At 40.5% G+C, this 134,280-nt stretch overlaps 1 protein-coding gene across 10 annotated transcripts; it reads left to right on the top strand.

Moving 5' to 3' along the window:
- Positions 1-24,456: 24,456 nt before the first annotated feature.
- NUMB (NUMB endocytic adaptor protein) lies at positions 24,457-132,597 on the top strand. Of its 10 annotated transcripts, XM_061611246.1 has the most exons (13): positions 65,886-65,983; positions 68,142-68,357; positions 69,602-69,740; positions 76,216-76,358; positions 107,144-107,218; positions 112,644-112,676; positions 116,069-116,143; positions 121,152-121,292; positions 121,808-122,009; positions 125,482-125,781; positions 126,349-126,498; positions 127,605-127,751; positions 130,642-132,597. In XM_061611246.1, exons 4-13 carry the CDS (start codon positions 76,233-76,235, stop codon positions 131,349-131,351), a joined length of 1,959 nt encoding a protein of 652 aa, XP_061467230.1. In that variant the 5' UTR covers positions 65,886-65,983; positions 68,142-68,357; positions 69,602-69,740; positions 76,216-76,232; the 3' UTR covers positions 131,352-132,597. The 10 variants fall into 10 exon arrangements, with proteins under 10 accessions (XP_061467226.1, XP_061467232.1, XP_061467231.1 ...); XM_061611247.1 differs by lacking the exons at positions 65,886-65,983; positions 68,142-68,357; positions 69,602-69,740 and adding exons at positions 25,189-25,398; positions 74,838-74,922; XM_061611242.1 differs by lacking the exons at positions 65,886-65,983; positions 68,142-68,357; positions 69,602-69,740 and adding an exon at positions 24,457-24,558.
- Positions 132,598-134,280: the final 1,683 nt, after the last annotated feature.

The following is a 134,280-nucleotide window of genomic DNA, read 5'->3' as shown; positions in this document are numbered from 1 at the left end:
ACACCACTGTAGAAATGGCTTATGCCAGTAGGTGGTAGTATAACGCAGAATACGATGGTGCTCTTATTTTTCAAACACGCAATATTTTGCTTGCACTAGGAACAGAAAGCAATCTGTTTATGTTGGGAAGATGCTTCTGTTCTGAAAAATGATAGCATTTTCCCTCCTTATAATTCTTGTTTGATAAATATAAGCACACTATCCCAAAATCAGCAGAAGCACGTAAGCTAAAAACCAAACAAACATTAATAAGATCAGTCTTACACCTGAACCTCAGGATTAACCAACATAGAATTTAATGGAAGGCTATTTCTTTTTTTTTTTTTCAATAATTTTTATTCAGATTTTCATAAAACATACAAGACAAAATCATAAAACATTCAAAGACAAAAAACAAAATCAAAAATAGTTAAACAAAAAGAAAAAAAAGAAAAAAAAAAAAAAAAACAAAAATAAAAAATAAAGAATAAAATATTGACTTCCCATTTGTCAAAGATCAAATCAGTTATAAGTCTATAATATATAACAATCCTGTCTCTTAAGTCATATTATAAAATCACTTTCCTCCAGTAGTTATCTTACTTAATCATCAAATCTCATAAACATTACTTTATTCTTTCCACAAAAAGTCAAAGAGAGGTTTCAATTCTTTAAGAAATATATCTATCAATTTTTTTTTCCAGATAAGCATATCGATTAATCCATCTCATTACTAATTATGATAATCTTATTGTCATAACCATAGTCAAAATAAACATTTCAATTAATCCATCACATCAGAATCTGTTAGGTTCAATAATTTCAGTAGCCATTGTTCTATTATCTCTATTAGTTCCATTTTCCATCTTCCATCTTCAGTAGTCTTGTTAAGTCCAGTAATTTCAATATCCAATCTTCCATTATCAGTATTCCATAATAATCTTGCTGTCAAAGCCATAGTCATATAGTAAGAGTCTGATGGGGATTACCTCTATCCCAAATATTTTCTTGCCATCCATTCTGAATAGGTTGCTGAAATACTGCTGTAAAATCATATCTCTGTTCTTTTTTTCAAAATACACTGGGTCATCTCTTAAAAGTTTTTCCATTGTCACATGGCTGCAGTTAATTCCATAGATTTTCTCTATATTGGGCTCCATCACATCATTCCAGTCCAGAAGATTATCCATGCCATTGATAACTTTATCTCTAGAATCTTCATTCATTTCTTCAGAGATAACATTGAGTTCCAAACAATAGATTTTATTTCTAAAGTCCATAGACTCCAAATCTTGTTCCTGTTCCACGTTGGTTCCAATCTCCGGGATCTCCTCTCTCACAGGGACCCCTATTCCAGTCTCCAGGGTCACCTCTCTCACAGGGACCCCTGTTCCAATCTCCGGGGTCTCCTCTCTCACAGGGACCCCTTCCAGGGTCACCTCTCTCACAGGGACCCTTATATCTTTAATCTCCTGCTTCATTTTACTCAATTCAATTTTCATTATCTCAATCTCATCCATTATTTTCTGAAACATAGTTATTTCCAGATTTTCAGCCACTTTCTTAATTGCCATTTTAAAAGAAAAATATAGGAAAACCACTTCTTATTTCAGCAACAATTGGGTTAATACTCCAAACTTGGTGACATCACAGTATAAACAGAGCAGACAGCCTTATCTCTCCAATAGTTAAGTAAACAAAATGCAGTTCCCAGGATCGAAACAATTAATGGCAATCGTCAAGAAACAGATTCGTCAAAATAAAATAGACCAAAAAGAGAGTAGTCTCAAAACAGTATAATATTTTTCAAAATAAAAATCTGGAATAGAAATCCCTCTTCTGTGTATATCTTTAGAATGCAAATCCAGGACAGCTTTTTGCAACAAAAACAGAGATAAGCTATTAATTAGTGCGTAGCAGAGAGAAGTTATGGCTCCCCAGTGAGATGTCAAAAACCGATCAATCTGGCAAATCTCTTTTAAACAGCAACAATTTAAGTCAAGTAAAAGAAAAATATAGAAAGAAGGGTGCTTGCCTGTTAGTGCGTTCTCTCTTAGAAGATAAGGTGAACGTTCGCTTTATCAGATAGAGCTTGCTGTTAAAAATCCGTCCCACCTCCGTCGGCTGGACCTCGTCCCATAAATTAATGAGATCTGGTCGTCCCAACAAAAATAGGCTTTGAGGTTAATCTCTTCGTTTCTCCCTACCCGGGAGAAGTTTAATCAGTCAAAAAAAAAAGAAAAAACTGACTGATATATCTGAATAAGCTTCTTTTGAGGCAGGAGCCCGTCTCAAAAGCAGGCACAGGCTAAGTCACCCTTCCCGGAAGTCAATGGAAGGCTATTTCAAAAACTTTGAAAAAACAGACTTATTTGAAACATGTATCTCTCAATTCCACATATTTGTGCACATGTGAATGAATGCATGTATAAATATTAAGGTTGCCAGGTCAGAAGCATCCCAAAACCTGAGATTTCAGCGGCGGGCCCTAGTGATGTCATAGGGACAGGTCATTGTGATGTCATGGGGTGGGTCCAAGTGATGTCACAGGGGTGGGCCCAAGTGATATCATTAAGCATGATACATTAAGCATCAACCACAGTTGCTTGCAGCATACAAATCAAACAAAATCACTTCTCTGATTGGAAATTAAGATAGAAATCTTAGCTAAAAGATAGAGCCTGGGTAGGGAACATTTAATCTAGCCTACCTGATTCTGGCAAGAATAGGGTTGCCAGGTCAGAAGCATCCCAAACCCTGAGATTTTGGGGACAGGCCCGAGTGATGTCATGGGGCGGGTCCAAGTGATGTCATGGGGCAGGCAGGTCCAAGTGACATCATGGGGCGGGTCCAAGTGATGTCATTAAGCATGATATATTAAGCATCAACCACAGTTGCTTGGCGCATACAATTCATACAAAAACATTTATCTGACTGGAAATTAAGATAGAAATCTTAGCTAAAAGATGGAGCCTGGGTGGGGAACATTTAATCTATCCAATTAGCTTCTGACAAAAACAGTTTAAGTGCCCTCAGGCCAGGCCAGGCCAGTCACCAGAAAGCCACTGTAGGAAGAAAGGAGCCTAGTGTTGTGGAGATGTTAGATGGGAGCACTCAGGAATAAAGATGGATGCCCCTGAAGAGCTGCAATTCTAAACACACTTACTAAGCCCCATAGAACTCAATAGGACTTACTTCTCAGTAGGTATGGTTTAAATTGTGTTGTTGGTAAAGCCTGACAAGGGATCCTCTGCAAAGATATCCATATCCAAGTAGGGTTGGTAACCCCCTGCCTGGAATGCCCTGCCCCTACCTTTTAACATCCAAATTTCTTTACATATTTGACCACTTCAGAAAGAGGTCTCAGTAATGAGTAAGAAGGTTCTCTACCCTTTTCTGTCTCCCCTGTGGGCTGCTATAAACTCACTTTATCAGCCAACCCAATTCCAATGAATATAATTGACAGAGAGAAAGCACACATGATTTGGTCTACTTTCATAGGCAGTAGCTTTGGAACAACAACAATTGCAGTTACGCTGCCCAGTATGTGAATTCTCTTTTACCACTATTGGACAAGAAACAAACAACAAGGTGAATCATCAGTGGGTTTAAGAAGGTTGAGCGGAGCGCATGGAACCACTGTTGTTGCTTCTATGGATGAAAGGGAGTGAAGATAAAGGTAAAAGAAATGCAAATAGAAAAAGAACAAAAGACAGTGATGATTACTTAAATGCAATACCATACCAACCACAACAAGATTCCTATGAGTAAGGCAGAAAACTAAACATCTCACAACCAGTCAGGATTCCTAACCAAAAACCAAAAATATGATAAAAGAAGAAATATTTGTATAAGCATGACTATCAAATATATTTATTATTTACACAAACTGTAAAGATATTTATAGTGCAATCCTACGTTTATTTATTCAGAAGCAAGTCTCAATGCATTCAGTGGGACTTACTCAAACAGGGACAAAACTGCAACCTCAAGTGATAAGCAACTTCATTCACACAACCCAAAATTCAGAATCATGCAACTTTACGCTGTTTTGCAACTGTTTATACTTGTTTTTATGGTTATTGGATTTTAAAGGGATTTATTTATTATTTTGAGCTGCCTTGGTTTCCAGACTGCAACCCTACCTCACAGTGTTGTTGGAAAGATTCCCATATACACACACACATTGGAGATGTAAAAATACATACACCCCATATAATAGTTTATTGTCAAAACCAGTTGATCATTGCAGAACATTAAAAAAATAAAATCAGTGTTAGTTTCCAACATAATAAAAACAGTGATACCTAAGCCCTGCATAATTGCTTTAAAAATAGGATTGGAGGGGCAGAGAAAGATATACAACACAAACACAATTCTTTCCTATATTCACTCAAAAATCCCATCAATTTGCAGCACAATCCTAACCATGTCTACTCAAAAGGAAGTCCTATTGAATTCAATGGGGTTTACTCTGGGTATGTTTAGTCTGGAAAATCAAGTACTAGATGATGATGATGATGATTGCATTTATATACCGCCCCATAGCCGAAGCTGTCTGGGCGGTTTACAACAATTAAAAACATTAAAAACAAATATACAAATTTAAACCATTAAAATCCATAAAAACAGATAAGCAAGTTAAAAATATATGTTATTCAAATGCTGTTAAAATGCTTGGAAGAAGAGAAGATTAAAGCCTCAATTTGGGAAGTTTGCAAAACACTGCCTTATTCAAAATTTAAATCTGTCTGACTCCTACACATGGGAGAGAAAAAGACTGAAAACTTACTTATTCCATCTGTGAGATGTTCAGAAAAGCAGGAAAAAGCACGTTTCTGAGCCTTGGGCCAGTCACTGCCTCTCAGCCTCAGAGGGAGGCAATGGTAAACCCCCTCTGAATACCTCCATGAAAACGCTGTTCATAGGGTCGCCGTAAGTCAGAATCTACTTGAAGGCAGACAATTCAATTTGACTCTACATTTTTGTCTTTATCATTCCTTGTCAATCACAGTCCTGATTTCTTATTGGCTAAAAATCTGAAAGGGCAGGGATTAGAGCAGAACTTAGAGCAACCAAGAAGTTGTGGGGAGCGGTGGCTAACGTTTTGGTGTGTATCTCTGGAATCAGACCACCTAGAAACTTTTTTTTTTTTTAATGAAAGCTGAAAGTCTGGAGATTAAGGTGAGTCAGCCAGAGAGCCAGAGGGGACCCCCAGAAACCAGGCTGAAAAATGGAGAACTAATAAATATATGTGCATGCACACCCACAAACAGTATGATTCAGGCCCCCTATTACCAGCCATAGAGAGTTGACATCCGTATATTAATCTAAGACTGACAATCAGTCAAGAAGCAAAAAGAAAACTTGGAGAAGGCAAATTCTATGTGGTCACTGCACAGGGAATAAAAAACTCTTGGCAACAAACCAACAAAAAAGCAGGCAGAATTTTGTAGCACTGTAAGGGACAGAGAGGTTGATCTTTTGGACATTGTTTCTTCCATACCATAAGACAGTATCAATCTCATGAGGCTGAGTATGCTTGACCTGTAGGTCAAGTTTTTAATATTGTTCCCAGTAGGATAGCCTTCCCATCAGATGCCTGCAGACACATATGTCATCCTTGTGGTCTTCAGCTGCTGTTTGACAGATGTCAGTGCAGGAGAGAGCTATTTCTTCTAACAGATGTGGTGGTGGTTCTCCACCATGGCAAATATGCCATGCTGCCCTGCCTAAATAATGGTACTGAGGCTTCATGAGCAGAATTGGCTGTCAATACTGAGTGATGGGATTTCCATGTGTTGGGGAGGGAGGCAGCAGCGAGGATACTGATATTTGTGGTGGATCACCTTCACAAACCTTTCCGTGGAAGTAGCCTAAAACTTCTTACAGCTCAAAATATATTTACTTATGAATTAATCCTTTATTATAATTTGTGTTAGGATGAGGCAGGTATCTTCTTTGAAATCACATAAAATTAAACTGGGGGCAGGTTATTTGGATCTAGTTTCAACATACAATTTTCTGAAACCATATTGGTGGCTAACTCCAATATTGGTTGTGTCGCTAATGGCATCTATGTGCATCTAATTCTATTTGTTTTATTCCGGGCTAATCATTTGGTTGGGTGCAGCCCTTGGAGCTGGTTCTGATCTCCTCACCCTCTATGCCATTGGCAGCATACTTATGTACTCAGAAAACCCTTCCCAGCAGTCAGGGATTGAGGTCTCTCTAGGTAGTAGAAAAGGTTCTGTTCTTTCCTTCTAGAACTCGGCCTGTCAAATCAGCCTCTCAAATGTCATGTCAGAGGTACACCTTTGCTCCTATATAAATCCCATTCAGAAGCTGCGATAATTAAGCTCAACATATCTGTGCTGCAGTGGTAAGGATTTTTGTCTGTGCAGGCTCTCTTATATCTAGGCTTATATACTATTTCTGGATAAATTAGCTTCAGTTTGCTGTTATCAGAAGGGAAAGCAAGAGCTTTCTGTCTACTTTCAGGAGGCTGTTTTGCCAGAAGCACTTGGTAGATCAGCCTTAGTTTAAAGGATGCATATCCCAGACAATCACTGGCTTGTGAGGAGGAAGACTATCGCAAGGCTACAGGCTTTCCCTTCCTTCCTAGCTTCAGAAGTCTTCTTACATGTGGAAGGGCCATTGTAAAAGGGAGAAAAGCTGCACTTTCTTTTATTCCACATGGCATTCAGTAGGGAGGGAAATCATTTACTGGGGCTTTTTGCAACTTTGCAGCTCTCTGATCTTAATCTTGTAGCTACTACTGCTATGCTATAGTCTGAAGGTACACAAGACCATAAAGCAAAGAGGCCAGGTAGGCCTTCTGCTGCAGACGTTTTGCCCCTGGCCCAGATATATGACAAATTTAGGGAGGCCTTTCCACTTGCACTAGAAAATTTTGTCAGTCAGTGTAAATAGCGTCTAAGACATCTGGGATATGGGTGGATGTGGTAGTATCAGGAGACTCTGATTAAACCATCAGGGGACTGGAAACAAAGCCCTATGAGGAGAGACTGAGAGAATTGGGCATGTTTAGCCTGAAGAAGAGAAGACTGAGGGGAGATATGATAGCACTCTTCAAGTACATGAAAGGTTGTCACACAGAGGTGGGCCAGGATCTCTTCTTGATCGTCCCAGAGTGCAGGACAGGGAATAATGGGCTCAAGTTGCAGGAAGCCAGATTTTAACTGAATGTCAGGAAAAACTTCCTAACTGTTACAGCCATACAACAATGGAACCAATTACCTAGAGAGGTAGTGGGCTGTCCGACAGTGGAGGCATTCAAGAGGCAGCTGGACAGCCATCTGTCGAGAATGCTTTGATTTGGATTCCTGCACTGAGCAAGGGGTTGGACTTGATGGCCTTATAGGCCCCTTCCAACGCTACTATTCTATGATTAAGTGTTTGATTAAAACAAGTACCTGGGACAGGAGAATGAGGGGCGGGCAGGCAGGCAGCTAGCCAAAGAGAGAGCCTGCCTGGGGACATCACTTGAGCAGACCTAGATAGGTAGCCCAAATGAACAAAGTGATGCAGAGACCAGACTGCTCTACTCAATCAAGCACTGAGTCACATAGTGGAGAAATCCAGAGAAGGGCAATGTAGAGCCCTTGAACAGAGATAGAATCATACTTCTTGAACCCTTCCAAATCTGTTGCCAAGAGGGCCCATCTCAAAAGGTAGGGGGATGGCCTCTCTATAATCTGAGTACTGTTCAATATGTTATATAGCACAGAGGTGGGGGACTGTGGTCCTCCAGATGTTGATGGACTACCATTATCCCTGACCACTAGGTGTGCTGGCTGGGCTGATGGGATCCAACAACATCTGGGGGGCTACAGGCTCTTCACTCTTGTTACAGCTGTACGTGTAGTGATATTTATGGAGACCATGTAACTGCTTTTTTTTGTATTGTGCAGAGCTGAGTTCTAGAGCAGAGACTGGATTAATCTACATCATATTCTGTGAAGTCTGAGGCAGAACTAAAACTCATTACAAAGTTGTAGCACTCACGATACATCACTGGCAAATGTATTTCCTAGTATATCCATAAGAGGAGACTCTCTACTTAGAAAGGCTACAAACTGCTTTGGCAGAAGGATGCAAGGTTGTTGTGTGAAAAAAAAAGAGAGAGGAATATTCAGAGTGCCATTTATTCAATCAGAAGCTTTCCTTGTTTGTTTTTTTAATCAATAGAATTCATAAATAAAAGAAGGCACTGAACAGGATAATGCAGCTTAAACTATATGAATAATCAATAAATTGAAATAGGACAGAATTTCTGCAATTGTTCCTTTTTTCTGGCACTGGATGCACATGTCTATTTTAGTGACCGGAGAGTCAATTGAATACCTAATTAGAGTGAAGAACAATGCTGCTCAGATGTTATGCATGGATAAGCAGCGTTGCCAAAGGCCACATAAGTTTTATATAAAAGAGAATATAAAAGCATACTGAGCAAGTTTTTCTTTAAAAGGCGCACGTTATTTCTGAAGAGGGAAATAAGTAATGCTTCAAAACCAATTAACAGTTTTCCCCGGTATTGTTCAATTCCTATCGCCAAAGTTGAGACTGAGTGATTAGAACACAGTTTCAGGCATTTGAATGGACTTTGTTCCGATAAGAAGCAAAAACAGTCTGCACTACTGATAATAGAAGCCATCTCCTTTCAAAACTGGCATATCTTCTGATAGCTCTCAAATGGAGGTGGCACACTTGTTTTTATGTTTTGAAAAAGAGTAGAAACCCATAGTGAGGTATAAAACAAGTGGCAAAGAACAGCTGCTACCATGGGAGAAATTAGATCACATTCCTCACCAAATAATGTTATTGTTCATTGTAAATGCACGCACACGCACACACACCCTCTTCTTCAAAAGAAATCAGAGCCCCTTACAACTCAATGTAAAAATCAAATTATGGCAATATAAATATAGTGAAACAGTAAAGAAAAACACAGGCTAAAGCAGCAAAAAGCTACAGTACAATCAGCGCTTAAAGCAATAGCAGATCAAAGGGGAAGAAACAGTACAACAGAAAAAGTTGAAGAGAAAATGGAACAACCCTTAGACTTCTTTAAAAAGAGAGGTCTTTTGTTAGTGTTTAAAAGCTTTACGCAGACTTTCCTAGGGAGAGAGGGTGGCCACATGTCCTACTTTACAGAGGACAGCCCTCTGTTTGAAGGACTGTCAGGTCCAAGTCCTGTTTAAAGACAAAAAACTGTAAGAAGGGAGAGCAGCAGCACTGAAGTTGCCCATCAATATTTCACCCAGCATGAAGCAGACACATAAGTTACAGTCTCCCCCACTATGGTGAGATGTATTGTATTTCTGTTTAAACTGTAGTAATTATTTCTAAATTTGTATCTATACGTATGAATAGCATATGTACATTTTATGCAGGTTAATGTCCCTTTCCATTCTTTTTTGGCAATGAGTACAGGGAAAGCATTCTACAGGGTTGGCACCCCAACCAAAGTGGTCCTACTTCTCATATTTACTTCAGATGGCAAATAAATTCAGAGCAGAGCCTCAGATGTTGAACACGGAGGAACATACTGGGAAAGGTGGTCTTACAGATACTCTGATCCTAAGCCATATAGGGCAGTAAAGGCTTTAAAGGCCTGGAAATGAATGGGAAACTAGACCATTTTGTGGGGTGAGAAAAAGTTTTCTAAATGTCCTAGATTTCTATAGCAATTAAAAAATGTCTCTGTCAGCCTTCAGGTACCACAAAATTGTACAGTTTCCAATGTATCATACCATTCTAGTTCCTAAATACTGTACCATTTCAGAATTTAAATCTACGTGATACTTGCAAAGATGTCAGACCGTTTACTAACATACTGATATTCTATCAGCCAAAGAAATCTATTAACTGGAGATGCTTTACTATTACATGCAAAGGAATCAAAGCCTGGAAAATTACTTTTGAAAAGTAATAAATTACAGTTACAGTTACATGGCCCAAAAAAGTAGTAATTACCATTACAATTACAATTGCTCTGAAAGTAACTGATTACTTTACTTTTCCTCCAAAGTAATAACTACAATTACATTTCAGTTCCTTTTAAAAAAAACACCTACAAGGTGCTGGCCTTGGCTGCTGCACATCTAAGTAGCCTAAAACAACATTAAAAATAAACAAACACATACAAAGGTAGTAGCATAATTATTTTTATTCATAAGATAGCAATGGTGGTCTCTCCGCTGGTAAGGGTGGTGGGGAGGGAGGCTGAGGCCACTACTCAGATCTTTGCACGCCAAACCAAGTGCAACCCCCCCACTCAGCCAGCCAGCATAATCTCTCTCACTTAACCACCTCCCAGACCCTGCCCTGCCACCAACTAAGGGACACTCACTCAAGCAAACATTTTCACCTGAGATGCAAAAAAGTGAAAATACTGCAAATGCAGCACAGTAGCCAGAGAGGGTGGTGGAGGCCACTTTGTGTCAAGTGCAAACATAGTATTCACACCAGAGCTTGGAAGTAACTAGTTACAAGTAATGAATTACTTGTAATTCATTACTTTTTTGAGGAACGAGTGGGTAATTCCTTTACATTTTGTTTGTAATAGAACTAGGAGTAATTTTACTACTTTTGTGGAGTAATTGTAACGTTTCCAGAATTACTTTTGGGCATTACTTGGGGGGGAGCAGGGGAAGTCTTCTGCTCCTCTGATTTGTGGATGAAAATCATGTGCCTCAAACTGGGCTTCTGTGCAATGTCGCTGTTTCCTCATGCTCTGTGGATGGGTAGGAGGGGACGAGGGAGGAGGCTGAGAGGAGACGGGGTGGAATGTGTGTGTGTGTGTGTGTGTGTGTGTGTGTGTGTGTGTGTGTGTGTAAAAGTAATCAGTTACTTTCAGAGCAATTGTAATTGTAACGGCAATTACTACTTTTTTGGGCCATGCAACTGTAACTGTAATTTATTACTTTTTAAAAGTAATCTTCCAAGCTCTGATTCTCTCTCTGTCTCTCTCTCTGTCTCTCTCTCTCACACACAGATCCTTTTCCCCTCCACTCCATTCTTCACCACCACTATCCGTTTTAAATAATTGTTTTCTCCACTCCACCCCGTCTCACTCTCCGCCTCCTCCCTCATCGCCTCCTACCCATCCAAAGAGCATGAGGAAAGAGTGACACTGCACAGAAGCCCAGTTTGAGGCACATGATTTTCATCCACAAATCAGAGGAGCAGAAGACTTTCCCTGCTCCCCCCCCAAGTAATGCCCAAAAGTAATTCTGGAAAAGTGACAATTACTCCACAAAAGTAGTAAATTACTCCTAGTTCTATTACAATCAAAATGTAAAGGAATTACCCACTTGTTACTCAAAAAAGTAATGAATTACAAGTAATTTGTTACTTGTAACTAGTTACTTCCAAGCTCTGCTACTCACCCAGACTGCCCCTACTGCTGCTGTCCCATACCACTGCCTCCCTTGGGCAAATGCTGTCACCACGAAGCACATGTAGGTCACCCACTCCACTGGCCAGGCTGCTGCTGCTGTGCCTAGACCTGCCGTTTGCTCACCAAAGCTGCCACAGCCATGTTGCCTGCTTGCCGAGATGGGCAGTGCAAGCACTGTGCAGGTGGGGTGGTGGTAGAAGCATTCATGCTACAGTTTGCAGCAGCACCTGTGTGTGGTGCTGCAAACTGCAGAATGGTACTTACATTTGTATTTAGATAGATATTAAATATTTCATATTTTTGTCTTTGGGACTTTTAACATTAGCAGGGAATAAAGTATCTAGCACAGCCTCTGTTTCTTGCACGTTTTTATCATATATGTGAGTGTATATATACATGCCAGTAATATGGGCTAGAGGCTTGGATGGGTGAAAAGAGTACAAAAAATATGTTTGCTTAGAGCTGCCACAATCCAATCCTGATTTGTCACTTCTTTTTAAATTTCCCCCACTTTATTAGCAACTTGAGTCCTGCCTTGTCACTTTTGCTGTGCTGCCAACAGCAACAGCCTATTATGGAAGAAGAACATTTCCAAGCTTGTTCTTGCAGACTTCCATAAAAAGAAGGCTTTGACAAAGCCTCTCCATTTGGCCCAATAGCATCTAGTATATCACCAGTATAAGGACATTGGGCAGGATTGTGAAATCTGCTCTCCATTGTGGTTGATGTGACATCCACCATTAGATAGCAAGACTAAGCACTTGTTCAAAACACTGTTTCTTAAGAGGTCCCTGCTACCCTCTCCCCCTTCTTCCATCAGTATGAATGCACTCACTCAGTCCATGAAGTGTCTCTTATCTGAGATCTTGGCTTACCTCCAGCTGCAGCTTGCTCTCTCTCTCTCTCTCTCTCTCTCTCTCTCTCTCCCTCCAGGAGTTTCCCATTCTCTGATGGTTTGTGATCCTTCATCCTGGTTATCAAGTACACAGGGTTCCACTGAGAAAATGAGCTTTATCTAAATTTGTCTAGTCTAATTGAAATAGATTAATAAAATCAGTATATATATATATATATATATATATTAAGCAAAACCAGGGCCACTGTGAAATACTGTATATTCAAAATGGTCTGGGAAATAGGCTGACAAAAGCCTTATCCACTGTTCTGCTCAGATACAAAAATCTATATTATATTAGAGAGAGAGAGAAGCTGCCACATCGTATTTGCAGGGGACTCCTATAGGCTCTTTTCAAAACTAAGAGTTAGATTTATTAAGTCTCATTTGATCTCACAAAACATGACATCCAAGGATTGCTCACTTGGTAATATTTAAAAGATGCTATCTGTAGTGTCTCAATAGCCAGCTACTGTACACAAAGCTTCAGACTCCAAGTGTCTTACTTTTCAAAGCAGAGGGAGGGTGAGAGAAGAGAGAAGCATGTACATGGGGAAAATTCAAATATTTATTTATTTATTTATTAGATTTATATCCCGCCCTTTCTCCCAGTAGGAGCCCAGGTATTACAATGAACAAGGAGAGAAACTGGAGAGAAATTGGACTGCAGAATTACATGGAGGAAGCACAACAGAGACAGTGTGCACAAATGAACTTAATTCACTCTGATCTTGCCTGCACTAAGAACAAGGGTCACGGTAGCTGAATGTGTATCAAGCACTTTGCTAAGGAAATTTTAGAACTGGGGTGTGATTTTCATTTGCTCTAGAACATGCATTTTCCACATGCACACACATTTTATTCCTTAGAGTCCCATTTCATGGCATTTGGAAACCTACATGAGTTTGTGGTAGTCATAGACTGACCTGAATCAAAAGGGGCATCAAAATTATACCAGATGTGAGCTATTTTATCCTCAAAATCTTTTGCAAACATGTCACAGCATGCATTATTAACAGATAGGCCAGACTGCAAGAGAGCCAAACCCATTGTGAAAAGCTCTGTTGGGTGACACTGTGAGGATACAATGGTGGTGGTGAAGAATTACTTCTGTGCTGCCATTATTGCCTCTGAGTCAGCTTGATACTAGCTCTTATTACTGTTGAACTCATCATACAAATTTGTGGACAAACTTAAGGAGAGGCTAGGACTAAACCACTGAGTCATAATCTTGCCATTGTTGAAGAGTTTGGTTCTACTCTGAGGCCTTGGCTTTTTCACAAGGTGGAAATCTTCTGAACAAATCTTTCTTAACACCCTTAAGCTATCATGAAATCCAGAAGTTAGTTGAAATTAATTTCCTTTTGTCCTCCATCAGGAACATTGGCTGCATTATTTCCTCCCATTCATCCCCAATAAAAGCAAATTAGTGAAGGAAAATGTGGCACTTGAAAAGAGAATTATAAATTACTATGTAGTCAAATTTAAGTATATAAGCAACACATTTTAAAATGTGAAAATAACTGTATCCTATATTGCTTGACTAGCTTAATTTTATGGAGCAATTAGCTTTGTTTGTAATGACCATTCCAACTCCTGTGACAAGCTGAGCTCACTTAATGACGCAAGATAATGTCTGTTCTTTTGGAATGAAGGTTTAAAGCTCAATGCCTTATCTGAAGTTCTGTGTCAGCAAAAATGAGTTCTGAAACTTCTTTCAATAAATAGAACTAAACAAGATCCTTAACAAAAGAATATAAAGTTGGAGCTAGCCTTAAATTTTTATTTTAAAAATACAAACGTTTTTTAAATGATTTTAGTAGCACTCTTGTTATCTTAATGTAATGGGCACAATCCACTACAGAATTAGATATGCCAATCTATAAGGGGCTTTGGGGCTGTGGTCACTGTACGTGTGTAATGTAAGTAGAAAAAGGCATGGATGTACTTGTAAAGATAAACTAACCATACTTTCCCAATATTTCTTCCCCTTCCTATTGAAATAATAATCTAGGGTGGTATTCAACTACCACATCCTGTTACACCATTAGAAATCATGGTAGGAAACACACTTTGCTCAGGTTTTTCTTGAATGATGCCTTATTTTTTAAACTATACCAAGCAATATGTTGTGATATCAACCTATAATTCTGAACATTAGGAAAGCTAATCTCAACAATCCTATTCATTGTGTCCTTTGTAATCTTGACTAACTTTGCATATACACTATACCTTTAAAGCACATTCCAAGCACATTTTACCTTCAAAGAATTCTACCCCTCACAGAGTTTCAATTACGAGCAATCCTTAACGAACTACAGTGCCCAGAATTCTTTGAAAGGGAAAATGTGCTTCAAATGTGATTTAAAGGTGTAGTGCAAATGTAGCAATGAGCTGTACACAATTTGTCTTTCTCTAGTCCCTAAGCCTAGCTACCCTCTGCACATTAGTCAGTGGCGTCTCTCCTGAACCTGTTGCTCAAGGACAGCGAGATTCACAGGTTGCTCTTGTTATTCATCTCTGTCACCCAAAGAAACTGTAGGAAAGATAGAAAAAAGAACCCAGAAATTAAGACATTTCAGAGAAGGTTATAAATTATTCTCTGGCACTCAGCTCAAATATGACTTTTGATTAGGAATAAAGCTTACCTTAAGAGAGACCCCAAGAGTGGGTACACTCCAAATCAGGAATGCCTCCATATTCAAAGCAATGTTTGTTAAAGATCTGCTGGGTGGCAAGTTTAGCTGGATTGACCACCTTCTCTCCAATGTTAGTTTCACCTGCAAACATCCTAAGTGCCAACTCACTACAGGGCTGATTTCCTACTTCTAATGGGTCAGCTTCTTGAACTATTTATCTTATAGTTTAGAGCAGGTGTAGGGAACCTTTAGCTCTCCAGATGTTGCTGAACTACAGCTCCCATCATCCCTGGCTGCTGGCTATATTTGCTGAGGCTAATGAGAGTTGCAGTTCAGCAACATCTGGAGGGCCAACGGTTCCCCACACCTGATTTAAAGTCTATGTCCAGGAGGAGATACTGGTATTCCTGCCATGCCTGCTCCTGGTTGTCTCATTCAGCAAAGAGAACCCTTCATTTTGGAGCAGTGCTATAGGCTCTATAGCCTTTGATACACAGTGATGGAGAAGAGGATTGCTCTTCTAAAGGTGATGTCTCCATCAACTTGAACTGACAGGTTGCAGACCACTTTGTAGCCTACATGCACTCACTCCAGGCTGCTTCTGCCCACTTTGCATTGCCATGGAACAGCCAGAATGGGGAGGGGGGTGCACTCCCAGACTAGAGTGCAGATTGCTCCTAAAGATGTACTGGCATCTTGCAAGTTGGAGGCTTGGAGAAGGCAGGGGTGGGTGCCACCCAAGAATTGGAATTCTATATAGTGGTGTTTTTTTGCATAATTGGTATCTTTCCCTGGGATGGGGAAATAAATATGCCTTGTCTGCAAGAGGTTGCTGGTGCAAGTTACAAAGTTTGCCTGGACATCTGCTCTGCGGTTGTTCTGGGGCAAGTCTTCTGATGCTGGTTGGGAACACCGCTGTTATTTTTTTAAAGACATTTATGTTTTTATTATGTTTAATTAGGGTTGCCAGGGTCAGGGCCTGATCCTGATCCTGTATCTTTAGGAGAAGAGAAAGTCAGCCAAGTGCAGGTGTTCTTGTAACACTATAATGTGCAAAACCACACGGTGGAATTATTCCTTCCCCCTGCACAACTTTTAAAGATACAGAAGTCCTCTTGGTTGCCAGGCCTGGCCTTCAAGAGATCTTCTGTATCTTTAAAAGTTGTGCAAGGGGAAAGAATTCCACCTTGTGGTTTTTCCCACTACAGTGTTGCAAGAACACCTGTACTTGGCTGGCTTTCTCTTCTCCTAAAGATACAGGATCAATCTCAGGCCCTGAACCTGGCAACCCTATGTTTAATGTTGTCATGTTTTTACAATTGTAATCCATTGTAGGATACCATCTTGTTAATGAAGAGCAGGCTATAAATATTTTAAATAAAATAAAAGTGATGCCACTCCCTGCATTGTGGCCTGGACTTACATCTCTCTAGTCCAGAGGGATGGCTGCCAACTTATCACAGAAGGACATGATTCTGATGAGCATTTGTTGTACATGGTGATTTCCTTTAACTTCATTTTCAAGGCATTCATTTCCTTCCTGCAGTGGATGGCATTGCAGTAGTATCCACGCTGGCACATCTTCATGAAGAGCCAGGTAAATGTGGCATCTTTTATAAGCTTATGAGCAAGTCCCTCTTGGACATATAGAGATGTCCAAGGATTGATGAAGAACCCCACCTCCTCATCCATCTAATAATTGTCCTCTGGTGGGCATTTGCTAGGAGTCAAAGATTGTCAGGGACTGGGTGTCCTAGATTTCTTGATCAGTTGCGGAGGGTGTCTGTGACTCAGGATATTTGCGGGCTATAGCTGACGTTCATCAGTGCATCCTTTAGCTTGGTGGAAGCACTTGATCTCTAGGACTGATTCCTAGAATGGAATATATTTGAACCCCATAAGAAGTGAACGACCACCTCTTAAAAAAAACAACAACTACTTAAAGCACATATTCCTACCAGGTCACCAAGGGAGTGAGATTTCCAGGCATTGCATGAATTGTGTTCTTCAGGCACTTGAACAAAAGGTATTATCTTAAAGTTGAAAACTACAAGCAGCAGGCTTCTTTTCTGGTTAGGCTTTACTGTTGATTAATCTGCTTCTTACCCTTCTACAATTTCATGCTATTGCTGTCAGAAGTGTGAAGTTTTGAAACCCGAGCAGTTTAAAATGTATTAATTACAGCAATCTTAATTCTTTCCCTCTGAACAGCAACTCTTCCCCCTGCCTGTCGGGATGCAGGATTGGGGCCCTGATGTTTCAGACGATGAAGAGAGGGAGGGGGTCATTTGGCCAGGGCCGTGTGAAGAAGACGCAGAGGAGGGGGAGGGAATCTCAGAGATAGAACTGTCTGGCAGCAAAGACCTTGAAGGTCCCACAGACACATATCCTTCCCAGGAGTTTCCCACATCCCCTCCCCTTTCGAGCTTAGAGCAGTTGGAGAAGGAGGGAGGGCAAGGGGGAATCCAGCCTCCTCCTGACTCAGGGAAAAGCAAAGAGAAACAGCCAGACGGTTTAGGCCTTGCCCCCCCCGCTTTCCCCCATACCTGAATCAGAGTCCTCAGAAGGGGAGGGGGCAGTAGCACCTCTTTCACCATGTACAAGGAGACAACAAAAAAGACAACAAAAGAAGGGGGAAAAGAGGAGAGTGGATGAGAGCACTTTAAGGCGGAGTGAGAGAATTCACGCCCGATTGCCCCCTTCTTAAGGGACAGGGAGAATAGTGGTTCCTTGTTCTGTCAACTCTCTTTCAAGTCGCAGGTTATATTTCGTAGTGAAACTTCATGAGAAGGCGTAGTCTTTGTCTGGATATTACTTTAATAAAAACTGAATTGCTTACACCAACTGGTCTGGTTCCTGAGTCCCAACCTGGATACGACACTGCCCCCCATGTGACATAAACAATTTAAGTACTTTTGATCATCATTGCATGCTTTTCCATTATACATTTGCTGCTTTCGTATACATTTTAGTTGGGCAGAGTCAACAGCAGTCGCTTTAAGTTTTCCTCCCCTCACAGTGCCGCAGCTGCAAACCTGTCTACCTTGCAAGGGACGGTTTATCTTGTAGGAGTGGGGCAGGGAAAAGAGCCTGCTGCCATGCAGAGTTTAAGAATGAGTTCTTATTCAGGAAAAGTGCCAATGAAAACAGCTTGGCCTTGGCAGCAATTTTGTTTTCCAGCTCTGTAACTTGGCGAATGACTTAGATGGTGTGTCTGTACAAACCATGGTTAACACATAATGCTAAGCTATGGTTAAAACAAACCAATTTCCCCCCCAATTTTATTAATTTTTTTTAAAAAGTCATACATCAATTGAGAGTAAGGGGTAAACAACATATATATAAAATAAGATTTCCTGCACTTAAATTTACAAGCAAATAATCAAGTTATTATTATTTGGTCTCCTTTATAGTTTCCATAAATTTTGGAATGCCTTGGTAACCGTGTTTTCATTGTCTGCTACATTAGCATATGTAATAAAGCTCCCTCACTCTGCCACAGAAGAGTTTTTACATTTCTGTCCTTTTGTCATCTTTAACTTCTGCGACAATTTCTCTATTAAGACTAATTGCCAGACTTTACTATACCACAATTAAATATATACACCTTTCAGATCCTTCCAAAATCATGCTATTAATAACCAGGCTGCAACTAAAAGAAACCTAATCAATTGTTCATCCTTAAGGGTCTGGTTTCCATTCAAGAATAGATTTAACAGGGCTAATTCTGGGGGTTTATGTTATTTGTTATTTTTTCTATTTCTGTGAACACCAAGTCCCAAAATTCAGCCACCTTAACACATGTCCACCACATGTGGGGGAAAGAACTTTTCTCTGAGCATCCTCTCCAGCATAGAGAGATGGTTTTATTAGTATGCAACAATTTGATCGGGGTAAGATACCATTTTTGCACCACTTTTAACATTAATTCCTTTGTGGCCGCTGATATAGAATGGTATGGAAATTTAGTCCACATAGTTGTCCATGTTGCTTCTTCAATCTCTATATTTCATTCCCCACATTCTCCTCAAACCATCTGGGGAGCCCATATCTCTGTGCAAAAGAAGTGTGTAGGTACAGGACACCAATCTGTGTCATCTACATGTCATCCTGTGTCATCTATGGACTGCAGTAATACTTCAAATGGTGTAAGGTCCCTCAGAGCTTGTCTCTTGATATCAGGGTTGCCTTAAAAAATTCCTGACCTGATACAAACAACAATCTTTATTCACAGTCAACCGACCACAAGTACAAAGCATAGTATTAAGTATTAAAGGATAAAACTACTTAAAAACTGTGGCAAACAGCAAAAGCAGTTCAGTTAATTACCATTCACAGTCTTACAGGGTCTGGTCAAAATGGCCAAGTTCAAAATTTTTTTCACTAGCACAGTAATTGCCTTATCAGAACCCTCGAGTAAAACAGTCAGAAGAGACTCAAGGGGGCGGCCTAGGAAAAATTGCATAATAAGTTAGATTAGATCTTTTCTGGCCCCTTCATAGTATCTACAATTGAATAGAACATGTAAGATAGACTCCACTTTGTCATTATCACAGGGACAGCATCTATTGTTACTTGGAATTTTGTTGTATCTGCCCTCCAAAAGTTTAGAAGGTAGGACATTAAATCAAGCCAATGAGAATACCCTCCTATATTTGGGAACACATAACCAGCTTAGATATCTTTGCAAGGAAGACCTGATAAGCCCAATGACTGGGGGGAGCAGGGACTCTGAGCAGCTACCGAGAGCTCTTGGGTGTCAATATCCACTAGTCTCTAACAATCGCCTTGGCGCTTCCAAGCTCTATAGAGAACAGATCAGAGGGAGACAGGCCTACTGAGATAACTTTTTTCACTACCGCCTTTGTCCAGGATGGCTCAAAGAAGTCTCTCATTACCTGGGATGTAAGGGAGCTATGGGTGAACACAAGGCAGCAGCGAAGCCAATATTGAATAACACAAATCCAAGCTGAGCATTTTAGAGAGTTAAGGCCAGCCTCCAGATTGAGAGTAGCTCCAGAAACACATCTTGGGACACCAAAAATGGACCTGAGAAAAAAAGATTGAATTCCTTCAAGTGAACCCTTGAAGTATGGAAACCAGATTGGTGCCCCGTAAAGAATCGAAGGGACTATTTTGGTTCTAAAAACACGGATGGCTGCTGGCAAGAATTTCCCGCCCTTTATAAAAAAGAAACGGGTCAATGCACCCATGTTTTTCTCGGCTTTGGCCTTAACATATTTTTCTTGGGTTCTCCAGCTTGCTGCTTTGTGGAACCAGATACCCAGGTATTTATAAGAGTCAGCCTGTTCGATTCTAACGTTCCCCATAGACCAAGGGTACCTAACCTTTCTCTTAGGGAATACTACTACTTTAGATTTAGAATAGTTAATTGTGAGGAAGTTTTCTTTACAGTATTCCACGAAGCCACTCAATAGTCTCTTAAGACCCAGCCGAGTTTGGGAAATTAAAACCGTATCGTCTGCATACAGCAGAATAAATACCTTTATTTGCGCAATCTTAGGTGGATGGGATTGTGTTGTCCCCAATACAGAGGGTAGATCAGCCAAATATAGGTTAAATAGGGTGGGGGCAAGGACACACCCTTGTCTAACCCCACGTGAGGAGGTAATCTCCTTGGAAAAGTGACCTCGATTGCTGCAACGTACCTGGACAAAGTACCTGGACAACAGTGTGCAGATCAGGAACAATAATATTTTCTCAATAGAGAACTGTTCCAGTTTGCTCCCCAAATGGTCACGAGAGATGGAATCAAAGGCAGATTTTAGATCTATAAAGGCTGTGAAAAGTTTCCCTCCTCTTGGTTTAGAGTATTTATTCACTAAGTGGGCCAATACCAAACAGTGGTCAAGGGTAGAGCATCCGGTTTTGAATCCTATCTGCTCTTCCCCCAAGATGTTATTGTCACTTATCCACATTTTCAGTTTAAGGCCTAAAAAGCTGGCATACACCTTCCCTACTATAGATAACAAGCTGATGGGTCAGTAAACAGAGCTTGGAAAAGTTACTTTTTTGAACTACAACTCCCATCAGCCCAATTCAGTGGCCATGCTGGCTGGGGCTGATGGGAGTTGTAGTTCAAAAAAGTAACTTTTCCAAGCTCTGGTCGGTAATTACTTGGGTCATCTTTAGGTCCTTTCTTGGAGATAGGAATGATGAAGGCTTTCAGCCAGGCTATAGGAATTATGCCAGATTTATTTATTAAGGTAAAAAGGGAGGCCAGCAATGGGGCCCACCAACTAATATTACTTTTCAACAGCTCTGAGGGAACGCCTGATACCAAAAGAGCCATTTCATTTCTGTTCATTTCTGAGATGTGTTTGCCAATCTTCTCTAGGCAAGGGGTTTGCGTCCGTATAAATTTTTTTAAGCCTAAATAGCTGTGCCTGTTTATACACTTCCATATTAAACTGCTTATATCCCACTGCAAAATCTGGATGTCCTCCCAAGGGGATAAAAGGAGATATCCCTGGCATAAGCTTTTCCTGACGTCTTTTCCATACCCACATCATTGCTCCAGAAGTAGACTTCCGCTCGATAAAATCTAATGTAATATTTTTCTTAATAAATGGGAAGACTGCTGGGTGAATATCTTTCAAGAGAGAATGTTCAGTTTGGACCCAGTATGAGCTCTGTGTAATGATAAAGGTAAGTAAATGTCTCAGTCGGTAAGCCTCATAATCGTTTTTGAGAAAATTGATAGCCCAGCCCCCAATCAATAGTCTTATATCTCAAAAATTTAGTCATTCTAGGCTTTCCCCCCTTAAAGATAAATCCTTCCAACCTTTTATTGCCAAATCTTAAACCATTTATCAAGCACTTCCACTGGTAGCACATAATATAAATATGTAAACCATGGTAAAATAATCATTTTAATTGCTGCTAAAAATGTAAATCTGCCTTCAAGTCAATTCCAACTTATGGTGACCCTATGAACAGGGATTTCATGAGGCTGAGAGGCAGTGGCTGGCCCAAGGTCACCCAGTGAGCTTCATGGCTATGTGGGGATTCGAACCCTATCGTAGTCCAACACCTTAACCACTACACCACACTGGCTCTCTTAATTGCTGCTATCCTACTAGAAAGAGATAGATTAAGCTTTCCCCATCTCGTAAGGTCCCGACAGATTGACTTCCAGAGTGGTTTATAATTTGCCTGAAAGGATTTGTTTGCATTTTTCGTTGTGATAGCACCTGAATATCTAAAGGATTTATTTGAAATAGGAATATTCAAACAAACCAAAATTTGTAATCCAACAACAAACCATGGCATCAGATCATGGTTTGTTGGAACTTCACAAAGAGTAGTTGTGTTCAGATAATCAAACAAACCATACTTTAATAAACTGTGGCTTAGCATTATATACACTATGAATAAGCTCTGAGGAATTCACTAACGCTTACATCTGAGTAAACATGAATAGCTCTGTGAAGTGTCCTCTGGTCTTTAGTCACCATAACAGCTGCTCTTCCTTTATTTCCCTTTCCTATTAACATATTTTTCACTACTGGAACATAATTGTTTTGCACATGAGGGTAGTCTTGTAACAGGTCACATCCACACCATACATTTAGAGCACTCTTGTACCACTTTCTGTCATAGCTTCCCTCAGAGAATCCTGGGAATTGTAGTTTACTCCTCCCAGTTCCCAGCCCCCTTTACAGTTCTCAGGATTCTTTATGGGAAGCCATGACCATTAAAGTGGTATGAGAGTGCTTCGAACATATGATGTCAATGTGACCATGGAATAGCTGTCAGTATTTGTAGAAAGCAAATGCGTATATTACATTCAGACATTCCTTGTGTCTGCAAATGTCTCTGGGTGGAATGTTTGACACATAAATAGTTCTAAGTCAAATGCTATATTTCAGAAACATTTTGAAAACTCACATCGTGCCTGACCTGGGGCTAGTTATATGTGTATTAAGAATACCAACAACAGGTTTTCAGTGACTGAATTGCCAAAGTTCTTTAGTGGTTTTAAATTCAGTCAGGCTATCTTACAGTTTTTCATTCACAAGTAATTGCTGCAGTCTGCCATAGGTCTTCTGGGCAATATTTAAATAAATGGAAGGCAAACATAATATAGAAGCTGTTTAAACAAACAGGAACAATTTGAGGAGGGATATACCTGAGGTCTCAGACAGCTTTCCTATACACAGTCTCTTTCAATGAACATAATATAAAAAAACCTGAGCTATGTAGTCCAAGATTCTGATTCTAATGGATGCCATCTACATGCCTAGAGAATAACTCATAAGCTGGGTATGGAAGTGAAAGCCACCCCTCTTACCTACTGATATGAAATAAGTTGCTTGTATCATATCACACAATCTTGTCTCCCTTCTTTTCATTTATGCTTTTCCTGTCCTCAAAGAAACTCCCAAAATTAATCATCCTCAATTACTATTATATTCACATGATTAGCATGCTGAAACCTCGTACTCATAAACCCAACTGCTGTAAAATATAGCTTTAATAATTAGTTTTTTACAGACCAGCACAATCCTATACATGGCTGTAGGATTGCATCCTTCAGGTTTGAGTCTTCTATAATGCAAAAGGTCTGTAATACTGTGCTTTAGGCAGCAATTTAAAGTACGCTTACCTGAAAATAAGTCACACTGGAATAAATGAGACTTGTTTCAAATAAACTTGTGTGTTTCACCTAAGAAGGACACAGACCTAGGTAGCACCCAGCTCTTCTGTTTTCAGAGATGGGAAATCAGCAATTGTTACACTTCTTGTTTGCAGCAGGCCTTGGTGCAACCTGATACTGCACAGCACCTGAAGAGCCTCATTTGAATGTCTGCTACCTCCTTCCTCCCTCATTAAATTTTAAGACTGTGACCAGATGCAGACTCAATGGCTTCAATATCAGTATTTTTTCTTCCCCGATCCATTGCTGTTTACCCTTTAGCCTGATCAAGAATTCTGAAGAACTCAAAAGCTTGCAGAGTATTTTGTGATATTGTGGTTGGCCTAATAAAGCTATTCCCCTAATATGGATTTTGGCATTTTCTTATGGGCCAATATGTCAGCCTTTACTTTTTATTAAATGAGTACATATATTCATCACTAACAACAGAAAAAAATAGTAACATGTCTTTATTAACAAATTAGCATTAAACCTGCTTATTTTATTTAAAAGTTCAAGGCAACCTTATTCCCTTTAATAGCAGATGTTCTTATGTTACCAAACTGCCAAAGTCCACCTTTCAGTTACTGAGAAAAAGCATTATTTTAGACAGCTGAAACAGATAATTCCCCCCTTGTGAATTTCACAATACAGATTAGTGCTGTTTTAATGGCCTGATGCTTCATAAACGTTACTCTCTTACCCAACTTTGACAAAAGTACAGTAATTTAGGATTGTCTCCAATGTTAGTCCTACTCAGAGTAGACCCATTGAAATTAATAGTCATGACTAACTTCGGTCCATTTTCAACGGATCTACTCTGAGTAGAACTTAGCTGGCTACAACCTATAAAAATTCAAACGGCACAGTCCCTTTTTGCTAGAAGTTCCAGGTTCTGAGAGAAATACAGAGGCATGAATTTACCTGCTTATGTCTAGAGAAAAGAAGGTGGATAGCGGAGGTAAGAGTACTGATAGACTGAGCTCTCTTTAAAACTCGTCATGGCGGAAAGGTTGGGGTTTCCTCGTGACTTTTTAATGCTCTTAGCTACAATAATAAAAGCAGTTCATCCCAACTGCAACTGCAACTTCAGCTAGGTGGTAGAAACGCTTTAGCTAGATATACTGTTTTCCACCTCAAAGCAGGCGGTTGCGCGGCTAGAAGATCACTGGTGTGAGAGACCTCTTAGCGCTGGGATTTTAGGAAAATACTGGGGAACCGATATGGGAGGTGGTATATTTTAAATATATAATCTTCCTTAAAGAAGAGTGTATTACCATGGGAAATATAATAAATACTAGAGGAATGATAAAAATCAGGAAACTGAATGAAACCAAACCGACAAAGCTTCCATCAGTGAAGAGTTAATTTCAGGTTAAGTGCATTCTATCTTTCTTTTGAACTGTGTCCCTCCCTACTGTGCAACCAAACCAAGCAGAGGTAAGAATTTATATTGGATTCTTTATCGGGAGGCGGAGACTGATTGATGGCATCTCCTCTGACCTATGGTGGCTGACGCTTCTGGAGTTGGACCAATAAATAAAAAGGAAAAAGTGGGGGGACGGCAATGCTTTGGTGTGAATCAAATACTCTGAAACCGAAAAGGAGGAGCGAGAGTGTGACAGGCGTAAATTTTCTCCAATGCTTATGAATAACTCCAGCGAAAGCGACCAATGCTTTGCGAGCCTTGAAGTGGGGAAGAAGAGTGTAGCGAAGGAGGCGGGAGTTGTTGTCAGGGAGTAGGAGGCAGCTCTGTTTGGCGGCTGAGGAGGAGCTGAAGGGAGGTGGCTGCGGGTAGCAGGTGAGGGCAGGCGGCCGGGCCCGGTAAACTGACCCGGGTGCGGCTTGGCCGACTGAAGTCCCCCTCGACTTGCGGCGAGATTGTCGGCAGGGAGAACGGAGTGATTTGTGGCAGAAGGCCCGAACCCCGGGGTGTGGGGCAAGAGGGTTTCTTGCCTCAGAAGCCGTGTGGTGAGCCTCAAAACGGGGAGGAAGGAGGTGGGTGGCCGTGCTCGAGGGGATTCGGTGGGAGAGGAAGGAAGGAACGAACGAGTGGGGGGGGGACAGCAAGTGGAGCATCCGGGAATGGTGGGAGGGAGTAGGTTCGCCTCTATGCGCCCGTGAGAGAGTGAAGCGGAGTGCAAGGGAAGGTGTAAGTGTGGGGTCTGTTTTGAGAGGGGGGGAGGGAAGGCTGGGCTGAGTCGGGTCCGGTGAGGTCTGAGTGCCAGAGGGGAGATGGGACGCCCAACGGGCCCGGTGGGCGTCTCTGCTCTCTTTTTATTAAAAAAAAAAAAGATCGGAGGGCGGTAGAGGCTGAACCTGGGCGAGGAGCAGCAGTGAATGGCCCAGGAATGCGGGCAGAAGAGCCCCGTAGAAGGAAAAGAGAGGCAGATAATGCAGGAAGGAGGAGGGAGAAGCAGAAGTGCCGCGCAAAGGTACCCGCACGCATACCCCGGAACGGAGGGTCCTCGGCTGGAGAAGCGGCTTGTCGCCACTTCCCGGTGGCAGGAGCGTCTGGGAATGGCTTCCCTTCTGGGCCCTGGCTACCCTTAGTCTAGTTAGGCATTTCTGAAGGAATGTTGAATGGCTTACTTTCCTCTGAGCTGCCCTACATTTCATGCTATTTCAGTACTGTTTGTCTGAATCCTTACTGTACAACCCAAGAGAGGGGGGCGGGAAAGAGCTGATAAGCTAATTGAGCAAAGTGCTGTCCCACCTATTTCTTATTTGGCTTTGTAGGAAACAGAAGTGATGTATGATTGGATTAAATCAGTGAGGTAAAACTTTAGAACATTTGGGGTTGGCTTTGGCAATGTGGATTATTTTGGTCTTTAAAGGAGAGCATCACTTCTGTTTTATATGGCTTTCTGTGATGGTTATGGGTGTACAAGTGAACATGTTTTTCAGAAAAGGATTAATATTAATGCAAATTCCATCAGTTTCTGAATGATAAAATACTAGATCTTGTGTGTAATGTTGCCAAATAATGGAACATACTTGAGACTCTTCAGATAGCTGCTAAAAAAAGTCTCTGCCTTTTTTCAGAGTAGTTGAGTTAATTTACATTTTATCATTTCTATGAGTGCTATTGTGAAAGGATGTATCTCCTTGGCGGGTAATGTCTTGCAGTAACTCTAATCCAGAATTCCTTTATCCATAATATTTATGTAACCTGTTTATTAATTTCTAAAGCTGTACAAGAGTTTCTGGTTGAATTTATTTGGTTTAATGTGTAGGTTGTCATGTTTTCCAAGTCCCTTCTCTGGTTTCCATTCAGCCCTCTAATATACAGCACTTATAAATATTTGCTTTTGATTGTAATAATAAAAAAAAACATTTTGTGGTCCCCAAATTATGTAAAATATATCTTTAGTATAAAAGATGGTTGGGAAGTAGAGTTCATACAGTTGAGCCATAATGGCATTTCCTTTTGGTTACTGTCTGCCACAAAAGTGTTCTTGTTAAGCATATTTTTGGCTTCCCTAATCCTTGACTTTTGTAATTAAAATCAAGATGGGTCTCTTAAGGCCCTCTGCTATTTAATGTTTGACATAGAAAAATAACACTGATCTGCACAGTTTTTCCTCTGGATTGTTGAAATGTTTTTCCATTCTTCCTCTTCTTGGCCTTTCTTTATGGAAACACTAAATTAATGACATCACAATCATGAGCAAAATAGAAACATAAATTGTCTGTTCCTTCTCAGTTCAATCGGATATCCTTGTCTTTTATCAAATAGTTAAAACTAACTTACTCTACAGATAAATGAGGGAGGGTAAAGAAGGAAAATCATTGTTACACAAGTTCTGTACAGTGACAAACTTAACAGGATGCATCGTGAACACTTTCTGTCACTGAAACGAGTCCTTGGCTGAACAGTTTACACTGTTTTAGTATAAAATGAATAACGACATGGAGAATAATTTCTATTGTGATCATCTTCCTGTATTTTATTTTGTCTAATCAGGTTAAATTCTTATTTCAGTAGTGTGTAATCATATATATTATGTGCACACACACCCTTTGTTGCCTGGGGCATCATTTGTGCAAACACTAGCCACTTTATTGCAACAATGTAATATTTGTTTAATTAAATTCAAGCTGCAATCTAACAAGGATTTTTGCACCCTTTTTAAATACTGACTTTGTCCAGCCTTGCAAATAAATTCACTAGCTAACAAAAATCTTTACTAACCAAACTTGGAAAAGCTTCCCTGCCTACTTAGCTGGAGGCAATTTCTACTGACAGATCGGGCAAGTGGCTATATGATGAGTCTATGAAGGGGATGAATTTTGATCAATGAGTAGAATACATGGTAACTTCTAAGTATAGGAGATTCTCATTCCTTGGAATTATTGCTTGGAAGAAATGACTTGCTAACATTGTCTTGTGCTCTGTTTAAAGCAGCCTGGTTGGAGAAAAAGAGTCCTTTATGCATATGACTGGTGCAGCAAATAATCAATTTGAAGCCTTTCTTGCAGAAGGTGTAAAGTTGAGGAAATTTGCCTCTCTGTTCTAGTTTTATAAATCTTAATGGATTTGTCTTTTAATCCAGAACTATTTTTGAAAATTTCATTTGCTCTAGGTTACTTTGGGACAGGGTATTGTCAGTTCCAGACCAATAAAATAGATTTCAGCAATCCAAATGTTTATTGGCTAAGATATTTTGAACTTGGACAAAAGATTAAAGTATTTCCAGATAACTTGGTTTTTCTTGGAAGAACAGTTTTATGACTCTGAATGAAAAACTTTCCCAAGTTTAGTCTTTTAATGGCTGATCTCTCTTGTTCCATACACTTGGGAGGCCTCAAAAGATACAAATGCTGTAATTAGTGTTGCATAGTGGTAGAATGCACACTGTGCCAGAATTCCTATATTGTATGCTAGTCTAAGCTTAGTGATGAATATAGTGAACTGTCTTTCTGGACTTCTAATATTCTGTACTCTGTAGCCCGCTTCAGAGGTTAACAGCTTGAAGAGGCAATATGGATGTAGCAGAGGTACATGTTTAGTCTCATCAACCCCAGGTGGTGCAACCGTCTGTCCCTTGTTTGAGGAGGATGAACTACGGCAGTAAGGAGTCTTTTGTATCTGTGGAGTCACCCTATGCAATGGAAAACCATGATCTTCCAAGGTTCTCAGTTGCATAGGGAGCCTCCACAAATGCAGATGTTCATCCTAATCATGAGACGTAGTGAGAGAGCTGTGTGACCTTGGGTGTGGAGCTAAATACATGACCTTGATGTTCCCATGTTGCCTCTTCAAAACAGTAATGCCTAATGAGGGCTTATTTTTGTGTCAATCTTTGCCCAATATCACCACTGACTTATTTTCTCAGCATGGCCAGGACCATGCAGTCATCATACCCCATCCTTGGGCATAGGTGGAGAGGGAGCACCCTCTCCTCTTGCCTCTGTCTAGATAGCCTCTGGCTTGAGAGACTGGTAGAGACCTGTTTCTTCCCAGCCAAGTCAAAGCCTGGTATTCTGTAGTTGCTACTGTTAAACAGTTTTGGAATCTGAGATCTGGCAGTGGATCCCAGTCTACCTTCTGCCCACCCCTAACTGAGATTTCTTTAAGGGTGCACAACAACGTAGTAATATAGTGTTACCTCTAATTTTACCTTTTGAGTGCAAGTGAGTACACACTGAGGCTTTAGCAAAGAGTTTAATTTGTCTTCTGAAATTATATTTTGCTACTCATGCAAGAATAATATAATCACAATTTTTGCAATATACAGTAGCGCTCCGCTTTTCGGTGGCCTGCTTTTTGGCGTTCCGCTAATACTGCAGTTTTCAATTAGAGTAAGGCCCCACTCATACAGCGCTTGTTTCACTTTTAAGGTGTTTTTTGGGTGTCGGGCACCATTTTATTGATGAAGTTCTGCTTTTCGGCAGGGGTCTGGAACGTAACCCGCCATATGAGTGGGGCCCTACTGTACGTTGACATAGAAGTTGTAAGCATTGTTTTCTGTAGTTCTATATTATAGTAAATTACAGTTATGCATGGAGGATAATCAAAAAGTCATTATACATCATTGATTATTTTATAAGTTGGAGCTCTTTCTTTAGACTTCTTTCAAGCCTCACTTTAAAATTTCCTGAGAAACATTTACTGGCTTGGCTTTTTTCTAGCTTGTGTCTCTTGTTTCTTGGAAAGAGCTGAACAAGTTCTTTGGAAAATCACTAAATCAACTGATTTTTCTCCCTCATGCAAACATGGTTAATATGCTTTTGACTTGAACTGACTTTTTGTAACAGGAATTTGTTCTGGGTGCTTTGTTCTGCTAGCATTGTAAAGCTTAAGAGTTATTACCTTTACACAGTTCTCTGGTAGAACGTTTTACTGATGGGCATCTATATATTTAATATCTTGACTTGCACTTTTTGATTGGTAATCTGCCTTTTATGGCAATTCTGCTAAATATCTTACATTGCTATCTGATATTGGTTCCTTTTGAATTGCAGTGAGGCTTATAGCATGAACATGTGTATGTTTGCTCAGAAGTGCATTGCATTGAATTTAATGAGACTTGACTACCAAGGAAGTGTGTATGTAGGAATGCAACATTCCTTTGTGTAGAGTAGAACAGGACCTTTATTCTAACCTAAGAAAGTACCTTCCCATGTGTATCTAACTTTGATTTGTGATCTGTCTAGCTGTGCTGTTGATTTCTGCCTTTGAAGAAACAGGATGTAAGAGATGAAGGAGCAGTCAATTGATAGAATGATGATTCAAGCTTTTCAGAAACATTTCTAGCCCTTTTAATTGGGATTTGATTTAGTCTTGGTCTTAAAGCTAAAAAAGTAAAGGTTAAATTTGTGCTGTATAAATATCCCAAGTTCTTCAATACTAAAAAGTAGTTGAGTTGAAATATTAGAGAGAAAAGTAATAATACACACTCAATGTGGTTTAAATATTAACAAATTCAGATCTGTACTTGGAAATTTATTGTACTTTCTTGATAACAAAACAACTCAAAAGCATACACTTTCTTGAACATTGTTTAAATGGTAAGAAACGTAAAAAGAGCTTCCTGAATCAGGCCAGTGGCCCATCTAGTCCAGCATCCTGTTCTCACAGTGGCCAACCAGATGCCCATGGGAAGCACACAAGAAAATAAATTGGGCACTGTCATACATTTTGATACATTTTGTTTTACCATAAGGGTAAGCCATAACAAAACCAACATATTCATATAAAATACAATTCAAGAACACTGCTTCCATAATATATAGTTTTAGCAAGCTTAAAGAGCTGTTCATAATACATATATGCATGCTTCCTGGGAATAATCACCTGAAAAAAGTTAATGGCAGTGTTTGAAACGGTTCAATTTGACAAAATCCATTAATACAGAACATTCTTCACAATTTTTTTCAACCCATGAGCCTGATATAAGGAAGCAGAACACGTAGAATTCATCACGTAGATCCCTGGCACTGACAGTGCAGATTCTAGAGAACATGGCTTCTATTTAGGAGGGTGATCTTGGTCATAGTAGAAAGCTAACTGGAAAGCAGCAGCTCAGTGCTCTGCTTGGTACATTACATTAAACCATAGTTAAAAACAGATGATGGTTTAATGTGAGTGTGCTGAAACATTCTTGTTCTGCTCCTCCCTTGCTGCTGCTGCACTGCTGGGAAACAAGTCTACAGTGACCTTGAGTGATAACCAAGATTTGTTCCTAGTTTACTTTGCATGGTTTGTTTGGATAGAAGCAAACCATGAGCACAAGGTCCCAAGTTAAACCCCTGGTGTCTTCAGGTAGGGTCAATAAAGATCTCTAACTGAAACCCGGATAGCCACTGCCATTCAGTGCAGATTGTAGACAATACTGAGCCAGGTGGACCAATAGCGTAACTCAGTATAAGGCAGCTTCCTATGTTCCTGGTTAAAACAACACAACAAGCGAGATTCTGACTTGTTTCTCAGTAGCACTGCAGCAGAATGAGGATGTCTCAGCAGTGTGACCAGGGCACTGTGCATTCTCATTATACCATAGATTATTTTTAACTATGGTTTAATTTGATGTGTGAACCAGGGCAGTGTATGCTTAGGAGCCTTTAGGAAAAGGTAGGAAATTAACTGTCCTGTTTTAAAAAATGTTTATTGCAATTTCAACACATCAAATATTAAACACACTATTTACAACAAAAATAAATCTGGGTGAACAATAAGACAATTAGATATATAGAAGTTATTAGTAATCAACACTGTAAATCTATAGATAGAATGTTTACAGCTGGTATAAGTCCACAACGGCTCTCTTACTGGCAGTTAAGTAGCTATATTGGGGATGGAGAAACCATAAAATGGCTTGTTGAGCTTTTGAAGATTTGATGTTTAAAAAGGAAACTATGAAGGTTTTTTCTTAAATATGTCTTACTATGTACTTTGAATTTACAAAGTGGTAATAATTTTAAGAAGAAATGGGAGGAAGTTGTGGGTAGAGAAATTTCTGAGCAAGAATGGCATAAAATTACAGCCAAGGGCCAGCAAAATCTCAATGTGTAAATATAAGAGAAAACTATTACAAATGGCTTTTCCAATGGTATCTGTCATTTCATAGGTTGAGTAAAATCTATATCAGTTGTGAAGATAAATGTTAGATGACTGGATCCACAAATGGAGATAGGAAGCATATTTGGTCTTCTCCTTTAATAATAAAATGCTGGGAATAAGTGACAAGATTAATCACATTAATCATTCATTGTTATACCTTTGGACACTTTAACAATATTATTGGGTTATTTAGATGAGCAAATTAAACATAAATAATTGTTATGGAGTTTAATAGTTGCTGCCAGTATGTTAGTTTGTTCGGCTGTTTTTGGACTACTATCGCCTATAGTTAAAATAATAGCTAATTAGTTTGGAAAGTGGCAGAAATGCACAAACTCACAGAGTGATGGAAGACAAAAGAGGGTGAATTTTAGAAGTAAATGTCACCTGTTGATTGAATAGATGAAAAATAGATATAACATGGCTATTATATGGTAAGAACACATTGTCAGAGCTGTATTGATTAATTGACTACAATTATGAATGCACTGAGATTTGGTATTAAAACTGTGATTAAGTCTGTGGTGCAGCTATGTTCTGAATACAATCCTGACCCCATCTCAAATAGGGTACTCTTGCATTACCAGCTTGCCTTTAGTCTTATTTACATGTACATGTGAACACAGTAAGTTACCATGGAAGAATGGTGTTGGGTATTCTTTAATCGAGAGGTGACTGCATGCCACAAGGGTTATTGCATTAGGTTAATGCCAAAACACTCTGACTTGGAGGTACCAATAAATTTCAAGATGAATGTGAATAAAATAGTATTCAAACAAAATGGTAGGCAGTGAGTTAAATAGCTTTGCAGCATGAAGTGCCAATTGCATCAGTACACAAATATAAAATTGTTAGTTACAAAATAAAACAACTATCTAACAAAATAATAGTCTATCCAATAATACACAGGCACTCAAATCCACATTACTTGTGCCAATAGTTTAAATTAAACGTGCAGATAAGGAAACAGAAATGGATGGTGAATGGAGAGTTGCAATGTGAGCCTGGATGTGCCAGGGGAAGCTCAAATGCAAATGGCTAGGCTTTGGACAGCGCGAGGAGAAAAAAGAACAGTGAGATTTAGGAAATTAGGCAGAAGCAAGGAGGAATAAAACACCACCTGTCCTCAGAGAGGGAATGAAGAGTTTTTGAGTTCCACTTTGACCTGTGAGAGAGAGGATGCAGTTGTAGACTGTGACTTTAGCAGTAGTTAAGTTCAACTCTATTTCTCTTTTCCACCTGAAGCCAAGGAAGCCGTACAGACCCTAAACCAGTGTCTGGCATCAGTGATGGACTGGATGAGGGTAAACAAGTTGAGATTAAACCCTGACAAAACAGAGGTACTCCTGGTCAGTCGGAGAGCAGATCAGGGAATAGGGGTTCAACCGGTACTGGATGGGGTCGCGCTCCCCCTGAAGTCTCAGGTTTGCAGTTTGGGTGTACTCCTGGACTCAGCTTTGAATTTGGAGGCCCAGATTGCTGCAGTATCCAGGAGCGCATTTGCCCAATTAAAACTGGTGCGCCAGCTGCGCCCGTTCCTGGACCTGCCTGATCTGACCAGGGTGATGCATGCCTTGGTTACATCCCGCTTAGACTATTGTAACGCACTCTACGTGGGGCTGCCTTTGAAGACTGTTCGGAAACTTAAATTGGTACAAAGAGCTGCAGCCAGAGTACTAACTGGGGCTGGTTACAGGGACCATACAACTCCCCTGTTACAACAGCTCCACTGGCTGCCAATTTGTTTCCGGTCGCAATTCAAAGTGCTGGTTTTGACCTACAAAGCCCTATACGGCTCAGGTCCAGACTATTTGACAGATCGTATCTCCCTACATGAACCTGCCCGGGATTTGAGATCTTTAGGTGAGGCCCTTCTTGTGTTCCCTACACCTTCGCAAGCACATTTGACGCAGACACGAGATAGGGCCTTTTTGGTGGTCCCCCCTAGGTTGTGGAACTCCCTCCCGAGTGAGGTACGATCAGCTCCCTCCTTGCCGTCTTTTCGGCGACAAGTAAAGACTGTTTTATTTCAGCGGGCATTTGGGACAGAGAACGACCAGGATTAATGTCTTATAGGCTTGGTGATCATATTATATGATTTTATTATTTTAAATTGTTCGCTGTTTTAACTTTTATCTTATAGTTTTTAATTTTCCCTTATAGTTTAATTCTTTTTTAATAATATACTCTGTATGTTTTAATGATGTTGTTTTTAGTTGTAAGCTGCTCTGAGTCCTATTGGAAAAGGGCGGGGTAAAAATAAAGTTTTATTATTATTATTAAGTGTGAATTTTTTTGGTGGCTTGTTCCCTCTGAAACAGACAGTTGGCAAGCTTGCACTCTTTTTTGAGAGTTCAGGCAGTGGTGGGGTGGCCAAAGATAGGCAAGCTTTCATATTCATCCTTGAGCTAAGTCCTCTGACCATTCCAATGTGGTTCCAAAAATAGAAAGAGCTCCCTTTAAGGGTGATCACTAAGCACCTCCTAAAAGCACCAGCATAATAGCAAAACATGGTAGAGGAGTAAGGGAATGGATCTAGCTGAAGGTGGAGAGGTCTGCTTTTGTAAGCATCCACAGAGATTGAGCTGGCTTGAAAAAGTGTAGACTATGGAGTAATCTCATGGGAGAAAGAGTGAACAGTTTCAGGGTCTGAGGAGTGCCTAGTTTAGGAAAGAAGCTTCCTGATGGGTGTTGGCCTTTGACATACATGATAATTTTATTTGGAGACAAAGCTGGATGGAAGGCTGCTGAATGATAAAGGGCACAGGTAGTGCTGGGTAGTGGGATATGAAAGTAATAATAAATGTTTCCTCATTGAAGGGTGGTCATAAGGGTTTTTCTAGAAAATCAGGACACTTATCCAGATGACCAAAGTGACCCATGTGGGAAGGGGTGTTGGTATCCTAGGGAATTACTTGTGGAAGATGCTTGCTTGGCAATAAGGCTTTTATTCACACTAGGGTTAATTTGTCAAATAGATGGATATACTTTCATTAGATATGACAAAGTTGCCTAAGGTCAATTAAATTTCTGTATGTTTACCATACTCCAGCATTAAGCAAGTCATTCGGCTGAAGCAAATGCTGCTTCCTGTATTATTTTGCAGTGCCACTGCACTCATTGCACAGAGCAAACCAATGTGGTCACATAGTTCTGGGGCATGTGCAGAGTTCCAACTGAACTAAGCTTCTTGGTAATACTAGTTCTGGAAAAGGTATGGAAAAGAGCTACTCAAAAGATCAAGGGTCAGTTCATGTTGCTAATAAGGAAATAAAAAGAAGTAGGGGTTGCTCAGTTAAGGACAAAAGATAAGGGGCTTAATGATAATTATGAATGGTGTGGAAAATGAATAGAACAATATCTCAAGAATAGCACTTTGGATCATTCAGTAACACTGATTGCAAGTTTTCAAGACAAACAAGAAGAAATCCTTTTTTATGCTGTGCATAATCAATTTAGGGAATTGGCTGTTATAACCATGCCGTGATGGCTTCTTGTACAAAGGATTAGACAAATTTATAGGTCAAAAGTTTGTAGCTGCCCTAGAAAGGAAGTTATGAAGCAAAATGTGCAGATATTCTTCAAAGCAGTTTCTGTGAAATGAGTCATCCTGGCTGCTCTTGCCTGTCAGTGTTTTTTAGCCAATGAGCAAAGTCTGACCTGTGATTGATAAGTGAGCTATTTTGACACGACACAGCAGGAATCCCTGGGGTTCTAAAGAGCTCCACCTTTTAGTGCACTTTTCCTGTTTCTGTCTTATTATCTAGTAGTCATTGGAATCTCCATAGTTTGCTCTTCCTTTTTTTCTGATAACCTGGATTCATCTTTCCTATGGAGGGTACATTTGAGATCAGACTCCCTAATATTTTCTGCAAATACTAATACACATTAGTGTGGGTGGATGTTAGAGTCCCATCACCAAATGGTAAACTCGCTGAGTTGGTGAGGCTTATTTAACATCGACATGAAATTGAGTCTTCAGTATTATTGGCCCAGTTCTCTGGAATGTTCCACCAACAGAGATTCAGCAGGTGTCCTCTGTTTTAATGTGTAAATGCCAGCTGAAAACCTTTCTGTTCTGCCAAGCTTATGCAGGCAATTACAAAGATGTATTTTTCCAGTATTTGACCTTTGTTTTTACTGTATTTTTTTTACTGTATGGTTTTCACTCATTGTAAACTGCTTTGATGTTTTTTTAAATGAAACAGCAGTATACAGATATTTATAAATAAATAAAAATAAATGCAAAATGTGAAAAGTTTGCAAAGAGACTTAGACATGTCTCCTGCTCTGCAAGAACTGATGTCTAGTCCCTCATTAAGAAAAACAAAACCCAGGAGAGGAAAACCTCAAATAAGAAGCAGCAAACAGTGTCGATATCAGCTGTTTAGATAATCATTTAAGCCTGATGCATTTTGGGTCAGCAGGAGCCTTTCTCAAGGGCGGCAATCTTGAAAACCTTGACAATGACTTCTTTTGGAATATCCTAGCAAAGAACAGGCAGATTTCCTACTAATTCATTAAGAATTCACTGTTTAGTGTTATGTCACATCCCCATGGGAGTCATTTTGTGACCGGAGCCCTTGGCACTCTCAAGACTTGAAATTTGCCCACTGGTCCAAATAGGTTGGTGACCCCTGTAGTACAGCAGTCAGTGACTTGCAGTGTCTGTACTGTAGCTTACCTATAAACTGCACCTCTGGGGCATCAACTGGATGGGAATTAGTGCAAGTAAAGTGTGATACACAGTTATGTTACTGAAAGCTTTAGCTGGATGTAATAACTTGGTATACTTAAAAAGCAATTCTGGGAACAGTGTTTCTTCTGTCTTCCCATGTTCTGTGCAAATTAAGTTCCTGTTGTAAACAAAATAAAGAAGGGGAACACAATAGTTATATGAGCTTAAATAACTTCCTTAGCATGCTATGTTGATAAAATAAGAGTTACTGTAATTACACAGGTGGGTACATTTTGCTAAGACCCAAGAAGTTTATGGAAACCATATCAAACCTACTGTTTTGGTCTCAGAATGAAACCTAGTATATGCATACAGAGTAAGTTCCTAATTTCGGGGCAGATGATGAGGTATATACATTGGAAGTGATGCAAATGAATAAAGTAAAGAAGCAAGTTAACTTGCAGTGCTCCTGACATGGTTAGCCACAGTAATACATTTGTTCAGCAGGCATGTTCGATCAGGAAAACTGAAACTTTGGCTTGGATAAAATGAATTGTGGTGATATGAAGTGATAACTAGTTACCATTATTGTAACATAAGCAGGGTAATACAATTCAGGTTCTAGAGAGAACTGTACTGAGTAGTAGAATTTTGTGCCCTGTCTCTCTGTTATTAAATTAGAGTGCTACAATTTTTGATGCAGTAGGAGTGTTGAGGACAAATGTGTTGACATGTAGGAACAATAGCTTGTGAAAGGAATGTGCTAGCTGATTAATATAGTACTGGCCCAGCTGTAGTAAATTAGGATAATGAAATCACTTAAATATTTCAAGGTATGGGAACAGGTAGGCAATTTAGCCAGACTGACAAGGTTTTAAAATATAAGAATATATAGATTGTAGGCAGCAGGGCTGTGGAGTCAGAGTCGTAGAGTCGGAGTTGGGAGCAATTTTTGGGTGGAGTTGGAGTTGGTAGAAATGTACCGATTCTGATTCCTTCATAAATGGCAAATGTATATTAACTAGTAATAACAAATTTACTGTAGTAAAATGGTAGTGCAAGGCATTTCATCACCACCACGTGAATCCAGAGCTTGGAAAAGTTACTTTCTTAAACTACAACTGCCATCAGTCCCAGGGATTGGGCTCGTGGGAGTTGTAGTTCAAAAAAGTAACTTTTCCAAGCTCTGGATTCACGTGGTGGTGATGAAATGCCTTGCGCTACCATTTTACTACAGTAAATGTGTTATTACTAGTTAATATACATCTGCCATTTATGAAGGAGTCGGAGTTGGACAGTAGAAAAATAGAGGAGTCGGAGTCGAAGGTCTGGCGTACCGACTCCACAGCCCTGGTAGGCAGTTCAATGATGTGATCTATTGATTGCTTTAATCCTTCTTCACACCACAATTTGATGTTTAAGACCCTGATTAGTAAATTAACATTATATCACAGTTCCCATTTTGGACGTTACAGCTGACTACGTTTTAATTAAACCGGTACGTGAGTACTTGGGGGAGAGTATTTATTTATTTATTATTTATTTAATTAAGCTTATATACCGCCCGACTAGCAACAGCTCTCTGGGTGGTGAACATTAAAAATACAATAAAAATAACACAAAACTGTACACAAAACTGTACAGTCTAAAATCAAAATATAATAATTTAGAATTAACAGGAATAGTGCAAGGAGTGAGCGTGTGGCTTCATTGCTCATTCCTAGCTATGAAGTTGTGATATAGCAAGCAGAGAATTGAGCATTTGAGCAGGACCTATGTATATCAACTCTGTTGATCATAATGGCACTTAGGGATACAGGAATAGACATGACATCTGGCATCCTGAGAATTTCCACATAAGTGTTTGCCTGCAGCAAATCTGGTTGCAGCATCAGTTACACAAGCATTGTTTTGGGGAAAGAAATAAGAAAATGCTACTAGAGATTCATAGGAAATAGTCCAGGAAGAAAAATCTCTTGCAGAAAGATAGGTAGGTCTACATATTTTTTGTCAATGAGGTTTTTGATCTTGAATTTCAGTCTCACATCATTTGTACTTTTTTACTTTAGTAGTTCTGTAGATGCCTTTTTTTGCAGAGTTTCTTAGAGAGGCAGGGAACTACTACTCCATCATCAATGTGGGAAATAATACATTCAAAATCTAGCCTGTAAACACCCCCCCGCCCATACTAAATTGTGGAGAGAAGCACAAGCTGCCCTATGTAGAAATTTTAGGATCTTCACAAACCTGGGAACCTAAGTGGCAATACTAGTATACTGTGTGAAATTAATCTGGTTCTCTTTTTGGTAGAGGTGGATCATAAATCATACTGATAGCAGTTAGCCAGAAATAGCTGGGACTGTTGCCCTTTGGACCTTCTATCTTTTACAGTGTTCATTCTTGTTTGGCTAATTCTTGGCTTCCAAAGTCCATACAAACCTGAGGGGATGAAGTGGGGAAAGGAATTGTGGCATTCAAAACTGTACAATAGAAAATTACTGTAATTGTATGCTAGTGATAGGATGTGAATGCAGCATGTCTAAGGGAAAAATGAGGTACATTGTCTTAAAACTTTGTCTTAATACAATTAAAAATTATGATCTTGATCACCACAGATTCATTTGCTGGTGCAATTCAAAGTAAAACTGCTATCCTTTGAAGCACCTTATAAAAAAGGGCAATTTTTTGGATTTCTTCTCTCCGGGTTAAGGACAGATTTCTGATTCATTTGAATACTATGTACACCAGCCTTCCCCACCCTGTTGCCCTCTAGATGTTTTGGACTAAAATTCCCATCATCACTGACCATTGGCCATGCTGGCTGAGGTTAATGGGAGATGGGAGTCCCAACAGCATCTGGAAGGCTAGTGTTTAGTTTCTCTTCTCACAACAATGTGGGCACACATCCAAAGTCTAAATAGGGGGCATTTACAGCAAAATCCTGATGAAGTCTATAGCAACTAGGAACATTTTGGGAACTAGAAGGGACTGATGGCACAAAAGTACATATTATAATATAAGATGAGATGTGTTTATAGAAAAGCTTCACATAATTTAAGAAGTACGTTGATGAAAGCAACATCATTCATTTTTAAGTTCAGTGAGGCCTTTAGTTTAAAAGACCTCATACGAGTGATGTACTATGGACAGGAGATGAACAATGAGGACTTGAAAATTTTGCCCATGTTTAGCCTGGTTATATTCATTTCATTGTTTTCTTTAGAACAGGCAATATGCTTAAGAGCAAACAATTTTCCTGCAGAGAAAGGTTACACATTTGGGGCTTTTTAGTTTAGAGAAAATGTGAATAAGAGGGGACATGATAGAGGTATAGAAAATTATGCATGGTGTGGAGAAAACTGATATAGTACTAAAACGCTGGGACAGACAAAAGAAAGTACTTCACACAGAGCATAGTTAAACTATGCAGTTTGCTTCCACAAGAGGTAGTGATGACCACCAACTTGGATGGTTTTAAAAGAGGATTAGACAAACTCTTGGAGCTATCAGTCAGTACCAGCCATGGTAGCTGTGCTCTGCCTTTGCTCTTGGAGGCAGCATGCCTCTGAATATTAGCTGCTGGGATTCAAAAGTGCTGTTGCACTTGAGTCCCTCCTGCTTGTGAGCATCCCATAGGCATTTGATTAGCTACTGTGAGAACAGAATGCTGGACTATTTGGGCAATTGGTCTGATCTGGCAGGGCTCTTCTTATATTTTTCCTCTTGAACAGTGTGTGTTTGTAATGAACTCTCCTTCTTTTATGTAGTAGCTTTGGGGAATATGGGGCATGGTCCCACTTTCAGGGCACAGAATTGGATGACTGTACGTATAGAGTTTGTGTGCTGGGGAAAAACTATTAAAATATTCATTTTTTCTAGGTACAGTGCCATGCAAAAGTAATCATACCCCTGACCAATGCTCATATATTACTGAATTACAAATGGTACATTGTAATTTTGTTTTGCATGATATTTTATTTTGAAACATTGAAACTCAAAATCAATTATTGTGAGGTGACATTGGTTTTATGTTCGGAAATGTTTGTAAGACATAAAAAACTGAAACATGTTGCTTGTATTAGTATTCAACCCCCACACATTAATATTTGGTAGAGCCACCTTTCGCTGCAATAACAGCTTTAAGTCTTCTGGGGTAGGTATGTACCAGCTTTGCACACAAAATTGGAGGGATTTTGGCCCATTTTTCTTGGCAGATTCGCTCCAGTCATACAGGTTGGTTGGACGTTGGTTGTGGACCACATTATTCAAAGAGTGCCACAGATTCTCAATAGGATTGAGATCGGGTCTGTAGGACATTCACCCTTTTGTTCTTGAGCCAGTCCAGTGTTGCTTTGGTCTTGTGCTTGGTCCTGCTGAAAAGTGAATTTCCTCTCGTGGTTTAGTTTTTTAGTGGACTGAAGCAGGTTCTCCTGCAGTATTTCCCTGTATTTTGTTCCATTCATTCTTCCTTTGATTTTAATAAGATGCCCAGTCCCTGCTGATGAGAAGCATCTCCACAGCATGATGCTGCCACCACCATGCTTCACTGTAGGGATGGTGTGTCTTGAGGCATGGGCTCATGAGGTTTGTGCCACACAAAGCGCTTTGAGGTTTGACCAAAAAGCTCTATCTTGATCTCATGTAACCATAAAACCTTTCCCCACATCGCAGCTGGGGAACTCTTATGCTTTCTGGCAAACTGCAGACGTGCTTTCAGATTGTTTTTTCTGAGTAACGGCTTCTTTCTTGCCACCCTCCCATACAGGCCAGTGTTATGCAGACCTCTTGATATGGCTGACTGGTGCACCACTACTCCACTCTCAGCCACTGAACTCTGTAGCTCCTTCAAAGTGATTGTTGGCCTCTGTGGCTTCTCTCATAAGTCTCCTTGTTCAAGTGCTGAGTTTTGAGGGACGGCCTTTTCTTGGCAGTGCCTGGGTGGTGTGATGCAGCTTCCACTTCCTGATTATTGATCCAACTGTGCTCACTGGGATATTCAAACACTTGAATATTATTTTGTACCCTTTTCCTAATCTATGCATTTGTATTACATTATCTCTCACTTCTGTAGAATGCTCTTTGGTCTTCATTTTCCTTCAGATCCACAGCCTGACCAATGAACCTTCAGCAGTGGGGGTTTTGTCCTGACACTGTGACAGCAACTTTAGTGGTTCACAGGTGGAGGCCAATGGTAAGGTAATTGTGTCTTCGATAGGGCAATTTCTTTCATCTGTGTAACCTGGGAGCTTCCACAGCACAAGGGCTGAATACTTATGCAAGCAACATGTTTCAGTTTTTTATGTTTCTTACAAACATTTCCCAACATAAAACCAATGTCACCTTACGATAATTGATTTTGAGTTTCAGTGTTTCAAAGTAAAATATCATACAGAATGAAATTACAATGTACCATTTGTAATTCAGTAATGTGAGAGCATTGGTTTGGGGTCTGATTACTTTTGCAAGGCTCTGTATGTACATTCTTTCTTTTCTTAGTACAAACGAAATGTTTAAGAATTCATAGCCAACTTGTAGATAACCATTTGTATGAACGCTGTGTGTAAGGTTTTCCTTTCTAATTTTCAGGAAGGTACAACTAGCAACCTTGTGCTTCTCTTTGAGTACAGAATTCAGATGATTGCATACCAGGCCAGCAATCTTCCAGTTCCTAAATGTGGGAAAGCTGTTGTTTGGAGGCATTGCTGGAGGGTTCTGTTTCCTGTTGAAATACTGCTGCAGCCTTTGAATTTGGAAAGGAGCAATTGCAGCCTGAAGCAAAGCCTTATAAAAATGCAGACAGCTAGCACACCTAGTGGCAACAACCCCCTCTGTCTTCTGAAAACATGTGATTAGGTGGAAACTGCATGATGGGCAGGGTAATGGAGTAGGTGATTTGAACAGGGGATGGCTTGCAAAACTTCAATTTTATTTGTAAGGGTGAACTACTGATTCTGAAGAAAAACACTAATTGATATGAAAGCCGTTAGTGAGAGTGCCATAAAGCACCCAGATTTTTCCAAGAAACTTTCTGACAAAATATTTCCTGATAGGAATACATTTTATACTTAAATGACCCACATTTTTCAGTCAAGGAGTGTATATTAAAGCTAGCATTGTTGGCACCAAACAGTAACATCTGAGTGTGGTGCGCTTTATTTAGAATATGGAAGTGATACAATCTGTACAGAGACCAGAAAGCTTTCATTCTTTTACTGAAGGATATATGTGTGGCATGGTGGTGGTGAAAAGTTGGGAATGCAAGGATTTATTTACGTCTCTAAAACATGGATCTTAATGATAGCTAGTCAGCGCTCACAGAAAAACTTGCCAAGTATCAGGTTAACTTGGGCGCAACAGCATAGGCAAAACATTGCACATAAATATTTTCATTTACAGGCTCTGTAAAAACTGTTTGATAGACTTCAAATCTTTTTCTTCAACAAGTGCTGTGGCATCGGGCAGAGTGGTACTGGGCAGTGAAAATATTCCAGTGCTTTATTTTTCTGCAGAAAAGCTTTCATTTGGTAAGTTCATTAGTAACGATGATTGGATGAAAATTGCAAATACAATATTAGATCGTCTTGGCAGTGTTTAGCATGTTTACTAACTACAAGTAAAATAAACATGCTAAATTAGATCACTCTCTAGGGCTGGGATAGCCAACATGGTGCTCTACCCAATTTTTTGTTTTTTACTGGACTGCAACTCCCATCAGCTCCAGCCAGAACAACTAATGGTCAGGGATGATGGGAGTTGTAGTCCAACAACATCTGGAGGTTACCACATTGACTATTGCTGCTCTAGGGCATCAAAAAATATTCTGTTGCAAATTACCTTATTTTGCATAGGAAAATTTTCCAGTTCAAGATTTACAGGAAAACAAACATCAGTTTCACCAAGTACATGATGGGGCAGTGAGCTGTATGAGACTGTAGGGTCTGGTGTTGTCTATGAACTTGAGTACCTTACTGTTCACCCCTGACTCCAAACACTTATGAAGAACAAAATGGAAATGGATTGCTTTCAAGTCGATCCCGACTTATGGCGACCCTATGAATAGGGTTTTCATGGTAAACGGTATTCAGAGGGGTTTTACCATTGCCTTCCTCTGAGGCTGAGAGGCAGTGACTGGCCCAAGGTCACCCAGTGAGCTTCATGGCTATGTGGGGATTCGAACCCTGCTCTCCCAGGTCATAGTCCAACACTCTAACCACTACGCCACACTGGGTCTCTATGAAGAACAGCTCCTGTCCAAATGCAGGATTCAGTAATTTACCTTCTGCCATTTTGAGAATTCCTTGTTACGGTTACCGTCTCTGGCTTTAAATCTGTGAACTTGAGTGTGCTTGCCAACAAATCTTAAAGGTGACCTAGTGCCAGCCTGAAATGCTTGATTTTATCAGTTTTGGAGGTTACCATCATGGACCTACCAGCTTGTGAACATTTAGTGATGTCAGTTTTACTTCAGTTTGGGAAAATTAAGTTTCTTGTGTTTAACCTATATGTGCCCCTCTGGCTGAAAAGGTAACAGATACATTGTCAGCTGTGGAAAATTACTTTTTAACTCAGACTTCTTTGGTGCCTTCAGCCTTCATTATAGTGGGTGGTGATTTTAACGCTAGAATGGGCATCAACGATCTAGCACTTCAAGGTTCTAAAATACTGGACTCTAAGGATGTTTCTGTCAGTGTATCAGGGCCTACTTGGCACAGTTTTCACAAAAACAGACTAACTATTCTTAATGGCTCAGGCTTTAAAGATCATTGTGGTGAATTATACAATTACAAGATTGGCTGTATACTATAGCCAGCATGGATTTTTCACATTCCGCAATGTTAAATTGAAAATACCCTCCATGCCATTCTGTAGCTTCCCATAAGCTCATTTCAAAACAATACCTTACAAAGCTTATAGTCCTGAACTCAGAAACGCTTTGTTAATAACCCTCTAAGTTTTCATGGCAATACACAAAACAGTTAGAGAACTGAGAGTTCAAAGTGTAAAACACAGGGCTGTGGAGTCGGTACGCCAAACCTTCGACTCCAACTCCTCTGTTTTTCTACTCTCCGACTCCACCCAAAATTGCTTCCAACTCCACAGCCCTGGAAAGGGCTGTAAATGTCTTTTTAAATTGGAAGCTCTCATAGGAGCATTTTTATCGCTGCCTGAATATGCGCTGATCTTGGCATCACAGCATTTGTCTTCATCTGGGTCCTGACACACAAAACATTTTTCATCTTGAGTTATGGTGAAATGCTCAACTACAGCTGACTTCACGGGAAACTTCTTTGACATTTTGAATTTATATTTTAAAAAATTTGTCAATCAAAATTTATTTTGAAGTCGGAGTCGGTACATTTCTACCGACTCCACCCAAAATTGCTTCTGACTCCAACTCCACGAGTCCGACTCCACAGCCCTGGTAAAACAAGAGGGAAAAATCCAGACTCCTGTTGGACTTTTTTCTGTCGGTGGTCTCATAATTTGATGAAATTAATTAAAAATCAGCCATGTTCACAGAGTACCTGTAATCCTATTACTGACCTTGCCCCATATTCTGGCCATCATCTTCTGCAGGTTAAAAGTAAAATCTCTCCCCTCCCCTTCTTCCCTACCCCTCCCCTTGCTCCCCTTCTCTCCTCCCCCCCCTCTGCTTTTTCCCCAGGTTAGTTTTACCTATCCTAAGCATGATTGTACTTGAGTAAATCCCACTGAACTGAAAAAGCATGCAGATGCTCAAACTTGCCCTCTCCTCCTCCTCCCTCCTATCCCCTCACTTTTGCTCCTGCCACTCCCCTCTCCCTCCTTACACTCCCTTCCTTCTTCCCTCTCCTGTTCTCTCCCCCTCCTCTGTGGTCAGTTTTACCTATTCTAAGCATGATTTCATAGGAGTAAATCCCACAGAACTCAATAAGCATGCAAATCCTGTACAATCATAATGCCGTTGTATAACTCTATGGTGCGGCCGCATTTGGAATACTGTGTACAGTTCTGGTCGCCTCATCTCAAAAAGGATATTATAGAGTTGGAAAAGGTTCAGAAGAGGGCAACCAGAATGATCAAGGGGATGGAGCGACTCCCTTACGAGAAAAGGTTGCAGCATTTGGGGCTTTTTAGTTTAGAGAAAAGGCGAGTCAGAGAAGACATGATAGAAGTGTATAAAATTATGCATGGCATTGAGAAAGTGGATAGAGAAAAGTTCTTCTCCCTCTCTCATAATACTAGAACTCGTGGACATTCAAAGAAGCTGAATGTTGGAAGATTCAGGACAGACAAAAGGAAGTAATTCTTTACTCAGTGCATAGTTAAACTATGGAATTTGCTCCCACAAGATGCAGTAATGGCCACCAGCTTGGATGGCTTTAAAAGAAGATTAGACCAATTCATGGAGGACAGGGCTATCAATGGCTACTAGCCGTGATGGCTGTGCTCTGCCACCCTAGTCAGAGGCAGCATGCTTCTGAAAACCAGTTGCCGGAAGCCTCAGGAGGGGAGAGTGTTCTTGCACTCGGGTCCTGCTTGCGGGCTTCCCCCAGGCACCTGGTTGGCCACTGAGAACAGGATGCTGGACTAGATGGGCCACTGGCCTGATCCAGCAGGCTCTTCTTATGTTCTTATGTTCTTAAATGATCAGACCTGCCTCCCCCTTCCCCTCTCCTCTCCCTCCTCCATTCTTCCTCCCCTCCCCTCTTCCTTCTTCCTTCTCCCCTGCCCACTCTAGCCTTCCCTCTTCTCCTCCCCCATGGTCAGTTTCACCTGTCCTAAGCAGGATTGATTCAGGAAGGAGGAAGTCAAATCTCCGGTAAAAGGGGTTGAGGTCCAGTCAGCCTTCCATCTATCCATGGTCGGTAAAATGAGTACCCGGCATATGCTGGGAGGTAAAGAAAGGCTGGGGAAGGAACTGGCAATCCCATGCCATATATACGGTCTGCCTAGGAAACGTCGCAAGACGTCACCCTAAGAGTCGGAAACGACTTGCACTATAAGTGCGGGGACACCTTTACTTTTTTTAAGCAGGATTGCACGGGAGTAAATCACATTGAATTCAATAAGCATGCAAATGACCAAACCTCCCCTCCTTCTCTCCTCCCCCTCCTGTCTGCTTCCCTCCCCCCTCCCCCTCCCCCCATGGTCAGTTTCACCTATCCTAAGCATTATTACAGGGGAGTAAATCCCATTGAACTTGATAAGCATGCAAATGATCAATCCATTCCTAGCAAACTTGCACAGGATCCCATTTCTTACCTCCCAGATTAAAAAGCAGAGAAATTCACTAATAGGCAAAAAAACCTGTTTTTTTCCTTGTGGTTTAAGGACATCCCTATAGCCCACAGATATTTCTATCAAACTTTTAAAAGCAGGGAAATTCGGCAGCTATAGTGAATGCACCAGGGGAGTGGGAAACCTGACCTCCTCTCTTAAGATATTGTACTGCCCTACAAATCTGTCAAAATGCAAATACAATTTGGGTTGGTCTTTCACAGTTCAATCCACTTCCTTTGTAGCTTGGAAGAATTTGGTAACGTGCCTCTGAGCATATGGGGAGTATTTCATTATTTATCTTAGAAATCTGTGTCAAATTTATTTTTATTAATTTCAAAGCCTTGTTATTGGTCAATGTCATATAATGGTGAAGACAGGCTTTTGTGTTTCGAACTGGAGGTTATGCTCTATTTCTCATGTCCATTGGAGGCTATTCTGCAGAATGTTATTGCCATTATTCCACAATTGTTTTTGGAGGTTTTTTTAGTGTATAGCAACACTTCGCATAATTTACTTTTACATTTTCACAGAAACAGAAGCAAAAGAAAATGATTTACTATAGGAAACACCATGAAAATTGCAAAGTAAATCAAATGTATTTAAAGTGACTATCTGAACTGTATAAACTGCCTTAATATTATTACTTCCTGCCTGCTAAAACAAGATCAGCACAGCACATGTCTTCTTTCTGTTATTTGATTTGATTGCAGGTGTTGCCACCACTCACCATATGCTCAGAGACATGTTACCAAATTCTTCCAAGCTACACAGGAAGTGGATTGGACTGTGAAAGACCAACCCAAATGGTGTTTGCATTTTGACAAATTTGTAGGGCAGTACAATATCTGAGAGAGGAGATCAAGTCTCCAGCTCCCCTGATGCATTCACTATAGCTGCCCAATTTCCCTGCTTTTTAAAGTTTGATGGAACTATCTGTTGCCTATAGGTACGTTTTTAAACCGCAAGGTTTTTTGCCTGTTAGTGAATTTACATTTAATTTTATCAAAGCCTCAAGTGTTGAAGTACCTCAAAGGATTCCCTTACAGAGTAAAGCTACACTTGATGACACAAATGTAGAGACCTCAACTGGGGAAAGAATTAGATGGTCTGGTAAAACAGAAGAAGCCTTTCAAGCTATTATTAATCAAGAAGAATGCCTTTATCATTATCAAGCCATCATGCTTGAATCTTCACCTCAGTTAAGTGTGGATGGTTTTGAGAATCTTGCTTTAATTTTACAGCCGTTGTTGAATATATGTTCAAAGACTTCACAACATATTGGCAGGTATCCTGATAAATAATGGTATAATGCTGATTGTTTCAGTCTTCATCAGCAGTTAAAATGCATTTTTGATACTTACAGAATGAATAACAATTCAATATTGCCCCGTTTATTACCAGACCAAGTGAAAGTATAGCCCTTTTAAAGCATAGGAAATGGGAGGTAGGAAGGGGATCTTGGCAAATGTTAATTAGCACCTCACTCTCATTCTAGTAGAACCTTTTGGCAATTAGTGATGGGAGCTCTCAATCTGGAGAACAGCTGTGTTGCTGTATTGCAGCTAATGTATGGAGGGAGCATTTTCAGGCCATTATAGTGCGCTTGAAACCTTCCCTAGTTTTTCCTCCCCTTCCCACAAGCCAGGTGTTCTTCATTGACCTAAAGTTACCCAGTCAGAAGTTATGGATCTTATTTTGCAATTCCCCCTTCAGATGGTATTCCTTCTGAAGTCCTGATGTCAAACCCAAATTTGACATTGGTGGACCTGTTTGTTAGCTAAATTTTTTCTCTGATTAATAATTTTGGGAATATTTCTTCCCTTTGGAGAAAGGCTATTACCGTTCCCATTTACAAAAATGGTGTAAAATCAGACTAACAACTACCACCCTATGCACTTACTCTCTGTCATTGGGGAAAGTATGCTTTTTATCTTGCAATCAAATTGAAAGATTGTTTTAGATCAACTAACATTATTGGCATGGAACAGATCGGCTTCAAAGATGGTTCTTCCACACTGGATCATTGATTCTCGTTCACATTGCTGAAAAATATGTCCACTCATCAGCAAGATAATTATTTGTGGCTTTTATTATCTCAAGGGAGCATTTGACTCCATCTCCTGAAATATCTTTTGGAGGAATTTAAAACATCTACTGAGCCCTGTTTGCTGTTTCTAATAAGAACATTATACCGTAATACCTCTGCCCAAGCGAAATGTGGCTCTGAAGGCGACTTCACAAATGTTATTTATTCATTTAAGGTGGTCAGACAAGGCTGTATTTTAGCCCCCACAGTATTTAACATTTATCTTGGTGATATACAACAGCACTGAGCTTTATAGATTCTCATTCCCCAAAGCTGGCCTCGATAAAGATCCCATGTCTTTTACATACAGATGATATAATATTCCAGACTTAAGTGGGCCTAAAGAGATTGCTGGCTGGCTTTGGAGACTATTATAGAGGCAACTGGCTAACAATAAATTATGCTAAATCCAAAGTGATGGGTTTTCCTCAAAGAAATATAAAAATTCAACTGGAAAATATATGTCCTTTTGGTTGAACAGATTGATTCCTATAAGTACCTGAGTATTCATTTTCACAGATCTACCAAATGGGGGGTGCACAGGAAGTTTGCAATTACAAGAGCTGAATATTGCTTGAAAATGACTTGGCATTTTTTTTCTGACCAAGGGTGGTTGGTTTGCACCTTCTGTAGTTGAATTTTTTAAGGCTAAGCTAATCTCACAATTTTTATATGGAGTGGCAGTGCGGGTTATGGATTTGCATCCCTCTATGGGAAAGGTATAGTCCCTAAGATCCATTTTGGGTACTCCAAAATGTATAGCTGGCTCAGTTCTTAGTTTGGACAGGCTTATGCTCCTTAACAAGCTTGGCTTGGAGTTGTGTCCTATACTGTTAGAATCAGTTGTACCACAGGGAAGAGGTGGACTCATATGTTCTGTTGACTCTGAGAGATACATTTATTTCCTCATGGAAAAAAGCTCTGTCACAAAAGATTTCTCTTCTTGGTTTCTCTGCAGAGCTGTGCAGGCATAATTGCTTGCATGCTAACGTTTTGATCAAACAGAGGATTTTGGATGTTTTTGTTAGCCCTATCCAGTCATTCCTGCTCCTCTGCAGTCCTAGGACTAAGTGTCAACCCTAGCAATGCATGTACCCATTATGTAAGTCAACTTTTTGTGCCAAAGTGTAGGAGAGCATTTCTCCTGGCTAGAGTCAATGCCATATCCTCTATAATGATGGAAGGATGCCTCCAAGATATAACTTGTAACCAGAGATTTTGCTCATGTGGCACAGGTGTAGTTGAAAGTATCGCACACATGCTTCTGTATTGTAGTTTCTACAAGGATGTGTGGGATAGATTGCTTTATCCCATCCTGGAATGTTTCCCAGGTAGATCTGATGCAGATCTTTTGGAAGACTCAGAATCATGCTCAGAGTACTTATTAATGTTTCCTTCTCAAACTGGAGGGAGATAGTACTGCAGGGCTTGGTCCTGGGCCCAGTGCTCTTCAACGTTTTTATTAATGACTTGGATGAGGAGGTGCAGGGAATGCTTATCAAATTTTCAATGATACAAAATTGGGAGACCTTGGAAGACAGAAACAAAATTCAATGGGATCTTGATAGGCTGGAACATTCAACAGGGATAAGTGCAAAGTCCTGCACCTATGAAAAAGAAATGAAGTGCACAGTTATAAGATGGTGGATACTTGGCGCAGCAGTATTACATGCAAGAAGGATCTTGGGATTGTTGTTGAATATGGGCCAACAGTCCGACGTGGCTGCAAAAAGGCAAGTGCTGTTTTAGGCTGCATTAACAGAAGTATAGTTTCCAAATTGCGTGAAGTAGTAGTTCCCCTGTATTTGGCACTGGTTAGGCCTCATCTTGAGTACTGTGTCCAGTTCTGAACACTGCATTTTAAGAAGGATGAGACAAACTGGAAGAAGTTCAGAGGAGGGCAACAAGGATGACCAGGGGACTGGAAACAAAGTCCTGTGAGGAGAGATTGAAAAACCTGGACATGTTTAGATTTGAGAAGAGAAGACTAAGTGGAGATATGATAGCACTCTTCAAGTGCTTGAAAGGTTGTCACACAGAGGAAGGCCAGGATCTCTTCTCGATCATCCTGGAGTGCAGGACACGGAGTAATGGGCTCAAGTTACAGGAAGCCAGATTTCAGCTGAACACCAGGAAAAACTTCCTGTTAGAGCGGTACGACAATGGAACCAGTTACCTAGGGAGGTTTTGGGCTCTCCAACACTAGAAGCATTCAAGAGGCAGCTGGATAGCCACCTATCGAGTATGCTTTAAGTTGGATTCCTGCACTGAGCAGGGGATTGGACTCGATGGCCTTATAGGCCCCTTCCAACTCTACTACTCTACGATTCTATGTATGCTTAAACAGTAACTTTCCCTTTTTAAAATTTAGCAACATTTAAATTAATATTATAGTTGATATTAGGGTTTAAAAGCTTGATGATCACTAATTTATGGTGATAACGCTGTTGTGATTTACTGGTATTTCTCATTCTTTGATCACCCCCATCTAATTTTCTTATTTAAAATGTATTATATTAGGCCTAGTTCACACAGAGTGTTAAGCCATAATTTAAAATAAATGTGCACAAGTGCTTTGTGCTCCTGACTGTTGTCACCCTGGGAAGAAAGCAAGCCAGAGTCTGGCTTATCATGACATATGAATTTGAGCTCATGGTTTGTTTCTTTCCAAACCAAGTCATGAGTTTTTGGCTTATCATTCATGGGCAGAAGCAAGCTGCCAACCCAGGTTCAGAGTCATAACAATCCAGACTCTGGTTGCCTTCCTTCCCTGCATGGCACAGCTAAGAGCAGGGCAGGAGCAAAGTACTCATTTATGTTAAAGCATAGTTTTTAATAAATCATTTTGTAATGTTATGCGTGCATCACATCATTTGCAGTTCTACAATCCTCTAGCAAGGATGCTAATTTTATCGACATGCTGCTTATTTTTTTACAAGAACATCAACAATTTCACATTTGAACTGAAGGATTTTTGGTTGAATGCTGCTGGGAACCAGTGACACTGAGTAATTTGACAATTAGCTCTAGAACTATTTTTTGTCACCTATATTTGACTGGCTTTACATCCCTTCCCAAGTAGTTTGACAGGTGTGAGTATCTATTGGATGTCTTGTACAATTAGCCTGATGCAGAGGAGCTAAAATGCTTTAAATAAATTGCATCAGTGTTTTCTTTCTGCTGGTTTCATCTTTTTGTTTTATTTTTTATTTTAACTGTAACATGATCCTTGCATTCTGGTTTTGCTTTCCTTGTCATATTTATTTGTTTTCCCTGTTTGAACAAGACTTCCACCTGCCTTTGCTCTCTGAAGGATTTCTTGATTCTGCTGGTTAACTGCTTTAACATCCTCTTGGGTTTTTTTAGTAGTTTTGTCATCTGTGTTTCAGTTGTTTTTATAGTAGTTCTAAATAGCTTTTACACATTCTGAAAGATTCTGTCAGCTTCATTTCATCCCTCATTTTTTCTCTCATTTTCATCCCTTATTTTTGAGAAGGTTTTGTTTTATTACATTTTGTAAATATACAAAAAAGGGAGAGGGAACAATAATTGACATGTGAGATTTCCCACCAATATGCCCAGTCGTATTACTATAAAATATTGGATGTTCACAAAACAGTCTTGTCCTATTCAAAAAAAGTCTGTTTAGGAAATTTTTTGTTGATAGACTTGCCAGCAATTGTTCCCAAGAAGTTTGACAATACTTGGAGCTTGCACCAGATCATGGGAATCACTGAGAGCTGAATAAAGGTTGTTTCTGTGGCTGGCTTTTCCAAGGCACACTCATTTACCATATCTAAAAATGATATTTGTTGCAACCTAGAATATATTTACCCACTCACTGTGATTATAAATGAAGTCACCTTTTATTACAACATTTTCTCCTTGGTTGCTTTCCTGATTCCTCTCTTCATATTGAATACCTTCAGTTTTGGTCAAGGTGTGTAATACATTCCCTGCATTATATCCATTTTTGGACCTGTTATTTCCACACATATCACTTTGCTTGATGTGAAAGAAGCTATGGTTTGGTTTCTAAACATAAAGCAACATCACCCCAATATGCCTCAATATGTCTGTCACAACTCTTATTTCCAGTTGTCAGATGACATGAACTACTCTGTATGGAACGCCCCTTTATCTTTAAACAGTATGGATTAGATGATCTTGGATAACAGGATAACAGTAAACCTTCATCTTCCATTAACCTTTTAAATAATTTTAAAATTAATTTTAATGTGGCTGTATCTTATTTATGTAAAAGAGAGGAGTACCAGTTGGCAGGAGATAGTGTTTTAACGTTTTATCTCCCTGATATCCATGTTAAAGTATGGTAGTCAAACCTGGACAAATGGAAGCCTAAGAAGTGAAAAAGGTTATGGCTTGTATCTTGTTCAGCATGATTCTGTTAAAGTACTGTTACCACTTTGGATACTGTTAGATTATATCTCCAGTGTTAGACATGCTTGGAGTAGACCTCCTGAAATCAATGGACTTAAGTTTTTTTAAAATGGGTTTACTCTCTAATATGATTAATGTTTGATATAGTCCATTGTCTCTTTGAAATTGGTTGATATTATTTGGCTTCCCCTACCAACCAAATGATTTGAATACAAGTAAACAATAAATCCATAATCTTTCATAAACAATTTATAGTTTAGCATGAGAAAGTTACCTGGTGCCTTTAACCATTGTAAAACTCTTTAGTGTACAAGCCACTGCTTAATTAATAACAATGTCTTATCTATGCAACTGAAAATCAAGAGTCTGCAATTTTAAATAGCATTTGTTGTGTATGACTAAAGATGAGACTGCTCATGAGTGTAGTAACCCTGTGCATTTTTTTAAAAAAGGGAGAGAATCTGTGTACATTGCATTCTTACTTCTAATGCTATAATTTTATTCTCTGTAGAGTGTTTGAGAAACTTGGAAGAATATAAAAACCGTTCAGAACCAGACCACAGGCATCCTATTCTCACAGTGGCCAGGCAAATGCCTATGGAAAGGCTACAAGCAGGACAGGAACATAACAGCGCTCTCCTTACTTGTGCTCCCAAGCAACTGTTATTCACAGGCATGCCACCTCTGATCATGGCTAGTAGCCACCAATAGCCTTATCTTTCATGGGCTTGTCCAGTCCTCTTTTTTTAAAAAAAGCCATCCATTTTGGTGGCTATCACTACATTGTGTAGAAGTGAATTGCATTGTGTAGAAGTGAATTCATATAGAAGTGAATAGTTTAACTCTGCACTGTGTGAAGAAGTACTTTCTTTTGTCTGTCCTAAATCGTCTAACTTCCGGCTTCATTGGATGATACTAGTTATTTAATAAAACATCTCTCTACACACCCCGCTTTTCCCCACAACTGAAAAGCCCAAAAGGTTGTAACTTTTTCTCTATTGGTGAGTTGCTCCAGCCCCTTGATCATTCTGGTTGCCCATTTCTGAACCCTTTACCAGTTCTACAATCACCTTTTCGAGGTTCAACTGGAACTGTATTCCAAATGTGGCCTCACCATAGATTTGTTTGAAGGCATTATGATATTGGCAGTTTTATTTTCAATCCCTTTCCTAATGATCCCTAGCCTGAATTAGCCTTTTTCATAGTTTGAAGTAGATCACCATCATCTGCTGCAATCCAAAGGGTGTCAGCCCACTTCCAATGAGATTATGGTTCCATAGTGTATAACTCTGCAAGGCGGTTTGAAGAATTAACTGTACCCTAACCATCAAATGCTTCTCTTGTAGATAGAACCTTATTGTATATCTGCAAAATCATTTGAACCACCGTTGAGCATATCATAGAATCATAGAGTTGGAAAGGGCCTATAAGGCCGTCAAGTCCAACCCCTTGCTCAGTGCAGGAATCCAAATTAAGGCATACCTGACAGGTGGCTATCCAGCTGCTTCTTGAATGCCTCCAGTGTTGGAGAGCCCACCACTTCCCTAGGTAATTGGTTCCATTGTTGTACCACTCTAACAGTTAGGAAGTTTTTCCTGATGTTCAGCTGAAATCTAGCTTCCTGTAACTTGAGCCCATTATTCCATGTCCTGTACTCTGGGATGATCGAGAAGAGATCCTGCTCCCCCTCTTTGTGACAACCTTTCAAGTACTTGAAGAGTGCTATTATATCTCTCCTCAGTCTTCTCTTCTCAGCTAAACATGCCCAGTTCTTTCAGTCTCTTGTCAAAGGGCTTTGTTTCCAGTCCCCTGATCGTCTTTGTTGCCCTCCTCTGAACCTGTTCCAGTTTGTCTGCATCCTTTTTAAAATGTGGTGTCCAGAACTGGATGCACTACTCAAGATGAGGCCCAACCAATGCTGAATAGAGGGGAACCAGTGCTGCACGCGATTCTGTCTTCCAAGGTATTAGCTATCCCTCCTAATTTTGTATCATCTGCAAATTTAGTAAGCATTCCCTCCACCTCCTCCAAGTCATTAATAAAAATGTTGAAGAGCACTGGGCCCAGGACCAAGCCCTGTGCTACCCCACTCTTTACTTCCACCCAGTTTGAGAAGGAACCATTGATAAGCACTCTTTGAGTATGATTCCGGAGCCAGCTGTGGATCCACCTGATAGTTGTTCCATCCAGTCCACATTTAGCTAGCTTCCTGATCAGAATATCATGGGACTCTTTGTCAAAACTTTGCTGAAGTCGAAATATATTACGTCCACAGCATTCCCACCAGTCTACCAAGGAGGATACTTGATCAAAAAACAAGATAAGATTAGCTTGGCAGGATTTGTTCTTAATAAATCCATGTTGGCTTCTAATAATCACTGTACAGGCATTCCCCGCTTTAACGTACGCAATGGGACCGGAGAGTGTACGTTAAGTGAAAATGTACTTAAAGTGAAGCAATTATCTTCACTTGTACTGCACGCAATCACCACTAGATGGCAGCGGCGTCATGCCAATAAAGTGTCCATTATTGCGAAGCGTGTGTACTTTAAGCAGGGTATGGTGGAGTATGGAGCATGTACTTTATAGCGAGGCTACTTTAAGTGAAGCTACTTTAAGTGGGGTATGCCTGTATTGTTTTCAAGGTGCTTACAGATTGACTGCTCCATAATTTTCCCCGGGATCAATGTCAGCTGACTGGTCTGTAGTTCCCAGGTTCCTCTGTTTGCCCTTTTTGAAGATTGGGATAATATTAGCCTTCCTCCAATCATCCAACACTTCACCCATACTCCATGATTTTGCAAAGATAATAGACAGTGGTTCTGAGAGTTCTTCAGCCAGTTCTTTCAATACTCTAGGATGCAGTTCATCGGGCCCTGTAGATTTGAACTATTTCAAAGTGATTAGGTATACCTTGACCATTTGTCTATCAACTTCAAGCTGCAAACCTGCCCCTTCAACTCCACGTTTCCCAGGATGGTCATAGACTTTGTTCTGGGAGAAGACTGAGCCAAAGTAGGAATTGAGCACTTCTGCCTTTTCTTTGTCATCTGTTACCATTTTGCCATCCTCATTGAGTAGCTGTACTACCATTTTTTTTCTCTGTCTTTTATTATGGATGTACCTGAAGAAAGCTTTTTTGTTGCTTTTGACATCTCCTGCTAACCTCAGCTCATTCTCAGCAGGCGCCATCCCTGCTATTCCGTGCGACGTGTCTTCACTCTTCCTTTGTGGTCTGGCCTTCCTTCCACTTTCTGTATGTGTCCTTTTTTGTTTTCAGATAATCTCTAAGCTTCTGTCTTACATGTCTTATGTAACTCTTCTGCATTTTGCTGCTAAACGGCAATTGCTGCCTGACCAACCCCCTTGCGACAGTGTGTTTATACCCCTTAGGAAAACTGGGTTGCAATTCAGAGACTTCCTCAGTTCTAGTCTTTGCATTTGATTCTGGTTGTTGCAGGAGAATATTTAATACTTTCACTGGAAAGCATTTATTCAGTAAAGCCATCTCGACCACCCTGGACCAGGAACCTTCCTGTACTCACAATTTACTTGCCCAGTTTCCTGAGATGTGAAATGAACACTGCTTATAAATGTTACAACTATGCTGCAACTTCTTGTGATGTCTCCAAAACCACACAGGAACAACACTTGTTCATAGCCACCAAATTGCAAGAAAACTGACCAAATCAGCTGTGTTCATTGCAGAACATTATGCAATCTCTCAGCTCTTGAATTGTACTACATTTCATGGGCTGTGGGAACACTAGTCGCTTCAAAAGCAACCAGGATGGTTTTTCTAGCTGCATTTTGAAGCTACTGCCCTTGGCTAGACACACGTCCCCCAGCAAAGTATTGAGCCAGTCAGTGTCTCTGCCTGAGCCTGCAGCAAAGAGTTTCCATTGGCCACACCTGGAAGACAAACGGGTTGATCTGCCAATCAGTTACGAAATGTGCTTGAAGCTGAATTAAAAGAAAAGCACTCAAGCTGATACAACAAGGTTTTAGAGTAAAAAGAGGCAGAGTTTGACTAGTGTCGTGGGCCCCTGTTTTTAGACAAAAGAGATGGAGATGCACTGGAGCCAGCACAGCAGTAAATGTGTCTCTACTTCTAGACTTGGGGTGGGGGTGGGAATTGTTGATTTACAGCAGGGGTGGTGAACCTTTTTTAAGATAAGGGTTGCATTCTGTTGTGGGGATTTTTCTGGGAGCCACATGGCAGTGGTGGGTGTGGCCAAAAGCAAAAGTCCTCAGTTGCCAGTTTTCTAACCATGCCAGGCAGGCAGCCTGGGAGGTAACCTGGGAGCAGTACCAGCAGGGGGTAAGTGACTCAAGAACAGTGTAGACAAGAGTACTAAGCCCATGCAGTTGGCCTTGCCTCCACTGCAATTAAAATAGTAGCAGGACAAGTCCAGCCACATGGGCCCTACATTCCTATTTGTACCAGAAAAGTAAAAGGGGGCAGGCTCACAACCAGGCTCATAAACTTACCCACCCCCCTGGCAAGGCTTCTGTGAAGCTTGGAAGCGAGACTGGAGACAGAGGACTTGTCAGCGAAGAGGTGGGCAGGAAAAGGAATTTGTGTGCAGGAAAACGCCTGTCAGTAAGGAGGGATGATCTCTGAAAGCTTCAGCAACAGTTTCTTAGCCACGTGAATGTTTTCAGTTTAGCTGTTCTTTCCTTAAGTGACTTGCAAATACCCTGTGGGAGCAGAACAACACAACAAACTAGGATGAAATCAGGACACCAGATTTGTATGAAACACATTCAGGCCACGATTAATGCAAACTGAAATTCTCAAACCCATTACAAACTTTGTTTACAGTCTTTATTGGTTGGCACCAGAGAAAGTGAGTTTGCGAGCATGGTTGAGTTTGGAGGTATAAATAAGAATTAAGTTAAACAAACCACCATTTAGTAATGTCTGAACTGAGCCACAGAATGAGGGAAATAAGAAAAACTCATTAGCTGTGAACCTGAACGACATACTCAAACATGAGGTGAGGCTGCATGATACCATACAGATATAAGAAATCCTTAGTAACTTTGTAAAAGATAAAGGGCTCCTGCTGGGAGGAAGGGTGGGATATAAATCTAATAATAACAATAACAACAACAATAATAATAAAAGCTTGAGTGTTAATCTGAGCAGATATTTACACTCTTAAGGTAGTAAGAATGGGCCTATTACAACAATCTCCAGACAACAGAGCAATAGAAATTGACATAATTTTGGTAAAAGTGTGACTTTGATTATATTACTAACTCTGTGTTGTTTTTCTAGCGAAGTGCAGTGTGTATGTAGGGGAGCCTGTGAAGTTGATTGTTATAGCAGTGCAATTAAAGGCCAAAAGGGGTCAAGGGAGCCAGAGCAAGAACTGATGGGTTCAGCTGTGGGTAGAAAGATGGACAGCATGCCTACCTGCTGAGAAATAACAGTGGGGTGTAAAATCTAGTATACAGGTTTCTCAGATGCCAGATTTACCTAGCTGGGCCCAAACCTTACTGCCACTCAGTCATCAAACCTACTAAAAATGGTAGAACTCTTATCTGATGACAGTTAAGTATGTATATACTTCCCCACCCAAAAAAAAATTCTGTAGATGTCTGTTACACTCATTCTTTTCAAGGATTCAGCTGTGCTCTTGGAGGTAGTGTGGGTTTTCTAGCTTGGGTTGGCATGTCAGCTACAACCTTTTCTGGTCAGATCTGGAGTGGTCATAGTCCAATATGTCTTGGTAATATCCAGATTAGATGATTATAGGATAGTCTACATTGAGCTGCCATTGAACAGTGTCCAGAGTTCAGCTGGCACAGAAAGCAGTAATAAGAATCCAGATGGGAGCCTTCAGCAGGGAGCTGAAACTGACATAATGACTCCTTTACTGGCCCCCATTCTACTTTCTGGGCCAACTCAGTGCTAGTTTTATCTCTTAAACTTAAATGGCCTGCAGTAAAGGCAGCTTTGTATTTAAGCACTCCCTTAGTGGATAAAAAATTGCATGAGCTGAGTGAGCTGGCTGATGGAGGAAGAATGGAGTGCTTGGTCCTTCCTTGGTGCCCAGCATAGAAATGAAGTGGGCCGTCATAAAAATAAGATGTCTGCTGGAGGAGGGGCAGAGCACTCCATTGTGCCTCTGCCAGCAGGCTAGTGTGTGTGTGTGTGCGTGCAGGCCAGTAACTTTGATGGGCTTATTTACAAGGCTGGATGAAGAATATCCTAAGGACTGCCTCCTCATTCATTTATGTCTGAGGCTGAAACCTTGCTTCATACTGTTTCCTCTTGCTATCTGATGTGAAGCAGGTTGATACATGGGACAGAGCTTTTTGTAGTTGTGCCCATTCTGTGGAATTCTCTTCTCTGAAAGGCTTACCTGGCCCTCTCATTCCTTGCCATCCATCTGAAGTGAAAACTTTCTTGTTTCCAAAGATACTTTGGGTGGAGCATATTGATTTTTGCTGCTATGGTTTTTGTTTTTTAACATCAATACTCTGTGTCCTGTTTTGAATTTACATACTATGCTTATTTTGTGTTTCATAATGTGTTTTTATTAGCCACCTTCAGTGTTTACTAAACCAAATAGAAAGTAGGTTATAAACATAAAACTGGTTACTAAATTTGCTTTTTAGTTTTGGATTATCTTGTTCATCTTTACTTAAGACTTACACATTTGTGTAAGTTTCAATATTTGTAACCCATGTTGTCCCAAGTTGCTTACTTTCTGCAAGAAAGGATGTTGGGGGTTTCCTTTGCAGTCTATCCATTCTAGCAAAAGGGTAGAAGTAAGGAGAATAGTATAAGAGTGAATATTAACAAAGCATGTAGTCCTGAGTATTGTTCATGTTTGCCCTTTCTCTAGGATGGGGTGGGAAACCAGCCCGCAGGCCAGACTTTGTTTGCCAGGGATTCAGATTTGGTCCACGTGGCTGTTTCCTCCAAACCATGCTTACTGACATCTTATACGTTGTCAGGTGTAGGGCAGTTAAAGATATGGCTGCCTTAAAGTGCACTCCTGATTGTGCATTGGCAAGAGAAAGCAGACTTCTAGCTGAAGTCTGCTGGATCAGGAGAACCATTTTTGGCCCAGTAGGCCAGTTCCTTATCTATCCCTATCCCTGTAGACTAACTTTGTTGACAGGTGGACAGCCCACCTGTCAATCACCTGACATCACCTGCCAAAATTGGCTCACAAGAAAGAGGTTTGTCACTCCTGATCTAGGTTAATGAACAAGCATGGACTTAAAATTTTTTTAAAACTAATTAATTTCATGGCTTTGGACTGTTTTTTTCTTTAATATAGCAACTTTTTACTTTTTCTGATACAAAATTCCAAATATAGGGGAGAATACATATTTTGATCAGTAAGTTACTGATTTAATTCCCTGTTCTAGAAATTTCATTACAAAAGTGAAGGATTAATGACAAAATTTTCAAGAACCAGCAAGCCTTTCTGGTACCTCTTATTATTTATTATTATTAAATTTATATCCCGCCTTTCCTCCCAGAAGGAGCCCAGGGCAGCTTTTACAGTCTATGAAAAAGGACTTCTTATTTCTCAGGTTCAGTTTTTCAACTAGACTACTAAAACACCATCAGAATTTGGAAAAAATATGCTCTAGTCTTTTTTTTTTTAGTAGATTTTTTTTGGTAGATTCAAGATGAAACCAGGTTTTTTGCATGCATTTAATAATGTTCTGGTATCATAATAGAATTGGAAACTCACAGCTGGCTAGTAGGAAAAAATGGCTACTAAGTTAACCCAGAATTTGTTCACCATTGTAACTGACAGCGTAGGAACCTCAGAAATCTGTTTGGGGAGAGCATTCCAAAGAAGAGGTGCCACCACTGAAAAGGCCATTTTTATGGTTGCTACATGAATTCTCCCCGTGAGAATTCATATTTGAAGTTTTCAGTGCTACTTAAAAGAAAACCAAAACTGCCTTGTGGAAACTACTGAAACTAATAATAATTTCTAAAGCCATTCCGAGCCTCTATTTAGTGGGAGGCATTTTCACATAAATCCATACTTTAGGGAATTTAGTCTTAGTTCTGTGATTCTTAAAACATGTTTGTATTAGACCATTGTTGTAGTTAGCTGTTTGTGAATCACCATGATTTCTGATGTTACCGCTGCCCCATGGGAAGCTTCTTGAAAGACTTGCAAATGTTGTAACTTGGCTCCCCTTCCATTCTGCCGAAAATACCATGAAGGGAAAGGGCAGCCTTGGCAGGCCTGTGTATGCTCAGAACTGAGGGCAGTTATTACTTCTTGGCACATGTTTACCATGCACTCCCACATGGATATAGATGCAAATTTCCCTTTAAATATTAGCATTCATCATGTGGACATCCTAAAAAAAAAGTCTGATGCAGGAAGTGTGAAGCAACCAAGCCCCACAAATCATATTTAAACATCATTTGTATCCCATCCTTCTGTTGTACAGCAATATTCACAGTGGCTTTTTTAAAAGAAAAGAAAAGCAAAATTAGAGATGGTAACAACAGATCAATGGGTTAGCTACCATCTGTAAACCACTAGGTTTTCTTGTAGCCTTATCCATTTGGATATAGTGTGGGAGCAGCTGCAGCAGGTTTTTTTTCTGTGTTACTTATGAGAAACCATAGGCCATATGGAAGGGATTCCCTGTTGTAGTTCTCACACACCAACATTTTCTAGTTTTCCAGATGATGGTGGCATGGGATACAGTTTCAGTTCAGGTTCATGCCATGGGGCTTCTCCGTTACCTCCATTCTGTGGGTCTAAGATATGTTGTAGTGATTCCCACATTGGAACCATAATATGAGAAGATATCTCAAGCCCCATTAACAGAGTGTAAGAAAACGTCTGCTTCCATATTTTCTGCTAATTAACCCTAAGAGCAAGATGTTTTGGGGCTATGGTCTGTATCTTTGGCTGCTCTGCTACATATTAAAATATATTTTTAAAATTAGCAGAAACTCTGATCAGGCATTCTCAAATGCCAAATCATTTTGGGGAAAACCTTGGGATACTTGTGCTATCAGTGATGTACTGCCAGTGATAATATATTACTAACTCCGGTTGTTTTTAAAATTCATGCAACCTCATCAGTGCCAACATTTATTTTAAACCTTAAATTGGCAACATCTATGTTTAGAAACACAAGATAACACTCTTTTTGGTTCTACTAAAATGTTTTTAATGGAAGTTTACAAGTGGGACCTGAAACAATATGTTGCAGTTGTGAGTACTTCCCTTCAGTGTTCCAGCCAGCCATACCTTTTTCTGAAGTATGCTTTTCCATTCTTCCACCCCGAAGACTCAGTTAGCATTTTATGGCCACTGAGCACTAGGCTGTTTGTTGGTTTCCCCATTAGGTTTTCTGAAGGTTTTCCTGTTTTCCCAAGCCTGCTGATACCTCTCTTGTGCAAACACTTAAGACGTGATCAGTATAGATGATGAGCATTCTAACAAGATTGTACTGACTTCTCCTTTATTGGCAGGTTAAAATTGAATGAAGACTTCATGCCAGAATGTTTGAACTAGTGGGACTAGTTAACCTTGCTGAAGTTAAAAATCACACATTTCAAAAGTACTAAAACTACGAAACAAAATTACTGCACTGTTACGAAGAACTGATAAATATAAATAATTTTTTTAAGCAGTATTTTTAGGACAGCGCACTTGCAAAATCTTTATTATTGTCAGTTTGGATAAAAAAGCCATGCCCACATCAGTTGCAGTCTAGAACATTCTAAAGGAAAATGCAGAGCAAGCAGTGATGGAAAACTGAATTAAAGCTGGTCTCTTAGTGCACTTTGCAGTTTTACTGAATGAACAGGGTGAGAAAGTCTTGCTCATGGAGTAGACATGACTAGGTTTGTTCACAAGCTTGCCTCAAAAGTCTGTACAGTAGGGCCCCACTTATACGGTGGGTTAGGGACCAGGCCTCCACTGTAAAGCGGAAATCGCCGTAAAGCGGAACCCATTGACTATAATGGGTCGCATCATGTGAAAATGCCGCAAAAGCGCAAAATCGGCTTTAAAACGGGGAATTTCTCCTAATTGAAAGCCACCGCATCAGAAGAACGCAGGAAAACAGAATGCCGTAAAGCGGGGCCCTGCTGTACTACTGAGTTGTTTAAAAATGCAACTGTATGACCAGTATTTGTATTGCATAGGTCAGGCACACTGCAGATGTTTGTAACAAGTCCATATTGCATTGTGAATACTAAGATTTTAATATATGAAGGGGGAGTGTGTTATGCATGTGTGCGCGCACACACACACACACGTTGGGAAGTGGTAGTTGGCTCCTGTGTAAGTGTCCAGTGCTTGTTTTAAACATGTACCTCCCCTTCAAATGAAAGAGTTGGAGCATGCTAAAAGTCTGTCTGACATGCAAATTATGAAGCAGCTCTGCTATGGATCAAACTAGGTGTGGCTCAATGGGATAAGTGTGCTGTATGTGTTTGAAACAGTCTTAACCAATCTTGGCACTAAACTCCCAAATTTAATGCACAGTATTAACAAAGCATCATGTGTCAGGCTGTAGCTCACTGACTTTGTGGATTGCCTCTACCTTCCCTTCCCCACCTCTGTGGTAACCACTAATTGTGGCAAATGTCTGGATGTTTGTATTGAAGCCCAAGTAATTTTGCTGAATAGCCTGATCCTCTAATGTAATTAGCCAAGTCTCTTACTTATATAACATGGACAGCATAATTTTGAATACTAATCCGCTGCTTGCTGGAAAAATCTAGTTTGGTGAAATTGAAAGGCTTGCATTGATGTGGTATAATTTAACTGCTGGACTAGAATTCTTCTTGAGGGCGGAGACAACTTTCCTTCTGGAAATATAGAAGGTCAGGAATAGCAATTCTCCTGAATGTGAGAAGTTCACTAGCAACATGCTTTTCTTAACAAAAGAACAGGCTGGTATTCTTAACGCAGTAGTGTTCATTATCAACACTGATGTGGAAGAAAATGAGATCTTGTTTCTATTGGGATTTCATATGCACACTGTATGGTTGCCAACCTGCCTTACCTTGACACGCAGAGGAAAGTCTCTGATGATGATATCAGTGACTGGGCAAACTGGTATGGTGAAGGCGGTCACAACTGAGCCAGCTATTATTTGAAAATGTCTTGTGTTTGAGGGAAATTTTCCTAATTGCAAATTTCATACTTTTAAGGCATTAATCCTATTTTATTTTGCATTTTTAGCCTAGAGCTTGATAATTTGTGAATGAATCATTCTGTTTAAAATTTAATTGTTGCTTCAGATTTTTACAAATGAATTAAAATTATTTATTTATTTATTTAATATATTTCTATCCGCCCTTCTACCCTATAATCGGGCACTCAGGGTAGCTCACAATCAAATTGAACATGTACATAATAAAAATTGTATACAGTAAAGATCTCAAAAACATTAAAATAAATTAAAATATATAACATGCAATTAAAATACATAAAATAATACACACGCACACATATGTATACACATATATATAGGGAGTGGTACTGAAGGGACTACAGAGGTAAAAATTAACATAGAAGGCATAAAATCAGTGTCAGGCTCTACCCTCAGTCCCTCCCAAAGGTTCTCCAGAACAAGATAGTTTTCAGAAGTCTCTGGAAAACCATCAGGGAGGGAGCAGACTGGGCTTCTTGGGTTAGGGTATTCCAAAGCTAAGGGGCTACAGCTGAAAAGACTCTCTCCTATGTGCCTGTCAGTCTAACATCTTTCAATCTAGGCATGCAGAGGAGACTAATGATCTTCAAGGCGATCACTGGTGGCCGAGTAAGATTGTCTTCCAAGATAAGGTCCTTAACAGTGGGTCTGTAAGTGACTGTGGAGGCCAATTCTGGATCCACACAGCCTCCCACAGTGAGGACATAAGTTTCCAGATGAAAAATGGTCACGATGAGGGTGTGTTTGACGTGCCTTCTGCTTAGCTCATTTGTCCCATTCACCCTGTATTTGTGCTTCTTTGAAGTCCATAGCACCTTTGATAAAGGTCAACCTCCTTTTGGGACTTTCATGGGCCAGGACCTCCCAGTTCTCAATGCTCATGTTACATTTTTTTAGATTAGCTTTAAGAACATCTTTAAACCACTTTTGTTGTCCACCGATATTCCGTTTTCGATCCTTAAGTTGCGAGTAAAATAGCTGCTTTGGAAGATGGTGATCAGGCATTTGAACAACATGGCCAGTCCAGTGAAGTTGATGTTGAAGGATCATTGTTTCAACACTGGTAGTCTTTGCTTCTTCCAAAACGCTAACATTAGTCTGTCGTGTCTTCCCAAGTAATTTGCAGAATTTTCTGGAGGCAGCGTTGGTGGAATCTTTCAAGAAGCTGGGAGTGGCATTTATAAGCGGTCCATGTTTCACAGGCGTACAGTAAGGTTGGTAGTACAATGGATTTGTAAATAAGCATTCTGGTCTCCCTGTGAAAATCCCGATCCTTGAACACTCTACGCTTCATTCGGGAGAATGCGGCACTCACAGAGGTCAGACCATGTTGAATTTCAGCATTGATGTCAGCTCTTACAGAGAGATGTCTGCCAAGATAGAGGAAGTGATCAACGTTCTCCAGCGTCACACCATTAAGCTGGATTGAAGGTGTTACAGAGGGACTAGTTTGCACCTGTTGATGAAACACTTTGTTTTTTTAATATTAAGTGAGAGCCCAAGCTTTCCATATGCTTCTGCAAAGCCATTTAGGATAGTTTGAAGATCTTTCTCTGAATGTGCCGAGACTACATTATCATCGGCATATTGAAGTTCTATGACAGAGGATGACATTACCTTACTTATTGCTTTCAGCCCACTGAGATTAAAAAGCTTTCCATTTGTTCGATATATGATTTCCACACCAGTAGGAAGTTTCCCTCAATAAGGTGTAGTATCATAGCAGTGAAAATAGCAAATAAGGTAGGAACAATGACACATCCCTGTTTTATGCCTGATCCGACTCTGAGTGGATTGCTCTGAAAGCCATTGTTATCCAAAATTGTCACTGTCGTAATGCCAGCAAGGGGGTAGATGATCTTAAATCCTGGGCAGGTACATATGGGCGTAAGCAGTCCCTCAGGTACATTGGTCCAAGGCCGTTTAGGGCTTTAAAGGTCAGAACCAGCACTTTGAATTGGGCCCGGAAACAAATTGGGAGCCAGTGGAGTCGATAAAGCACAGGGGTGATATGCTCCCTGCACCGTGCTCCAGTTAACATTCTGGCTGCAGCATTTTGAACCAACTGTAATTTCCGAACCGTTTTCAAGGGCAGCCCCACATAGAGTACGTTTCAGTAATCAAGCCTCGATGTCACCAAGGCATGTGTGGCCAAGTCAACTGCTTCCAGGAATGGACGCAGTTGGTAGACCAGTTTGAGCTGGTCAAAAGCACTCCTGGCTACCACAGCCAACTGATATTCAAGCAGCAGGGCAGGATCCAGGAGGACTCCCAAACTGCAGATCTGCTCCTTCAAGGGAAGTGCAACCCCATTCAGAACCCTGTCCCTGGCACAGTTTTTCCCTTGACCAGCAACACTTCTGTCTTGTTTTGATTAAGTTTCAGTTTGTTAGCCCACATCCAGCCCTTCACAGCCTCCAGGCACCTATTTAGGATAGGCTCTCCCTCCCTGTGATCAGATGGTAGGGAGAGATTGAGTAATAATAATCAAAACTGTTTGAAGATGCTGATAAGTGAGTAGGATTATTCTTAAAGGCAGGCAAGCTCACACTTTGTCTGATCTACAAAATGTATCTATTAAATTAGCTGGTAAATGTCACTGCTGAAAATAGCTGATGTGGCTTTTTGAGAGCCCCGTTGGATCTAATTTTTATTTGGCTGTGTAGCTCTCTAAGCCAGCGTTCTCCTGATAACATTGCCCTGTGTCATGTCATAATGGAGAAGTGCCCTGATAGAATAGTAGTGAAATAATAGAGATGAAAGAGGGGGTTTGTCTGCTTTAATACTTCTGTATAGCTGAACTTCTGTGACAGAACATCTACTGAAGCAGAAAACTGACCCATTTAATTGTTGATACAGAACTTGGAATTTGCTAAGTGCTGGCATGATTCTATGATACTTGGAAGTTTGGAAATAAATCTTAATAGTTTTACTTTGAAAGCTGTGTGCTTTGAGAGTAGATAGTTAAATTTTATAAATAAGACTGGAGTGTAATGGGGCAATTCATTTAGTCTTTTATCTCAGTTGTCATTTATACATCAGAGAGGGGGTGAGTGCCACATCCCTATGCCTATGCTTAGGAAGTAGGGGCAGACTCAGAGGGTGTGTGTGAAGAGACTTATTTACTACTTGCCATCTTGAGTGGAAGTGAGGAGGAGGAGCAGCCACTGCTACCACTCATACATCCTTATCCTGGGTAGCCTGTATAGCACCTAGTTCCTTGAAAGCAGCCATGACTGACTTCCTCTGGGAGCGGATTAGGGTCTCTAACAAATGGGGGTGGTTCATAGTAGGATGGATGGAGCAAATGGAAAGATTCTTGAAGGGTTTCAAAAGCAGGCCACACTTTCCAGCTTTTTTTTTTCCTTCCAGGCAGGACTGTACTAAATATGGTAAAGGAGAAAGTCGATTCTCTTCTTGTCATGGAGCAGAGGTGTAACTTTAGTCAAGATGACCGTTTGGAAAAAAGATTCCTAGACTTTTGCAGGCTTCCCACAGGCATCTGGTTGGCTGCTATGAAAGCAGGATGCAGGACTACATGGGGCTTGATCCATAGTACTCTGCTTCCTGTAGCTTTCTTAACTTCAGGTGGGTAGTTTTGGTAGTTGCTGTTCAGCAGGCTCCTGTCAGTCTCTGTCATCTTTTGACAATTCTGTTCAGCTGCCTAGTTGGAAAAAGGAAAGTCTGTTACCAATAATCTAAGCAGGACAGGATGCAAGGATGCACAAGAGAGGGCTGCTTAATGGCAGCTTTCCTGGACTATTTTATCTGGCCAGCAGGCAGCAAGAGTTCTGGTGTTGTGGATGTGGATTGGAATATTCTTCATAACTTACTGCCTGAAGTGGGATGCTTCACCCAGTTTTATTGTGAGGTTATGAAGTTTTGCTATTTTGTTCATTACTGATCTGGCCTGAACAAACTTCAGAAAACAATTAGGGGCTGAAGAGATTATTGGAACTGAAGAGATTATTGGAACTGAAGGGATGATAGTTTCTCAATGCACATATTTGAGATACTCTTCGCTTCTAATACTTCCTTCTCTTTTGCCCTTCACTGCCCCAACTGTCACCCTAATACTTTCCTTCTCGTGCATGCTATTAGCTAATTCCTAGCACCATTGTGCTCCCTGAAATAATTTCTGTACCCAAGTGAGAATCTTCACCATTAAGGGAATTAGTCCCTCTTGCTCCAAGAGATCTAAGAATAGAGTGGTAGACTCTGGCTTTTACACTTTCAGTAGAAACACTTCACTGTAAATCGCATTTAAGATTCCTACTAGCTGACAAGCTAAGAGTCCAGTTGTGCCAGGGTTTATCTGCATGACATGGATATATTCTAAACTGTTTCTAGGGTTCTGGTTGCTGGAGTCAACACTCTTAGATGAATGTTAACATCTCTGTAACTGTGAATGGCTTGAAGTTTACTAGATGGGCTCTACCTTTCCTATATTTAGAGTGTTACAATGTACTGTTGATGGGGCTCCCGTGAAAATGGTCTCTAGAAGCTGCAGCTACTGTAGAAGGCAGCTGCCAGGTTTTTGACTGGAACTGCAAAATAGGGTCATATTTCGTATATCCTGAAGGAGCTGCACTGGCAGCTTATTTGCTACCGAACCCAATTTAAGATGCTTGACTATGGCGTAGAAAGTCCTAAATACTTTGGGACTGAAGTATTTGAAGGAGTGCCTCTCCCATTATGCTGACCTGTGCCTTGAGAACTGTGGTTATTATGTACAGTGCCTTGCAAAAGTAATCAGACCCTTGACCAATGCTCTCATATTACTGAATTACAAATGGTACATTGTAATTTCATTTTGTACATGTTGCTTGCAGAAGTATTCAACTCCTGTGCTGTGGAAGCTCCCAGATGAAAGAAATTGCCCTATCGAGGACACAATTACCGTCTCCACCTGTGAACCATTAAAGTATATGTTGTATTTTAATGATATGCTGAGAACCTTCTGATTTAAGGGTGGGTTATAAATATAATGAATAAATAAAATATACCCCAGTTTGGTTTTTAAGAGTACATAATATTGGCACTTGCACATCTGAATAGCAGGTACATGTACAGATTAAAATATTTGAAAAATGGTGTTGTATTTAGCCACTTGAGGCAAGTAGCAATTGTTCCAAGCATCTAACTTGTCACATGCACTCTTTAAGCTACACTACATGAGTGGATAGGATGCTAACTTCTACCAAAGTTCATAAAGAACTTTGTACATATTTGCCAGTCTAATTGCAATAGTTAAAACATATAGTCAAAAGGCAGATAAAGTTTTACACCAGCCACATACTGCTCCAGTTCCTTTTTTCCTGGATGAACATGATTGGCCTTTGTACCTTGAGTATATAAAGATAAAACATCTGTGAGGACCGAACACTGCTCTATAATGGAATGATTTTATTTTATCACTTCTGTTTTTAAAACTGATGAATCTCTCACAGCTTTTTCTCTCCCTTGCTTGTACTTATAAAAACTCATTGCACAAGCTGTAAGAAGCAGTATCCAGTTCAAGCTTTATTCACTTGTGAAAGGTTGAAACTCAATATAGTGGCAATGAAATGCAGTTTAATGTCTTGTGGTTGCAGACAGTCTTTCACAGTAAAGTCATGGTTTATGGGTTGCTATACACTTTACAACTTATAGATTTTATATGGATGTTTGAATTTGGATATTATTTTAAAGATTAATGTAAACACATGGCAAAGTAAAATAATGAAAGCCATAATTCATACTAACAATAGTTAGTTAAGCTGAAATAGACTTTAGACCTGTTTTGTATATGCCATACCCATTTCATCTGGAGCAGATGCTATATGCCTGGGCAGTTCCTGTGTACTGTGGATGCTGTTATGCTCAGGGCTGTTTGTCATGTCATCCAAACCTGAGCTTGTGGTTTATTTCCCTTCAAACAAATCACTAGTAGAAGATTTGTTCTTGGCTCACTGCCTGTGGTTTGATATTGGGCTATAGGGAGCAGAATGCACAGCTTGATAACAGTAGAGGTTACCATATGAGTAGTATGGAAGAAGCCTGCATATTCATCAGGTGAGCTCTAACATTGTTCTTGTGCTTGAGATTAGACTTGATTGCTCTCTAGAACTTTTAGATTGAAAAGCAAGTTCATGATGACAGTGAGATTTATATAAGATTTTTTTTGTTCCGTATGAGTGGACTCTAAGGATAAATATTTCTGGCACTTATCTTCCATTTACTTCCAGTGGCTGATAGTGAGGGCAGAATTTGACTGGAACAGGAAGCTTTAGGGTGTAGTGCTGAAGGAAGTACTCTAATTTCCTTGAAGCACCAATTACCCCTGTTCAAACCCTACTATTGACTTGGACCTTATTATTGGCTTTATTTGCACCATCCCATGCAAAGGTTTCTGAGCATTCCCAACAACAGCGGCATAATATGTTGATAATCTAAAGAAGAGGGAATCTCTACCAACTAGTGGCAAACGCAGTTAGGTTCTTATACATGTTGTTCCTGTTAACAGCATGCAGCTATTTGGCTTTGGCAAGCAATAAAACTTAGGGTGTGGTTCTAAAAATCGCAGTATTAAATTATTGACAGTACTACAGCTTTCTCTTCTTTAGAAATCCAAACTGAACTTTATGTCTCTAAAACTGCAGAAATGTGCACCATCAAACAGCAGCAGTCGATATTGACTGTTGGATCATCTCAGCCTGTAACGACAAGGAATATGGTTATATTGTTCATACTTTTTTGACTTTATTGCTATTTTGTTTATCTTTCAGAATATGCATAAAACACTAAATAAAAAGTGTGCCATAGGAGAACTTTTCTGTAAAACCTGGTAAATTGAAGATGAATACATTTGATCATGTACAGCTTGGGCAAAAAATGAATTGTGCTTTTTTTTTTTTAAAGCAACTGGTGAAACTGTTGCTATAACTTGTGGCTGGAAAGGAGATCAGTTAGGCTTGTAACTAAGACTGAAGAAATGAATGCAACAAAGTGAATAAAGTTTCCTTTGTAAAATTTGAAGCTTGTAGCAAATCATCTGTTACCCTGGAATAACCCATTAAATCTTTTAAACCATTATTTGTTTGCACATTCAAGAAGTGAATCTGAGGGTGAAAAAGGGGGTGTGAGGAAGGGGAGATGCTGGTGAAAACATGACATTGCCTTCCTCCCAGTCTTCTGCTCTAAAGCTGTGGAGAAGGATGCTGTAACTGTAGCTTTCCCAGGACTGTTACTCACTAGCTTCAGTTGCCCATTCTTTCCTCCTGCCTGCTGAGGAGGAGTCAGGTTAAACATTTGACCTTGTTGGTAGCTATTTGATCATATGTGCCATGTTTGGCTGCCACTTTAAAGGTAAAGGTGAAGGTGCTGTAAATTTCCTGTCATCAGATCATGAAAGGCATCCCAGGTAATAACTATGAATACATATGTGGATGGAAGTGTTTGCTTTGGCAAGCAGCCTTGGTAATACCAGCATAACCAGGATGCCAGCGGACTGCTTTCAATACTTGACATTGCTGGGATACTAAAGAATAACTTACTGGCTTGCTAGAAGGTAAAAATGACATCTGAAAAAGCCAGCAACACTTGCCTTAATTCATACTGGGTTTATGTTCATCTTTTTTTCTTCAGTAATGTTGCATAAATCTAAAGGTCCCCTTGGTTACCTCCATAAACATATTACTTTAAAGATGTGACTAGGTGGTTAATAGTGTTACAATAGAATTTTTCATTAGCTATATTTTTTATGTTGCTTAATTTACTAAATAGTCTTATCAGATCACCTATGAAGCTGTAAGTCTAGAAAGATTAAGAGTACATGCATAAAACAAGTGGATTTTTCATTTCCTCTAATGGATAGGAGTGAAATGATACAAGACTATATGCTGCTTTTCATAATGGCTTCAAATTCTGTGTAGCGTTTCAGGATATAGTCTCAGCTGCCAGAACTTTCTACTTCCAGAATCCTTTAAGCTTCATAAACGTGACTGATACACATGCAATTATTAAATGGCAGAGCATTGTTTGTGTTGAAAATTCAGTGCTATTTGAACGTTGACTTCGGGTGGTTTGTCCTCAAGCCTAGAATCTCAGATTCTCAACATTTTGGAGAGCATTTGAACTTTATGGTATAGTCCTATTCTTCGTTTAATAGAAACCTGCATTTAGTACAGCAAATTTTAATGAATTAAAATCATGCTAATACTTCTTGCTTAATTTGGCTTTGGTTATGCATCCCATTTAAAAAATAAGAGTTTATTTGGATAGTCCTTATATTTAAGCCCTAAAGTATAACACATATTTGTGTTATAAAATTTAAAAAGAGTTCTATAGGAGTTTTACTTTGACAATGTGGAACATAGAAGGCTGTCTTATATCAGGTCAGAGTATATTTTATTTGACCATGTAGACTAGTATTGCCTGCTCTGACTAGCAATAATTCTTGTGGGCCTAAAACAGAGGTCTTTCCTGTTACTTACTGACTGATCTTTTTAACTGGAGATGCCATGGATTGAACCTGGGACCTTCTGCAGACCTACCATGCTTTGTCACTGAACTACAGCTCCACAGGTTGTATTACAGGGGCTGATTTTGTAAGTAGTAGGTTAAAACAAAGGCTTAACACATCTGTTTGCACTGAGACTTAAAAATTGCATAGTCCTGAGATATGATTATGCTGTATAAGAAATGTACTGGTGAAGTAAAGCTGGTCATATTGAACCGTTTTAATAGATCTTATTTTGATTTTAGCAAAGTTATGCTATTTTGAGGCATAACATTTGCTAAGTTATGGTCACTTGCCTCAGTTTGATGGTACTACCTTTAGATGTACAGCACCTCAGGCTTCAATATGGATAAATTGCCTCTAAATAACCACACAACAGAAGTTGAAAAAATGGAAGCCTTTTCTGTTAAAAGGAATACTTTTTTGTTGCAGTGAGTTTCACTTCATTTTCCATGAAATCTTCACTCATACAAAAAAAATTATTTTAGAAATGAGCAAGAGCTACTTAGACCCCTTCCCTGTTTACACTAATAGGATTGTCTCTGAGAGACTATTTCTCAATATATTTCAAGTAGTTTGTTATGTGCCTCCAAGTCGACTACCACTTATGGCAACCCTATGATCAGCGACCTCCAAGAGCATCTGTCATGAACCACCCTGTTCAGATCTTGTAAGTTCAGGTCTGTGGCTTCCCTTATGGAAACAATCCATCTCTTGTTTGGCCTTCCTCTTTTTCTACTCCCTTCTGTTTTTTCCAGCATTATTATCTTTTCCAATGAATCATGTCTTCTCATGATGTGTCCAAAGTATGATAACCTCAGTTTCATTATTTTAGCTTCTAGTGCTAAATAATTTGTTCTAACACCCAATTATTTGTCTTTTTCTCAGTCCATAGTATCCGCAAAGCTCTCCTCCAACACCACATTTCAAATGAGTTGATTTTTCTCTTACCCCCTTTTTTCGCTGTCCAACTTTCGCAGTAACTTAATGGGAAATAGCAAATTCCTTGCTTCTACCCTACCAAAGAAAGTGGATCATCTCACCTTGTAATTTTGGGTATAACAGTCTTCAGGTCCTTTACATCTCTTTATAATACCATGTCTCTGAAATGTTTCATGCCTCCATTTCTCACTGTTTTCTGCCATACCTTCATTGGGCCCTCTTTCATCCTTTGTAAGTAGCATAAATAGTAGTATTGCTCTAAACATTTTTGTGGCACATCCCGGGCTTTTGGCCTATTTCTATCTGGTAATTTATGTGGTTTTTCCTTGGTTGGCTTTTAGCTCCTGATATGGGCAGCTGAGAGGGACAATTCAGGCTAAGTTGGGTCATGAAGTTATACAGTTTGCTTCTGAATTGTAAATTAAAAGAAAAATTTGAGTAGCTTTAGAACTTTGGGAGGAGTTTACATTGTACAATTAACATCACTAATACAGTTCACATGCATGTTGACAATTCCCAGTGCTGCATAAATCCTGATATATAGTCAGGAGAGCTGTTTGATCAGTTACATACAATTGTATGACCTTTTGGTCTATAAACTGATTTGGATCCTTTTTTTTTTTTAGAAAAGGCAACTTAAACAGATATATCAAGAAACTTTCAAAATGGTCACCTAACCATCAAATTTGTCTCATGCAAGACATGAATGGGGTAAATTGCTGCAAGTATATGTTTAAGTAGTGTAACTAGTCTTGCTTACCTGTTAAGGTTCTTAGATATTCAGTACTGGATGGTTCACCTTTATGGGACATATTCCCCATATTTGCAATATGGGTAAACGTACTGTTAAACCTCATGCAAGTTAAGAAGAAAGGACTGAGCGCTGATATAGGTGGAGGGTGGGGTGTGCACCGATTCTTAGACCTTAGAAGGGCCTCTTAGGAGCTGGAGCTGGAAACAATGCATGATTTAATATGTAACATTCCTGAGGTATCGGCAATAAATTTCATTCTCCTTATACTTCAGACAAGTTTTGAACTTCTTGAAAAAGACTTTAGCACACAAAGATAGAGGTCAGACAATGAACTTAGTCATTTAAAGTGCATGACACTACCTGACTAGTCACATTTTGTATTTTATACGCATCTAGTTGGTAGTTATAAAGTCACAATCGTGACTTCTGACAAGCTTCATATTTTCATGTTATGTTGGTCCATATTTTCTTTTGAGGAGAAATTGTGGCTTGGAACAAACGGAACTGGGCAACTGACACTGAAACGTCAACTTCTATAGTAATTCCCACTCCTGCGCCATAGGGGATTCTGTGATTTCTGAACATATGTGGATGATCTTTGCAGAGGCATAAGGCTATCTGGAATTGAATTGCCTTTTAGAAACCATATGCAATGGAGCATTGGACACTTTAGGAAATGTTAGACTTACTCATGAAGAGAAATGACAGAAAATGGGTATATGCAAGGGGCATCTTCTTGCGTCAGAAGATGAAAGCTGAGTTGAAAGACTGATCAGTAATAGCCAGAATATGTGAAACAGTAGTATGACAGCTGTAATTATCTGAATCATAGGCTACTTGATCAGAGCCACCTAAACTGATCCTGAAGCACATGTCACAATGCTTTCCTTTTTTTCTTTCTCTTGAGGGGATTGCTTGACTATTGCACTAGCTTGAAGGGAGCACATTTCCATAGGTTCATCTAATTACCTGGATTTTTCCTACAAGATGCTGATTCTGGGATGCTGATGGGAAAGGCCCATGCAATTGGCCTCTGTGCATGTGCTTACAAGCCTCCAAATGTTATAGGAGCACCATGGGATGAATCCATGGGAAAGCTACCCCATAGTGATGTAATAGTTAAAGGGCCACTTGACCAAGCCTCTGAACACATTGGAGGAATATGGTAGCTTGGGTCATTATTTATTTTAAGATCTTCAGTACAATATGGGAAATTTTCACTTGTTTTAAATCATGCTCTTTTTTTGTAGGGCACAAGAACTGAGCAATGAATAAATTACGGCAGAGCTTTAGGAGAAAGAAAGATGTCTATGTCCCTGAAGCCAGTAGGCCACATCAGTGGCAGACAGATGAAGAAGGGGTTCGGACGGGCAAATGCAGCTTCCCTGTTAAGGTAAATATTTTTTTATCTTTTAGGAACTGCATCCTGTGTGTGTTTGGATCATGCTAAACAACAATTGTTTGGGAGAATTGTTATCTTTATTGGTGTTAAACAAGTCATATTACTTGTCTGTATACACGTTTTCCTCTCTGGTTCTTCCAGCATGTAAGTTTATCACTAGGGCTAAATAAAGAAATGGCTGTCAAAAAAAACCCTTGCAAGTTTTAATTGATTAAATTGACATAAATTTGCATACGAATAGTCCTGAAGAATAAGCATATTTTGTTATTGGATGATGCAGTAGGCATCTTAAAAACACTCACTATATATAGGAAAGGAGGAATTCCTCTTATAAGATTGGACTTGCAAGTTTTTGTAAGTTTTAAAAAATAGTTATTAATTGGAGAACCTATTAATCAAACGGTTCTTAATTGATTGAGCAAACTAATTAACCATTGCATCATGCTACAAGAAATTTAGAAGTTTATGGAAAGTTGCTAGCTAAGGCAAGGGTGTGATTTTACACTTTTAGAACAGTGTTAAAAATGCTTGTTCTCTGTTTCTCACAGCAAGTCTCACCCTTCAGTGGGTAATCGTTTTTTTTTCATGCTGCTTGTATGCTGGATACACTCTATAATTTTTTAATGGTTCTTGTAGATCTGTATTGTGTGTCCTTGAATTGCTTCAGGTGGGATGAGACAGCAAATAAATGAAGCAAAAGAAAATAGGATGGTGATTTTTAAATCTGTTTTAGTTGCTATGAAGTGAGGGAACTATTACAAGCAACCTAAGGCAGATTACTTGGATGTGAAAATAGTGGGCATCTATGAGGCTAAGAAGGGTACGTCTTGACTTGTTCACACTGATATATATTCCTCACTGGTGCTAAAGATATCATAGCAACAGGTAAGTCAGTATTCTAGCCCCAATTTAAACACACTCACTGTCATGGTTTTAGATATTTTGTACTTAATTCCACCTTTCCACCTTATTGTTGTTTGGAACTAAAGTACTATGCTTTAATCTAAAGAACTCAACATTTTGACTGCATACTTTTGTTGCAAAAATGGAGGCCTTCAAATTTGGAGCCTTTTCCTGAGCTCTGAGTTGACAGAGAAGATGTGTCATATGAAAAAGAGTTTAGATGGGTTGTAGGACTTGGGAAAGAATAGGGGGAAATGGGGCCATTGGACAGTATAGTGAGCTGTGCAGAATGCTAGGATTTTATTCCCTTGTCACTGAAATATCTCATTTCTGAATTTTCAGAAGAATTTGCCCATAGTTCCTTTTCACAATCATGTTGACTGAGGTTCTGAGGTGCCAGATTTTGAGTCAGGTAGTTCCTGCCCCATTTTTTGCAATGGGCACACAGATGTGTAATACACACAAGAGTGCAAGGAAACAAATTTTGTAGATCCTATTGGGATGCTTTTGAATCAAACTGACTGCTTTTAATGTTCCATAGAAAAGTGCTTTGATATCAGTTTTTCATGGCAGTAGCAGAACACTCTATGCTGCCCTGGGCTCCTGCTGGGAGGATGGGTGGGATATAACCTAATAAACAATAAAATATTTCCCTTTAAGTAGTGTTTCCTTTTACTTGTTTTGTAGTAGAGGTTACTTTACTCTTGTACTTTTCTTCACTAGTATGTTAAAGAAGCCGCATTTATATAGCTTAAACCCTTTTTAGTACATAGAACACCTAAAATCTATTTTCATTATATTCTGGCAGACATGAAATTCAAAGGGCAGGATTTATTTATTTATTTATTTATTTATTTATTTATTTATTTATTTATTAAATTTCTATACCGCCCCATAGCCGAAGGTCTCTGGGCGGTTCACAACAAGGAAGACAGCAAAATACAATTAAAACCATTTATAGAATAATTTAAACATACTAAAATACAAATATACTAGCATACTAAGATGCTAAAAATAAGTTGAGATGTTAAAATGTTAAAATATAAAATTAAAATTATTAAGTTATTAAATTTATTAAAATGCCTGGGAGAAAAGGAATGTTTTAACCTGGCATCGAAAAGATAATAGTGTTGGTGCCAGGCGTACCTCCACAGGGAGATCGTTCCATAATTCGGGGCCACCACTGAGAAAGCCCTTTTTCTGGTTACCATCCTCCGGGCTTCCCTCTGAGTAGGCACCCGGAGGAGGGCCTTCGATGTTGAATGAAGTGTACAGGTAGGTTCATATCGGGAGAGACGTTCCATCAGGTATTGTGGTCCCAGGCCGTGTGAGGCTTTATAGGTTAAAACCAGCACCTTGAATCGAGCCCGGAAACATATAGGCAGCCAGTGCAAGCTGGCCAGAATCGGTGTTATATGTTCGGACCGCCTGGCCCTTGTTAACAATCTGGCCGCTGCATTTTGCACGAGCTGCAGTTTCCGAACCGTCTTCAAAGGCAGCCCCACGTAGAGTGCATTACAGTAATCTAATTTAGAGGTTACCAGAGCATGAACAACTGAAGCGAGATTGTCTCTATCCAGATAGGGACGTAGCTGGGCCACCAACCGAAGTTGGTAGAAAGCGTTCCGTGCCACCGAGGCTACCTGAGCCTCAAGTGACAAGGACCGTTCTAAAAGAACGCCCAAACTACGAATCTGCTCCTTCAGGGGGAGTGCAACCCCATCCAGGACAGGATAAACATCCACCATCTGGTCAGAAGAACTACCCACTAACAGCATTTCAGTCTTGTCTGGATTAAGCCTCAGTTTGTTAGCTCTCAGCTTGAGATTGATAGACAAATGGTCAACGAATACCTAATCACTTTGAACGAGTTCAAATCTCCAGGGCCTAATGAATTGCATCCTAGAGTATTGAAGGAATTGGCTGAAGAACTCTCGGAACCACTGTCTATTACCTTTGAGAAATTGTGGAGGATAGATGAAGTGCTAGATGACTGGAGGAGGGCTAATGTTGTCCCTATCTTCAAAAAGGAGGAACCTAAGAACTACAGACCAATCAGCCTGACCTCGATCCCTGGGAAAGTTCTGGAGCTGATTATAAAGTGATCAGCCTGTAAGCACCTTGAAAACAATACAGTGATTATTAGAAGCCAACATAGATTTATCAAGAACTAATCCTGCCAAACTAATCTTATCTCATTTTTTGATCGGGTAACCTTCCTGATAGACTATGGGAATGCTCTGGACATAATATATCATGCTTTAGCAAACCTTTTGACAAAATGCCCCATGTATTGTGATTAGCATGCTAGCTAAATGTGGACTGGATGGAACAATTATCAGGTGGATCCATAGTTGGCTACAGAATAGTACTCAAAGAGTGCTTATCAGTGGTTCCTTCTCAGTCTGGAGGGAGGTAATGAACAGAGTACCGTAGGGCTCAGTCCTAGGCCCAGTACTCGTCAATATTTTTGTTAATGACTTGGATGAAGATGTGCAGGGAATGCTTATGGGATTCAAAATTGGGAGGGATAGCTAATACCCTGGAAAACAGAAACAAAATTGCAAGTGATCTTGGCTGGAGCATTGATCTGAAAACAACAGAATGAAATTTAACAGAGATTAAGTGTAAAATTCTGCAGCTAGGAAAAGTGCACAGTTATAAGATGGGGGATACTTGGCTCAGCAATACTACATGCGAGAAGGATTTTGGAATTGTTGATCACAAGCTGCATATGAGCCAACAATGTGATGTGGCTGCAAAAAAGGCAAATGCTATATTTGGCTGTATTAACAGAAGTATATTGAAGTACTAGGTCCCCTCTATTTGGCACTGCTTAAGCCTCACTTTGAGTACTACATCGAGTTCTGGACACCACACTTTAAGAAGGATGCAGACAAACTGGAAGAGATTCAGAGGGCAACAAGGATGATTAGGGGACTGGAAACAAAGCCATATGAGACTGAAAGAATTGGACATGTTTAGCCTTGAGAAGAGAAGATAAAGGGGAAATATAATAGCACCCTTCAAGTACTTGAAAGGTTGTCACACTGACGGGGGCCAAGGTTTCTTCTCTATCATCCCAGAGTGCAGAATACAAAATAATGGGCTCAAATTACAGGAAGCCAGATTTTGACTGAACATCAGGAAAAAAATCCTAACTGTTAGAGAAGGTGTGGCCAAACCACGGCTCGCGAGCCACATGTGGCGCAGCTCTTTGACATATATGTGTTGTTGCAGTGTTAGATCCAAATAACACAAAACTTCAGTGACTAATAGCACAAACACCAGCTTCACATCACACTACAGAGAGGTGTATCTCCCAGATCAGTGCTGATGTTGCAGGCAAAATGATTTAAAGAATTCCCTTGCATTCAGCTTTGCTCTTGACGAATCTACAGACATACAAGACAACCCACAACTGGCGGTATTTGTTCGTTATGTTTCCTCTGATGTAACTGTGAAAGAAGAGATGTTGGACCTAGTGGCACTGAAAGAAACAACTCGTGGTGTTGACATTAAAAATGCACTTGACAGAGCCTTAACAAATGCTGATATTCCTCTGGATAAACTCGTCAGTGTTGCAACAGATGGAGCACCTGCAATGGTGGGGGGAAATGCAGGATTAATTGCACTTATGAAAAATGATCGCAGCATTCCAGAGTTCCAGAAATAAAATATCCTGAACTGAAGAAAACCAGTGTGCGACTCATCTCAGTTTTCAGCACAACATACTGCTGTGAATCACTGTACTCTGTAATGAAGTTTGTGAAGTCGAAGCATCGTGCTATCCTTACAAATCAACACCTGACGGAGCTAATTCGTATATCCTTGACAACATATCAGCTGGATTTTCAATGACTCACAGCCAAGATGGAGACTCATAAGACCTCTACTAGTAGTAAATAGCCTGATAATTGCAGCAATGTCTGTTTGTGTCATAAAAATATTATGATAAGACTATAATTTTGTAAGGTGGTATCTGATTAAAATATCTCTAATTTTATTGGTTTACATATTTTCCTCCATGTTTTGACCAGATATTTACTAAGACAAATAAATATCATTAAAATATCTGTTTTTACCCCTTTTATTTGCATATTTTTCTTAGATGTTTCCATAGTTCATTACTGTATTAAATATGCTCAATATAGTTAAAACAATAATCATTCAGGATTTTGACAACATTTGGTATAGATGTGTACTTTGTGATGATTGAAACTAATACAAATTAACAGTTTAAAAACTACATACATGAATAAATATTACGTACACATATTTCTTAATATTTATATAAAACTTTTGTAACAAAATGTGCATGTAACAATAAAAACGTGTGTGTAATATTTGTTCATGTCTTGCGGCTCTCAAACATCTGAAGTTTATTGTATGTGGCTCTTATGTTAAGCAAGTTTGGCCACCCCTGTGTTAGAGTGATATGACAGTGGAACCAATTATCTGGGGAGGTGGTAGGCTCTCAAACACTAGAGGCATTCAAGAGGCAGCTGGACAGCCACCTGTAGGGTATGCTTTAATTTGGATTCCTGCATTGAGCAGTGGGTTGGACTCAATGGCCTTATAGGCCCTTTCCAACTCTTTCTGTTCTATGATTCTGTAATTCAATGATTCTACATTGTTCCTGTGGATTTAGTATACAACTTCAGCTTGCTTGATGTTTGACCTTTGCAGTATTCCTTTGCAGTACTGTTGGTGTGGGATGAGGACTGTTCACAAGCAGTAAAGTAAATGTTATATTTGTGGCCAGTGGTTCTTTAAAAAAAAATATTGTAACTCTACCAATGTCATTCAGTTGGCATTGTGTTTATAAATAGCAGTGGAACATTAAACAGATAAGTAAGTGAAGAGTCCTAATACGTTTACTTAATTCCAGAATATGTACCTCTGACTTAACATCACACACATATATACGCATCCCTAACCAAAAATATAAGAGCATGGCTTTATAGGGTATTGAGAAACTTTACATAGCAGTCTTTTTGTTGTTTCTTTAAACAGTGGAAGTCTTGCTCAATTGCGTAGGCCATTGTCACCCAGTACAATTTGTAACTTATTTCCATTTTAAAATTTAATTAAAATGATTTATATGTAGGCAAAGTTTATGAAGTAATACATTTAAAACACATCCAGCTTGCATTTAAAGCACATGACTTCCCCCAAAGAATCCTGGGAATTGTGGGTTCCCTCTCACAGCTATAGTTCCCACCACCCTTAAACTATAATTCCCAGGATTCTGTGGTGGGATTCATGTGCTTTAAATGCATGGTCTGGATCTGCCCTAGGTATGCTGTGCATTCATTAGTGAATTGAAAAGAACAATTTTAAAATATACATTTTTAAACAGAGCTGTAGCTCAGTGGTAGGGCACATGCTTTGCATGCAAAGGTCCAAAATTCAATCTCTGGAAGGGACTATTGCCTGGAATCCTGGAGAGCCAATGCTAGTCCATGTCATCAGTACTGACCTAGATGGTACCAAGTGACCTGACTCCGTACAAAAGAGGAAAGAGACCCAAGGGCCGCAGTGACTCCAAAATTTATTTCTGGATTTCATTTACAACATTTATATACCACTTTATTGTAACAAACCACAAAGTGGTTTATAGAAGGAATTAAAACAATAAAATTATTGGCAAAAACAGTTGAAGACGTATTTAAAAACATTCATAATAATAAAACCAACAATGAGTTAAAAACAGAAAAAACAATAGTTTCTACATGCTTGGGTAGGCTTGCCTAAACAAAAATGTTTTTAGCAGGTGCCAAAATGAGTACAATGAAGCACCTGCCTAATGTAAATAGGCAGGGAGTTCCAAAGTGTAGGTGCCACCACATTAAAGGATCGATTTCTTACAAGAGCAGAAAAAGTACTATGTGGAACCTGTAACATGGAAGGCACACCTTGAACTTGGCCTGGGAGCAAATCGGCAACCAGTGCAGATTTCAGAGCAGAGGTGTTATGTGCTGATAGGGTCTCATTCATGTCAGCAATTGTGCCACAACATTTTACACTAACTGCAGCCCCCGGGTCAGATTGTGCTGCATGGGGATTTCTGTGACCTTGGGTAACTGGCTGCCAGGATTTTCTTAGTTTTGGTTAGGAATCCTGACTGGTGGTGGGATGATGAGTTTTCTGTTTTACTTATAGGAATCTTGTGGTTGGTATGGCATTGCATTTAAGAAATCATCACTGTCTTTTGTTTTTCTTTTTTCTTTTCATTTCATTTACCTCTGACCTTACTCCTTTACATCCATAGACGCAACAACAGTGGTTCCATGTGGTCAGCTCAACCCCCTTAAACCCACTGATGATGCACCTTGTTACTTGCATGATGGTTTGTTTCTTGCCCAATAGTGGTAAAAGAGAATTCACATACTGGGAAGTATGGCTTCAATTCCTGTTCCCAATCTACTGCCTGTGAAGGTAGACCAAACTATGTGTGTTTTTTCTCTGTCAATTATTACTCACTGGAATTGGGTTGGCTGTCAAAGTAAGTTTATAGCAGCCCACAAAGTAGGCAGGAAAGAGTAGAGAATCTTCTTAATTCTTAGTCATTTCTCCAACCTCTCTCTGCAGTGAAGGGTCAAGTCTGTAAAGAAATTTGGAGCAGCCATGTTAAAAGGTAGGCAGGGCATTCTATGCAGGGGGTTGCCAACCCTGCTGTGATACCGATATTGTTGCAGAGGATTCCTAGTCAAGCCATACCAACAGCACAATCCTAACAATATCTACTCAGAAGTAAGTCCTCAGAAGTGAGCTCTATAGGGCTTAGTCTCTTAGTAAGTGTGTTTAGAATTGCAGCCTTTAGGGGCATCCATCTTTATTCCTGATTGCTCCCATCTATCATCTCCACGACATTAGGCTTCCTTGTTCCTACAATGGCTTTCTGGTGACTGGCCTGGCCTGAGGGCACTTAAACCTTTTTGCTAGAAGCAGGTAGGCTAGATTAAATGTTCCTTATTCAAGCTCTCTAAATGGGTGAGATGGAATGATTCAGTCACTTCATCTGGACCTAAAAACACCCTCATTTAGCTAAGATGTCAGTCTTAATTTCCAGTCAGGGAAAGTTTTTGTTTGAGTGGTATGCTGCAAACAACTGTGGTTGCTGCTAAGTGTATCGTGCGTAATGATATTACTAGAGACTGCCCCTATGACATCACTAGGGCCCACCCCCTATGACATCACTCGGCCCTGGCCCTGAAACCTCAGGATATGGGATGATTCTGACCTGGCAACCCTAACAACAGTATATAAAAGCTTGTTAAGAAAACACAGGAATTCAGGGAATGCATACAGATAAAAATGGGATCCACTCTCTTGTATATCAAATAATATGTGGTTTAAAATAGCTCAATTGACTAAACTGATAAATGGAATAAATATAGTGTGTTGTAAAATTTATATATAAATTCACTAATAGGCAAAAAAACCTTGCGGTTTAAGAATGTACCTATAGCCCACAGATATTTCTATCAAACTTTAAAAAGCAGGGAAATTGGGCAGCTATATTGAATGCACCAGGGAAGCAGGAGACCTGACCTCCTCTCTGAGATATTGCCCTACAAATTTGTCAAAAAACTATGCCCACCTGGGTACTTGGTTCAGCATCAGAGTAGATCCAAGGGCCGGGGAGGAGGGGTTGCTGCGATCTATAGGAGTTCCATCTCTCTCTCCAAGCACCATGTCCATGTAACTACCGGTCTGGAGTGCTTGCACCTTGTGTTGGATCAGGGGGACAGACCAGAGCTTGGAAGATTACTTTTAAAAAGTAATAAATTACAGTTACAGTTACATGGCCCAAAAAAGTAGTAATTACCGTTACAATTCCAATTGCTCTGAAAGTAACTGATTACTTTACTTTCCCTCCAAAGTAATCACTACAATTACATTTCAGTTACTTTAAAAAAACACCTACAAGGTGCTGGCCTTGGCTGCTGCACATCTAAGTAGCCTAAAACCACATTAAAAATAAACAAACACATACAGAGGTAGTAGCATAATTATTTTTATTCATAAGATAGCAATGGTGGTCTCTCCGCTGGTAAGGGAGGCAGAGGCCACTACTCAGATCTTTGCATGTCAAACCAAGTGCAACCCCCCCACTCAGCCAGCCAGCATAATCTCTCTTACTTAACCACCTCCCAGACCCTGCCCTGCCACCAACTAAGGGACACTTACTCAAGCAAACATTTTCCCCTGAGATGCAAAAAAGTGAAAATACTGCAAATGCAGCACAGTAGCCAGAGAGGGTGGTGGAGGCCACTTTGTGTGCCAAGTGCGCACACGCACACACACACACGTTGTCATCTTTCACCTCCACAGTTCTTTATCTCCATTCTGCTGCTGCCTCCTTCTCTTTCTTTATCCATGTTCTTGACCTCCGGATCAGAGCTTGGAAAAGTTACTTTTTTAAACTACAACTCCCATCAGCCCCTACCAGCATGGCCACTGGATTGGGCTGGTAGGAGTTGTAGTTCAAAAAAGTAACTTTTCCAAGCTCTGCTCCGGATTCTTTTCCCCATCACTCCATTCTTCACCACCACTATCCGTTTTTTAAAATAATTGTTTTCTCCACTCCACCCCGTCTCACTCTTCACCTCCTCCCTTGTCGCCTCCTGCCCATCCACAGAGCATAAGGAAAGAGCGACACTGCACAGAAGCACAGTTTGAGGCACATGATTTTCATGCACAAATCAGAGGAGCAGAAGATTTCCCCTGCTCCCCCCCCAAGTAATGCCCAAAAGTAATTCTGGAAACGTTACAATTACTCCGCAAAAGTAGTAAAATTACTCCTAGTTCTATTACAATCAAAATGTAAAGGCATTACCCACTTGTTACTCAAAAAAGCAACGAATTACAAGTAATTCGTTACTTGTAACTAGTTACTTCCAAGCTCTGGGACAGACTGGGGATCCTGTTGGTGTACCGCCCACCCTGCTGCACAACAGACTCCCTAACTGAGCTGTCAGAGGTGGTCTCGGATATATTGCTGAGATCACCCAGACTGTTGGTGCTGGGGGATGTCAACATCCATGCCGAGGCCGTCTTATCTGGGGCGGCTCAGGACTTCATGGTTTCCATGACAACCATGGGGCTGTCCCAATTCGCTACTGGCCCAACACACGTGGCAGGGCATACTCTAGACCTGATTTTCGCAACTGGACATGGGGATGGTGATCTGAATGTAGGGAGTTTTACATCAACCCCGTTGTCATGGACAGATCACCGCTTGTTGAAGTTTAAACTTACAACGGCTTCTCCCCTCTGCAAGGGTGGGGGACCTATTAAGATGGTCTGCCCCCGGAGACTAATGAATCCGGATGGTTTTCAAAAATCTCTGGGGAATTTTCCGGCTGATAGGGCTGGCGCTCCTGTCGAAACCCTGGTCGAATTGTGGAATACTGAAATGACCCGGGCAGTTGACATGATCGCTCCTGTGCGCCGTCTCCTATGGCTCCATGGTACACTTCAGAGCTGAGAGCAATGAAACAGTATAGGAGACGGCTTGAGTGCAGATGGAGACGAACTCCTGATAGATGCAGTTATGCACTGGTAAGTGCCTATACCAATTTGTATTTAGGGGCAGTGCGGGCAGCAAAGAAACAATATTTTGCTGCCACTATTAAATCTTCTATCTGCCATCCAGCGGAGCTTTTTAAAGTTGTCAGAGGGCTATTACACTCTGGCCCTAGGGACACGGTAGAACCATCCGTTGCACGCTGTAATGAATTTGCTAGGCACTTTCAGGAAAAAATCTCTCGCATCTGTCAGGACTTGGACTCCAGTGTTATAACAGTTGAATCAAATGAGGTATCTGGAGCACAGCCTGGTCATGACTTTTTGGGTGAGTTTCAATTGGTGCAGCTTGAGGACGTTGACAAGGTGATTGGACAGGTGCGTGCAACCACTTCTGTGCTGGACTCCTGCCCTTCTTGGCTAATAAAAGCTAGCAGAGATGGAACAGCCGGCTGGGCCAGGGAAGTAATTAATGCCTCACTGCGTGAGGGAGAGATCCCTGCCTGCCTTAAGGCGGCGGTAGTGAGACCACTTTTGAAAAAATCCTCCCTGGACCCAGAAAATCTTAATAATTATAGGCCGGTAGCAAATGTCCCATTCCTGGACAAGGTCCTAGAAAGAGTGGTTGCGGACCAGCTCCAGACACTCTTGGATGAGACCGATTATCTGAATCCATTTCAATCGGGTTTTAGGCCCGGTTTTTGGCACGGAGACGGCCTTGGTTGCCCTGTATGATGACCTTTGTCGGGAGAAAGACAGGGGGAGTGTAACTCTGTTGATTCTCTTTGATCTCTCAGCGGCTTTTGATACCATCGACCATGGTATTCTTCTGGGGAGACTCGCGGATTTGGGAGTTGGAGGTACTGCTTGGCACTGGTTCTGCTCCTACTTGGCGGGCCGTCTCCAGAAGGTAGTGCTTGGGGAGCATTGCTCGGCACCCTGGGTTCTCCAATATGGAGTTCCGCAGGGGTCAGTTCTGTCCCCCATGCTCTTTAACATCTACATGAAGCCGCTGAGTGCCGTCATTAGGAATTTTGGAGTGCGTTGTCACCAGTATGCTGATGACACGCAGCTCTACTTTTCCTTTTCATCCTCATCAGGTGAGGCTGTCAAGGTGCTGAACCGATGCCTAGCGGCCATAATGGACTGGATGAAAGCGAACAAATTGAAGCTCAATCCAGACAAGACTGAGATGCTGTTAGTAGGTGGTTCCCCTGACCAGATGGTGGATGTTCCACCTGTCCTAGATGGGGTTGCACTCCCCCTAAAGGAGCAGGTTCGTAGTTTGAGAGTTCTTTTAGAACCATCCCTGTCATTGGAGGCTCAGGTAGTCTCGGTGGCACGGAGTGCTTTCTACCAACTTCGGCTGGTGGCCCAGCTACGCCACTATCTGGACAGGGAGAACCTTGCTTCAGTTGTCCATGCTCTAGTAACCTCTAAATTAGATTACTGCAATGCGCTCTACGTGGGGCTGCCCTTGAAAATGGCTCGGAAACTGCAGCTCGTGCAAAATGCGGCGGCCAGACTGATTACTGGGACCAAACGGTTCGAACATATAACACCGATTCTGGCCCGCTTGCACTGGTTGCCTATATGTTTCCGGGCTCGATTCAAGGTGCTGGTTTTAACCTATAAAGCCTTGTACGGCATGGGACCACAATACCTGATGGAACGTCTCTCCCGATATGAACCTACCCGTACACTACGCTCAACATCGAAGGCCCTCCTCCGGGTGCCTACTCAGAGAGAAGCCCGGAAGATGACGACAAGAAAAAGGGCTTTCTCAGTGGTGGCCCCCAAATTATGGAATACTCTTCCTGATGAGATATGCCTGGCGCCAACATTACTATCTTTCCGGCGTCAGGTAAAAACCTTCCTCTTCTCCCAGGCATTTTAGCATTTTTAGCATTTTTAGCTTTTAGCATTTTTACTATTTTAGCATTCTAACATTCCTGCATTTTAGTATTCAATATGCATTCAATATGTGTTTAATTATGTCTTAACTTTTGTATAATTAATCTTATTTTAATTGATATGTGGTTTTAATTGTATGTTACTGGTTTTGTTTGTTGTAAACCGCCCAGAGAGCTTCGGCTATGGGGCGGTATATAAATTTAATAAATAAATAAATAAATTTAATAATAAATAAAAATGCAAACACAATTTGGGTTGGTCTTTCACAGTCCAATCTACTTGCTGTGTAGCTTGGAAGAATTTGGTAACATGTGCCTCTGGCAGTTTGGCCAGAAGTGATGGCACAGGCTTGGGTGAGGGCTACAAGTTCAGCAGCTTGAGTGCTTCTGATACCTGGAAGGGAGTGAGCTTCAAGGATAGCATTATCAGAGACAACAGCATAACCAGCAATCAAATTTCCCACCTCATGTTTGCAGGAACTATCAGTGTACAGTATCAATTCAGGATTAGGGAAAGGGACATCAGAAAAGTCAGGTCTGGGTGCAGTAGTCATTTCTACCAAGGTAATGCAGTCATGGGGGTCCAACTCATGGGTTCACTTTCAGTGGGAAGGGGAAGTAATGTAGCGATTAGAAATGTGCTGAATGCGATTTTGAGTGTGCAAGGCCTGGACTGCAGGTGGCACAGCCAAAGTGAGCTTATGCCCTAACACCTTGCACCTTATCCAATTAGAACGCTGCAGCAGCTGCCTCATAAAGACAGGGTGGAAAGCCTAAAGCCACAGCGTCAATCTGGCAGCTGACCCCCAAAGGGTTAATATAACACTCCACTGGCCACACCATCCTGTTTTTCGTAGTTAGGAAGATCCAAGGCATGGGGGATAGAAAGGGCGGCGTTAAGGTTCAGAAATGCGCATTCACAATCTGCATCCCAGGAAATAGAATTAGGCATCTCATCACGTGTCAGAGCAGTAAGGGGTTTGACAAGAGCTGAAAAGCCAGGAATCCACTGCCTGCAATACCCTGCAGCCCCCAGCAGGGCATGTACTTGCTTCTTGGCAGTTGGCCTGGGGAGAGACAATACCGAATTAGGTCTGTTTTTAACAATTTAATTTTAACAAGTACTCCTTGCTCCAAGAGGGAGGCAGTGACAGGAGCAATGCCCTCCTCAGCCTCTCGGGCCAAGGGATACTGGGGTACCATAGGGAAGGGACTGTTGTGTTTGTTGTGTATTTGTACTGGCTCAGCTGTTAGTAGCTTACCAACCTCATTGGCATGGGAAGCCCACAAGGACCCGGGAACTTCCGAAAGCTCGGAGCAGGAGGTTGCTGCCTCCGAGTTCTCAGTCCCCTGATCTGTCACTAGCAACATGAGCAGATTTGGAGTCAAATCCTGGGGAAATTCCACATATATCCCATCAGGTAGACGGAAAATGGTGGCATTCAATTTGCACAACAGGTCCCTACCCATCAGGTTTACAGACATAGAGGGAGACAAGAGGAATGCATGTTTGCATGATATGGAACCGGTCAGGCATCCAGGCTGGCTGACAGGATGGGGGATAGCTTGGCCTCCCACCCCCATAGCCTGAACCACTTCCTAGGAAGGACTGAGGGTGGAAGGCTCAGTCTGTTTGATGGTGGAGAGGGAAGCACCAGTGTCCACCAAAAAGGTGCAGTCTTTGCCATTTACATTCATAATGGTAGGTTCTGGAATGACAAAAGAGGCAATAGAGGGTAGTTGGGGCACCAGTTCTCCTGGCTGGCATGCCAGTTGAGAACGGTATCCCCGGCCTAGTCATAGAATCATAGAGTTGGAAGGGGCCTTGTAGGCCATCGAGTCCCACCCCCTGCTCACAGCGGGAAATCCACAGCTAGAGCATCTCCCGCAGATAGCTGTCCAGCCTCTGCTTGAAGACATCCAGCGAAGGGGATCCCACCACCTCCCTAGACAGTCGGTTCCATTGCCGAACTGCCCTTACTGTCAAGAAGTTCCTTCTAATGTCCAATCTGAATCTACGCTCCTGCAACTTAAAACCATTAGACCTAGTCCTACCCTCTGGGGCAGCAGAGAACAAATCTGTACCCTCCTCTATGTGACAGCCCTTCAGGTACTTAAAGAGTGCAATCATGTCACCCCTCAGCCTTCTCTTCACCAGACTGAACATGCCAAGTTCCTTCAACCTTTCCTCATAAGACTTGTTCTCCATACCGGCTATCATCCTTGTAGCCCTCTTCTGAACCAGCTCTAACTTGTCTATATGTTTCTTAAAGATATAGTCAGTAGGGAGATTCCCAAAACCCTTGAGCTTCACTACATTGGGGTGCACCTTGAAATTGAGGATGTTGGGGCCCATGAGGAGGTTGGGAAAAAGGAGGTCGAGGTGCTCGTGGGTGAAACACAGGAGCAGTAGGATCCAAGTCCCTGGCTAGCCGTATTCCTTATGCGCTTTCTGCCTTCGTTTCTTTGGCAATGGCAATAATTGGAGGAATTGAGGCTACCAAATTGTCCATGCCGTTCTTATTGTTATATGTGATGCAGTTGGGGTCGTCTGTGATCTGCATGGCCCTGGGTGTGCTTTTGAGCTCTTTCCTTTTGGTGTATGTGTAATGGAAGATGGACTTCTTGCAGGAGCGGGAGACGAGGACACCGATTTGAGACGTAGGGTAGGAGAGGTAGGAGGTAGCAGGGGGTAGTCTCAATCTGGGACAGTGGGGCTGGGGAGGAGGTTAGAGGGGCATAGACTAGTCGGATAGGCAAGTGGGGGACGGGATGGAGCAAGGGGAAAAGTTAGAGACGGGGCAGAAGGAGAAGCGCAGAAGGATTTATCTCATTGTTTTTCAGTTGGGTCTTTATCTCACCTTAGACCCCTTTTGCCCTGTTTTGAACATTTTGAACTAAAAATGAGAGAAAGCAGCTCTGGAGGAAAAATTAAGCCTCTCTTTGCAAGGTGCTAAGAGGGAAAAAAAGAAAAAGACCCATCTGTAGAAGAAAGGGGAAGGAAGCAAACATTAGGTGAAACATTTGTAGCTATATAACAGACAAACAAGAACATTAATAAGGCCTTTACAAACCCCTCAAAATTCTTTGTTGGTCATGACTTGGCTGAAAAGAATTAGCACAATTTATGAAGATTGCGTTTCTTTTTTTTTGTCTGAAAATGTAAATTTGGCTTTCCCTAACAGACCCATTTAGGCATTGTGTTGTTAAATACCTTTGTTTGTTTAACACCAGAGAGCTGGAGTTATTACCTTCTGTTTTTCCATGCTGTAATTAAATACTGTGGATAAAAGTATAAGAACAGACTTCCAATATACAAATTTATACAGATATCATCCCCCCCCCAATGACAAATTCCAATTTTCTGAGCTTTTGGGAGCCAACAGCTTCTGACCATGCACAAAGTGTTGCACATGAAAAGTTGCTGTGGGATTCCCAGCATCTGGCTCACTTGCAGTCAAAGACTAGCTCAATGCAAAAAATGTTTTTCAATTTATATAGCCAAATGTTCTGCAGAACCAATTAAAAATAAAAATAAAAACACGACCATATTGTTTTGAAACGGGTTGGGGAAAGGAGGGATTGCTTGTGGAAAGACGCTCCCCTTTTCTCTCAGCCTTGAACTTATAATTATTTACTGATCCCAAGCCTCCCTCCAGAGAGTGGGGGAAGAGGAGGGGTTGAACAGTTGGCATTAACCCATGCTCTTGCCATCTCCCTTTTTTGTTCCTGTGTTTTGTTCATGAGTCACACAGCAGGAAAACTTTCTCACACATTATTTAGACAACACTTCATTTCAATTTCAGTGAAAGAATCTATAACATCTTCTGAAAATGGAAATGGACTGCCTTCGAGTCGATCCCGACTTATGGCGACCCTATGAATAGGGTGTTCATGGTAAGCAGTATTCAGAGGGGGTTTACCATTGCCTCCCTCTGAGCCTAGGGGCTGCTCAGTTTGCCACAGCTGCACAAGCCAGCTCCTTCCTTGTCCACAACTGCCAGCTGGGGGGCAACTGGGCTCCTTGGGGCTATGCAGCTTTCCCACAGCTGCACAGGTGGCAGGGCATGTAACCCCTGAGCCACTCACTGTGGGAGTGATCTTTAGTTGGCCCTTGACCCCCCAAGAGACACGAGTGAGGATTTGAACTCACAGACCCTGGACTTCCAGCCAGGCTTTCATCCCCACTGTGCTATACCAGCTGTTAAACATCTTCTAGGTTCTCTTTTAAATTCCTTGGGCTTAAAAAAAAAAATCCTTGGGAGTCCTTAAGACTCATTACCCCGGGATTCATGTAATCTCTTTACTAGTTTCCTCATACCAATCAAAAATAGGCATTGTGTTGTAAGGCATTCCATTGAGTCTGAGGTATTTTGCTGCTTCTAAACTCAAAGGCTCCGTGGACGTGAACAATTTTATCTAAATCAAAACTTCCCACCAGGGGAAACTATAAGTCCAGACTATCTCTAATATAAAAATTCCATTCATCCAAAATCTGCAACTTTGATGGCCATCATTCTTAAAAGCTGGTATTCGTTTTCTGGCAGGGTCCTCCACCCCCCATTTCCCCCCTCAATTCTCACAGGTCTTTCACACAGGAAAACTCATTCGGGTTTGTTTTAACTCACACAGGAAAGGCTTATTTCGGAAGTCCGGTTCTGGTCATGGGGTCTGCTATGGCACAGCAACACCCACCTAATGCTCAGAGGCAAAACTGATGGCGGCACAATATGCATTTTTCCACAGTTAGATCTGGCTCATAAACTGGTATACACACCAGGGAAAGGGGAGGGAACACATTCAGCCACGTCTCCTTTTGTTAGGAGAGCACTCAATGCGTGCAAGAGCTCAGGGCTCACTCGCATAATTCACAACAATGGTCCATTCGCTAACACCACTTTCAGTTTCTTTTCCCAGGGAAAATACTTCTACTTCAAACACGTGTACACATTTTTCCTTTCCCCCCTTTATCCTCTTTCCCTTTTTTTATTTTTATTTTTGTTTTCTGTTTTTATTTTAGTTCAAGTTCAGTCTATTCAAAGCTGAACTGGGACTTTTAACACCTGCCAATACCAGTTTCCAAGTTCAATCTGTCCAAGGCTGAACTGGGGGTTTTAACAGCCGCCAGTACCTTTCCCTAGCCTCTCCAAGCCGTAGGGCGGGACCATCATTCACATTTCAATCACTCATCAACATACACACACAACACTCAGGTCCACGTTAGAGCTCAAGCAATACCAGCAATACCAATTACCACAATACCCCCACAACAGTTTTGCCACAAGCCTGTATTAAAATAACATAGGGATGGATTCTTACCATCAGTAAAACGGGAGCCCAGAGGACCAGGGAGAAAACAAACCTCAGAGAATGAGATTTTCAACCCGATCTCTTACTGAACTGATGAGGCCTCGGCTGTTCGGTCTCCCTTGCTCCAATCTGGTCTCGGCGTTCACCTGGTGTCCCAGTTACATCCCACTGCTAACACCAGAAATGACAGGGAATTTTGGGTTCTTGGACTGGGGATCCTTGAAGAATTTAGAGAACACAGGCTTCAGACAAAAGTAGGCCTTTATTCTATACGAGCATACACAAGGACAGCCTCCCCAGAGCATCTAGTGAAGACTGCAACGTGGCACTGTCAGCATACAACTTTTATACATTTCTAAGCACAGCATGTAACATCATTTCACCAATCATACAATTTCCTCAAAGCATTACATAAAGGTTACACCCTCCTACAGTATCTCTAAACCAATCACGTAATTCTAATGACTGGTTACATGAACACATGTACAGGTAAGCTTCCATTATATGCAAGCATATTTCCTATTCCAATATGCTGTCTACTGGACTAATGTTACCATTGTTTCTGCTGTTCCCTTGACTGATGTTCCTTGAGGCCAGTTGAAACCAGTTACTACGCAGCACAACATCATATTATTATGATTGGTCTGCCATACATACCCGACACATAGCATATTCCATTGTTTCTGATCAGCCAAGCCTACCCTGTACCCCTGTAGTTATTGAAACATGTTCTACACATCTATGGCCTTAAGCAACATAACCATTTATCAAATATTAATCATATACAGGCCTACACCACAGGCCTGTTGTTTTGTTATAAGTTTCCTACTCATACTTCTTAAAATATTTTCCTAACTTATCTATATGTGGCTATATAGAAATCCTATATGAATATATGTAAATTCCCCATTATCTCCTCTCAGCACCCTTCACAGGATTCTTTTGGGGAAGCCAGAACTGGCTAAAGTGAAATAAAGGTCTGGTGTGGGCACAGCTTGGAAAAGTTACTTTTTTGAACTACAACTCCCATCAGCCTCAGCCAGCATGGCCACTGAATTGGGCTGATGGGAGTTGTAGTTCAAAAAAGTAACTTTTCCAAGCTCTGGGTGTGGGTGTGGCTCCCTGATTAGCCAAGCCAAACAGCTGTGAGTCTGGCTTTTGGAACACTGGCAGTTACTGAGCATGTCCAACGTTATAATAGACTTCAATGCAAATTAATTAAAAATCAGCCAGTCATTTTTTTAACTTTTAAACTGCAGAAGGTGATGGTCAGAGTATGGGTAAGGTCAGTACTAGAATTACAGGTACTCTGTGAAGATGGCTGATTTTTAATTAATTTCAACAAATTATGAGAACTCTGACAGAAAAAAGTCCAAAAAGGGTTTTTCTCTTTTACAATTTGAACTCTCGATTCTCTCTGTCTTTTTTGTGTATCACCTTGAAAATTTAGAGGATTGTTAAGCAAGTGTTTCTGAGTTCACGACTATGAGTTTTGTAAGGTTTTGTTTTGAAATGAGCTTATGGGAAGCATCAGAATGGTATGGAGGGTACTTTCAATTTAACATTGCGGAATGCGAAAATCCATGCTGACTATAGTACACAGCTATACTGAAAACGGTACAGAGATCTAAAAAGACTATTTGTTTCAAGATCCTTCTATTAAACTCTGAATCTGCTTGGGTAGAATTATTGCAGTTCAAAATGTAGCAGATTTGTTTGCTTCCACCCAGTAACACTGAGCTCTACAGATGATTACTGTACTGTAAGTCTTTAAAGCAAGACCTGGCCGAGTCAACTTGAGAGCTCATACTTGCTGTAAAAGTAAAAAAGCAGGAGAGTGTAACCCTATATTTATAAAATTACTTAATTAGCCTTGGGTTCTATCATGAATATTTGAAACTCAAATGATGTGTTTGGGCATGAGGTGGGAACGCAGTCAATGATAATTTTTTAATACTTTTATGCTAGTTTTGCTGGCTGAGGGATAAGCTAAAGGACACAGATACATTGCATTCTGATTTCAGTGGTATTGTTTCCAAATATTGAACCTTACCCAGAGCCCATGGAAGACTGCAGATAAATAACAGTGACAATTACAGGATGTATTATAGAAGTCAAAACTACATTCTAGTTGTTGTTTAATCATATTTATAACCTTCTCTTCACTGAATATTTCAATCCCAGAATGGGGAACAGTGAAATAAAATAACAGTAAAGTTTTAAAGTAGCAATATGAACTAACCTGGACCTTGCATTCAGCATCTGCAGTCTTTCTTTGTGTGCCCCCTCTGAGGCAATATGAGAGCGGGCTTTCTCAATGGTGGCCCCCAAGGAGGAACGGCTGGTACCATCATTTCCAGACCTGCCCTTGAGGTTGGTCTGGAAGCTGCAGCTGGTGCAAAATGCAGCGGCGAGACTGCTCACTGGAGCAGGGTATCATCAACATGTCACCCTGCTGCTGAAAGAATTGTACTGGCTGCCCATCTGCTACCGGGCCAAGTTCAAGGTTCTAGTTTTGGTGTACAAAGCCCTATACAGCTTGGGACCAGGATACCTGAAAGACCACTTTATCCCTTATATACCTAGTCAATCACTGTGCTCTGCAGGTGAAGGTATCCTGCAGATACCATCTTATCAGGAGGTTCATTCTGCACAATATAGGAAACGGACCTTTAGCGTGGCAGCACCTACCCTGTGGAATTATTAGGCAGGCGCCATCTCTGTTATCTTTTTGGCGCCTATTGAAGACCTTCCTCTTTTAACAAGCCTGTTAAGCTGATACCTTATCCCAATCTGCATCTGTGTTTAAATTGCTTTTTAATGTTTTTAGACCCTTTTAAAAAAAATGCAATATGTTTTTAACTTTTTTAAAGATGTCTTGAAAGCTTTTTAAAAAAATGTTTTAAAAGATGTTTTAATGTATTTTAAAGTCTGTTTTTATGATGTTTTAAAGTGTTTTTAGTGCTTTTGTTTGCTGCCCTGGGCTCCTGCTGGGAGGAAGGGTGGGAAATAAATAAATAAATGTTTCTATTTTCAGGTGCCAGGCAAAACATCTATCTTTTCCTAATTTTGGAGTGCTTTTCAGGGCTCTTGGGCTCCTTTAGGGAGTAGGTTGTTGTACTGCTGTGATTTTTATGTGTGCTAAACATTATTTTCTTTAAGTTTTTATACTGGTTTTAACTTTTTATTGATTGTAAGTTGCTTTGGGTTCAGTTTTGTGAAGCAAAGTGACAAACAAATGTAATTAATAAATAAACAGTCCAAGCCAACAGCAGCATGAACAAGATAATACAGGAGACATAGATGATCAGTTGCTGCATACTTGTGGTCAAAGTTTTATGATAGCAGCCAGCCTGTTTTATGAAGATGGGAGTGGCCATATGAAAAACGTTTAATTACTCATGCTATTTTGCTATTCTGTGTATGTGATGTCATGCTTGCTGAGGCTGATAAGAGTCATCGTCCAAAACATCTGGAGACTCCAGGTTGGCAAAGACTAATATGGAATGGTCTGTTAATACATCTGGGAAAATACACACTTGCACTGACTTCTTGATGCACGTTTAGAGCCAAATATACTCTTTCCTAAGTTACAGAAAAATGAACTTTCCCAAATAAAATACATTTTAAGGTTGTGAATAAGCCATATGACTTAAGTCTTGTGGCCCAATGTAACACAGCTTTAACATTGTCATAGCTACTTCTGACTGGGAGATTGAACTCATTCAAAAATCTGATCCTTTAGTATACGATAGCATTAGACAACCTCATGCTGCTTGATAGACTGCCTTTTATAAATCTGTAATAATTAGCTATGTTTTGGGATTACTTTTGTAGTGCAAAAGCCAAGAACCTTAAAAGAAGTCTTAAGAGCAGCTTGCTTTGTTTTCAGCCAAAGATCTCAATGCATACTGCAGAATAGCTGAGGCAAAGTTGTCTTGTTCTAATAATTCAAGATAGATTGTTTGGCCAGTAAGCCTCTGCATTGTGTAGCCAGATATACCTGCCATGTAAAAATGCCTTGTGAATTGATGTAGAAGTGCCTTGTTTACACCCTTCTTCAAACATCCCTACTACATAAATTGATGTTTGCTACAGCATTGACAGAGTTCCTAAACCTATGTAGTTAATGTTGCGTGGTGGGTAATTGTGTGCTTAATTTCGTTTAAAGCAACACCACAGCAGCAGAGTAACAACAGATGTTGAAATGCGAGTGTGCCAGCGTGTGCGTGCGTTTACCTAAGAAAGCAGGCTTTTACCCTGCACCAGCATCACTGAGACTGGAGACTTGGTAAAATAAGAAAAGCTACTTTATTTATAGAAATACATAGTAGATAGAAAAGCATACCTAGTTCTAACTAACTAGCTAAGTTGGAGGCATAACACCCAGGTGCGGGAGTTAGCCTCATGGCTTGGAGAGAGCAGAGACAAAGGGATGTCTCCTCTCTCCCAGACAGTCAGAGGACAAAGAAGAGGAAAGGGCGGAAGGAGGAGGGGCAGGTAAGCTTCCGTAAAGACGGAACAGTCTAGAGACGAGCTAGAGGGAGCCCCAGCTGACAAAGCGTCAAGGCGAGTTAAGCAGCAGAGCTAGTTCGGCAGCAGGGCGAGGAGGCCAGGGCCCCCCACTCTGCCCGTCTGTTCCCTGACCTCAACTAAACCGCAGTCTCCAACCCATTGACGTAATAAACCTTAAACAAAACTATGCAGGTAAGAAGCCAGCAGGGGTGTGGGGGCTTTCCAGTGTTTTGCACCGCCTGCAGCATGTACGACTATTTGCCTGTTGGACAGAAGTCGTGGGTATGCTCTCGGTGCAATGAGCTCCTGGCTCTCCGGGAACAACTTCATTTCCTTGAGGCTAAGGTGGCGGACCTGGAAAAGCTGAGAGAGGCAGAGAGGTGTGTGGAGGAGGCCTTCAGGGACGTTATAGCTGTGTCCCACTCCAACGATGATAGCTCTCCTGCTATCATGGACAACGATGGTCTCGGGGAAGGAGAGCATCCAGCTGAGGAAGAGGGAAACGATCCTTTAGAAGGGACCCATTCCTTGGGGGATGAGCAGCTATCCTCTCGTGCCGAGGATATATCTCCAGGGGGTGGAGGGATCCTTGTAGTGGGTGATTCGATCATTAGGAACATAGACAGTGGGGTGTGTGATGGGCGTGTAGACCGCAAGGTGTTTTGCCTGCCTGGTGCGAAGGTTGCGGATATCGCCCGTTGTTTAGATAGTTTGGTAGACAGTGCTGGGAAGGAGTCAGTGGTCGTGGTGCACGTTGGCACCAACGACATGGGGAAATGCAGCCGTGAGGTCCTGGAAGCAAAATTTAGGTTGCTAGGTAGGATGCTGAAAGCCAGGACCTCCAAGGTGGCTTTCTCTGAAATGCTACCGGTTCCACGCGCAGGACCAGCCAGACAGGCCCAGCTTCGCAGTCTCAATGCGTGGATGAGACGATGGTGTCGGGTGGAAGGGTTTGGATTTGTTAGGCACTGGGGAACATTTTGGGACAAGCCGGGCCTGTACAAAAGGGATGGGCTCCACTTGAACCAGAATGGAACCAGACTGCTGGCACTTAAAATTAAAAAGGTGGCAGAGCAGCTTTTAAACTGACTGAGGGGGGAAACCCGACAGGAGCTGAGAAAGGTCCGGTTCGGAATAAACCTCCCCCCTGGGATAAAAACCAAAGAAATGATGAAATTTTAAAAGGGGTAGGCCTAGAAGTAGGCATTGTGAGAGCAGGGGCACAGCATATAAATTCAGAAGAGCAAAATTACCACAGGCCTAACCACAAGTGCCCAAGACACTTGAAGAGAGACACTGCTTACAAGTGCCTGTACGCTAATGCTAGGAGCCTGCGAACCAAGATGGGAGAACTGGAGTGCTTGGTCTTAGAGGAGAGCATTGATATAGTGAGCATAACGGAGACCTGGTGGAATGGAGAAAACCAGTGGGATACGGTTATCCCTGGATATAAACTATATCGGAAGGACGTATTGGTGGCGGAGTCGCTCTATATGTGAAAGAAGGCATTGAATCCAGCAAGCTGGAAACCCCCAAAGAGGCAGACTCCTCCACAGAATCGTTGTGGGTGGTGATACCATGCCCCAGGAGGGACTTAATACTGGGAACGAACTATCGTCCCCCTGATCAAAATGCTCAGGGAGACCTGGAGATGAGATATGAAATTGAAGAAGCATCCAAACTAGGAAATGTGGTAGTAATGGGTGACTTCAACTACCCGGACATAGACTGGCTGCATATGTGTTCCAGTCATGACAAAGAAGCAAAGTTTCTAGATATTCTTTTTTTTTTTTTTCAATAATTTTTATTCAGATTTTCATAAAACATACAAAACAAAATCATAAAACATTCAAAGACAAAAAACAAAATCAAAAATAGTTAAACAAAAAGAAAAAAAGAAGAAAAAAAAAAACAAAAATAAAAAATAAAGAGTAAAATATTGACTTCCCATTTGTCAAAGATCAAATCAGTTATAAGTCTATAATATATAACAATCCTGTCTCTTAAGTCATATTATAAAATCACTTTCCTCCAATAGTTATCTTACTTAATCATCAAATCTCATAAACATTACTTTATTCTTTCCACAAAAAGTCAAAGAGAGGTTTCAATTCTTTAAGAAATATATCTATCAATTTTTTTTCCAGATAAGCATATCGATTAATCCATCTCATTACTAATTATGATAATCTTATTGTCATAACCATAGTCAAAATAAACATTTCAATTAATCCAACACATCAGAATCTGTTAGGTTCAGTAATTTCAGTAGCCATTGTTCTATTATCTCTATTAGTTCCATTTTCCATCTTCCATCTTCAGTAGTCTTGTTAAGTCCAGTAATTTCAATATCCAATCTTCCATTATCAGTATTCCATAATAATCTTGCTGTCAAAGCCATAGTCATATAGTAAGAGTCTGATGGGAATTACCTCTATCCCAAATATTTTCTTGCCATCCATTCTGAATAGGTTGCTGAAATACTGCTGTAAAATCATATCTCTGTTCTTTTTTTCAAAATACACTGGGTCATCTCTTAAAAGTTTTTCCATTGTCACATGGCTGCAGTTAATTCCATAGATTTTCTCTATATTGGGCTCCATCACATCATTCCAGTCCAGAAGATAATCCATGCCATTGATAACTTTATCTCTAGAATCTTCATTAATTTCTTCAGAGATAACATTGAGTTCCAAACAATAGATTTTATTTCTAAAGTCCATAGACTCCAAATCTTGTTCCTGTTCCACGTTTGTTCCAATCTCCGGGATCTCCTCTCTCACAGGGACCCCTATTCCAGTCTCCAGGGTCTCCTCTCTCACAGGGACCCCTGTTCCAATCTCCGGGGTCTCCTCTCTCACAGGGACCCCTTCCAGGGTCACCTCTCTCACAGGGACCCTTATATCTTTAATCTCCTGCTTCATTTTACTCAATTCAATTTTCGTTATCTCAATCTCATCCATTATTTTCTGAAACATAGTTATTTCCAGATTCTCAGCCACTTTCTTAATTGCCATTTTAAAAGAAAAATATAGGAAAACCACTTCTTATTTCAGCAACAATTGGGTTAATACTCCAAACTTGGTGACATCACAGTATAAACAGAGCAGACAGCCTTATCTCTCCAATAGTTAAGTAAACAAAATGCAGTTCCCAGGATCGAAACAATTAATGGCAATCGTCAAGAAACAGATTCGTCAAAATAAAATAGACCAAAAAGAGAGTAGTCTCAAAACAGTATAATATTTTTCAAAATAAAAATCTGGAATAGAAATCCCTCTTCTGTGTATATCTTTAGAATGCAAATCCAGGACAGCTTTTTGCAACAAAAACAGAGATAAGCTATTAATTAGTGCGTAGCAGAGAGAAGTTACGGCTCCCCAGTGAGATGTCAAAAACCGATCAATCTGGCAAATCTCTTTTAAACAGCAACAATTTAAGTCAAGTAAAAGAAAAATATAGAAAGAAGGGTGCTTGCCTGTTAGTGCGTTCTCTCTTAGAAGATAAGATGAACGTTCGCTTTAACAGATAGAGCTTGCTGTTGAAAATCCGTCCCACCTTCGTCGGCTGGACCTCGTCCCATAAATTAATGAGATCTGGTCGTCCCAACAAAAATAGGCTTTGAGGTTAATCTCTTCGTTTCTCCCTACCCGGGAGAAGTTTAATCAGTCAAAAAAAAAAGAAAAAACTGACTGATATATCTGAATAAGCTTCTTTTGAGGCAGGAGCCCGTCTCAAAAGCAGGCACAGGCTAAGTCACCCTTCCCGGAAGTGAGTTTCTAGATATTCTAAATGACTATTCCCTAGACCAGTTGGTCATGGAACTGACCAGAGGGACGGCAACCCTGGACTTAATCCTCAGTGGGGACCGGGACCTGGTGCGAGATGTAAGTGTTGTTGAACCGATTGGGAGCAGTGACCACAGTGCTATTAAATTAAACATACATGTAACTGGCCAATTGCCAAGAAAATCCAACACGGTCACATTTGACTTCAAAAGAGGAAACTTCACAAAAATGTGCGGATTGGTAAAAAGAAAGCTGAAAAACAAAGTCCAGAGGGTCACATCACTCGAAAATGCTTGGAAGTTGTTTAAAAACACTATATTAGAAGGTCAACTGGAGTGCATACCGCAGATCAGAAAAGGTACCGCCAGGGCCAAGAAGATGCCAGCATGGTTAACGAGCAAAGTCAAGGAAGCTCTTAGAGGCAAAAAGTCTTCCTTCAGAAAATGGAAGTCTTGTCCGAATGAAGAAAATAAAAAAGAACACAAACTCTGGCAAAAGAAATGCAAGAAGACAATAAGGGATGCTAAAAAAGAATTTGAGGAGCACATTGCTAAGAACATAAAAACCAACAACAAAAAATTCTATAAATACATTCAAAGCAGGAGACCATCTAGGGAGACGATTGGACCCTTGGATGATAAGGGAGTCAAAGGTGTACTAAAGAACGATCAGGAGATTGCAGAGAAGCTAAATGAATTCTTTGCGTCTGTCTTCACAGTGGAAGATATAGGGCAGATCCCTGAACCTGAACTAACATTTGCAGGAAGGGATTCTGAGGAACTGAGACAAATAGTGGTAACGAGAGAGGAAGTTCTAAGCTTAATGGACAATATAAAAACTGACAAATCACCGGGCCCGGATGGCATCCACCCGAGAGTTCTCAAAGAACTCAAATGTGAAATTGCTGATCTGCTAACTAAAATATGTAACTTGTCCCTCGGGTCCTCCTCTGTGCCTGAGGACTGGAAAGTGGCAAATGTAATGCCAATCTTCAAAAAGGGATCCAGAAGGGATCCCGGAAATTACAGGCCAGTTAGCTTAACTTCTGTCCCTGGAAAACTGGTAGAAAGTATGATTAAAGCTAGATTAACTAAGCACATAGAAGAACAAGCCTTGCTGAAGCAGAGCCAGCATGGCTTCTGCAAGGGAAAGTCCTGTCTCAGTAACCTATTAGAATTCTTTGAGAGTGTCAACAAGCATATAGAGAGAGGTGATCCAGTGGACATAGTGTACTTAGACTTTCAAAAAGCGTTTGACAAGGTACCTCACCAAAGGCTTCTGAGGAAGCTTAGCAGTCATGGAATAAGAGGAGAGGTCCTCTTGTGGATAAGGAATTGGTTAAGAAGCAGAAAGCAGAGAGTAGGAATAAACGGACAGTTCTCCCAATGGAGGGCTGTAGAAAGTGGAGTCCCTCAAGGATCGGTATTGGGACCTGTACTTTTCAACTTGTTCATTAATGACCTAGAATTAGCAGTGAAGTGGCCAAGTTTGCTGATGACACTAAATTGTTCAGGGTTGTTAAAACAAAAAGGGATTGCGAAGAGCTCCAAAAAGACCTCTCCAAACTGAGTGAATGGGCAGAAAAATGGCAAATGCAATTCAATATAAACAAGTGTAAAATTATGCATATTGGAGCAAAAAGTCTTAATTTCACATATACGCTCATGGGGTCTGAACTGGCGGTGACCGACCAGGAGAGAGACCTCGGGGTTGTAGTGGACAGCACGATGAAAATGTCGACCCAGTGTGCGGCAGCTGTGAAAAAAGCAAATTCCATGCTAGCAATAATTAGGAAAGGTATTGAAAATAAAACAGCCGATATCATAATGCCGTTGTATAAATCTATGGTGCGGCCGCATTTGGAATACTGTGTACAGTTCTGGTCGCCTCATCTCAAAAAGGATATTATAGAGTTGGAAAAGGTTCAGAAGAGGGCAACCAGAATGATCAAGGGGATGGAGCGACTCCCTTACGAGGAAAGGTTGCAGCATTTGGGGCTTTTTAGTTTAGAGAAAAGGCGGGTCAGAGGAGACATGATAGAAGTGTATAAAATTATGCATGGCATTGAGAAAGTGGATAGAGAAAAGTTCTTCTCCCTCTCTCATAATACTAGAACTCGTGGACATTCAAAGAAGCTGAATGTTGGAAGATTCAGGACAGACAAAAGGAAGTACTTCTTTACTCAGTGCATAGTTAAACTATGGAATTTGCTCCCACAAGATGCAGTAATGGCCACCAGCTTGGATGGCTTTAAAAGAAGATTAGACAAATTCATGGAGGACAGGGCTATCAATGGCTACTAGCCATGATGGCTGTGCTCTGCCACCCTAGTCAGAGGCAGCATGCTTCTGAAAACCAGTTGCCGGAAGCCTCAGGAGGGGAGAGTGTTCTTGCACTCGGGTCCTGCTTGCGGGCTTCCCCCAGGCACCTGGTTGGCCACTGTGAGAACAGGATGCTGGACTAGATGGGCCACTGGCCTGATCCAGCAGGCTCTTCTTATGTTCTTATGTTCTTAAGGAAGTCAGTCAGAGCATCACAGGAAAAGGTAAACAAGCCTATCCATCTGGAGGATCCTAGCTCTATCTTCCCTCTGAAGCACAAACAAAAGAACAACAAAACAGGAGTTGCTCTTGCCCCACTTCCAACAGTTAAGAACTTGATATTTCAATCCTATCAGAAATAGGGCAACAGATAGTGCCTTTATAATAAAGCAACTTTATATAATCTGTTCATTTTTTCCTTGCTTAACAGCAAGAGGAATGTTACCAAGCAAAGTACTTGAATCAAGCCTATGAACAGTACTTTACTAACAACGTCATGATCATTGGGGATGTAGCATTATTTGTCTAGTTTATATGAAATACGTTTTTGAGAAGGAAGACTGGCCAGCACTGTTCAGACATACAAAGTTATTTCATATAACTATGCAGCAGCTGTGTTTTAAACCCCATTCATAACAGCCTAGAGGCTTGTTAAATAAATGGCTTGTCAGTACCTGGCATTGTATTTGTCTTTACTATGCTGTAGTGCGTCATAACAAGTAGAATTTGATTCTTCAGCCAGAGAAGATTCTTCACTATTATAAACTCTAGGATTACTGAAACTGCATAACCATTTGTTGTAATGAAAGAATGCCTTTATTATGTCTCAGGACAGCACTTAGAAGGTCTAGTAATTACGGACTGGGGGTGGTGGTGATAAAATGGCAAGATGTCATTGATTGGAGGACAGTGATTCTGTATTGTGATAGAAAGATATTTTAAATCCTTCTCACAATCATAGCTATATTAAGGCATGTTTAGAGAACAGGTTTGTGTTGTGTTCTGTTGAGTCTTTTGTGGTACTGAACATAGTTTTGATCTCCATTGAGTTATATTTTGTCTGTATTAGGTAGAGGATCTGAGAGTTCAACTTGAAACTGTGAAACATACAGGCCAAGCTTCTAGTAATAGATACGCATGTGAGAGAACTCTGTTCCCAGCCAGAGCTTTCTTTCTCTTATTTCTCTACATTGACTTCGGCTCCCAAACAAGCCAAGTAACCTTTTAAATTGCAAGTTTGCTGTAGTAGTTAGAGTGTCGGACTGGGATGTGGAAGACCAGGGTTCACATCCCTGCTCAGCCATGAAGCTCACTGGGTGACCTTGGGCCAGTCACTGTCTCTTACCCTAATGTACCTCACAGGGTAGTTGTGAGGATAAAATGGGTAGGGAGAGAACTATGTTTGTATACCACCTTGAGCTCCTTGAAGGAAAAAGGGGGTTATCAATGTAGTAGTAGTAGTAGTAGTGATGATGATGATAATGATGAAAAAGTGTCTTTTCCAACATTGGGCATGGCTGTAGAAAAGTGAAAGTGAAGCCCTAGCTGCTTGTGTCCATTGCTTGCTTCTTGTCCTAGTTTATAACATAAGAAGTCCAAGTTCACATTGATCAAACTTTGCATTACAGTTGTTTAAAAATGCTAAATGGCTTAGTTATAGTCAGTGTAGGTATTCAGGGCCTCAGGTAAATTCTACAGGAGAGAGTTTTTAATGCTGATGAAACTTGCTCTGAAGGTCTAATTTGAGCTGGCTGATGCATGCCTCCTTTCATTGTTAAAAAGGCTTATGGCAGGAGTCAAACCTAGTGGATTTTGAACAAAATGAAATGGTCTTTAAAGTAGTACTTCACAACACTCCTTTGTATTGGTTTTCTCACTTGCTCTTCTTTGTTGTTGGAGTGTTAGAAGGGCCTTTTAGATTAACAGCTTGGATCATTCCAAAAAGAATAACTTAAGGGAGACGGTTTTTCACCATTAGTGTCTGAAATTTCATAGAGGCTGACGTTAAATTATTTGAACTGGCAGGCAAGCTGTTGAGGCAGAAAAGCTATTGAGCACACACTAGGATTTATGGGTGAACTCCAACATTAGTCAGAGCAGACCTATTAAAATAAATGGGTTGCACCCAAATAATTTCTATTGAGTGTAGACTCATTGAAATTAATGGACCTAAGTTAGTCATGTCTATTTATTTCACTGGGTCTACTCTGAGTATCACAGTAACAAGTCTCCCATGCCTGTTGGATTCTTGTTTGTTTTCTGCTCTGTAGTGCTGCCTTTTGGTGTACTCTGATGGTTATTTCAAATACAAAACAATGTAAAATTAGTTTAGAGACCTACTTGCTCCTTGATAGGTCTGTAGGCAGCATGTATACTTCATGTAAAAAAGTGGACTAATTAATCCATCTAACTAAGACATGAATAGATTCAAAAGACCTGATCTAGTCCAATCTTCTAATCAGTGTTTTTCCCTCCTTCACTTTCCCTTTTAGTATCTGGGGCATGTGGAAGTAGATGAATCAAGAGGAATGCATATATGTGAAGATGCTGTGAAGAGACTCAAAGCTGTATGTATACTTAATAAAAACACTACAATTATATCAATATTTCTAGCTATGTATGGGGTTTTGTAAAGGAATTTACATAGTTTCCTTAAAGCAGTGCATATGGTTACGGAGGCACAACAGTGTTAGTTGGAAGAAGAGTTGAAACTGTGGCTCCTATTTATGGTAGCTATCCCATGTTCTTAAACAGTTCTGAACCTGACTTTGGTTTATCACTGCTCCTTTTTAAGGAAAACTCTCTGACGTGCAATACTTATGCTTCAAACAAATACCACTACCTTTATCTTAAGCTTTTTGGATAGCTATCCGCTCTGTGCAATGTAGACTAGGACTGCCATATCCCATATGCATGTGCTCAAAGGCCTTCAGTTTGCTGCTGCACTTGGGTGTCAACATGGTTAACTGATACTAATTTTATAAAGTGTTTTCTGTCTTGATATCTATTTCCACTCATGACTGAGGATGGGGGAGAACAGGAAAAACCTCTCTCAAAGATTTGTGGTGATCAGATTTCTCACTAAGAGAAATGTGCCACATAAGATCTTTTTAATCAGAGGTGGGGAACCTCCAGCCTAGGGGCCTAATTAAGCCTGCCAGGCCTTCCCATCTGGTCTGCAAGGCTGTTCTGGCCAAGCCATGCCCACATGCCCCACACCTGACACATGTGACATGAGATGTGGGACAGGCAAAGGCAGGACTTGGATAAAAGGGACTTTGCAGACACTGCCAGCCAGCTGTGCTTCCCAAGCTCCAACTATCAACACTTGGGAAGTATTGCACACACTTTCACAGTTGCCGTGTCAGTCACAATCTCTCGTCCCTCACATGGCTGTTGTGAGGATAAAATGGGGAAGGGGAGAACTCTATAGGCCACTTTAAGCTCCTTGATGGAAAGGTGGATATAAATCTAATAATAATAACATTGTTTTTTAAAAAGTCTCTCAATGTCATTGTCATATTAGGAGATTGACAGGTGGGCAGCTCCACTGATATGGTCAAACTTAGCCTGCAGGGGGAGGGCAGATAAGGATCTGGCCCACTGGCCCAATTTTGTTCCCTATCCCTGTTTTAAATGGAATGGCTGACTTTTGAGACCCACTGTTTACCTCTTCTAGTGGTTTCGATGACAGCAAAAAATCTTAAGCCAACTAGAACAACAAAATTTTTAAAAGTATTTTTTAAAAAGTTCTCTCTCATATAAATAAGGTGAGAAAGGAACAAAGAAATCAAAGAAACATTTTGTTTTTCTCTCAGTCGCACACCTGTGGATGAGAGATGGCCTTTGAGCTCTTGAATAAACTAGTGATCTGATTAGATGCCATCTTTCAATTTCTCATTGGTTTTTGTCTTGAACAGTTTGGAAAATGTCAATGCTATATTCCACAGAGCATTTCAGAGCAGGAAGAAATCTCAGACTTATTAGTATAAGTGATTTCTCTCCATAATTTTGTTGCCAAGTATATTGCCAAATTGGTTAGATTAGTGTTTTATGCAGCTAAACACAAAGATGACCTGATGAAACTATTTGCTATTTACCTGATTTTAAGCCCAAAGAGACAGAGATGTAATGTTGTACATATAACATATTTAGAATATTGCATTCTACATTTCTGGAATCAAATAATTCAGTCTTTCAATTCCTTGTTCCTAACTTAGTGCATAGTCATTTTGTTTATCTCCAGTGAAAATCACTCTACAATAACACTTGCTTGAAACAACCTATTACATGATGATGTGTGGAAATCACAAGACTGGGCCTTTTTGGTGTAGCATTCAGCAAAAGAAAATTCTCTCATTCAGTTTCTATTGAATGTGCAAAAGTACTGAAATCTTAAAGTTCATATAGCTTTTGTTCTTTTTATATAATGTAACTGAATCTGTTAGACCATTTTTAAATAAGGCCAATTGATATTAACATATAGTGCTGCTTTTCTAAATATTGATATTTTCCACTCCTCTCAAACCACTTCTAGTGGTTATTGAAAGGAGTATTCTAATCTTGAGGCTTCAGATGCAGTTGAGTCCAATAGTTGCTGCTTCTTGCTTCTGTTCATAAATATAGATTTCTTTGTTAGCCTAAAACAGCCTAATACCGGGATACAGTTTTGTAGACCAAAGTTCCATTTTCACAGGGCAGCCATGCCTCTTCCAATACAGGAGAACAATTTTTTCTCAAAACAATCACAAGTCATTCAAGGGCAGTTAAATCTTGTTGTATCTATTTAGGTGTAGCAACGTGATGTTGTCAAAACAGATAGACTTATGTGTGGTAAACTCTTAAATGGCTAAATCCTGTTTTTCCTTTTCTGTACCAAAAGGAACTCTAGAACTCTTTTCTGGCCTCAGTAAATTGTCTTCATTGGGCCTGCTGCATTTCTCAGATTTGAATAATTATACCAAAAATACTACGTGAGGCAACCATCCCCTAAAGATATAAAACCATTATTTTTTGTTCTTTTTTCATTCTTAGGGACATTCTGCCTTTTCCTTTCGGTTATCAGCACAAACCTATATCTAAGCTCACTGGAGGAGGGGTGGGTGGGAACAATAGAGTGCATACACTTTTGTTGCCACTGCTATCTGAATGTGGCATAGTTTCATTAGTATTATTCCTGACTCTACTTTGAACAGCACGAATTGGCATTTTAAAATGCTGCAAAGTACTAATCACTGAGAGGGTGGGACAAAGGAAACACGTCTGCTGGAAATGGCATTCATTCAGCTTCAATTATGTCTGTTGTGCAGAGTGTTTAAACTCTGGTCCAGGTTACACCCTATTGGAATGAAGAGCATGCCAGAATTTCAAAGGCAAATGACAGCACCAGGTTAACTCAGAGTAACGTGATGGCATACCTTGTAAAAAATACCCTGCATGGGTAAGAAATCTCACCTGTAGGAAACAGGATGCATGTGGAACAGATTATGTTGAATTTCTGGTAGTTAGATAGCAAGACACAGCTGAGACACTGTAGCTACAGAGCTGTTGAGTAGTAAAACCAAACATCTTGTCTGCCAGCTGAAGGCTGTAGGGAAACTAAAATCAAAATTTCAACTTCATATCTCTTTTTAAGATCTTGATAGATCTCATGTGTTTGAAGAAACTCCTTTTGTGTGGCTGTCATATTCCAGTCATTTATAAACAAACATCTGGTCAGTGAGAAACTTAATCGCACAGTTGGGCTGTAATCTTAAATGCAATCACCCCAATTACATTTAAAATTAAAAAACTGAATTTGAATCTCCTGGTATACAACTACTACAATTCTTTAAAAATGTTGTATTCCTCTTAACAAACAGCATTATACTTACCCATTAGTAAAATGTGTTGGAAGTGGATTGTCTTGTCTCAGTCCTCTAATTAGGTTTAAATTATCTTTAGTGTTAGAGTCTTTAACAAGTCATGTTTTTTGTTTGCAAATATGATACATTTGTTAATGTATGTTCTTGTTTTAGCAGGTAAATGAAACTTAATTGTGTTTTGAAAAATTTAGTGTTTTGAATATTAACTTCCATAGCTACCTTAAAATCCATTTTGCATGCTCTCTACCATTAATATTTTCTCTGGAACATCTAAATTTTTCCATGTTAACACCTTCTGAAAAATGAAACCTAATTACAGTTTCTTAAGCTAGGTAGCTTCTTACGAACCTCCTAAACTCTGGCATATCTTCTGAAGGCTTATACTGATATATCATGCTTAACTTGGCAGTGGTGACAGCCAGTTTCTTTTCTATTATATATAGTCTTGTGATTGATTAGTTCCTCAGCAGGTATTGAGTATATCCTATTTTATATTTTGTGGATGTCTTTACTTAAATATTTTCTTAGAATACAATTGCTGCTAGTATTTGCTTTGCTATACGTTGACAAATTGGTTGTGGAATTCCTTTGTTTAACTTGGCTTTTTTTAAAACCTAATGTTCTGTGTAGCTATTCCATTTTCATATCAAGATTTTGCTTTAATAAGATATCCTTGAGATATGTTTAATCATTTAAGGGGGAAATGTTTGTTAAATATTTTGCCACCTAATGTCATGTGTGGAAATAGTTAACAGATGACACAGAACAGAAGGGGCATAATATCTGTAAACGCCATTGTTACTTCTAGAGAAGCTAGACCCTTAAGTTTCAGAGAGAATCATAGAGATGAGGCCTTTTATCTGTCACACACGTAAAACAGAAGCTGCTTGAAGGCTGCTGTAACTGCCACCAAGTAGGAAGACATTAATGTTCAGCAGTTCACCATCCAGACTTGTTAACTTTTTCCATCATAAACCTTTTGTTGTGATGGTTTGGAGAAAAACACTTCATTCATGTGGCAAGCCAAAGCCCATGAATGGCTTGCTGCATGATAATCGTCACAGGAGTAACTTAAAGCACTATTGATCCCATTGCTTAATAATCAGTTAAGATCATCAGGTAAAACATCTGGGCTTTTGTTTGTCTCTGAAATGACTAGCTAATTCTAAAATTGCCTGTAAAATATGTCTTAAAGCTGCCACATTTGATTGCCATCAAAATATGTAACGCTTCCAGTTTGATGGTATTTGTCAAATAGCTACCATATTTTCTATATGCATAGTGTAAATCTGGGTATGAAGTATTCTTTTTTCACACATTATTTAGAAAGTTTTATAAACTGCTTAATCACAGAGCTCTTAAGCGGAGTAATAAAAGAATAGTGAGGTGGGAACTCTTTAAGTGATGCAGTTTCCTTATCAGTTTCTGAACAGCTTTATGTTGTGTATGAAAGGGCAATATTAGAACTCAAAATCTTACATGGAACCTCTTCAGTGAAAAAATTCAGATTCTAAAATAAAAGAAACCTTAACATAAAGATCATTTACACTTTCTGCTAAATCTGCTTCAGAAAATATTCTTGGAAGATCATTATAGAAAGTACACGAGCTTAAACATCTTTTCTAAGCAGGCTTTTGATACGGACTGGAAAAGATACTCCCTAAATTATTTTCCTTTTGATTTCATGCTATTTGATCTCTTGTTAGTTATCTCAAACTTTTCAAAATATCTTAAATTTATCTGATGTGTTAATTTCAAGCCATCCCTCATCCAGTTTGGAACTCCTCCATGTCTGCTGCCAAGTTTGGCTTGTAACCCTACTAAAAGCTGAGGGGACAAACAAAATGAAGTATCAAACATTTTGCATGAAATTGGGCCTGATTTTTCTTTTCCTCTTTCCACCAATTTCAGAGCTATAGCCTGTCCTAATAAAAGCCTATGTGATGCCTTTTATTTGCATTTTTATGGGATTTTCCATATTTGCCTGTCACATCCTCTGTGGATAACTCTAAACATTCCCTACTTTCCCTCCAGTCCCCATTTTTGTATGTATATGTTGGTTTAAAACCTTGGGACACTTTAGCTTCCTACAGTAATAGCATTCGACTTGTCCCCCCTGTTCCTCCAGGAAAGGAAGTTCTTCAAAGGCTTCTTTGGAAAAGTAAGTTTAATGCCTCATTGTGTTTGCGCTATAAGGAGTTACATCCCTAGTATAGCACTGCCATGTATCAGAAGCCCTGTTCAGGCATTATGTCTGAAGAGAAAATAGCAATCTGTGTTGAGGGCAAAGGCTATACATGTTGGCTCCACCCCCAGCATGCCTGTCCCAGCCTGCTCATTCCCAGGCCTTCCTGTGTTGGGCAGGGAAGATCCGAAGGGGCCTTCTACCTGAGTTCATTTGAATGTGAGTAGAAGCTTTTACACAACTGGGAGTCCTGTTTTATCTACTCATGGGGGCTTCTATTTGTGTTTAAGTGAGCTTGAGTAGAAAAGCTCATTTTAAACTACTAATCAATACCTACATTTTGCTTGAAGTATTAAATGTATTAATCTGTTATGGCTTCTAGGCAAGACAGGTACACATCTACTGGTAAGCTGCAGTGTGGCTTAATGCTCCCTGCCCCCAATATGAAGCATATTCCCCTCTGAACTCTAGAATTGTAGGTGTGTAAGTGATCTCAACAGCCAGTCTATTCTTGTTAATCACAACAAATACCTATCTCTCCCAACCTTACCTGGAGATGCCGGGGATTGAATCTGGGCCCTTCTACATGCAAGGCAGATGCTCTATTGCTCATTACCATGAGCAATGTCCCTTCCCCTAAAGAAGGTAGGTTGCTTGTTAGTAGTGATGCCACTTGGCATTCACAGTTGTAATGGTTGTGCTAGGTAAGTGGAAATCTTTCTACTAACAAAGTATTGGGTTCAAATCCCCATGTAGCCATGAAGCTCATTGGGTGGCTTTGGATCAGTGCCATCTCTTAGCTTAACCTATCTTGCAAGATTGCTGTGAGGATAAGATGGGGCAGGACAGGGGAGAGAACCATATGTACTACTCTGAGATCCATGGAAAAGAAGGAAGCAGGTATATGGAAGAAATCAGTGTTCATGCAGCAGAAGCCCAATCTTGATTATGCATGTCTGGAAAGGCCCTTGGTGTGAAAACAAACTGTGTGGAGAACTTTGGGGAAATAAGATATAACAGGTTGCCTTAAATTTGTTGTAAATCAGTTTAAAGTGACTAGGTTGATGCATGTTGAAATTTCATGGCATATATTATGCTGAAGGGTAGAACAAGGGATTATCTTGTTTCACTTCTTTAAAAATTACTACTATACTGGGAATATAATAAACTAGAATAATCAATCATTTGGTCAGCTATACTGTACCTTGAACAGCAGGGCCTTTGTTTTGGGATATGCATAACTGCATAAAATTGGTGTAGTCTCTCACTTACAGCAAAGTCTTGTAGCCCCTTAAAGGCTAACAAATTTGTTATGGCATAAGCTTTAATGGACTACAGTCCACTTCACTTGTAGTAGCCATTCTATAGAAATCTACAAATGTCCCCAGTCTTAAGGAATCTAGGATGTAAGCTACTGGTGCTACCATAAAGCCCAATTTTCAGGTAGTAAAATGTTGGAGAAAACACTGAATCAGTTTTTGAAAAAATCCAAGACGGTGTTGAACCCCTTGTGAAGTTTAATTTATGTGATACTTGTGAATGTCATTCTCACATTAGAACACTTGATATTAAGCTAGGAAATTCGATGAAAGGATTTGAAACTTTAACTTTGGCATTCAAAAAATGTAACTTCAGTCATACACAACTTTCTTAAAGCTGTTTAATCCATTCACAAACCTTGCTTCTAAAAACATGCACAAAGATGATCACATCTTGAAATCTATGAACCTTTATCAACTTGTCCACCTCTTGAGTCTGCAGATGTGAAAGGTAACAATTTGGAGGGATCCGATAGCTTAGAGGAGGTGGCCTTTATCAGAGACCTTCCATTGCCAAACAATTCAGGAGCAGGCCAAAGAGTCCCACTTCTTCTCCAAGCCCCAAAATAAGGAGGGCACACACCTATGATACCCTTAAGCTGTGAAGGGTTCTCCAGTAAAAGAGGGCAGGCTGCAGGCACTAGCCATGGGCCATTTGGGAGTAGGAATTGTATTGGTTTAAGTTTCCACTGTCTTGCCTCAGCCAACAAAAAATCCCATCGCTCACTCACCCTCTCACTCATTTTTTTGTAGCCCACCTTTTTTGTGCTGAGCCTACTCAGGATGTCTTACACAACATAAAAAACAAGATAGAAAGTATTATAGCAGTGTTAGAGGCCCAGTTTTTTAAAAAAACATTAAGAAATGTATGCCATTGTAGAGAGCTATTTAAGATTATGAAGGCCTTATTTAGGAGAAGGCAACTCCAAATAAATCTTACTTCTCCCAAATTAACATTTTGCAGCATTGGGGCTAAACACACCTCTGTGGGGAGGGAGTTCCACAATCTGATGGCCACCACAGAAAAAGGTCTCTCTCCAAGGCTCAGCTTTGTACTTTGCATTTCTTTCTATATGTTACATCTCAGGGATAGGTCTGTATCTGTGTGTGCATCTCTGCATGGAAGTAGCGAGAGGCAGAGATGAGAAAGGATTAGGGTGTCCCCAGAGTTGAGGAAAACAGAAACGTAGGAGACATTGATACAAAGAGGTGTATAGATTTCCCCCTCCCTTTCCTTGGCCTACCACCCTCGCAATTTCTTGTAACCACAAGGTATTGCCCATTTGTAGTAATATATTTACACCTGCAAGGATAGTTTATGTAACCAGTAAGTTTGAAAAGAAATAAATATTAAGATAGCATTTCTATTAATTACCCTTAATTTGAGCCCTTGGGAGAAAGTAGCAGCAACGCGTGGGGGGGGGGAGGAGCCACTGCTACCAACTGGGAGCTGTCCCAACCTTGCCCACCACCTCATCCTGCCCATTCTGGCAAGCAGCAGCACCACCAAGAGGACACTGGTGCTACCCCACTTCTCCTCGTGCGCCTCTGCTGGGAGGGAGCAGGCTATACACGTAAACAAAGAGATTTAAAGTGCTGCCATATTTGATGGTAATGCTGTTGCACAAGTACTGGGTGGACAGACTGATGGGAAACAGACTAAGAACGTTCATTCTAAAGCTGGCAACAAAGGCTACTTGTGGTGTAACTCCTTAAGCATCAGTGTTAACTGATGGTTTATTTGGTGTTTATACAGGTAAAGAATTTACGCTTGAATTCTTTGCCTTTATTTGAATGTATTAACATACTTGACTCATCCTGTTCTATTCTTTTCCCCCTTCCTTTTGCATTGTGTTCTTGAAAGACTGGCTTCGGCTTGATTATCTGGAGGTTTTGTTGGTTGGTCTGAATATCTGGCTTTGGGCACTCTTACTGAAGTTGGATATCATCTGCACACTGACTTTTGTGCTGCTTGGAAAGAGGAAGTCTGCATTCAACCTGATTGACAGCACAACAGTAATACTCTTTCTCTTTTTCCTTCCCTGCAAGAGCGGAAAGAAGGCAGTTAAAGCAGTCCTGTGGGTTTCAGCGGATGGACTCAGAGTTGTTGATGAGAAAACAAAGGTTAGGCCCTGCTGGGTTTGGAGCCATCATAAACTATACAGATACGCTGTACTTCTTTCTCACTGCTTTTTCACAGTGTTAATAACTTCATACATGCCTAGTTCAACTCACCAAAGATCCCTACTACGTGCAGCTCAAATTTACTTTTTTTCCTGTCTTCATGTACTTTTGGTGAACAGCTGTCCCCTTTGAATTCTTCTTTTGCTGTCTTTCCTTGGAAAATGATTTTGTCATAAAAGTAATAAAGGAAGGGCAAAAGCTCGACCTTGATGTTCTTTCTGTTCTTGTAAAAGGCTGAAAGATTAAACTGCATTTAGAAATGTTGTGTTAGTCTGAATTTCTTTTCTGAAGATTCTGAAAATGCAATGAGAAATTATTTAAATGTGTAAGGGAGATATAACTTGGAGACTCTGGAAGCCATTGTAATTAATTCTCAATCAGGGTTTTCAGCTGAAGATTTAAAATCTCTCAAGAGTGTTATTGAAGGGGGAACATTAAAGTTAATGGTTTGTATGTTACTTTATATGCTGATTCTTATCTCAAAGGTGCAAGTTTCTAAAACTGCTTATGCCTTTTGAATGCTCAAATGTGTCCAATCCTATTTTTAGTTTTTAAACACATTTATGCGCTATTCTAGGCACCCTGCTTTATTAGCGGGTTCACATTTATACTTTAAAAACTGGCAGCCCAACTTGCACTTTTCCCCAGTACGCACCCGGGTTGCAGTGTATCACCATTTGAAATCAGTGGGAGTCTTTGGTAGGCTGAGGGTTGCCTACATTCTTTTCTTTTTTTAAAGTAGTGATATATGGAGATATCTGCAGAGGGGGATTAATGCCAACGAAGAACAAGCTTGATTATGCAGCAACTGCCATTTAATGTCAAATACAAGGAGGTTCTGTAATAGATTATTCCCTGTAGCGGCATGGGTGAACACTACAGTGGTGCTATTTAGAAACTACAGATAATACTCAGTCCTTCTGCTGCCTTGATCCTCTGTGGAAGTGTTGAATTCCAGGGGCAGCTGTGAAAATGATGTATGGTGAATGTGAGGAAACCGTTCCAACAATGATTATTATACAGCCACAGGAGTGGCTGTATACTATAACCAGCATGGATTTTTCACATTCCGCAATGTTAAATTGAAAATAGCCTCCCATCCCATTCTGATGCTTCCCATAAGCTCATTTCAAAAGAAAACCTTAAAAACTTGTAGTCCTGAACTCAGAAATGCTGGCTTAACAATCCTCTCAATTTTCAAGTATAGTTTGTGAAGGGTGCTGACAGGAGACTCCTATTCCACTGAGAGAGCTTCAGTGGGCAGAGTGGTTTAACAGTCAGCCACTCTGATTGAAGGTCTGTGAGGGGAACAGGGCGTCTCCTAGCAACTCTCAGCACCCTTCACTAACTACACTTCCCAGGATTCTTTGAGAGAAGCCATGACTGTCCAAAGTGAAATAAAGGCCTGATGTGGATGTGGCCAGTGACAGCTTTGGTTTAAATTTGTGTGGGAGGCTGCATGTGCCTGCTGTAGAATAAAAAGGTGGGGGAAACACTGAAAAGCAATGAAACTGTTCACAATGTTTTCCTTTTGGAAAGGAAAGGGGCTTCTCCTGTGCACAGTGCCCACCCACCCACTCTCCTCCCCTCCCCCGGTTCAAATCCCCACACAGCCATGAAGCTCACTGGGTGGCCTTGGGCCAGTCACTGCCTCTCAGCCTCAGAGGAAGGCAATGGTAAAACCACCTCTGAATACCATTTACCATGAAAACCCAATTCATAGGGTCGCCGTAAGTCGGGATTGACTTGAAAGCAGTCCATTTCTATTTTCAAACATGATTGCACAGAAATAAAACCCATTGAACTCAAAAAGTATGCAAATGATCAAATCCACCCTCCCTTCTCCTCTCTCCTATCCCCTCCCTCTTGCCCCTTCCCTCCCCCATCCCCTTCCAATCCCCTCCTTCCCCTTCCTCCTCCCCATGGTCAGTTTTACCTATCTTAAGCATGATTGCACAGGAGTAAATACCATTGAACTCTAAGCATGCAAATGATCAAACCTGCCCTCCCCCTTCCTTTGCCCCCTCCAATCCCCTCCTTCCCCCTCCCCTTCCTCTTCCCCATGGTCAGTTTTACCTATCTTAAGCATGATTGCATGGGTGTAAATCCCATTGAACTCAATAAGCATGCAAATGATCAGTCCTGCCTTTCCCCTCCTTCCCCTCCCCTCTCCCTTCCTCCTCCCCTCCCTTGTTCCTCCTCCCCTGCCCACTCCAGCCATCCGTCCCCCCGGTCAGTTTTACTTATCCTAAGCATAATTGCACAGGAGTAAATCCCACTCAACTCAATAAACATGCAAATTATCAAACGTGGCCTCCTCCTCCCCCTCCTGCCTGCTCCCATTCCCCTCTTTCCCTCTGCCCTTCGTCCCCTCCTTCCTTCTCCCCTCCCCATCCCCTGTGGTCAGTTTCACCTATTCTGAGCATGATTGCAGGGGAGTAAATCCCACTGAACTCAATAAACATGCAAATGATCAATCCATTCTCAGCAAACTTGCACAGGATCCCATTTCTTACCTCCCAGTTTAAAAAGCAGCAAAATTCAGTAATAGGCAAAAAACCTTGCAGTTTAAGAACGTCCCTATAGCTCACAGATATTTCTATCAAATTTTAAAAAGCAGGGAAATTGAGCAGCTATAGTGAATGCACCAGGGGAGCAGGAGACCTGACCTCCTCTCTGAGATATTTTACTGCCTTACAAATTTGTCAGAATGCAAACACAATTTGGGTTGGTCTTTCACAGTCCAATCCACTTCCTGTGTAGCTTGGAATAATTTGGTAACATGTGCCTCTGAGCATATGGTGAGTGGTGGCAACACCTGCAATCAGCCCAAATAATAGAAAGAAGACATGTGCTGTGCTGATCTTGTTTTAGCAGGGACGAAGCAACATTATTAAGAGTTGATATAGTTCAGATGGTCACTTTAAATATGTCTCATTTACTTTGCAATTTTAGTGAAGTTTTGTATAGGAACTCATTTCTTTTGTTTCTATTTCTGTGAATATGTAAAGTACAGCAACACTTTGCAAAATTTACACTAAAAAACTCCAAACATAATTGTGGAATAATGGCAATGACTTCTGCAGAATAGTCTCCAGTGGACCTCAGGAGTGTCTCAATTTGCACAAGATAAAACAGTGGGAGGTGAAATATATTCTAGCAAAACTCTAGGTGCTCTCTATGTTTTTAATTGACCATGCCCACTTTGCCTTAAATGAAGTGGTTTAAACATAGCAGGCTGAAAACATGCATCCTCTTTTTTCCAACAGCTAGAGTCGTTGCTGAAGTAGCAACATATTGTAATCAGCCTGATTTTACATCAAACTGCAGTTTAGGATTCAGCTGTTAATGCACTCAAAATAGAAATAGAACATAACCAACAATTTGAAATACAAATGGCTGTCTTCACCATCATGACATTGACCAATAAAAAGGCGTTGAAATTAATAAAAATAAATTTGACACAGATTTCTAGGATGAAAAATGTGAGAAATAAAATTTTCTAGATTAGATTCTGTGTAGAAACATCAGTAACACAGGAAAGAAGCAAAGTAAGAACACCAACAAACATACCGAAATATAATTCTCCATCTCTGGAAATGGCAGGTGTTGCCACCATTCACCATATGCTCAGAAGCACGTTACCAAATTTTTCCAAGCTACACAGGAAGTGGATTGGACTGTGAAAGACCAACCCAAATTGTGTTGCATTTTGCCAAATTTGTAGGGCAGTCCAATATCTGAGAGAGGAGGTCAGGTCCCCTGCTTCCCTGGTGCATTCACTATAGCTGCCCAATTTCCCTACTTTTTAAAGTTTGATAGAAATATCTGTGGGCTATAGGTACGTTCTTAAACTGCAAGGTTTTTTGCCTATTAGTGAATATTTATACATGTGACTAATATCAATTGTGCAAGACTTTAGACTGTCCTTCCCCCGCCCCCAAGCAGGTTCGCTTTCAGTATTTGAGACAGGCTATGGAATAGGGGATTAAAGCAGCAGAGCACAGGAAGGTGAGGCAAGGGAGGGGAGAGGGTTTCACTCCCACACACTTACATTTAATGGTAAAAGCATGCATGCGCACACTCACAAACACATAAACTTTATAGCCAAAGTGGCAAGTGCATCTTTAGGAAGCATGTTTGCATCTGATTTTGACCTGAAATCAGTTTTGTGAAGTGCTTTGAATGCACAAGAAATAAATGTCATGTAATATCACTATTACAGTTTTTAAGTCAGGGATGGGAAACCTGTAGCCCTCCAGATGTTGTTAGACTCCAAATCCCATCAGCTTGAGCCAGCATGGCCACTTGTCAGTGCTGCAGGTTTCCCATTCCTAATTTAAGTCTTTTATTTCCAGTGGGTACACCTGCTGTATTTCCATAAACAAACTCTTGTTAATGTTATATACGTAACCATTTTAAAATGTAGTTGAACTTCATACCCGAGATCTAGATGCTGCTTAATAAACAACAGCATGAAGATGCCAATATTAAAGCCAATATTTTGAACTGTACTACTTAACTGTGTAATCCTTGATGGAAATATCCCAGCTCATGTGAGAAATTGATAGTAATATTACCCCTTTGTGGTTGGATGCATTAGTACAAGACTCCAAACATTGAATCTCCAATCAATATGAACTAATTTTGAGGATACACTTGCACAGGCTTTTGAAGAGAGATCTGAGTTTGGCTTTTTTAAAATAGGCACATCTTGTGTGCATACATGGAGAAAGGAAAGGAGGCTCGGGGATGGGGGAATCCTGGCTGGTAGCTTTTTACCCTTTTACTCTTCAATCTGTAAGATTAGACAGATGATGAACTTGTGTCTAGGTAGAAAATATGCAACTTTGGTATTAACCTGATAGAGGGAACGAGGAAATCTAGAAATATACTGTGTGGCAATGATTTGAATTTCTTACATTATCATCTTCGTCTTTTTCTTTAGGACCTTATAGTTGATCAGACAATAGAGAAAGTTTCTTTCTGTGCCCCAGACAGGAATTTTGATAGGGCATTTTCTTACATCTGTCGAGATGGCACAACGCGACGCTGGATATGTCATTGCTTTATGGCTGTAAAGGACACGGTAAGCTTCTCTTAGGATAACAAAAAAGCAAGAGGCCATTTCCAAATTATATGAACTCTACTTAATTTATTTGTCTAGAGAAATTTAGCTTTTTCTTGTGTTTAAGAGCAGTGTGTTCACAAGACTTAGATATTTGAAAAGGAAACATTAAAATGCTATATTTAGTGTCAGTCCTGTATGTATTTTGATACAAACAAGGAACCTAATGTACTTACAGAATCTGAATCTTTTTTTAATTATATCTATTATGGATTTTATAGCACTAGTATTTTAGCGTGAGCTGTCTGAACAGCATTAATGCTCAGCAGCTAAAAATAGTTAACGTCTTAATCCATGTCTCTCTCATCAAATGGTTAATAAACTGTGCTTTGACTGAACATAATAGTGACTCTGACTCTTGTTCAGATTTTGCACACAGAAGGGATGTTTGCATTGAGTGCCAACTATCATTTGGCAGAATTTAGAGGAAATGTGTGGTTCCATTTTTGTTTCTAAATGACGCAATATCTTTTCAGGGAGAGAGGTTGAGTCATGCAGTTGGCTGTGCATTTGCAGCCTGCTTGGAGCGAAAGCAAAAGAGAGAGAAGGAGTGTGGGGTGACTGCCACATTTGATGCCAGCAGAACCACATTCACAAGAGAGGGGTCTTTCAGGGTTACTACAGCAACTGAACAAGCAGAAAGGGAGGAAGGCATGAGACAGACACAAGACACAAAAGGTAACGGACAGCAAGCCTGGCCATTTGCAAACTACTGTTGTGAATTGGGTACTTACTCAAACTACAATTTCATCTGCAAAACACCACACAGAGCAAATTTCTGCCATCCTTACTGATCTGTCATTTTAAATACCAGTGGGATGATCAACTTCATTATGGGGTGATTCCCTTGTGCTCATGAAGTACTGCTCCATGTCATTGCAGCTGTAGGAAATTCCTCTCATAATACTGCACTGTGAATTGTTGTGTCTTATGGAAATCTGCCGTTCACATCATCTGTCCTATCTGATAGATGCAGTGTTCAAAATAAAAACATCATGGGCTAAATCTGAATACATGGCTCTCTTTTTAACATCTTGAGGTGGTTTTTAACCTAAAATATCTTCATCAGAGCCCTGAGAGCTGTGTATTCATCAAATAGTGTTTGATGTATGCTATGCATTAGATTTGTTGGGAGGGGGACACACACACACCACACACACACACCACACACACACATCCTAATAGTACACTTGTATATTTTTACTTCTGAGCTTGCAAGTATTTATTTGCTCCCCTTATATTAGTTTTTAAGACTGACTAAAAATGTCCATGTCCTTTCAGAGGCATGAGTCATAGGCACTGATACAATTGGGAAGTGTGTAACTTAAGAAGGGGATCATCAAGGCTGGTCTTGGAGGTTTTTCTCCTTTGAACACATCCTTCAGAATGCTTCTCTATACCGTATCTGTGTGTACTGTTTTTCACCATATTTAATTCAAATGTGTCTGAAAAATGCAGAGCATAGTATTCTGATGAGATGTGTGTAAACTGTAGTTTCATTACTAAACACTGAATACAAGTCTGGAACTAGACACTATATCTTTTTCTGTCAGATCTTTGGCAGGCTGATGTGAATTTGGCTCTTATTCAAATACAAACGTAATTGATGACTTATTACTATGTGCAGTGACTATGATAAGGACTGAATCCAGCTCTAGAGGGGCATTCTTATGTACTCCTTGGGGTATGATGGGATTTTTAAAATTATATATTTAAAATAATTGATATACTCTTCTTCTCCAAGGATATCAGAGTGGCATACACTAAAAAATAAAACAATATACAATAAAACAGCTAACAACAAATCTCATAACAGAGTATCTAGGAGGGCTTAAAAGCTTAATTAAAAAGAAAAGCTTTAAATGCAAGCAGTGGAAGCCATATAGATCTCCCAAGGGAGTTCAGAGGTGGGAGACAACACAGAAAAATCCCTGTGATATATTGCCACCTTATGAATACCTGAAGGGACAGTGAAAAAGGCCTTTGTGGAAGATCTCCATTCTCAGGCAGGATTATGTGGAAGAAGGTTTTTCAGATAACCTCATCCCAAGCCATTTAAGGTTTTGTAAGTCAAAATGACAACAGAAGATTTATGTAACTTTAAAGTTGACAATGAGAACATTGAACTTGTCAATACCTCGGCACAGTCATTAACCAAAATGGAGACAATAGTCAAGAAATCAGAAGGAGGATAGGACTGGGGAGGGCAGCTATGAGAGAACTAGAAAAGGTCCTCAAATGCAAAGATGTATCACTGAACAGTAAAGTCAGGATCATTCAGACCAGCCTTTCCCAACCAGTGTGCCTCCAGATGTTGTGGGACCACAACTCCCATCAGCCTCAGCTAGCATTGCCAATGGCTGAGGCTGATGGGAGTTGTGGTCCAACAACATCTGGAGGCACACCAGTTGGGAAAGGCTGATTCAGACCATGGTATTCCCAATCTCTCTGTATGGATGTGAAAGTTGGACAGTGAAAAATCAACTCATTTGAAATGCGGTGTTGGAGGAGAGCTTTGTGCATACCATGGACTGCGAAAAAGACAAATAATTGGGTGTTAGAACAAATTAAACCAGAACTTCCATTAGAAGCTAAAATGATGAAACTGAGTTTATCATACTTTGGACACATAATGAGAAGACAGGATTCATTAGAAAAGGTAATAATGCTGGGGAAAACAGAAGGGAGTAGAAAAAGAGGAAGACCAAACAAGAGATGGATTGATTCCATAAAAGAAGCCACAGAACTTACAAGATCCGAACAGGGTGTTTCATGACAGATGCTCTTGGAGGTCACTGATTCATAGGGTCGCCATAAGTCGTAATCGACTTGAAGGCACATAACAACAACAAGGTCAAAATGACTACTTCAGATTGCATTCAGAAGTTAATAGGGTGGCAGTGCAATTGGTATAAAAGGGGAGTAACATGAGCCCTATATCCCACCTCATAAGATGCCCAGCTGCAACAGTCTGAACCAAGTGAAATTTCTAAACAGTCTTCAAAGATGGCCCCATTTAGAGTGTGTCAAGATGAGAGATACTCACTACATCTTGATTTTGAGACAACACAGCAGCAGCAGTAAAGATGGGAAAAGGAACTGATAATAAGTCTCCAATTATAGATTAAAGCAAAGTAAAAGTGGTCTAATTTAAACAGCAGTGCAAGCATGAACGTAAGCAGATTCTCAATCATTAGGCCCAGAAACCATTTCTGTAATTAATTATTAATTCTTCCAAATAAGGTTTAACAGGCAAAGATCTGACCATCAGTCCACCAGATTGTTTGGTTTAAGTTTCCAGTGTTTATCTCTACCTTCCCCTAACCTGGTGCCCTCCAAATGTTTTAGACTACACTTTCCATCTTTCCTCGCCGGCTTAACCAATGGTCATGGATGATGGGAGCTATAGCCCAACAGCATCTGGAGATCCAATGTTGAATAACACTTACCTAGAGGATGTCGTGTTGGGGAAGACTCGTTCATAGATGCCCCACAACTGGATTTAAGTCTATAAACAAACCAGTTGGATACTCAGTCATTTAGTGCTACTTAACTTCTTGGGTATAAGGTTAAAAGTTAAGTAGTTAAATAAAATGTAATGCTACTTAACATCTTGGGTATAAGGTTAAACAATTAAGAACAACTGGCATCTATTATGTGATCCAAATAACTTCTTTCCTTAGACATGAAACAATTTTTTTGATGATTTGGGTTGGGATGTTCACTAAGCCATTCTGGATAGGTTAAGTGGGTAGTAAACTGCGCTGAGCACTGCATCTGCATTAATCATGACAAAAATGCAACAACCAAAAAATACGAATTTCTCTGGGCAGTATTCAACTAACTTACCTTGTCAGCACAAGGATTTCCATTTGTGAAATGGGGCTTCACCTCTTCACTCCCTGTCAGGCCCTACCCTCTCCCCATATTTACTCCAGAGAGTTGGGGGAACCCTGGAACAGATTTAGTGGGTGCTTGGGGGGAGGGAAGGGGGAAGTTCCATTGCACAAGCAGAATCCTTAAGCTGATGTGACGCTTATTTACTGCTCCATTGGATACAACCCTCTGAAGAACACGACATCTGCCCATCCAGGATGACTTTTTAGCCAATGTCCTTGTGTTAACTTTTTTCTTTTCTTTTCTCTCACAGTTGAAACCGATGTGAAAATGGCTGCTTCAAGTATTGTATCTGGCAATACAGCCCAATCACCAAGTTCCCCAACCTCTCCTACTGCTGAAGTTGCAGCCTCTGTTGACAAAGAGTCAAATAACCCTCATGCTATCCCACGAAGACATGCTCCCATAGAGCAACTCGCCAGACAAGGCTCTTTCAGAGGTTTCCCTGCTCTTAGCCAGAAGATGTCCCCATTTAAACGACAGCTCTCTTTGCGAATAAATGAGCTGCCTTCAACAGTTCAAAGGAAGACTGACTTCCCCATGAAAAACTCAGGTATGGCAAAATTTCTTCCCAAGTTCTTAGTTCAGCTGGATGCATTTTGAGCTCACTTGATCTTGACATTTGAGAGAGAACGCTATAAAGAGATGTTGTTATTCTCTACCCCTTGTCTCTTCACTGTTTCCTTCTTAAAAAGTCAATGTAAGGCACCAATTTTGTTACTGTATCTATCCTATTATGTACTTAGATTGTGATCTTAAATTCTATCAACTTTCTGCTGAATAATATTTCTATAATCTGTATCTAGTTCTACAATTTATATTAACTACTGTTAACTACCTTTACAGTTTGAACTACATGGAACCCATTCAGAGGTAGAAATGTGTGATCTGGGTCATGAGCATCTTGGCTTAAGTTGGCATATTTTAATTCATGTGTTTGCACAGAGGAATGAATTAATAAACACTTAGTAATTATGTGTGAAAGCTGTGAAGTTTTGCTAAGTTACGGCAAATCCAATCTTGCATTGCCATAAAAATATCATGGGACTGGGGGTAGAAGACAGGACGAGCCCTCTGTATTCTGTTGCCTGCATTTCTGTGCAATCTTTATTCTTTCCAGTTCCTGAAGTTGAAGGAGAAGCGGATAGCATTAGTTCCCTGTGCTCCCAGATTACAAATGCATTTAGCACGCCATCTGAGGACCCTTTCTCCTCTGCCCCTATGACAAAACCAATTACTGCAGTTGCACCACAGTCTCCTGCTTTTCAAGGTGTGTCCTTTCTAAGCTTGGATGTATTTATGATGCTTGTTATATATGCAATGCCGCTTTCCTCTGCTGTCATTGCTTTAATGTCTCAAATTGTCCTGCAGCTATTTTGTTTGTATTTGAAGTCATTCTGTTTTACTCATTTTATATCCTTTGTAGAGGATCCATGCAAACCATTCAGTTATACACTAATTGTAGAAAAGGATTTCAAAGAGAGTATCACATCTTTCAGTCACTAGTAGACAAAATATTACTACATAGGGAATGTATAATTTGAATGTTGTTGTCTTTAACTCCCATGCCTATTTAAAAAAAAAAACCCTCAGTAAATATGTCTAAAATTAGTGAAATTGCTACATTTGGGCTCATCCTCAACATTGCATTAACTCTAAAGGTTACTCCAGAGTTTGAGAGAAGGGATTTTCAGCCTTGAGAACAATTTTTATGTGTTAACTTGACATAGCATAAATGAGATGCAACTTCAAAATTTTAAGTTTTGCTCATAGTAGCTTAAGACCTGGTCCTTGAGACCAGTAACAATCTCCATGAATTTTAATTAAAGACAAGGTGTGATTAGAATTTCAAATTGTAGAGTAGAAAGTGCTTTCTTTAGCCAGAATATCTTTAAAGTTCAAAATTGTCGTACTGTCTCTCAATTTAAGCCATACCCTTAGCACTCAGGAAGCAAGAATGTGTGGAACATTAAGTTCATGTCCTTCGGCTTTATGTGAACACTTTAAATTTAAACTTGTGGGTAGGATAATATAGCTCTGTAATTGTTGGCTTTGACTTTTCAATGCACATGAAGTAGTTTAACTGTCTTTGTTAGGTTAAACAGATTTAGCTACATTTGAATATAAAATATGGAAACTTTATCAGCATTCTGCTAAAAACCAAGTGAAAAATTACTTGGTTTTACAGTTGAATCAACAACAAAAATTAATTTGCACTATAGAAAAGGCTTGTAGATTAACAGTGTGAAAGAGTGGCTGAGATGCTGAGATGTGTTGCATGTTCGCAGAAATCATACATTTATTTTTAACCCAGTCCGAGTCACCTGCATGCCTTGCATGAATTAACAGCATTGATGTTGTCTGCTCCCATTTTAGTTAATGGCACTGCCTCTGCCTTCAGTGTGCTTACTGCTAAACCAACTCAAACTACTGTAGCACCCACAGCAATACCAGTTCGCGAAACCAATCCTTGGGCTCATGCTCCAGCTACTGCTAAAACTGGAGCTGCAGCCACTCTTTCTGGTAAGACTGGGCACAGACCTGTGTTGCTTTTAGAGGGTTGAAATATGTGATGCTGGATAAAAGGGATCTTTAATCTAAAGCACTTCTTAGGGATTTTTAAATACAAAACCATCTTGTTTGAGGGAAAACAAAAGAATCAGTATGTTTTATTTAAAACCTTTCTATCTCACTCTTCACTGCAATACACAATTCCAGAGAAGATGATGAAAAATACACAAACGAGGCAGATAAATTGCAACCCCAAAAACATCCAGTCTGACACTACACTCCTGCAGAGGCCTGGGCAACTAACCAGCCCTGGAAATTCAGCTATGTTGGCACCAGTCATAGCTTAGAGGAGAGGGGTAGCTGGGGTGCCACTATGACAAGGCTCCCCCTTGCATCGGCACCCACCAAGGGCAAGTTGGAGAAGTGAATAGGTGTTCAGGAGTGTTTGAGGTACAGCTCTGTACTTTTATTTCAGTGAATAGGGAAAAAAATAATGGCTTCAGAAATGGTAAGAATTTACTGTCACAATGACACAGCAAGACTGTTTTAGTAACCAGGATACCATTCAAAGCTGGTACTGGAGGGTAGTACCTGGCATCATTAGCCTTCCAGAGACTCTCAGGCAACAAATAAAGTGAAACCAATTATAAGTCATGGTAATAAGATTTTTTTATAACCTGTAGGTCACATTCCCAGAATCTATATACTTCCCTACCGCAGAAGAGCACTACTTGCATAGTTACTAAATTCATGTACTGATTTGGGGGCAGGTACCCATGTAATGTGCCAGACATGATCACTCTGTGTATATCAATCTTTTCCAGAGTGTGGCCAACATTTATGCATTCTTAAATTTGTGTGTGCATGCATTTGAATAAGATTTATCAGGCACATTTACCCAGATGTATAAAAATGCATGTATGCCATGCTACACTGCAGTGGAAAACTACAGGTTATGACACAATTATGTTGTGGCCAGACCTCCAGATTTCCTCTGAATACGTTGCTGGAAATCACAGGAGGGGAGAGCATTGTTGCACTCAGAACCAGCTTGTGGGCTTCCCATATACATCTGGTGGGCACTGTAAGACTCCCTGATCTTGCAGGGCTGTTCTTATATTCTTAAATAATGTGTAGCTACCGTGAGATGCTCTTATGAGAAGCAGCCTTATAGAACATCCCTATAGCCAAATACTTTTTAGTGTCTTGATTAGCATCTGCTCTCCAAGGTTGGATGCTGAGACCTTTTTACAGCTATACAGTAGTACTTGAGTTACTGTAACCAGAAGGCAGAAACAGAACCTGAGGCTTTTTGCATAAACATACATGCTTTTCTTCTGAACTATAGCTGTTCACCTGACAGCTCAGGAGGCCACCATCTTACTGAAGATAAGCAGGTCTGGATCTGGTCAGTGCCTGGGTGGGTGGTTGCCTGGGAACCACATGTACACTGCCTTGGTTTCATGATGGGATATAAATAAAAATAAATAGTTGTAAGAAAAGACCCAGGAGCCGCCTCAAGGTCAAGCAGTAAAATCTGCTGAAGCTTGAGGATGGGGAGGGGGGGAATAGAATAGTAACATGCCCTTTCAGATATAAAGAGTAAAGAAACGAGGAGGAGCAGGTTGGGGTTTAGCCTTTATAGAGAAGAGGGTGGATGGGAGAGATGGTGGGAATGAGGCAGGATCCAGGAAAAAGATACTACATTAAAATGAGAAATGAACTGAAATAAACTGAAATGTTAAGTGTTGAATATTACAGAACAATTAGACAGAGGTTAACAGACTGAATTGCGTAGAAAGAGTAAGCAAAGAGTAGAAGTGAAGGAAGGGAAAGAACGAAAGCAACAAGTTGTCAGTAAGTACAGTTTCAAACTACAATCTCACTTTTGTAAATTGTGAATTCTGGGTCCTTGGGTGCATATGTGTAGAAATCAGTACAGATATCTCACACATACAGGCTTATCTGTGATTGGGTACTTGGACAACGCACCTTGCCCATGTCCCTGATTCCAACATGGAATGTGTAAATTTTCTAGTACCTGCAAACCTTGGTACCTGAAAACCTTGGCCTAGGTGCTGGCAATCTGGTTCATTCCATCCCGGTTGCTATACTTGCCTTTACCGAGCTTTAGAATGAGGAGCCATTCTGCTGATGCTGAATGAACAAGTAAATATCTTCTCTTCCTTTGAAAGTGGGACTAGACATTATAAAGTGTCTTCAGGCATAACTTCCGTAGACACAAGTGCAACTTCACATTGGCTTTTATTCAGTTATACAAGTTTGCTGTATTCACTGAGGTGATACAATATTAACTTCAACTACTGGTACAAAAATAACTATCCTGATCAGCTATGGTTGGAATCTGAAGCTTCTTCAAGGTCTCCCTTAGATCTCTTACCAAACAGTAGTAATTAGAAACAGGATGAAGAGTATATCTCGCTGAGATTTTATCTGTAACGTGGCAAACAAAGTCAGAAGCGCAGGGTCCCTTCATGACAGTCATAGCCACTCTTCCTCCTCCCCTCCCTTTTTCTTTTGCTGCTGGGTTGAGAATGAGATCCTTGTTAATGTCTTCTCCCACAACAGACATCCCTAGGAGTCAAATCAGCATGAAAAGGGAAAGAGTTAGCTACTGAAAAGAGTCTTCTCAGTGGCTGATTCACCTCCTTTCACTCTGGTTGACTCCAGTCAGCAGGAAAGGAAAAGGAAGCACATAAGAAAATTCTTCTCGGTGGTTAACACACTCCCCTTTCATGCTGATTGGCTCATAGGATGCTAAAGACATAGGGACCTGCTGAGACCCTGCTCCCAAGAAAGTAAGGGGTCTAAGACACACCCCACCAAGACCTCAGATGACTACACCCCTGGATTGTACTTTAACTCTTCTTTTCCTACACAGGTTCTGAGTGGAGTACCAGCTCAGGAGCTGCCTCACCAAATCTGTTTCAGGCGAACCACAGACGCACTCCCTCAGAGGCAGACCGTTGGCTGGAAGAGGTATCCAAAACTGTCCGGTCACAGCAGCCACAGTCACAACCTCCAGCTCCCCAGCCACTTCTCCAACCCCCTGCTGCAGTTTCTCAAGCAGCACCAGCTTTTCCAGGCAGCACCTTCATTGCATCTCAGCCAGTGCCTGTCGGTGTGGTGCAGCCTCTGCAACCTACGTTTATCCCATCTCAGCCATATGCTGTAGCAAATGGAATGCCCTATTCGGCTGCAAGTGTTCCGGTGGTTGGAATCACCCCTTCCCAAATGGTTGCAAATGTGTTTGGCACTGCAAGTCATACTCAAGTATCACACTCTCATCAGTCACCTAGTCTTATAAAGCAGCAGACATTTCCTCAGTATGAAACTAACAGTGCTACTGCCAGCCCTTTTTTTAAACCCCCTCTGCAGCAGCTCAATGGGTCAGCTGCTTTCAATGGTGTGGACGCTGCCAAATGGCCCACAGAGGACAAGCATGTACTGCCACCTGCAGCTGCCCAGCAGGCTGATCCATTTGAAGCACAATGGGCAGCGCTGGAAAGCAAATCAAAACAGCGCACCAATCCATCTCCAACTAATCCTTTCTCAAGTGAATTGCAGAAGACCTTTGAGATTGAACTTTAAGCAGTCCTCTGGCTTGTGTTTAGTCTATGTGTATGTGTGTTGGAATTGGATTGGATGAAAGGAGATACAGGGGCAGAGGGGACTTGTCAACAGCATTCTCATAATTACTGATTCCCCCATAGAATCAGAATGGGAATATAGAGGGGGAACAATCGGTGGGGGTGGAGAAGAGGCTCCAAGCCTGGCCACAAAACTTTTGGGAAATATAGGAAATGTTCCTGTACTGCCAGCCTTCCTGCTTGGGAGCTTCAGTGGCAAAGGAAACGTCAAAAGGGTTGAAGATGGGAATTGAGCCCTGAAGCCCTTTTCTCACAAAGAACTTCAGAAGACCTCATAAGACAAACAGCAAATTAGTCGCCACTATCCTTTGGAGGTATCTACCTTTCTGTATATGACCCATTCCTCTGATGGGAAGAGAAGAGTAACGGGAATAGAGGCACAGTTGGGAAATGGGTGGAAGGGAAAAATGTGAGAGCTGCTTAGCATATGCTGTCTGTGGAAAAGGATGAGCTTCCATTTTGAGTAACACAATGATTATATATAAAATAAAGCCAAAATCTTTATTTTTATGCATTTTAGATTATTTTAAATAGTTCTAGATAATAAAAGCTGAATGAGTTGTAAGTAATCTTGCCAAAGGTATAAAATTGGGTGGATGTAAAATTGTATATAAGATTGATTTATCACTGATTCTTACAGTCAGTAATATGGGAGTAGAATGGGGAGCAGAGTTCCTAGCTTGTTCTCGTCTGTTCATTGTAAGTAGCATATTGCAACAACAATCATGAATCATGACCAATAAAAAATCACTATAGAGTAGTTTAAGAGCAGTATTGTCTTGGTTTGAAAACAATTGGTACATTCTGTTTTTTTTAAAAAACATTCAAACTAGATATTAGATTACATATTTCTTTCATGTACTGCTGCAGTTTCCTTGTCTCAAATCCTTTTAAACACTACTGTGATGACTATAATCATATCTACAATCAGGTCGACTTAGGAACCCATTTTATGTGCATTGAATAATTTGTTTTGTTTTTTAAAAAAGCTTTTCCCCACTGTTGTATGTGAAAGCTTGTGGATAGACTGCAGCTATTCCATGTTCTCACTCTAGCAAATCATGAAATCCATCTCATTTTTAATTTTACTCTTAAAACTTGGCCTTACAAGCAAATGTAAGTTATATATTTGTACTGATGATGATTTATAATCTGCTTTAACAGAAATAAATGTTGGTAGTAGATGATGTGGCTTTTTGAGTAAGTTTCCTTGTCCTTTTCCTACATTCTCTACATTTCTTTGAATTTGAATTTATTTGGTATATGCGTCATGTGGCAAACCCAATGCAGAATTCACTAATAGGCAAAAAACCTTGTGGTTTAAGAATGTACCTATAGCCCACAGATATTTCTATCAAACTTTAAAAAGCAGGGAAATTGGGCAGCTATAGTGAATGCACCAGGGGAGCAGGAGAGCTGACCTCCTCTCTGAGATATTTTACTGCCCTACAAGTTGGTCAAAATGCAAACACAATATGGGTTGGTCTTTCACAGTCCAATCCACTTCCTGTGTTTTTGCCTATTACTGAATTTCCCTGCTTTTTAATCCGGGAGGTAAGAAATGGGATCCTGTGGAAGCTTGCTGAGAATGGATTGATCATTTGCATGCTTATTGAGTTCAGTGGGATTTACTCCCCTGCAATCATGCTTAGAATAGGTGAATGACGACGGGATGGGGAGCGGAGCAGGAGGAAGAGGAGGAGGGAGGAAAGGCAATGCAGAGGGGAGGACTGGGATGGGAGCAGGCAGGAGGGGGAGGGGAGGAGAAGGACAGTTTTGATCATTTGCATATTTATTGACTTCAGTGCGATTTACTGCCGTGCAGTTATGCTTAGGATAGGTAAAACTGACCGGGGGTGGGTGGGAGGGAGGGCTGGAGTGGGCAGGGGAGGAGGAAGAAGGAAGAGGGGGGAGGAGGAAGGGAGAGGAGAGGGGAAGGAGGGGAAAAGGTCTGATCATTTGCATGCTTATCGAGTTCAATGGGATTTACTCCTATGCAATCATGGTTAGGATGGTCAGTTTTTCCTAAGGGGGAGGGGGCATATTGGAGGGGGGCAAAGGAAGAGGGAGGAGAGGGCAGGTTTGATCATCTGCATGCTTATAGAGTTTAATGGTATTTACTTCCATGCAATCATGCTTAAGATAGGTAAAACTGACCATGGGGAGGAGGAAGGGGAGGAGGAGGAGGAAGGGGAAGGAGGGGATGGAAGGATGTGGAGGGAGAGGAAAAGGAAGGGGGAGGGAATGGGCAAGTGGGAGGAGATAGGAGGGAGAAGGGAGGGTGTGTTTGATCTAGGGTTGCCAGGCTCAGGGCCTGATAATGATTCTGTATCTTTAAGAGAAGAGAAAATTCGTCCAAGTTCATGTTTTCTTGCAACACTGTAATGAGAAAAACCACAAGGTGAAATTCTCCCTTCCCCCTGCACAACTTTTAAAGATACAGAAGACTTCTTGGAGGCTGGGCCCGGCAACCCTAGTTTGATTATTTGCATACTTTTTGAGTTCAGTGAGATTTATTTCTGTGCAATCATGTTTGAAAATGGAAATGGACTGCCTTCAAGTCGACCGAACTTATGGTGACCCTTTGAATAGGGTTTTCATGGTAAATGGTATTGAGGTGGTTTTACCATTGCCTTCCTCTGAGGCTGAGAGGCAGTGACTGGCCCAAGGTCACCCAGTGAGCTTCATGGCTGTGTGGGGATTCGAACCCTGGTCTCCCAGGTCGTAGTCCAACACTGACCTGGGGGAGGGGGCAGATTGGGTGGGTGGGCACTGTGCAGAGTGGAAAACCCTTTCCTTTCCAAAAGGAAAACATTGTGAACAGTATCATTGCTTTTCAGCGTTTCCCTCACCTTTTTATTCTACAGCAG

Source organism: Rhineura floridana, chromosome 2 (assembly GCF_030035675.1).
Source record: "Rhineura floridana isolate rRhiFlo1 chromosome 2, rRhiFlo1.hap2, whole genome shotgun sequence".
In the NCBI taxonomy this organism is placed as follows: domain Eukaryota; kingdom Metazoa; phylum Chordata; class Lepidosauria; order Squamata; family Rhineuridae; genus Rhineura; species Rhineura floridana.
This window is presented reverse-complemented; position numbering and strand designations above follow the sequence as displayed.

What these genes read in the sequence shown, in the direction of transcription:
- NUMB (XM_061611242.1), top strand. Translation starts at nt 76,233, where the DNA reads ATGAATAAATTACGGCAGAGCTTTAGGAGAAAGAAAGATGTCTATGTC. An exon ending in AATGCAGCTTCCCTGTTAAG is followed by an intron (nt 76,359 to 107,143) that starts GTAAATATTTTT and finishes TTTCCCTTTTAG; the next exon opens with TATCTGGGGCATGTGGAAGT. An exon ending in TTGTTGATGAGAAAACAAAG is followed by an intron (nt 116,144 to 121,151) that starts GTTAGGCCCTGC and finishes CTTTTTCTTTAG; the next exon opens with GACCTTATAGTTGATCAGAC.